We start from the raw sequence: 144,179 nt of genomic DNA, 5'->3' as shown, positions 1-144,179 counted from the left end.
CACACTCGGCAACTCTGGGCATTAGCTTGCCACATCTTCACTAACGGCCCCACCAGACCGCCGGGGATGCCTGGTCTCACCCTGGAGATACCCATTAAGGGACCATCTCTCAGGGAAGCCAGGAAGGGTTTCGCAGCGGTCGAAGCGCCTTGGGACCCTACGGGTAAGTAGTGCGCTATATAAATGCCTATACATTTACATTTACATTCCTCTTGTTGGTCCTCCTCCTCATTATAATCACCAGATTCTTGAAAAGACTCGTATCTGGAAGATTGAGGTCTGTCCTTGAAGGAATATACTTCCTCTTCGTCCGTGTCTTGGCTCTTTATCTGAAGCTGAGAAGGACTGTAGACGGCACCTGAGGACTCCTCTCCATCTGAGTCCTGCTCTAACAATGAAGATGGTGGTAAAGGTGAAATCTGCGTCCATGAGGTGAACTCCGCAGATTTGCTGATAGTCGCCGAACCCCTGGTCGACTGAAAAGACCGAATAGAGTTCATGGTCTTCGACTGTGGCGATTTGAATGCTTTCGCATTTGTCAGAATGATTTTCGTCGACGGTGTCGTCGACGGTGCCGTCGACGGGACCATCGTCGACGGAGCCTTCGTCGACGGAGCCTTCGTCGACGGGACCATCGTCGACGGGGCCCCCGTCGACATCCTCGACGTCGAACCTGTCGTCGACGAAGTCGTCGTCGTCTACGTCGTCGACAGCGTCGACGGTCTCTTCGTCGACAGCGAAATCTTACTCGTCGACGTTGTCGACGTCGACGCAGCCTTAGATCCTATCGTCGACGAAGCCGTTGTCGTCGACGAAGTCTTCACCACAGATTTTGGAGCAGAAGCTAGGGAACTGGTCGATGGAGCAGACCCAGGCCCTTTCAGACTTGACTGCTTTTTCAGAGGAGTAATAGGAAGAGATGATGTTGATTTCTCCTTTGATTTACTGTTTTTAGGCTCCACTTTCTCCTCAGAAACAGAGGCCTTTCTCTTCTTGGGTGTTTTCTGGGTGTCGAATGAGAAGATTCCTCCTCAGAGTCTGAGCCTGTTGTGGCCTTCTTCTTCTGAAGCCATAACAGCATGCGAGCCTCCCTGTCTCTAAGAGTTTTGACAGGGAAGGTTCTACAGTATTTACAATCCTTAGCCACATGTTTAGGATGGAGACAGTATAGGCAGTCCTTGTGTGGGTCCTCAGAGTAGAGCCTGGCCTTCCCACAGGATCTGCAAGGCCTGAACAGCCTCTTTTTAGAGCTTTCAGCCATAATGAAGAAAATAGGTACACACAATACCTTAATCCAGAAGACAGGAAAATAAGATTCCAAAAGGTCAAAAGTTCACACAGTAAAAGAAAACTGAGCAGAGCTCAGGGAGACTCCTTTCTCACACGAAGGCGGTTGGAAATCTGAGGCAGGAAGCTTCTGCTTGGGAGTGTGAGGGCAGGGCAGCAATGCTGATTGGCTGACTTTTGGACCAAACAAGGAAATGGTCTGGTTACCAAATATTACAGTCCCTATGGGGATTTTCTATGCAGTTTTTCTTCTCTATGATACTGCTTGGTCATTCTGTTACTGTGAGACTCCCACCATGACGACGGGGAAGATACAAGCATGTGAATCTATGAAAGATGTAATACTGGAGAAAAATGAGGGCACATTTTGAGTGACTTCTCAAATCCTCTTATATTTCCTCTTAATATCACCCTACTTCATGATATCATCAATAAAATAAAATCGGGTTCCCCACTGGATCCTTTTCCTCCTCAAATTCTAAAAATGTTGGTCAATTCTTCCCTTAAACTCATTTTGGACCTACTTAACACCTCTCTTAGAGAAGCCATAGTACCTTCTGCATGGAAACATGCAATGATAGTGCCTTTGTTAAAAAAGGCAAACGCTGAATAATCCATCTAACTTCCGCCCTATCTCACTCCTCCCGGTTTTTTCAAAAATTTTGGAAAAACATATTAACTCACAACTCACCTCACATGTTGAATCTAGGAGCATTTGACATCCATCCCAATCAGGTTTTAGGTCCGGCTTTTCAACGGAATATACTCTGTTGGGGGTTTCTGAAACCATTCGATGCCGAGTGGACAGGGGGGAAACTGTGGCACTCATTTTGCTTGATTTGAGTGCCGCATTTGACACGGTTTCCCACCCCATCCTTATTAATGCCTTTAAATCATCTGGCATTACCGGCTCAGCCCTCAACTGGCTTTCTAGTTTTCTTTCAGACCGTACCTTCCAAGTTTTTTCCCCTTCATCAGTTTCCCAAACCTACAAATCGGCGTACGGTGTCCCGCAGGGCTCCATCCTGAGCCCCTTGCTTTTGAATTTATATGTCAGACCTTTGGCTACTATTGCGGAGCAAGCTGGGCTCACTATTTATTCGTACGCCGATGATACCCAGATCATCTATTCTCTTTCTATGGGATCTCACTCTTTATCTTCCTCCCTTTGTGCAGGACTTAGTAACATCGCCGCCTGGATGCACAATAACAAATTGAAATTGAACGGGGGGAAAACAGAGCTTCTTCTGTTTGGCCATAACACTACTCTGTGGGGACCCCAACATTGGCCCTCGCAAATGGGCACTCTCCCCGCTCCCTCTAGAACAGCACGTAACCTTGGCGTCATTTTTGACGACCAGCTATCTATGAAGCACCATGTGGTTAAAACTTCCTCTATTTGTATCACCATCATCAAATGGTCGAGAAAGATCATCTGGATGCTCCCCCAGGATACACAGAAAACCGTAGTCCAGGCCTTAATCACCTCTAGACTAGACTACGGGAATATTCTTCTCCTGGGGGCCTACAAAGAGGTGACCTGTAAATTACAGACTGTCCAGAACATGGCGGCTCGGCTGCTCTGTAAACTTCCCAATACATCCTCTACCTCCACTTCCCTACGCACTCTGAATTGGCTTCGCATTGAAAGCCGCACAAAATTCAAGGCCCTCTGCTTCATGCATAGAATTATTACTGGCCAGGCACCACCCTATCTTAATTCCTTGGTTCAGCATTACTGTCCTCCCCGTACTCTTCGCTCATCTAATCAGCATAGGTTTCTGGTTCCTAGAATCAAAAGAGCTAGAATGGGTGGCCGCTCCTTCTCCTGGCTCGCTTCCTCGCTTTGGAACTCCCTTCCTCTACTGTTGCGCACTGAACCTTGCTACCTTAAGTTCCGCAGAGAGGTGAAAACGTGGCTATTTAACCTGTAATTGCCTTCTTTTGCTCAGTCTGCCCTCTCTCATTTGGTTTAGCGCCGGGAAACCTCTGGGTAGCTGCGCGCTTTATAAACTTAAATATATAAATATTTCATTAAAAAAATTCTGACATGCAGACTGAAATATGCACTTTGAACACGAGCAGCAGACTTCCCTGGTGAGCAGTAGCTTTACTACATTGATCTAATGAGCAACTAGAGTGATAACATTCAGAATTTATGGCAAATGTGTGACACATCTGAATGCCTTCTTGATGGAACCAAAGTAAACAAGCATTGAAAATGCAATAGATCTCGCCCTCGTTTAAGTTAAAGCCATTCTGTTTGTAATGAGGTGGCTTTTTAGCTTTGCTTTTATTAGTGTTTTTAAAACTTTCATGTAAATAACATGCATATGTATGCATATATGTATATGTATGCATGCATTTATATTTGTATTTATATAGATATGCAGATTATATATGTTTATGTATGTATATATATATACACATACATATATAAATGCATATGCATATATATGCATATATATATGTGTGTATATGTGTGCGTGTAGAGAGAGGTAGAGAGGTAGAGAGGTAGAGGTAGAGAGGTAGAGGTAGAAACTAGCAGAGAGAGAAGTAGAGAGAGGTAGAGAGTAGAGAGTGAGTAATAGAGAGTAGAGAGTGAGTAGTAGAGAGTAGTAGAGAGCAGTAGAGAGAGTAGCAGAGAGTGAGTAGTAGAGAGTAGTAGAGTGAATAGTAGAGTGAGTAGTAGAGAGTAGTAGAGAGTGAGTAGTAGAAAGTAGTAGAGAGTAAGTAGTAGAGTGAGTAGTAGACAGCAGTAGAGAGTGAGTAGTAGAGAGTAGTAGAGAGAGAGATTAGTAGAGAGTGAGTAGTAGAGAGTAGTAGAGAGTGAGTAGTAGAGAGTAGTAGAGTGAGTAGTAGAGAGAAGTAGAGAGTGAGAAGTAGAGAGTGAGTAGTAGAGAGTAGTAGAGAGTGAGTAGTAGAGAGAGAGTAGTAGAGAGTGAGTAGTAGAGAGTAGAGAGTAGTAGAGAGTAGTGGATAGTGAGTAGTAGGGAGTGAGTAGTAGAGAGAGAGTAGTAGAGAGTAGTAGAGTAGTAGAGAATGAGCAGTAGAGAGTGAGTATTAGAGAGTAGTGGAGTAGTAGAGAGTAAGTAGTAGAGAGTAGTGGAGAATATTCCAAAGTTTGGCACAGCACCACTTGCACAAGAAGTCCAATCAAATCATATCACTTAGAGTCCTTATTGAAGCGCTGAATCTTGGTGTATATTCAAATGCTTTTATTTTCCTTAAGTTTATGTACCACAGCCAGCCGACGCGTTTCGTTCTGTACAACAGAACTTCTTCAGGGCGTTCTTACTTCCTTCAAGTTATGTTGGTATCCTGTTGTCATATAACTAGACATTTTTTCCAAATGTTAGACGAGATGCAAGTACATTCTTATTCAAAGTGACTAGGTATCAATTTTACCCACACAATTCGAGCAGACTTGAGTAATTTATAGCATCCTCAAAGTCAGTCTTTCAAAAATTCCAAAGTATAGGACATGATAATCCAAATCCAAATGTTTCTCAAGAAAAGTCATTTTCAATCGTTCGGAATATCGGCTTTTGGGCAGATATGACCCAGGGACCCCCAGTATGCAAGGGGAATTAGTCCCCCCTCTGCAAACTCGCCAGTGGCCTGCGTTGCAGAGAGGTGTAAAAAGGGGCATAGCCTTATTACACCTCTGTGCAATGCAGCCCCCTGGCGCATACTGGAGGTTCCAGGTGGGCTAGTTAGCCCCCAGGAACCCCCAGTATGCAGGGGGAATTAGTTCCCCCTCTTCAAACATGCACGGGGCTGCGTTGCAGAGAGGTGTAAAAAAGGGTGTGGCCTCATTACAAGGGCATGGCCTCATTACACATCTCTGCAATGCAGCCCCTGACGCATACTGGAGGCTCCTGGTGGGCTAATTGGCCCCCAGGGTCCCCCAGTATGCAAGGGGAATTAGTTACCCCTCTTCAAACGCGCCAGGGGGCTGCCTTGCAGAGAGGTGTAACAAGGGGCATAGCCTCATTACACCTCTGCAATGCAGCCCCCTGGCGCATACTGGAGGTTCCAGGTGGGCTAGTTGGCCCCCAGGGGCCCCCAGTATGCATGGGGAATTAGTTCCCCATCTTCAAACATGCACGGGGCTGGGTTGCAGAGAGGTGTAAATAGGGGCGTGGCTTCATTACACCTCTCTGCAATGCAGTCCCCTGGCGCATACTGGAGATTCCTGGTGGGCTTCCAGGTCTTATATAGTTAGGAATTAGTATTAAAAAAACTTTGAAATTCACTGAAAAAAACATAGGTTTCAGGCCTTATATAGTTAGGAATTAGCATTTAAAAACCTTGCAAATTCACTGAAAAAACCATAGGTTTCAGTCCCTTTATAGTTAGGAATTAGGATTTAAAAAACCTTTAAAATTCACTCAAAAATCTATACATTTTAGGAGTGTTATAGTTAGCTGGACATTTCACTCATACAAAACCATTGAAATTGCTCTTATATAGTTAGTTGTACTATCTACATTTCGCGCACCCGCAATCCACTGCTGATGATGTCACATATTACATCATTCATGACATGGTCAGTGACATCACTGATGTCATCTCAAATGACATCACTGATGACATCATCCACGTGACAATCACATACACCTTTTCATACACTCTTTGTAAAATACAGAGTATAATATTTGAATCCATTGTTTCAGCAATACAAGTATCTAAAAACCCACTCAGTGATTCATAGATGTATACACACATCTAATCACTTACCTGTAGATTCACTCATACATGCTGTCAATGAACAATAGAACACTATCAAAAATACTTATACACCTAAATCGACATTACACACCAGCACACATCCTATTCACATATGAAGTCATCCTACTCACTTATGCAAACAATGGATCATACTTACATATTTACTTAGCTACACACTTATAAAAACAAAACTTCATCTATTCATTTAGATAGCAAGTCATACTTAGTGAATTATAAAATCATTATTACAAGTATAAAGTTATCCATACAGTCACTCACACACTCATATACTTATTTACATACAACAACTGACACATACTCTGCCTTTTATTTTTCTAGTTTGTTAGACATGTACCATTGAGAAATATATTTCTCATCACCACACCCATAAAGATATTCACTCACCCAAACAACTGTTAGAACATGTAGTTTTAACTTCATATATCTAGTGAATCAACTATTCACACATCTTTGTGCAGTCACACACCCCCACCGAACCACACACACATTCACTCTCCCATACAAATACTCAGTTAACTAATCAATAACTAATATAGACTTTCACATAGCTAGTAACCAACTGGAGATCCAGTGTACACAACAACTGACAAAGTGATACAGATATTCAAACAGTTTAGTCACTATCCACTATATTTAGTGAGACACTATAAATTGGTCAAGTAAACAGTCAATTATACTGCTACTAAATCCTCCATCCAAATGTTTATTTTTATACATCCACTCATTCTTCAATGCAAATTGCTATATATATAATGCATATTTAAATAACAAAACAGGGGGAGGAGCTACGCGGACATCCAAGATGGTCGCGTGAGCAGATAGCTCCCGAGACCCACGCCGCCCTTCTTGATCTATCCTTCTGATATCCTGGTTACTTCGATGGGCTTTTGAAGTACTACTCGTACTGATGCTGCTACACTTTTCCGGGCCGAGATCGGACTTCGAGGAACCCATTCTACGTCGTCCTAAGTTTTCTGGCCTAGCCCCGGACGGGACCGGGGACTCTGCTGCTTTGGATGGCCGAGCAGTAATTCAACAACAACGGTCGCCTGGCATCTGCTCTACCGGTGGTGTCACCACTTTCACTTTCGGTTTCCGTTTCTCTGTCAAATTGATTGCCGAGGATCTGATCTGCATTCCTGGCTCCGGTGGTCTAACCAGCTGTACGTCTGATCCAGCCTTGGGCTGGCGATCTGTGAATTTTCCGCGAAAGTGTGGCCTTGGAGTCCAGAGGGTCGCTGCCATTTTATCTCGACTGGGAAGACCCAACGAGGTGCCGATTCCAACATGGCGATGAAGCCCAAGCTGGAGAAGCGCAGGAAAGTCACCAATCGTGGGGGATCAGTCCAGACTAACATGATAGATCGGTATACTCAGCCAAGAGGCTCCCCCAGTGCTGCTGGCCGCAGTGCTGAGGACACGAGGACGGACCTGATGGCTGCATCGGAGGTGTCCCTTCAAGATCTAATGGCCGCCATCTCAGGACTCAAGGCGGATATGGGTCAACAATATGAGGCCATCGTGTCCAAGATAGACACGGTGGCGGTCGATGTCACACTTATTCGAGCTGACCTGGCTAAAACTAATGAGAGGGTCAAGGAATTGGACCTTAAGGCTACCAGTCTGGTCACTGATATGGCGGAAGCACAATCGGAGATCGGGAATCTCCGGTCATCGCATGATCTCTTGACCGGACGTATGGAGGAGTAGGATAACAGAGCCCGACGAAACAACATTCGTTTGGTCGGGGTGCCGGAGGACAGTGGTGCTGCTTCGATCGATTTACTGGTCGAGGAGTTGATTGTTGGCAAACTTGCTCCCGCAGGCCTCAGTAAGTTCTTTGCGGTGGAGCGGGCGTACCGCTTCCCAGGTGGACAGGTTAAACCGGGGGCACCCCCGAGGCCTATTATTGCTAGGCTATTTCACTTTCGGGACAGGGACGCCATCCTTCAGGCCTCTCGTAGACAGGGCCCGCTGAAATTTGAGAACAGCTCCATTTCCATCTACCCTGATTTTACTCCTCAGATGCAGCGGCAACGATCGGGATTCCTGGGAGTGAAACGTCGCCTGAGAGTCTTGGGACTCAAATATGCGATGCTGTTCCCCGCTCGTCTATGTATCGAGTACAGAGAGCGTGCTTTCTTTTTTGATCAACCGGACAGTGTTAGTGACTGGCTGGATTCATTGCCGAAGGACGACGCCGAGAGCGGAGGCCCCCGGGGCGCGGACGGAGGTGTATCGGCACAGGAATGACTTTGGGTCCTGAGGTCCGATTCTGGGTTGTAATTATCTGCAGAGTATTTTTATATGCCTTTACTATTGGGCCCAGGGGTGGGGCGGGTTGGGATAGTCTCTCCCTTCCTCCTCAGGGGTTGTTTGTGTAGATTTTTGGAAGGGGCGACAGGCACACTGCAGTTTGGGGTAGCTTATGAGTCAGCAGGGGTGCAGGGTGGGGGGTGTTGTAACAGGTTCTTGGTTGGGAGGTGGGGGGGACGTTTTGGTTGTTTTTGTGTTCTATGTTCTTTCTCACATGGTGTTTTATCGCTTACGCATATCCTTGTTCTGAGGTTTTGGGAGGAGGTGGTGTGGGAGTCATATTGGAATGGGGGGGTGACATGAAAATGCTATCCTGGAACGTTAATGGTTTGGGAGATAGGATTAAACGTGGTATTGTGCTTCAATTTATTAGACGACATTCCCCTGATGTTGTTTTACTCCAGGAGACCCACTTGATAGGTAATGCTTGTAAAGCTCTTGACCGCCGAGGTTACCGACTTGTGGCTCACGCTGGCTTTACATCCGGTTCCCGGGGGGTTGGCATAATGGTGAAATCCTCCTTGGCCCTTGCAATTGATGACGTCACCCTCGATGATCGGGGTCGATATGCTGCTGTCTCGGGGAGATGGGAGGGGAGGCTGGTTGTAATTGTTGCTGTTTATATTCCCCCGGGACTGCAGGCCACCACTTATGCTGACCTTGGTAGGACTCTTCTAGGGCTCCCAGATGGTCTCCTGATCATGGGTGGGGATTTTAATTCGGTAATATCTGGCGAGTGTGACCGGCTGCCCCCCAGGGTCCTACCACTGTCCCAGATGTGGCTGACTGACTTGCTTGAGACCTTTGGGCTGGTGGATGTTTGGCGGATGATGCACCCCACGCAAACTCAGTACCCTTTTCACTCCGGTGCTCATGGTAGCCTCTCGAGGATTGATTACTTTTTGATGTTAACTGCCAATTCCTCCTTGGTTAGTGGGATTCGACATCTCCCTAGGGGTATCTCTGACCATTCCCCTCTGTTACTTGAGGTCTCGGTGGGCGGCTTTTCTGGCTGTAGGGTCCCTCCTATTCCTCCCTGGCATTTTGGGAATCCTCAGCTTCGCTCGAACTTGGTTAAGGCGATCGATTGTTATTTTGATGAGAATGTGGGATCGGTTGCCTACGACTCTGTGGGAGGCCTTCAAAACTGTCATACGGGGCTCCGCGTTGTCCCTTATTGCTGCTGATAGGAAGGCGAGGAGGGAAGCTGTGTTAGCTCTTGAGGCCGAAATAACAGAGCTCGAAACTGAGTTGGGTAGTGATGATACACCTGCACTTTTACACTCCCTGGAGCTGAAACAGGCAGATTATAGAGCCCTGGTCACTGATGCTGCTAAGGTGATGCGTATGAATCAGTTAGGTCGTCTGTATGATGTGGGTGATAAGGCTAGTAAGCTCCTGGCGTGGTTGGACAAGGCTGATAGATTGAATCGTGTGGTGCCAGAAATAATCAGTGAAACGGGTGAGAGTGTGACGGACCCAGGCGAGATTGTTGAATGTTTTGTGGACCATTTCCGAACGGTATATAGATCTGTGAGTGACCGTGATGAGGCTGACTCCTGTTTGCTTTTGCGCGACATTGCACTGCCTTGTGTGTCGGAGGAGGACAGATTGGCCCTAGAGGCACCGATCACGGTGGACGAGATTGCCGTCGCCATTAGGTCTTTGCGATCGGGCAAAGCAATGGGGCCCAACGGTTTGCCTATCGAACTCTACAAACTGCGACCGGACAAAATGGCTGCCCATTTGCGTACTATGTTTATTGATGCGCTCGAAGCGGGCCTCCTTCCCCCCAAACAGCGATTGGCTACCATAGTGGTCATTCACAAGGATGGTAAACCTCGTGACCGATGCACCTCGTATCGCCCCATTTCATTGCTTAACGCTGAGCCTAAGATTCTGGCCAAGGTTCTGGCTAATCGTCTATTGTCAGTGATCTGTGACTTGATCCATCCGGATCAGTCCGGTTTTATTCCCCATCGGAATACGGCTCTCAATCTTCGTATGCTCCACAGCGTCCTCGCGAGAGCTGAGACCCTCTCTGAACCCGCTGTGGTGGCGTCTCTGGACGCCACAATGGCTTTTGACACCATTGAGTGGCTGTACTTATGGGCAGCCCTTTCTAAGTTTGGGTTTGGTCCTGGTTTCATTGGATGGGTGCGGCTCCTATATGAGCAGCCATTTGCCCAGGTTGTAGTAAACGGCAGAGCTTCTGAATCGTTTCCATTGGGACGTGGCACCCGTCAGGGGTGCCCTCTCTCTCCACTTCTTTTTGCATTGGCGTTGGAACCCCTCGCAGCGTGGCTCCGCTGGGAGCCCTCGATAAAAGGGATCCAGTGGACACCGTATCTGGAGGATCGCGTCTCGCTATACGCAGACGATATCCTTCTTTATTTCACTTCACCCCAGAAGTCTCTCAATGTGCTCTTCGATGTTCTCACCTCCTTTGGGAAGAACTCCGGGCTTGTTAATAACTGGACCAAATCGTGTGTCTATGTTATAGCGGGGGTACTGCCTCCGCTGCCTCGTAGATTCCCGATTCAAGTGGCTGCGGATGGCTTTAAATATTTGGGAATTTTTATTTCTATGGACTCCTCCGTGCGCTATGACCGTAATCTCTATGCTCCTCTTCGTTGCCTCAAGCAGGATGTACGAAGGTGGCGTGATTTGCCTTTATCTCCGCTGGGACGAGCCGCACTTTTTAAAATGATGTCCCTCCCCAGGTTTTTATATACCTTACAGAATTTCTTTGATCCTGTTCCTTCCCGTTATTTCCGTGAGGTTGAAGGCCTTCAGAGGCAGTTAATTTGGGACGGACGGACCCGTATCTCCCTTTCAAAACTCACACTTCCATGGTACGATGGCGGTATAGCTCTGCCTGACATCAGGCGTTATTATTGGGCCTCGCAATTTAGTGCGATCAACCATGTGACGTATTCTCCAGGGCCCACTCCCGCTTTCGCCATGGATAAACTCTTGCTGCCGGGCGGCAACTTCAACAGAGCCTTATATTCGAAGCCACCACTCCGGCTTCTGACTGGCCCGACGAAGTGGGCCGTGCGTGCCTGGAAAGATGCGACTGTGGCTACGGGTTGGAGTGACAGACTGACGCGCATGACCCCGCTGTATGATTCTGAAAGGCTGGGTAACCTGTGGCGTACAAAAGGGTTTGATAGATGGGATATGATTGGTATTAGCAAGGTGGAGGATCTTTGGACCAAAGGCACAGATAAATCCTTTGAGGCCCTGAAGTTAGAATATCAACTGGACGACAGGGAATATTTTCGCTACCTTCAGGTACGGCACGCCCTGCTCTCAACCTTTCCCCCTGGGACAGTAATTCCCCAGTCGTCCCCGCTGGAAGATCGTATTCTGGATGGCCATGTCCCGGATAGTACGATTTCTTTAATCTACAAAAAGCTCATTAACACCAGAGCGGACCTTCTGGTGAAACTTCGGGCCTCCTGGGTGGTGGATGGCCTCGAATTGGATGACGAAGACTGGCAAATGGCGATTTCCTCTCCCAGGGAGGTGGCCATTCCGGCTCGGCTACGCTTTGTACAACTAAAGATCCACCACCGAGTGTATGTGACTGGTGTGCGTCTGGTATGGATGGGGCTCGCAACTGATGGATTGTGTAGGCGTGGCTGTGGAATGAACGGCACCTTTCTTCATATTTTGTGGGAATGTCCGGTTATTTCTGCCTTTTGGTCTAGGGTGCATGATGTGATGAGGCGAGTTACTGGGGTCTCCCTCCTTCCTGAGGCGCGACGTTGCCTGCTTAATGTGTGGGAACCCACGGACTGTACGACTGCTCAAACCTTCTGGGTCACCCTAGGCAACATGATTGCTAAACGAGACAAAGCGCAACTTTGGGGCTCCCACAGACCACCGGGAGTAAGTGCCTGGAAAGACAACATGGACTGGTGCATGTTTCGGGAAAAGACAGTCTATGAGGCCCGAGGTCGTCCTAAGAAATGGGGTAGAATCTGGGCACAGTGGAACGAATACCAGGGAGACATTTGTACCCCACCACTTGATTATACTGAGCCTATTCCCTCAACCCCGTAATTAATGTTCCCTTAGAGTAGCATCCATTTCTTTTTAACATCCCTTTCACTGTCTCCCTGCCTCTTGCAGAACTGGTTCCATTCTTATACATTGATTTCCCCCGTCCCTACCCTCCCATGAACTAGATATTCTTGCTACCATGTGAGTGTCCTTGTTGTTTGTTTGACTTTTGACAAAATTACAAAATTGAACCTTCCTCATCCTTTATATGATGTTTATACCGCTGCACCGTACTAAATCGAATTTTGGCCTTTCCGCAGCGCACTGAGGTTTGTCATTCACGGTGATGTTATAGCGGCCGGCCCGATCGGGTTGTAGGCAGACGCTGTGTACTGTGCATTTGTTTAATAAATAACAAAACAAACCGCATTCACTGGACTCATCAGTGATGTCATTTGAGATGTCATCAGTGATGTCCCTGACCATGTCATGAATGATGTAATATGTGACATCATTAGCAGTGGATTGCGGGTGCGCGAAATATAGTTAGTACAACCTCCTATATAGGAGCAATTTCAATAGTTTTGTATGAGTGAAATGTCCAGCTAACTATAACACCCCTAAGACTTATAGTTTTTTGAGTGAATTTTCAAGGTTTTTTAAAAGCTAATTCCGAACTATATAGGGCCTGAAACCTATGTTTTTTTCAGTGAATATATATATATATATATATATATATATATATATATATATATATATATATATATATATATATATATATTACCTACTGGCGGTCGCCAGTAGGTATATATAGTTAGGATTTTTTTCCTATGGGATTTCTGAAAATTCTATGTCGAATAACTTTGGCGTTTGTGGACGGAATTGGCTGAAATTTTCAGGAAAATGGCACATTGTGTTTCTGAGCAGCCCCATAAAATTGGGGGGGTTTCGTCAAGCGGGGGCCGAGAAAAAAGGGGGGTCCCAAAACGTGTTTTTAACATTGAGTTTTCCATAGGGCGGTTGGACTCACTTTTAGCTCGAACGGCTGAATGGATTTTCACGAAACTTGGCAAAATTGTAGATATGGTTTGCCCGACGTGCCTTTGCTATGTCTCAATATATGTGCTCCAGTGGATTTTGAGAAATTAACGTTTTAAAAAACAGATATATCTGTGACAGCGCTCCGGTTAGCGCCCCGGTTCGCGTACCTGACGCGTAACGGAACTTCGCAAAGCGAAGCTGATTGGCTCTCCGGTGTCTGCCAATATTCTAAACAGTCCGGAGCGGCCGCCATCTTGTCTCTCGGTAGGATCGAGAGACAAGAGGTGGTGAAAAACGCAGGGGGAAATGAAGAAAAGGGGGCAAGGTAGACCCCACCTGACCCCCTAGGATTGATGAGGGGGATATTAAAGTGCCCCGCGGGGCAAAAAAAAAAAAAAAATTTTGCAATTTTTCACCGTAGAGGCGTGTCCCGGTACGCGAACCGGGCAGCTAACCGGGCAGCTAACCGGCAGCGTAACGGGAGTCTGAGGAGAAGCTGATTGGCTGTCAACATTGTAAACAGTCCGGAGCGGCTGCCATCTTGTCTCTCGGTAGGATCGAGAGACAAGAGGTGGTGAAAAACGAAGGGGGAAATGAAGGAAAGGGGGCAAGGTAGACCCCTCCTGACCCCCTAGGATTGTTGAGGAGGACATTAAAGTGCCCCGCGGGGCAAAAAATAAAAAAATAATTTTTTGTGATTTTTCGCCATAGAGGCGGGTCCCGGTACGCGAACCAGGCAGCTAACCGGGGAGCTAACCGGCAGCGTAACGGGAGTCTGAGGAGAAGCTGATTGGCTGTCAACATTGTAAACAGTCCGGAGCGGCTGCCATCTTGTCTCTCGGTAGGATCGAGAGACAAGAGGTGGTGAAAAACGAAGGGGGAAATGAAGGAAAGGGGGCAAGGTAGACCCCTCCTGACCCCCTAGGATTGATGAGGGGGATATTAAAGTGCCCCGCGGGGCAAAAAATAAATAAAAAAAATGTTGCGATTTTTCGCCATAGAGGCGCTTCCCGGTACGCGAACCGGGCAGCTAACCGGCAACGTAACGGGAGTCCGCCATCTTGTGTTTTTGGAGCGTCCGGTTTGCGTACCGGGTAGCGTTCCGGTAAGCGTAACAAGGGGAAAACCAAGAGAAACAGTAAAATAAAATTTAAGGTAATAGATTTCCACCAAACTTGGAAAAATTGTAGGGATTGTTTGTTTGATGTGCCTTTGCACGCTTACGTTACAGGTTTTCTTTGCGCTGCAGAGCCGATACGTCACGGTTATGCGACGCGTCATGAGGCGTCTCACGTGGCTACGTGATACGTCACGTAATAAAGAATATATTTTACAGCTATAGATATTAGCTTTTAAAAAACCAATGAAATTCACTGAAAAAACCATAGGTTATAGACCATATATAGTTAGGAATTTGCATTTACAAAACCTTGAAAATTCACTGAAAAAACCATTGGTTAGAGACCATATGTAGTTAGCTGGACATTTTATTGATATAAAACCAATGAAATTCCATATATAGTTAGTTGGACTAACTATATATTTTGCGCATCCGCAATCCAATGCTGATGATGTCACATATTACATCATTCATGACGTGGTCAGTGACATCACTGATGACATCTCTGATGACATCTCAAATGACATCACTGATGACATCTCATTTAACATCAATGATCACACCACTGATGATATACTTCATGTGATAATACAATGCACCTCCTTACACTCTAATATAACCTCTGTTACACCTAGTGAAAAATACAGAGTATCATTTTTGAAACCATTGACACACGAATAACCTTTACTACATACGCACTCACTGATTCCTACGTCTACACACACATCCACTCATTCACCCATACAATCACTCGTACATACAGTCACTCATCATTACAACACTATCATATGCACTCATACACCTATGCAGACACTCACACACTGCCACTCTTCCATGGAGTTACTCACACACCTAGTCAGTCCTGTAAAGAATCAATCACACTTTGATTTCTTCATCTATACAGTTAAACACAGAACAGCTTACATTTTCACAGATATACTAACACATACTTACTCACTTATACAATCAAATCCTTCATCCATACTCTTATACATCCACTCATTCTTCAATATGCAAAACATATTTAAACGAAAGAAAAACACACAGACACTGGATGATGTCATCAGTGATGTCATCAGTGATGTAATTTGAGATGTCATCAGTGATGTCATCAGTGATGTCACTGACCATGTCATGAATGATGTAATATGTGACATCATCAGCATTGGATTGCGGATGCGCGAAATATATAGTTAGTGCAACTAACTATATATGGAATTTCATTGGTTTTATATCAATAAAATGTCCAGCTAACTATATATGGTCCCTAACCTATGTTTTTTTCAGTGAATTTTCAAGGTTTTGTAAATGCAAATTCCTAACTATATATGGTCTATAACCTATGGTTTTTTCAGTGAATATATATATATATATATATATATATATATATATATATATATATATATATATATATATATTCAATGAAAAAACCATAGGTTATAGACCATATATAGTTAGGGATTAGCATTTAAAAAACCTTATTTTATTTGCACAAAACCATTGAAATTCCATATATAGTTAGTTGCACTAACTATATATCGCGGACCCGCAATCCACTGCTAATGATGTCACATATTACATCATTCATGACATGGTCAGTGACATCACTGATGACATCACTGATGACATCTCAAATGACATCACTGATGACATCACTGATGACATCTCAAATGACATCACTGATGACATCACTGATGACAACACCCAGTGACTGTATGTTTCTGTAAAGTTAAAATATGTCTTACATATTGAAGAATGAGTGGATGTATAAGTGTCTGGATGAAGGATTTAGTAGGTGCATGACTGACTGTATGAGAGAATGATTAAATGTGTCTCACTGAGTGCATGGGTTAGTGATTAAAGTGTCTTAATTTGGCAATCATTATTTATGTTGTTCTGTAAACTGCTGCATGTTTAAATCAGTAGCTATATCAGAAACTATATGGGTTATTGAATGGTTGTCCAAGTATTTGTATGGGAGACTGAGTATGTGTGTGGGTGGCTGGGAGGTGTATAACTCTATGCATAGATGTGTGAGCAGTTGATTCCCTAGGTGTATGGGTTCAAAAGTGCATGTAGAAACAGCTGTATGGACAGTTGACTGTGTGCATGAGTATATTGGTGAGTGAATGGATATCTCAGTGCTACATGTCAAAGTAAGTACATATGTAAAACACACTCCATGTGAGAGTTGACATATATAAATAACTGAACATAAGAGCCAGTGAATGTGAGAGTGGCTGTATGAATCATTGTGAACTTGTATCAAGGATTGTATAAGAGAGTAAATATGTGTTAGTATATGTTTGAATAAGTAAGGTGTGTATAACTGTATAGTTGAGGAAATGGAGATGTGATTGATTCTTTGCATGACTGACTAGGTGTGTGAGTAACTCCATGGATGTGTGACAGTCTGTGAGTGCCTGTTTACACTGAGTGTATCTATGGTTATATTAGAGTCCGAAGATGTATTATCACATAAATGATATCATCAGTGATGTAATCAGTAATGTCAAATGAGATGTCAGTGATGTCATCAGTGATGTCATTTGAGATGTCATCAGTGATGTCATCAGTGATGTCATTTGAGATGTCATCAGTGATGTCATCAGTGATGTCACTGACCATGTCATGAATGATGTAATATGTGACATCATTAGCAGTGGATTGCGGGTCCGCGATATATAGTTAGTGCAACTAACTATATATGGAATTTCAATGGTTTTGTGCAAATAAAATAAGGTTTTTTAAATGCTAATCCCTAACTATATATGGTCTATAACTTATGGTTTTTTCATTGAATTTTCAAGGTTTTGTAAATAAAAATTCCTAACTATATATGGTCTATAACCTATGGTTTTTTCTGTGAATTTCATTGGTTTTTTAAAAGCTAATATCTATAGCTGTAAAATATATTCTTTATTAAGTGACGTATCACGTAGCCCGTGAGACGCCTCATGATGCATCGCATAACCGTGACGTATCGTCTCTGCAGCACAAACCAAACCCAAAACGTAAGCGCGCCAGAACACGCTTAAAGATATATATATATTTTTTTAACCTTAATTAGACAAAATCCACATGTGCACATATCACAAACGTTCAAAAAACACAATATGTCGGACTCCCGTTACGCTGCCGGTTAACTGCCCGGTTAACGTACCAGGAAGCACCTTTACCGCGAAAAATCGCAATTTTTTTTTTCTTTTGCCCCGCAGGGAACTTTAATAGCCCCCTCATCAATCCTAGGGGTTCAGGAGGGGTCTGCCTTACCCCTTTCATTTATTTACACCTTTTTTTTTTTCCACCTCTTGTCTCTCGATCCCACAGAGAGACAAGATGGCGGCCGCTCCAGACTGTTTACAATGATAACAGCCAATCAGCTTCTCCTCAGACTCCTGTTACACTGCCGGTTAGCTTCCCGGTTAGCTGCCCGGTTCGCGTACCAAGACGCGTCTCTACGGCGAAAAAATCGGATTTTTTTTTTTTGGGCCCCGCGTGGCTTTATAATATCCCCCTCATCAATCCTAGGGGGTCAGAATGGGTCTACCTTGCCCCTTTCCTTCATTTCCCCGTTTGTTTTGGCCTCCTCTTGTCTCTCGATCCTACTGAGAGACAAGATGGCGGCCGCTCCAGACTGTTTACAATGTTGACAGCCAATCAGCTACTCCTCAGACTCCCGTTACACTGCCGGTTAGCTTCCCGGTTAGCTGCCCGGTTCGCGTACCAAGACGCGTCTCTACGGCGAAAAAAATCGGAATTTTTTTTTTTTTTTTTGGGCCCCGTGTGGCTCTATAATATCCCCCTCATCAATCCTAGGGGGTCAGAAGGGGTCTACCTTGCCCCCTTTCCTTCATTTCCCCGTTTGTTTTGGCCTCCTCTTGTCTCTCGATCCTACCGAGAGACAAGATGGCGGCCGCTCCGGACTGTTTAGAATGTTGACAGACACCGGAGAGCCAATCAGCTTCGCATCGCAAAGTTCCGTTACGCGAAAAGTACGCGAACCGGAGCGCTGCCCGGAGCGCTGTTACAGATATATATCTTATTTTAAACGTTAATTTCTCAAAATCCACTGAAGCACATATATTGAGACCTAGCAAAGGCACATCGGGCTAACAGTCCCTACAATTTTGCCAAGTTTCCTGCAAATCCATTCAGCCGTTCGAGCTAAAAGTGAGGCCAACCGCCCTATGGTAAAATGAATGGGAAAAACGCGTTTTGGGACCCCCCTTTTTTCTCGGCCCCCCTTGACGACCCCCCCCAAATTTTCAGGGGCTGCTCAGAAACAAAATGTGCCATTTTCCTGAAAATTTCAGCCAATTCCGTCCACAAACACCAAAGTTATTAGACATAGAATTTTCAAAAGTTCCATAGAGAAAAAATCCTAACTATATATACCTACTGGCTATCGCCAGTAGGTAATATATATATATATATATATATATATATATATATATATATATATATATATATATACTTATAGGTGGAATAAGGACTGTGTAATATGCCTTGAATAAGAACAAAATAATTAAATAAATAAAAATGGAAAAACTGACCGGGAGAAATGTTGCAGTCCTTCAACCGTGTGCGGCTGGATCTGGTGCTTGTGAGGAGAAAGCCCAAAGGAGACACATATATTACCTACTGGTGGTTCCAACAAAAGTGTACCACTGGTTCTAGTTCTCCATGGAAAATTTTAGGTGATCCTCCAAGCGGGGGCCGAGAAAAAGGGGGGGGTCAAAAAAAGTTATTTCCCCATGTTAATTTCCATAGGGATTTAGATTAAGACTACAGCCCAAACTGTTGGACGGAATGACACCAAATTTGGCAGAAATGTAGCTCTTGGCCCAGAAAGAGTCCTTTTTGTTATTTGGTGTAAATCCATTCAATACTTTTGGAGATATTAAAGAAAATTCAATTTTGTATCTCGAGGCATGAATCCTCTGCGAATAATGATGATCTCATGCAGAGATCTGATTGGCTGCCAACACTTCAACCAGGAAGTGTTGGCAGCTCTCTTGGATCTCAGCCTCAGGCAGTCCCCAAAAAAGTAAAAATAAAGAAAAGAAGGCAGGGTAGGGACCCTAGCCCTGGTGCTGGGGTCACAGGGACCCTGAAAAGGCCAAAAAGCATTTCTTTCAAAAAAACATTACTCCACAAAATTATGAATATTTTTGAATTCTCTGCAACACAAAAAAAAAGAAGCGCAGTCTCACATGCTTCTTTCAAACTCTTCCCCCGGGTGAGAAAGGTCCACGGGCATATATTTATAAATAATTGGGAGGGGCACACATGCAGTCCCCCTCCCTAAGGCCAGTTTGAGCCCTGGGGGCCGCCACCTCCCATGGGCATGCCAAATCAAATTTTAATTGGATGGGGTTATGCCCCCCCATCTAACCTCCTGAGAGCCCCAGGAACCACCACCACCACCTCCCTTGGGCTTTATTCTAAATGTTAGAGGAGCCGGCTCTGGGGGGGTGACAGTCTCCAGGGCCATTACTGGCTCCAGGAGAGTCCAGGGACAGCACCTCCCTGGGGTATATACAGTTCTATTAAGGGAGGGGGCTGAGTGACTCTCCTCTTGGGCCATTTCCTGCCCCAGAGACCACCACCTCCCTGGGTTTGGTGCCGAACAGATAATCTGCCTCTTCTGTTCCATCTAAGCCCTGAACTTACTTCCTGCGCCGGGAAACCTTTTTGGGTAGCTGTTGCCCATTACTAATTTAATAACTAACTAAGTAACTAACAACACCCTCTCCTGGACTCACAAACAGTGCATGGGACCACCATCCCCCCAGGGCAGGCTCCAGCCTTGGGGGAGGTCAGTTTGCTTTCCCTTGGTGAGAGCTTTGACAAAATCTGCTCCTGCTTGGTTGGAGCAGTGTTTTCATCTGTATCCCTGTCTGCTATCAATCGGGAAGGGACTCAGAAGACCGGATCTCTCCCACATACAGGGAGCAGCATTTGTGACTGAACCACAAACATAGCAGGTGCCCCAGTTGAAGCTCCATTTCTGTAAAGGACAAATGATCCTAACTTCCTGACCTTGGAAAAGGCAAAGCATGTGTGTTTTTCTGCAATTACACAGTGAAACATTAATGAAAACTTTCGTAAAGGTGAATGCATTGCTGATCTATCAGAGGCAATCTGTAGTGGCTGTTACATGTGGGTTATTTCAAGGCCTCTCCTGGTGAGAGGAAGGTCTATGGTTCCCCCTTTGCATTACTAGAAGTATGCAAGTATGCAAATCACTTGGAATCTTTGGCCGCCCAACTTAGTAGTATGCAAAGGTTTTTCAGCCTTTTGCGAGAATGATGGACAGCTTCACAAGAGGCCCCTCCGCTCGTATCCCGCCGATTATGGTGCTGTGTTCTTGATCCATAGGAATATGAGGACATCTCCAGCAAACAAAGAAGCACTTGTTTCATATAGTTAAGAGGAAGTACCCTTGTTTGGTGGAGATTTAACTCTTTGCAGTGTTGTTGTCTTCTATGGACGATGATCTTTTGTTATCACAGATTTCCCGATGAAGAAGTATACAAAACAATCACATTGCCAAAATATGCACAAAGTCACTGGAGACATTTCAACGTGGGCCATTACGCAGCTCTAATGTAGGATATGCACAATTCATTTACCCAAAGAGGTAGCACTTACAAATTAACCAGTACAAAGTACTCCAGTTGGGTAGACATGTTGTGCAAAGCTGTGGACTCTTTTTTGGATAAAGGGGAAGGTGAGGTTCCGTTCTGGGGCAGTCAAACAGCAACTGATATGGATTCTCAGACACCCACACACATTTTGCCACTCTCGCATCTACTCACAGGCCCGAAGTCACTCACACACCCAATCAGCACCCATACAGCAACTCACACACCCGCATACAGACCCATACAACCACTCACACACCCCACTTACCAATGTATACAGCTACTCACACACCCACTCTCAAATGTTACAGGTTAAAGTTAGGAAATACATTTAAAAAAAACTTTAAAATTCATTTAAAAAATCCAAAGGTAACAGGGTTCATTATAGTTACGAAAAGATACTTTAAAAAAACATAGAAATTAACTGAAAAAACAAAGCTAATCTGGACATTAAAGTTATGAAATAGAATTACAAAATGCTGAAATGTAGTGAAAAAAACAAAAGCTACAGGGACATTATAGTCAGGAAATAGAATTTAAAACAAATTATAGAAAGTCACTGAAAAAAACAAAGCTTACAGGGATGATATAGGTAGGTCAGTTTAACTCATACTAAAAAGAATTGCAGTTATAGTTACCTGAGCTAACTATAATTTATGCCCCTCTAATGCACTGCTTGTGACCTTACATATTACATCACTCATGACATGATCAATGACATCACTGTTGACATCTTAAATGACAATCAATTACATCATTGATAATGCACATACAGAACCACTCATACACCCATACTACCAGGTATACATCCACTCACTCATCCATTGAGGCCGTCCTGTACCCACTCAGCCACCCATACAGCTACTCATACTGCAACTCACTTACCCATACACCTACCCACATAGCCACTCACCCATAAAGCCACCCACATACCCACTCACTAACTGATACAACTACTCACACACCCACTCACTCCCTCACCCATACAGTCACTCATACAACCATTTACTCACCCATACAGCCACTCACACAGCTACTCTCCCAAACACCTACTCACACATACCCTTCTTTACCAATATACCCACTCACACATCCACTCATAAATCAACTTACTCATCCATTCAGCCTCTCAACACAGACACTCATTCACCCATACAATTCAGACACCCACTCACACACCCATAAAACCACTTACACGCAGCCATGCAACCACTCACATGCCCACTCACTCACCCAGACATCCACAAACACAGACACTCACTCTCCAATACAGCCACTTACATACCAACTCACTAAACCAAACAATCAGTCACTCACTCATGCAGTCAGAAACCCAGCAACTCAATCACCCATAGTTACTTGTGCATCCACTCACTCAACCTTACAGAGGGGGGGCACGGGTGGGTGAGCAGTGGGAGAAAAGTTAAAAAACCTCTATCTCAATCTTAATATCTGATAGTCTGCCTTGGTTCCTGGTATTAGGTGTGGCTATTACTCTATGGGCCCCATTAATAGCTGGGAACCTGCAATGGGAATTGGAGATCTAAAATTCCTCTCGTGGAAAATTAATGGTTTACTTTGCCCCCATAGACAGAGACTAGTGATGAAGTATCTAGAACAAAGTCCAGCTCAAATATGTTTAATTCAGGAGACCCATTTGAGCCATATAGAGAGTTGCACAATATTTGCTAGGTATTCATGGATAAAATTCTACTGTGCCTCAGAACAAATAGCCCACTGAAAGGGAGTGGTCATTTTGATTAAGCATGGGGCAGGGTGTAAATTAAATCTGTAAAAACCGACCAAACAGGTGATGGATAATGGCTAGATTAGACTTTGGAGGATCAGAGTTGGTATCCGTATCCTTTTATGGTCCCAACACAGATGACCCCACATATATTTGTAAGCTACAATGGATCTTGCTGGAAGTAGTAATTGGTGGAGACTTTCGTGTTTTTTAGAGCCTTTACAGGACAGATCTAACCAGAGGTATTATGTGGGGGCACCCCGGGTACGTCAGGCCCTAAATAACATGATGCGTGACTTAGAGCTTGTGGATTTGAGGAGGGCAAAGAAGGGTAATAAGCAGGGATATACCTTCCACAGTAAGTAATATGGACATTTTTCTAAAATCGAATGTTTTGATCTGCAGGTCTATTGTAGAGGGCATGCCATTGATAGACATCCAGCCAAGCCACATATCAGGTCATGCCCCTGTTATATTCAATTTAAAAGGGAGTCGAGATAATGTAAGACCCAGATGGACACTCAAAAGGTCTATGTTGTCCAATCTTGAGATTGCAAGAGGTCTTGAACTCGCAACTCAAAATTATTTCCTAGATAATATTGGTTCAACCTTTATGGACTTTGTATGGGAGGCATTCAAGGCATATATGAGGGGCTTTCTACATAGCCATATATGTGCAAAGAAGAGGGAGGTAGCATGAGATCTACGACTGCTGGAGGATACAATCTCCCAGTTAGAGGCAGAAAGGATACGGCTCAATCAGTGGGCATCCAAAAAAATATCGCAAGTTCAGAGGGATCTCGATAATGCCTGTCAGGAGTTCAGAGTAAGGCTTGATCAAAAATGCAAAGGACAGTGGCTGTCAAAATCCATGCAGAATTTTGAATATGGAGAGAAGGCAGGAGCACTTTTGGCATGGAAAGCCAGGGCAGATCGCATAAAAAAACATATAACGGAATTCATTATCAATGAAAATGGGGAAACTTCGAGTAATCCAATGGACATGCAAGCAAGGCCTATTTCACTATTCTCTGAGTTGTATAAGAAGGAAATTACACCTACTACAGAGGCACTCAAGATCTGGTTGAGGGAGAAATTCCTTTAGTCTCAGACTGCGGAAAACCATGACCTTATACTGAGGATGCACTTCCTAGTAAGATATATAAACTTCTAAAGGTAGAATTGGTCCCAATTTTGGGAGTTTTATTTAACTCAGTCTAGAAGTCAGAGGGTAAGATACCTAGCTCTTGGAAAGAGGCAACTATTGTGCTTATCCAGAAACCCGGACAGGATCTGCAAAGGGCGGACTCTTATAGACCGATCTCCCTACTGAATGCTGATTATAAGATCTTCATGAGCATTTTAGCAGGGAGATTGGCCAAAATCGCCCCAGAGCTGATCAACGCAGACCAAAAAGGTTTCATTCTGAAAATATATATACAAAAACAAATGCAACAACTAATCGGCAATATAGATCTTGCCACAGCTCGATCCAAACCCTTGGCCATAGTGGCATTAGATGCGGCCAAGGTGTTTGATAAAGTTTGTTGGGTTTATCTTTGGGCGGTGTTAAGGTCAATGGGCTTTGGGCCTATTTTTATTCAGAGTCGGGTAAATTGCTATCAGGGGGCCTCTGCCAAAATATTATTAAACGGGGTCTTAACATCCAGCTTTGATAACTTAAGAGGGACAAGACAGGTCTGTCCCCTTTCACCACTCTTCAACATCTATATAGAACCCCTGTCCCAAACAATCAGGGCAGATGATCTGATCACACCCTTCAAATCCCATCAGTACAGCAGCAATGTTGCTTTATACGCTGATGATCTGCTTTTATATACTGAAAATCCAGCGGGGGCAATACCTAGGAATGAAGCCTTGTTAGAAAAATTCAGGGCTTTCTCAGGATACCTAGCTAACACCTCTAAAACTGAGGTGATGCTCTGGAATATAAGCAATTGGGAGGGTAGCATAAGTCAAGAGTTTAAATACTTGGGTATTACAATCATCAATCCAATTGAGAAAATCCTGCAGATTAACCGAAACAAGACTATAAAAGAAGTTGACCGATTATCAGCCAGGTGAAAAAATCTCCCTTTGACAATTTAAGTCAGGGTCAACCTAGTCAAAATAGTTATTCTTCCTAAACTAACATATCCCATTAATGCATTTCCCCTTACCTTTCCAAAACGAGACTTCAGTAAAATCCAGAGTAAGATCATGAGCTTCATCTGGGCTCAAAAAGGGGCCAGACTGGCCTGGAAGAAGCTTAGGCGTAGGCTGATTAATAACTTCTGGATATTAAGTGGTATTGTTTTGCCTTTCAATTAAAAAATGTCCGGATGATGCACTTGAAACCAGATGAGTCAACTTGGGGCAGACCTTTAGCAGAGATGATAAGGCAGGAGAGCGGAGAAGGTTTCCTATATAAATTCGGAGCACCTAGGTAAAAAGTCAGTTTGAAAGTACTAAAGGATTCCTTAGTTTGTGGAATAAGGTCAGAACTAGATGGGGGATGGGGTATTACTCCGAGTATGCTCCAATCTGGGCTATTGACGCAAGAAAAGGTCCTGGAAGTGACGCAGTGAAATCTATGAGATTTTACTGCGCCACTTCTAGGACGCAAATGCGTCAATATCTTACGCCTACCTCATGGCAGGCGTAAGACTGACGCAGGCCCTTCACATGGGGCTTGCCCCATGTGAAAGGACACATTGCTGGAGTTGCGTCACTTTTGTGACACACTCCAGCAATGCTTCACTTTTGCCCTTACAGATACGTCAGAAGTACTGACGTATCTGTAACTCCTTGCGACATGATACGTCATATTATAAATATGACGCATCAATCATGTCTCAAGGAGTGCGCACTGAGAAGTGACGCATCACTGCTTTCACGCAGTGATGCGTCATTTCTCATCAATGAGGCCCATATTCTATGGATGTCCTAGACTCTTTGCCTCTTGAAGGGGTCTTGAGGAAGCCTTATGTGATTTTTTGGAGAGAAAAGCATTCTAAATATGACAATAGTATTATTTGGAGATGACGGAAAACTGAACAAGAAGTTGAGACATACACATAGAGGCTTTTTGTTGTACCTTGTTTTAATAGCTCAAAGGGAAATATGTTTGAAGTGGAGAGACCCTTTGCCACCCAAGCCCCAGGATTGGGTTAAAGCTGCCTTCAATATGGCTAGACTGAACCAGAGAAGTGACAATGACAACTGTTCGAATATCGGCAGGCCTTTATAGTATGGGGGAAAGGCCTGGGCTTTGCGCAACACCTCCTGGTTCTATGATTACACCATGCCACCAACAAATGGACAGGTCTGGTTCTGGGTACTAGACCAAAGTGAACGCAGCAGCTGTGGGGCGCACAGGTTGGAAGGGTGGCTATCCAAGAATTGCAGGCGCTTACTTGGTGAGATGAGGACAATTTGAAAGAAAAAGAAAAACCATACAGCCACTCGCACAGCTACTAATTCACACATACACTTATGCAGACCCCACACAGGTACTCTAATACTCACTTATATACCCATACCCTTTCTTACACACCCATACAGCCAATCAGACAAACACTCACACACACAGTCAAACACATAATATATGTTAGAAATAATATCACTCATTAGTAGTACACAAAGTATACTAATTTAACTTTTGTAGGACCTTAGCATATAGCATTCATAAACCTTTAGAAAGCGCTCACAGTCACTGGATGATGTCATCAGTGATGTCATTAGGGATGTAATTGACCATGTCATAGGTGATGTAATATGTGCGGTCATAAGCAGTGCAATGCAGGAACATAAGTTATAGCTAGCCCAGGCAACCGTAACTGTAGAATTTCACTGGTAGTGTTCTAGTGAATGCTGAGGCTAACTATAACGTCTGTGTAATTTATGGTTTTTTTCGGTGAATTTCTAAGGTTTTTTTAAATTCTATTTATGCCCTTGTAACGTTTGTGTGAGTGTGTATATATATTTATATATTTGAAAGTTTGGCACCTAATGGGTTAAACTCAAGTGAAGAACTGGCGGTGAACTTGGTTGATTAAATGGAATAGAATGCAGTAGCTTTATGTGGTTTCTAGACCTTATAGTGATTCTATTTATTTTTAATGATTTTAGGTATGGTATCACGTTCAACTTTGGCACAAACAAGAAGAAATATTGTACAGTCCAAACCTGAGGCTCCAGAGTTGATCAACCATCTTGATTGTAATTTATGTAAATGACACATGGATGTGCTGTTCAGGAATCGAGCCCACTGAGGCAGGATTTAATTGCTTGCAATTTTACTGTATTACTAATGGTCACAGAACAAGGGGCCATAGTATTTTATGTAAAGACCCACTTATGGTGGACTGTAATTTATGGATGACATATGAAGGTGTTGTCTATTGGGTTTGCCCACAGGGGCAGGATATATATTGATTGTTACAAGCTTGATGTATTGCAAAAGCACACAAGAGAAGGGATCATGGCATTGTACGAGAAGACCCGCCCACTTAGGTGTTGAATGTGGGCATGTGTTTTATATCTAGAGCCGCACACAGTGGCTTAAATGCTGACATTTGTCAATTCGATTGGTCATAAAAAGGACGATGCCCAGGGGGTGAGGAGTTTGCATATGGATACCCTGACGTCCTTGAATATTAAATGGGATACGGTGTTGGTATGTGCCAATGAGTGCAAATGTGCCACAATAGAAATGATTTACCTGATTTGATCTAACCGCGCTTCAGACGTAATAACGCTGATGCAGTCTTGATAAATTTGACTGACTAATTATTTATTGCATTAGGTATGGAATGATGTGTTATGACTTAATGTAAGTAATATATAATTACAACAGTGTGTATATATATATATATATATATATGTAAAATACCGTTCTAAAATGCCCGCCAAATGTTGACAAATGTGGGTGTTGCACTAAGGGTGTTTAGTCCTCTGTCGATGATAGGCATTGGATAAATTTACGTTAGATTTGAATGATGTATCCAAACGTGAACAAGGTGCAAGCCGAAACGCGTCATTTGTTGGACGATTAAACATTTCACAGCATATCTGAGTGTCCGGGTTTTCCGCTAGCACCAGGCTTTTAAAGGGTAAGGACGGAACCGGCATGCCAATGCAAATAAAAGCTTTTGTGTCGAGTTATGCATGCCTGACGCGTTTCTGTACTGCCGCACTTCATCAGAGGCTTCGACAGTCTTTCGTGCTGTTCTGACCCATACAAACACAAGGAAAAATTTCACCCTTCGATGGGCTGCTCTGTCGAATGTATTGACTTTTGGGTGTTGTAGTCTGGATCAACAAACTCAACCCTAATGGGTGCACGTAAATATTGCTGTTGCCCAAAAATTCTGAGCCCACAGCTGGGCCTCCGCATGTGGGTGCTGTCCAATATCCCAAGCAAATGTCCCATGTGGTGGCTCTGTGAACTACAGAGCCCGTGGCCCCCAACCTTAGTAGGGTGGTGCATCCTTTGCGCCGGGCACGAAGGGTGACATTTTTTATTGTGTGTGTATGGGTCAGAACAGCACGAAAGACTGTCGAAGCCTCTGATGAAGTGCGCCGGAAAACAGAAACGCGAAAGCTGTTATTTGCATCGGCATGCCGGTTCCGTTCTTACCCTATAAAAGCCTGGTGCGAGAGGATGTCTGAGTGCGTCTTTGTTCCAGTGGGGAACTTTGGAGCTTTCATTATACGTGGCGTCCCCAGCCGCAAAAGATGCACCACCCTACTAAGGTATATATTATATTAATTAAGCAATTAAAAATACAAATAAAATGAATTATTAAAAATAATTACCTACTAATACAAATTATTTATCAATTAACAATAAATTAATTAACAATTAAAAAATAAATAAAAATTAGATAAAAAAAGATTTTAAAAATTGAATTACTTACAATTAAATTACTTTCCACCCTATTCCCCTATAACCCACAATCCACTACAGAAAATAAATTAATAACATTAACATAATTATCAATTAATAAAGTAATTAAAATAATTACCCATTATATTTTAATTAATTGCCAATTAATAATTAATTAACCATTAATTCAAAATAAATAAATTAACATATTTAATTATTTATAATTACATAATTTCCCACCCTATTCCCCTATAAACCAACAACCGACAACAGAAAATAAATTACTAAAATTAACATATTTATCAAATAATCAATTAATTAAAATTAATTACCAATTATATTTTACTTAATTAACAATTAATAATTAATTAACAATTAATTCAAAATAAATACCAATAAATAAATTAGCATATTTAAATAATTATAATGAAATTACTTTCCACCCTATTCCCCTATAAACTCACAACCCGTTACAGAAAATAAATTACAAAAATTGACATATTTATCAATTAATCAATTAATTATTATTAATTACCAAATATATTTTAAATAATTACCAAATAATACTTAATTACCAATTAGTTCACTATAAATACCAATAAATAAATTAACAAATGGGCAGGTTTGGTTCTGGGTACTAGACCAAAGTGAACGCAGCAGCTGTGGGGCGCACAGGTTGGAAGGGTGGCTATCCAAGAATTGCAGGCGCTTACTTGGTGAGATGAGGACAATTTAAAAGAAAAAGAAAAACCATACAGCCACTTGCACAGCTACTAATTCACGCATACACTTATGCGCACCCCACACAGGTACTCTAATACTCACTTATATACCCATACCCTTTCTTACACACCCATACAGCCAATCAGACAAACACTCACACACACAAACACATAATATATGTTAGAAATAATATCACTCATTAGTAGTACACAAAGTATACTAATTTAACTTTTGTAGGACCTTAGCATATAGCATTCATAAACCTTTAGAAAGCACTCACAGTCACTGGATGATGTCATCAGTGATGTCATTAGGGATGTAATTGACCATGTCATAGGTGATGTAATATGTGCGGTCATAAGCAGTGCAATGCAGGAACATAAGTTATAGCTAGCTCAGGCAACCATAACTGCAGAATTTCACTGGTAGTGTTCTAGTGAATTCTGAGGCTAACTATAACGTCTGTGTAATTTATGGGTTTTTTCAGTGAATTTCTAAGGTTTTTTTAAATTCTATTTATGCCCCTGTAACGTTTGTGTGAGTGTGTATATATATTTATATATTTGAAAGTTTGGCACCTAATGGGTTAAACTCAAGTGAAGAACTGGCGGTAAACTTGGTTGATTAAATGGAATAGAATGCAGTAGCTTTATGTGGTTTCTAGCCCTTATAGTGATTCTATTTATTTTTAATGATTTTAGGTATGGTATCACGTTCAACTTTGGCACAAACAAGAAGAAATATTGTACGGTCCAAACCTGAGGCTCCAGAGTTGATCAACCATCTTGATTGTAATTTATGTAAATGACACATGGATGTGCTGTTCAGGAATCGAGCCCACTGGGGCAGGATTTAATTGCTTGCAATTTTACTGTATTACTAATGGTCACAGAACAAGGGGCCATAGTATTTTTTGTAAAGACCCACTTATGGTGGACTGTAATTTATGGATGACATATGAAGGTGTTGTCTATTGGGTTTGGCCACAGGGGCAGGATATATATTGATTGTTACAAGCTTGATGTATTGCAAAAGCACACAAGAGAAGGGATCATGGCATTGTACGAGAAAACCCGCCCACTTAGGTGTTGAATGTGGGCATGTGTTTTATATCTAGAGCCGCACACAGTGGCTTAAATGCTGACATTTGTCAATTCGATTTGTCATAAAAAGGACGATGCCCAGGGGGTGAGGAGTTTGCATATGGATACCCTGACGTCCTTGAATATTAAATGGGATACGGTGTTGGTATGTGACAATGAGTGCAAATGTGCCACAATAGAAATGATTTACCTGATTTGATCTAACCGCGCTTCAGACGTAATAACGCTGATGCAGTCTTGATAAATTTGACTGACTAATTATTTATTGCATTAGGTACGGAATGATGTGTTATGACTTAATGTAAGTAATCTATAATTACAACAGTGTGTATATATATGTAAAATACCGTTCTAAAATGCCCGCCAAATGTTGACAAATTTGGGTGTTGCACTAAGGGTGTTTAGTCCTCTGTCGATGATAGGCATTGGATAAATTCACGTTAGATTTGAATGATGTATCCAAACGTGAACAAGGCGCAAGCCGAAACGTGTCATTAGTTGGACGATTAAACATTTCACAGCATATCTGAGTGTCCGGGTTTTCCGCTAGCACCAGGCTTTTAAAGGGTAAGGACGGAACCGGCATGCCGATGCAAATAAAAGCTTTTGTGTCGAGTTATGCATGCCTGACGCGTTTCTTTTCATCAGAGGCTTCGACAGTCTTCTGTGCTGTTCTGACCCATACAAACACAAGGAAAAATTTCACCCTTCGATGGGCTGCTCTGTTGAATGTATTGACCTTTGGGTGTTGTAGTCTGGATCAACGAACTCAACCCTAATGGGTGCACGTAAATATTGCTGTTGCCCAAAAATTCTGAGCCCACAGCTGGGCCTCCGCATGTGGGTGCTGTTCAATATCCCAAGCAAATGTCCCATGTGGTGGCTCTGTGAACTACAGAGCCCGTGGCCCCCAACCTTAGTAGGGTGGTGCATCTTTTGCGCCGGGCACGAAGGGTGAAATTTTTTATTGTGTGTGTATGGGTCAGAACAGCACGAAAGACTGTCGAAGCCTCTGATGAAGTGCGCCGGAAAACAGAAACGCGAAAGCTGTTATTTGCATCGGCATGCCGGTTCCGTTCTTACCCTATAAAAGACTGGTGCGAGCGGATGTCTGAGTGTGTCTTTGTTCCAGTGGGGAACTTTGGAGCTTTCATTATACGTGGCGTCCCCAGCCCCAAAAGATGCACCACCCTACTAAGGTATATAATATATTAATTAATCAATTAAAAATACAAATAAAATGAATTATTAAAAATAATTACCTACTAATACAAATTATTTATCAATTAACAATAAGTTAATTAACAATTAAACAATAAATAAAAATTAGATAAAAAAAGATTTTAAAAATTGAATTACTTACAATTAAATTACTTCCCACCCTATTCCCCTATAAACCCACAACCCACTACGGAAAATAAATTAATAACATTAACATAATTATAAAGTAATACATTAATTAAAATTAATTACCCATTATATTTTAATTAATTACCAATTAATAAATAATTAACTATTAATTCAAAATAAATAAATTAACATATTTAATTATTTATAATTAAATAATTTCCCACCCTATTCCCCTATAAACCCACAACCCACAACAGAAAATAAATTACTAAAATTAACATATTTATCAATTAATCAATTCATTAAAATTAATTACCAATTATATTTTACTTAATTAGCAATTAATAATTAATGAACAATTAATTCAAAATAAATAATAATAAATAAATTAACATATTTAATTAATTATAATGAAATTACTTTCCACCCTATTCCCCTATAAACTCACAACCCGCTACAGAAAATAAATTACAAAAATTGACATATTTATCAATTAATCAATTAATTAATATTAATTACCAATTATATTTTAAATAATTACCAAATAATAATTTATTACCAATTAATTCAGTATAAATACCAATAAATAAATTAACATATTTAATTGATTATAATTAAATTACTTCCCACCCTATTCCCATATATATATACCCACAACCTGCTACAGAAAATAAATTACTAAAATTAACATAATTATCAATTAATCAATTAATTAAAATTAATTACCAATTATATTTTAATTAATTACCAGTTAATAATTAATTACAATTAATTCAAAATAAATGGCAATAAATAAATTAACATATTTAATTAATTGTAATAAAATTACTTTCCACCCTATTCCCCTATAAACCCACAACCCGCTACAGAATTATATTACGCAAAAATTAAATACCATAAGAAAATTAGTTAATATAAATAATAAAATAAATATAAAACTTTTCAAACATATACTAACATAAAAAAGACTTTAAAAATTAATATTAACGTACTTATCTCAAATTCGATATTTTTGTAGTCTATATTCCGTCCATTCTATATTTTTGTAGTCTATATCCTGTCCATTCTATATTTTTGTTGTCTATATTCTGTCCATTCGATATTATGTCCATTCTATATTTTTTGATTCGATATTAATGCTATCCTATTCGATATTTTTGTAGTCTATATTCTGTCCAGACGATATTGTGTCCATTCTATATTTTTTAATCGATATTAATGCAAATCGATATTAAAAACTCGATATTTTGAATGTATACCGTTTAAGGCTAGTTACTATCTTCTGGTCTATTAAGAGAGATCTATCTATCCAGGGTCCACCTGTGAGTAGGTGCTCCACAGTCTAGAGTTAACTCAAGTTTCACTGCAGAAAGGTCTGATAAATGCTCTGGTTGATGAGTGATTGCTGAGACTTTATTGCTTAACCTAGCGTCAATCAGAAAATAGTCTATGCGGGAGGCATGGCTTATTTCTTATTGCGATATGTGTAACTTTTATTGCTACACACCTTGGGTCTCCAGGGATCTATCAAACCCAAGTTCTTCATTAGATTCTGTATGACAGTTCTCATTTTTGGTGTGTTAACCATTGGCCTTGGGGAGAATTTATCTAAGGCTGGTTCGAGTAACACATTAAAATCGCCTGCAATTATAAAAATGTTATCATTGTCTAGGAGTTGTTGAAAAAATTCCTGGAGCGGGGATGGGTCTACATTTGTGAATTAGTAGGTGATCAGAGCAAATTTGATGTTGTTATTATTGACAACAGCAATTAACCATTTCCCTTCGGGGTCTGCAATAACATCTATTAGTTTGACATGAGCTATGCTTTTATCAAGATTGCGACCCCTTTCACGTTGCAATTTTGATTTGTGCATGCAAACTGATTGATCCATCTGTGGCCCTTAATTATTTCTTCTAACTCAGCCTGCTGGAGGTGTGTCTCCCGTAGCATTAAATTGTCGTTATTTGACTGTTTTAAGAATAGGAGAATTCTCCTTCTTCTGGCAGGCACCCTTAGACCATTTATATTCCAACATAATACCTCAGGCTGCGGTTGTTTTTGGAATGGCTATCTCCTAAAGACCCGCCTTGTTTCCCAACACCCTATTCTCGTGCTGACTGCCACACATGAGGACCTTATTTTTTTAATAATTTTCTCCCACTGCTACCTACCCAATGTGTTATTTACATTAACAATATAGTGTCCCCCCGAGGAACCCTCCCTTTGACCAAGCTGGACATTTTCGTCATGCCCCTCGCCCTCACCACTTCAAATAATACATGTCTCTGACCTAGTTTTTAGTCCAGGCCTCGCACTAGGTTATCATTTTCAAAAAATAAATTATGTACTTCCGCTGGCTCTTTTATATTGTACATCCTATTGTTCCACATTATCCTTAGTGTGGCAGGGAATTTTAATTGGGCCGTGGCACCTAAGGATTTGAGCTCTTGTATGTGTTTGCCTAGCTTCCACTGTCGATTTTGTGTCTCCCTGGCTAGATCTGAACACATACGGAAGGTCCCCATATCCTTAGTGTAAAAGCCTGTTTTTAACGCCTCAGTAAGAATCATTTCTTTTGTCAGGTAGGTGTTGAAATTTACAAGGATCTTCCTAGGCGTATCTATGTTAGGGTTCCTCCCAAACAGATCCCTATGCACTTGTTGTATGTCCTGGTGCAGATATAAAGTCTACAGTTGGCATGAACTTTTTTTATCAGTTTTACCTCAGGTTCCCTCCTTCTCTTCCTTAGGGGATATTAAGGATTCTTAAGCTGTTTCTCCTGGAATGATTTTCTAATACTTCAATCTTTTCCTGAAGTAATTTCTCGCTAGATTTAAGATTTATGATTTCTTTGCTGCTCCCTGCTGCTTCCACTCTCGCAGTCTCCAAAGCTGCTTCCAGCCTCCCTATTCTTTCAGAGAGACCAGTGAGTTTGTTTTCTAGAATCTCTCAAACGTTGAAGATTTTTGCTTGGTTTGCCTCGGACAGTGTAAATCTAGTTTTTATCTTCTCTGAAAGTGTGTGCAGTAACCCCCCATGTTCTCCTGAGCCATGGGGAAAAGAAATGTGTTTTCCTCTGCTGCGGATGCAATCACCCCTATGTCAGCTCAACGGGTATTGCGTCTTCCGCCAAAGTCTGTAACCTGTAATTTAAGGGGAGCTCCGCTGACCTTCCTGTTTGCTGAGACGCCATCCTGTCGGGGTTATGTGTGTGGGGCAAGTCTCTAGTTTGGGTGGGAGGTGTATTTTCCTTGCTTCCTTGTACTTTAGAATAGGACCTCAAGGAGGGTGTGATTTTAATGTTCCCACTCAAAGGGTCTAGTGTGAGTGCAAATTTCCCCCCTCTCTTTTTGCTATATATGTGCTCAGGGGGAGGTTCCTCAACAACCGGACTTGTTGCTGTAATAAAAGTCTGTGTTGTTGATGTAACTATTGGGGGGGACCCAGTAGAATCCTCCCCCCGAGACTGCCCAGAGACAAAGTCTATTCGGGAGTTCCTTAATGTATAGCAGGAAATACCTTGTTATCTTTCCTCTGCAGGTGGCGTGGCTCCAATCTTGTCCACCTTCCTCAGTGTCCTTCTGTGGAGGTTTCCCCTGTGCTTTCTCTTTTCCACCCTGATTGGGGGTCTTTTTGGGGCACATATGTTGATGGAGGTAGAGCGCCTATGGGGATGTTGCTTGCACTGCAGACCGCGGCCGCAAGCTTGTGCTAACGCCGCTGCCTGTGACTTGGAGCTGGATTTGGCTGCAGCCCGACGATCCCGGCGTAGCTGGAGAGCGGCCAGGAACCACGGACCTCCGTGGGTGGCTGGCTGCGGTACAAGGGCCTCAGGACTGTGCAGCTTCAGTGGTGTTGGGGGGCGTTCTAACCCTCCCTCTTTGCTGCAGTGGAAACTGAAACCCGTGCGGAACCTCAGCTTTAATTGCTGGCGCTGTAGGGCTAGTGCGTCAGAGAGGTGAGTGGCTGACGGCCGGCCGCCATGTTCTTCTGAGGACCATATTTGATAGATCCACAGGACAGACTGCTTCATTTAAGTCAACACTGTGTACTTTAAACTGGCGTTTACCAGATGTGCAAACACTGTGAAAGTAACCTAATTTCTTCTACATATTGCCTCAATTACCTACTGCTAGACATTGCATATAATCGCTTAAATGGGATTTAGATCTGCATCTAAACTAAAAAGTGATAGTATTATGTTGAACTTCCTTAATGACTTCGCCATCAAGTTGTACAGCAGCAACATGTTCAGAATACCCAACAGCATTAAAAATTGGGGAAGATGAGTGGATTCCTGAGCCATCAGGCGACTGGAGAATATTGAATGTTCAAAGCTTTTGGCTACATTAACAACCTCTGACAATCGAAAGTCTCTGCAACTGAGTAGCCTGTCTTGTATTATTTTTGAAAAGCAGCTTTAAACAAACTGATCTTGAATGTAAATGTCAATGGACGCTCGAGAATTGCATGTAACAACTAATGCCCTTAATGCTGATATGAATTCTTCAACAGTTTCATCAGTTGCTTGTTTCTTCTACAAAAGATAACATCTCTCCAGTAGAATGCTTGGTTGTTATAAGAATTCCACTCTAAGGGGCCTATTAGGATGGCGGACCGATTGCCACCGACATGCAGACGGTGCCGATCCATCTGCCATCCGCGCCTGTCCGCCACCTATTCCCCCGCCATATTACAATGGCGGGGGGACCGCGGTGGATGGAAAGACCGTCCGCCGCTTTACCGCCGCAGTCGCCTTGCGACCGTGGCAGAAAAGGTCTAATATGGTGGCGGTGTCTATCAGACACAGCCAGCCATATTAGGATGGGCTTTGGGGAATGCCTTTCCATGGCGGCAACTCATAGTAGTGGGAGAAGTTTCACTAGCACCTAAATAGGCCTGGTCTGCATTTAAAGAGGTGGGAGATTTCCCTTGCAAATGAAATGGCCCTGGCTTCCTTGCACAATGCTGGCTCCAGCTCCTACCGGGAAGCTGGGCCAGAGAGGACAAAACTGGTTTTCACTGAGTTGAGAGACTTTTGCCACAAGAAAACAAAGGAAAATGTAGTATAAATATTGGGGCCCAGACCACAGAGCTTGAGATTACTGCTGAACTAAGGAACCTGCCAGGAAGAAGAGCTGGAAAAGTTGTCAGGAGGAACTGCCGTTCTTCTGTGTTGGCCTGCTGTTTGCTGCTTCTGTCTTGGGCAGGGAAAGGACTGGATTGTACTTTCATCGTCTTGCTGGATGTTATCCAAGGGCTTGAAGTAGAGCTTGCCTTCAGTTGTCTCAGGGAGATAAAAGACTTCAGAGAACTCGTTTGGATCAAGGAATCTGCTATGAAGATGAGCTGGAATAACTACCAGGAGGAGTACTGCCCCTTTGCAGTGTTGTTGCTTTGCTGGGTTGGCATGCAGTTGCTGATCCTTGGGCAGTGAAACTGAACTATCTTCCCTTGTTCCTGAGAGCTTGCCTCCTGTCTCAGGAACAGCAAAGACTTCACTTACCTCTGGGCACCGCCTCTGGAACCATGGATTTAAGTTGCCACAGAGGGGCAAAGCAGCCAACACTGTCACCGTTACCGCTGTGAGCTCTGTCTTATGAAGGCACCACAGTACTTCGCACCGTAACCTGGTCTCACCAATGACGATGACTGCCAGCACCAAGCCGCTGCTTGCACTGCGACCTTTCGGCACTGCTCTCCGCACTGCCTTGCTTCACTCCGTCGCCCTGGTCACACCAATGACGTTGCTTCACGCTAACCTCGACACCCGGAACTGCACTGTGGTTTGGGTGCGCAGCTCATAAGAAAAACGATGCACCGCCCCATCCCACACCGCAGTCTGGGCCAACCAGCGCCAGCTCCCATCAACCGGCTCTGTAGGCTGCACTAAGACCGGTCAGCACCGCAACGAGCATCGCCTCCCTCCATACCACAGCCCTGGTCACACCGAAGCCACTGGACGACCATCGAGCCCTTGCCTGCACTGCGGCTTGAAGGCATGGCACGCAGCACGCTTCACATCGCAACCGCAACAGTTGCCACAACTAGCCCATACCAACCAGGTTAGCCGGAACCAAAGGTACTGTTTACAAGTGTGCTTAAACTAATGCCAGCCAGTACCGATGCAGTCGGACGGAACTGTTGGATTTTGTTGTTTTCAGCACTGCGGTAGCCCTGGAAGGAGCTACCGGCCTTTAGTAACTGCATATTAAAGTCATTCTTAAAAAGTGCATATTTTGGATTATTGTACGTTGGTCTTTTATCATTTTGGTCTTGTTTGCACACATAAATATTGGGTATTTTCTAAAACTGGTGTGGTGTCCTTTTGTAGTGTTTTTACTGTATTACTGTTGGTTATGTGCAAATGCTTTACACGCTGCCCCTGAGATAAGACTGACTACTCATGCCAAGCTACTAAAGAGGTGAGCAGGGGTTATTTTAATAGTGAATTCCCCTTATCTGGATAGGAAGAAAGAACAAACGTGCAAACCATTGCCAACTAGAGACCCCCATTTCTAACACTAGGAGAATATAATTTTCTCACCAATTAATTGGTTTGCACACTATACCACCTAGAAGTTGCTTAAATATCTGACGCAGTTGGAGGTACCAAAAATAAAACCAACCTACATCTATAAAGATAGAGCCAATTTATTAACTAACTTTTTCTGAAACTTAAACATCCACATTGGTAATCACCGTGTACCACAGCAATAAGTCACCCTGCCCGGGTTTATTTTGAACCTCACCTGTTTCTTCACAGCTGATGTGGTTATAAATAAACACAAATCTAGTGAGTTAGGTTACAATCACGTCATCTAAAGTCACATTTTAATGCCATACATAGCAGTGGCTTGTGCACTTTGTGAGGATCCTGTATATATAAGCAGAGTCTGGATATATAAGCAGAGTGTTGTACTTTTGGAAGGTGTGCAGTATACACATACAGGGAAAATGGTTTTCACAACAGTAAGTGAAATTGTTTTGGCTTTCAGTGATCACCAATATGGAGGTTTGAGTATCCCATAGTTGAGATTCTTTCTTCTTCTTTTTTGTAACATAACTTATTTAACATTTTTATTTAATTTTATCCTACAGGGTTTCTAAGTAGGTGAACCTTAGGGCTCCTTTTTTAACACACTCTTCTGCGATTAGGAAGCAATAGGCAGAGAGGCATAGAAGCCCTGATGAGAACTGAGTGACCCACTTAGGCAACGCTTTTTTTCAGATGAAACATGTCAGCAGTACAGGGCACTGGATGTTGAAATCATCGTCTTTCATTGAACATCACAATTTTGGTGTTTACTATGACATGATGATATGAGTACTCATTAAATAAAAGTAAATATCCATGGTATATCCATAATGATTGTTTACTTTGACTAGCTCCGTGCATCTTATACAAACTCCAACTTTTTAGTTGAGCTCCTTAGGGAGGTATCTACCTTTCCGGATGAGGGAAGACACCAATGATGAACATGCCACAATTGTGTGGGTGAGATGTCTTCTCTTATTATTTAAAATAACCCTGTATGATATCTGGTAGATCTTGAATCAGGGTCTACTCATCACTGGGCCCTCACACTTCATTGTGAAGAATGTAACTTAAGTGAGAGGATGTGTGAAGATGGTGTGTAACCCTTATCTCTCGTCTCTCTTTCTGTGTTAAACTGAAGGAAAGGTATTCAAATTAAGGAACGAAAATTCCCAGTTCACAAGGTTGAAGGCCTTCTCGTTGGCAATTAAAATACCTCCTGCAGGAACTTTATTAAAGTAAAGAACATAAGATGCTGTGGCCAAACAAATGTGTATTAGTGGCTACCTTTATTCCAGGCTAGAATTCATTATGGTCTTTAAGAAATAAAGGGGTACTACATTTGGCATTCAATGGCGTAATTGGGTGATAGGATCCTAACCCTAATTACGGTGTTCCTGGCTTTAAGACGCTGATCACAATGCCTTTAGCACAGAGCAAAGGATTATTGCTCTCCCCCTCCACCAGATAACAAAAATTAAATAATGTGTTAAGAGTAGAAGGTAGCTCATTAATATTCAGGTTATAACGTTAATCTTTACTTCTACACTGGGAGCTTTACCATCTGGCTTTGATAAATTAGTTCTTTTACCTCAGAAAAAGGAATTAGGAGCTGGGTTGATGCTTCTAAGGAAAAGGTACTTTTGAATTATTTAAAAATGTCCAATAACCTTATTGACTGCTAAAGAATGTTCTTAATATATGAATTTATATTTAAACATTGACAAAGTGTTGGTATTTTCATTTGTAACTTGATTTGTTCAGGTATCCCTGAAAGAGGTTAAGAGGTCACTGGCCTTTTCTTTAGCCAACCAGAATAGGAAACGCCCCACATTTTCCCTTCCTTTTATACTTGATTGTCATACATTCTGTCATTGAGGATTATTTTTGTAGGTAGAATTCCCTAACAGCTGCTCTAACTTGGTGCAGCCCTTTTAGGACATATGTGAATGTTGCCTCATATACTTGGTTTCAGCATGTTACACTGTTGCAGTAATACCTGCAAGTTCTCTGATTCAGAAGTGTCAGTTTGACTCCTATGTAGGCTTCAATCTTTGCAAGAACAAAATTGAGTGGATTAAACACGAGGATGCAGAACACAAGATGAAACAGTTTATGTTTACTGGGGGATACCTCCCACCCTATTGCGATCTCGAACAATCTGGCAACTATCTTACCTCCAGAAGCTGTACCACTGATAAAAGATTTGAGAATTCTATTTTGGTTTATAATGCTAGTGAAGCAAGATAACAAATGTACAAATCAACATCATTTCAATTTAAAGAATATTATAATTTATGTGCTCATATTGTAACTAAAATACAGACTTTTACAGACCAGATTTAAGGTTTAATATTATACATTTCTATCTGTTGGAGCAACTTCCAGCAGTAACTGGAGGTGTAAAGTAGCCTTTTTTAAGAACTTTGGATATCGTTTGAAGTGAACCAATGGGATGTAAACAATGATGCCACTAAGAATGAACAGAACGACGTACAAAAACTCAATCTGAGGGCTGTCAATTATCGGTGCCAGCACGAGGTAAACTGCGGCAACAAGGAAGATCACAGGAATAATGATTGGAACCTGTGAAGGAAAAAGAAAGAAAGCATCAGAAAATCCAACTCTTTAAGACAAACATTTTTGTGTATTATGAATGGTTAAGCCAGCAGCCCCTGTTATTGAAATATATAAAGTCCAGGCCAGGGGGGCTACCTTATATGGGGCTGAACTGTGGGGGCACTGTAGGCCCTCTAACCTCATAAAAATAGAACACAATTTCATGAGGCAATTATTGGGCCTCCCTCGTAGCACCCCCTTAGTCCCCCTCCGTATGGATCTGGGTTTGCATCCCATTGATGAAGAGATCGCCATAAGGCCTATCACATTCTGGCGAAGGCTCTGGGCGACACCAGAGTTGTCTTGCTATAGAGCTGAACTTAGGGAGGTCCAATCTAGCCTAATTAATAAGAAAATACTGTGGCTTAGCCACATAAGGGATCTCTGTACTAAGATAGGTAGGCAGGACCTTTGGAAAACGCCCGAGCTAGCGTGCCCACTAATAGCCAGGTCAGATCTTGTGCGGCTTTATAGGCACCACAATCTAATAACCCTCCAAGAAAGGGCCACCGGAGGTCAGCTGACACTAGAGTTTCTTCAGGTAAAGGCCAAATACAGAAAAGAACAGTGCCTGGATGTGATCTACCCCCCTCTGGCTAGGAAACTCTATATCCAATTTAAAATGGGGACCCTTCCACTATTCACGCTTACCAGTAAATGGGATATAGAAAACAAGGAAGAATGCCCGGCGTGTAAATATAGGGCAGCGTATGAAATTCATGTGTTTTTTATCTGCCATGCATATTCTGTATCACGCTAACGATGGTTAGCCCCAATATGTAGAAACCTAGGGTTCAGACACTGTCAAGAGGCCTACAGGATATTAAAATACAATACCCAGCCCCCTATTGTTTTTGCCGATTCACGCGTTCTGAATGGTATGTGGCATAAGTGCAGGGGCTTTTTGAAGTGACTGTGTGGAGAGTTTTTGTATGCCACTTTATAACAAATTTATCTAGGTTTACTTAATGTGGACGTTTGCACTACTTCTCAATTTTACCATTCATCTTATCCCAACAATCATCAGTCCTAAATGAATTTTACAAATGTACTTTACTTGATTTTAGGATAATGGTCTGCCATTATTTTACCTGTAACATATATATATATGATTATACTGTCTACCGTTATTTATTTTTTATTCTTTCTCTTGTTGTTTTATGATTGTAATCATGTACTTTTATGGTCCAAGTTGGCTGAAATAAAGTTATTTACTGAACTGAAATGAATGTTTAAGACATCAATTTTGACTGGAATCCAACTGAGTGAAATCACCAAGAAATGCTTTAAAAATGACAATTTTCATATTTATTGTTGGTCTCTGCTATGTTTCAGGGTGTCTCACAAGACAGAGAAGCTTCTGCTTTGTGATAGAGCCTACCAGACCCCACCTCTTCTCACTTGTTACTGGACGAGATAGAGGAGGGGTCAATACCTATTGAACTTCCACACTGCAATAGGCCTTGTGTCCCCTTTCGTAATACCACTTGCAGCACTGCCAATGCAAAGGGTATAAAGTGCTATGTATATTTTGTGAGTTTGGGGGGAAACAATATTTTTATAGTGTGATCTGGACTATGAACTTTAGATCCTGACCAGTTATAAAGTGCCTGCTGTCACAAAGTAAGCAGAGTTAGTATTGCATATTTTTGCAATGGTTAAGATATGGTAGATTTAACTGTCTGCGAGTATGAAACCGAGATGTTTGAGAACCTCCAATGTAGTCCAGAGAAGAACAAGAGTAAATCCATTCATTACAGACAGAAAAGTTGGATTTTCTTTAGATTAGCAGGATTCCATTTTTGTTGGTTTTAGTTTTAGAGGGTGGTTAGACATTCATTTTTGGATTCCAATTAGGGTGATGCAGAGCAGGCATTTGTCATTCAGGGAGGCTATCATCTGGATAACGGTGATATAGTAAACCAGAATCTACAAGTCAGAGTAGGAGAATTGAGCCCTGTGGGACCGCATGTGGGAGGTTGGCTTTACTGGATAGCCAACCCATGATTTAACCACCTGGAAGCAGTTCAAGAGATAGGCGATAAACCATAACTGTCTCCTTAATGTCCATTCGTTCATCCAAGATGTAATGTGCGAGTGGTGGTTCACTGTACAAAAAAAATGCTGAAACATTCAGAAGAATAAGAAGGAAGTAGTTAAGGAATCAGGGAGCATTGTCAGACACCTGTAGGGTAGCCTCTTCTGTGCTGCAACCCTAGCTGAATCCAGGCTAGAAATCATCATGGAGATGGTTTGCATGGATGTAAAGAGTTCGTTGGGAGACTCTGGTCCATTATTGTAGACATCTCAAAGCTAATTAATGTGGGAAAATTAGCTCTGGAAATGTTGAATTAGTAGTTTCTTCTAGCCGTCTTAATTTGAAACAGAATAGAAGAATTGAGGCACCTTCCGCCAAGATTCTTATAGTCATCTAAGATGTTTTCTCTCTTCATGAACATCTTTTGAGAACCTGGATAGTGAGGGTTTCAGCCTTTGCTTACTATTCAACAGTGCAAAATCATTGATCAAGACCTTTATGCAATTGCTGCATTGCTTAGTTCTAGTATTACTGTCTATCTGTGAATTGAAGGAGGGAAAGTCCATTGTGCCGGCAAGAGCACAAATGTCAGTGTTCTTTGTGTCGCAGAATCACAACAATTTTTTTTCTGTTGGCCTAGAGTTTTTTTCTGTTGGCCTTTGTTCTGTTGGACAAAGGCTTACATAACAGGAATCTGAAACTGGTATGACCAATAAGCTGTGATGGAGTTCTCAGCATACAGAAGCGTATACTATAAGATCTTGAATTACACCCTTATAATGCATTGGACTTTGACAAAATTTGGACTGAGAACGGAGGATAACACCTTAGAAGAGTTGTTGGAATTACCCCAGTGAAATAACAGAGGAAGATGCTGATTTCAGAAATTCTCAATTGGGTCAATACAGAGTCCAAGGATTCTTCAATTAAAGTTTTACTATCTCCAGGGAGTGGTAGATGACATTGAGTCTGAGATTAGAGAGACTTATTAGCGGATATATCTAGAGATAGGCACTGAAAGGGGTGACAGAGAGAAAGGGGGTGCTTTCTGATGTCTAATGTGTTCTTGTAGATTTAACTATACCACCACCATGTCTATGTACAAGTTCACACCTAAGGATGAAATATTGCAGGGAAGGAGTGTGTCTAACACGTTGTTAGAGGAGTCATTAAGCCAGGCTTCTTTCAGTAGTAGGATACTAAGGTCAAACTTCGCAATATTGCTTGACTGTCGGGTGGCAGTTTTTTAGTAAGCACCTAAGTGATGGGAAAGTGAAGTTGGTCACCAAGGGGCCTAGTCACAAACTGCACTTTGTAGTATGCTTAACAGTACTGCAGTAGTACTACTTATGTACTACAAAATGCTAGTCACAAACCTTTCTTTTTTCCATGCTGAGGTTGTCATCCCATTTGCAAACATAGGTACAAGTTTTAGTGGTAATTGTGAGAAGAACTTGCACGAATTGGAAGAGTTACTAGAACATGAGAAATACTTACTACTAAATGGGAGGGGAAAGGGGGGATTTAGGTAGGGACAAGCAAATACTAACACCCAATCACGAAAGAGAAAACCCAGTGTAATTCACAAACTGCACTTCTTACGTTTTTACAAACAAAAAGAATCCAAACCAGTTCTAAATGTATTCCGGCCCCACCTTGAAGTAAGTTCAGCATCGCATATGGCCACTCACAAGTACTGCAACAAACGTTCTTAGAAAGCAATGGAGGCAGCGACTTAGTGAGGGTGTTGAAATAATGATAATAATGATGATTTAAACTAATATATTGTATTTATTTATTTCTAAAAAAAATTGTTTAATGATTTAATGTGCTGTAACTTTTTTGTTTAGTTTAAGAATACATTATTTTTGGTTATTTTAAATTTTTATTGTACATTAAAATATTTTTAATATTTCTTTAAAAATTATTTAACTTTATTATTTTTCCCAATAACTATAATAATTTTTAATCCTGGTACACCGGCTCCACTCCCAGTTTTGAAGGGGTGGAGAAAAGCAAGCCTGCACCTAGTAGTAAATGTACCCTTTGAAATGGGGAATAGCAAAAAAAAAAACATGTTTCTACTATGTGCAGTAGTACATTTACACAAGTACATCTAAGTGTAAACTAACTTTTGTGAACAGGCCCCAGAGTTCTTCAACAGTCCAATTGAAATTTGGATGGGATTATCTGGTTTCTTCATCTTAAGCATTGTCAAAAAAACAGGTTGCTCTATAGATTGAGATGAAGGGGATAGAAAGGTTGACTGAAGTTTACTGGCTCAGAGATGTCACTAGTGCAATATTACCTCTGTTTTATTATATGCATATTCAGCCCTATGACCTAAGATGTATCTACATGTATGTATGTATGTATGTGGCATTTCTATAGTGTCAACGTAGTCAAAAGGCATTTGTACAAGGTCTAAAACAAGTATTATGCCAATTAAGGATAGGTGAGGCAGTCTGATGGTGTCCTGGCTGCGGTTGTGCTGATACCCACAAGAAATGGTTAGCCTGTCTGCTAGATAAGCATCATGTTGGCTATGTGAATGAAGCAGTTGGTTTTGCAGATGGAGTGGACTGGAAATGGGAACCAATGGATATCCATCAGGATGGGGGTGATTTGGTCATATTTTCTCAGGCCCTGGAGGAGACATGCTGCAGCATAAAGGATGTCCTTAGAGAGTGCCAATGTGGGGTTTGAGAGACCATGTAGCAGAGTGTTGAAATTATCCAGATGCAAGAGTATGAGGGCTTGAACAGTAATTCTGAAGTTGCTTTCTGGAAGAAATTATTTTACTTACATTGGATGAGAAAGCCGGTATCAGGTCCTCTTGGCTTTTTTGGCAATGTGTTCCTTAAGGGTTAGTTTGGAATCCAAGGTGAATCCAAGTGACTTAGCATTCAATTAAAGTTGAGGTTTGAAGTTGTCAAGGTTAATGTAATTCAGCTAGGTGTGTGCTGTTTCTTGTTTCTTGTTCCTGGCAATAACAGGAATTGAGTAATGGGTGGGTTGAGCTTTTTGTAGGTGCTGTAGGTCCAAGTGTGGATGATCTACAGGCCAAAAAGTCAAAAAGGTTTTTTATTTGTATTGGTACTCGACAGAGGACCACAAATGTTACATTTTACAGAATTAATAAAAGAGGATTTCAACATTAATCAAAATAAAGGTAAAAAAGATTTTAAAAATTTATAAAAATTGTAGCAAACAAATTCATTCGGTGGCTGTTTACACAGCTCTAAAAGTTCTCTCACTCTTGTAATTCTGCAGGTGCGGTAAATAGGATCAAGGTATCTTGCACGTGCTATAGTTACTTTAGAGCTAGGACATACAAATAACAAGTGCTCAATGTTTTGGTCACCCCCTTCACAATGTGTACATAGTGACGATCCTCCTGGTAGCCATCTTACTGAGTAGGTTAATACGGGTAGGATGCCCAATCGTAACATTGTAATCGCCCTCCTTGCACCATGCGTCAAAGAAAACCCGATATATGGCTGGATGTATTGATATTCCAGTGAGTCTACGAAAGGTTTACATGTTGATAATTTATTACAGTGTTCGTAGTCTAGCTCATAGCTCAATTTTGGGGTAAAACATTTTAAGAAAAGTTTTATTTGTGCTACTGACCAGGTGAGCAAAATGTCCGGACTAATTTTTGCCATTTTAAATACAACTGTCATGTTCTTAAGAAAAGTTTGCTTTTTGGCTTCGGAGTAAAAAGTCTCATTTTTCAGTAGGCTTCTTAGAGTGCCCTCTTTTGCATGAAGGAGATTGTAGGTCCACCTAATTACATTAGCCACAGCTGTAGCGTAGGAACTTGTGATGGAGAATTCTAATCTCTGTGCTTGAACAGGTATAGAATCTGAGACCTTCATGATTCTTTTTAGGATTTTTCCTTCTTTGCGATCCATATAGATCCACTGCTTTATTGGAATGTACTCCGTTGCATAGGATAGCACAGGGGGGATTTTTACTCTATATATTTTTAACAGTGAGGAAAAATGCCTGTTCCCAGTAGCACAATAGAGTCTTGAGAGAGCCTCGGCATGTAATTCAGATTTCCTTTTTAAATTTTCTATCTGTTTTGTATTTGTTAAGTTCTTGGAGAGAATCCTGCCAAGGTAGGGATATTCGTCAACTACTTCTATCTTTTCTCCTCCGAGGCTCCAGCTGTATTTAGCACTTTGTTTCCTCCCCGAAAAGGCTACAACTTTTGTTTTCTTTAAATTTGGGATTAAAAAGTTTTCTTTTGAGTATTTATACAAGATATCCAATGATTTTTGTAAACCGAAGGGAGTAAGGTCTAGCATCACTATGTCATCAGCATAAAGTAGTGCATGTATGCTATGCTTGGCGATTTTAGGAGGTAAACTTAAGCCCTGTTGTAACTGATTGGGCAAGGCGCTTAGATATAAGGAAAATAGTATCGGGGCTAGAAGGCACCCTTGTTTTAGCCCGTTAGCTGTATTAATCATTTTCGTTAAGCCTTCCCCTCCCCCCTCCCCCCCCCCCCATTTGTACTTGACACCATGTGCTGTTGTGAAGATTTACTATGGTTTGCAGCAATTGTTCTGGAATTCCAAGTCTCCTGAGTTTGTTCCATAGTGTTGGTCGATCAACACGGTCGAACGCAGTCGAGTAGTCAATAAATGCTGCGTATACAACCTGAGATTTTCCTGCTACATATTTGTCTAGTATTGTCTGGATAATAGCAATGTTGTCTGTAACGGAATGTTTCGGTCTGAAACCTGCTTGGAACATAGGTATTAGATCCAACGAGAAAGCCCAATCTTTCAATCGATCCAATACCTCTGCGGCAAAGATTTTTCCTACAGCATCCATTAGTGCTATTTGACGGTAGTTCCCTGCGATGATCTTGCTCCCCTTTTTATGTATGGGGATGATGATACTCCCCTGCCAAGATTTTGGTACTTGTCCGGTTTTGAAAATATGGTTAAAAAGGGTTGATAGCAACTGACTCAACTCCTTTGGGTTTGCTTGAAAGATCTTAATAGGTATTTGATCAGGGCCAGAGGCACCTGTGTTTCTTGCTTTTCGGATGTTCCATTCTACTGAAGTTGCTGTGATTTTAAATATTGGTGAATTATCTTTCTCCTTGTTATTGTCCGGTCTTTTTTCTTCTGGTTTAATCGGATTTGCTTTGTAGAGCTCAGTCAAGTAAATTTCCCAATCCTTCGGTGGAACCGGTATTGTTAGAAGTTTCTTTTTTGTTCCTGTTATTTTGGCTATAAGGGACCAATATTTGCGTTGATTATATTCTTTTGCAGCTATTTGGATGTCAACCCAATTACGATCTTGCATTGCTTTTTTATTACTTTGTTTCTCTCTTCTCAGTTGATTTTTTAGTTTATTAATTTCTTTCTTATTAGACGGAGAAAAGTTCACATATTGGGCTGGTATAAGTTTGTTGAGCTTTTTCTTAGTTATAGAGTTTTGGGTATTGTTTTTATTTTTATTTTTGTTTTTTCTTTTGTTATTTCCTGCTATGTCGTGATGTAGCTTATTTAATAGAAATATTTTAAGTTCCTTAATTATGTATTCAAAATTTTCTATAGGATCTTCCGAAAAAATTTTCGCTAGGAGTTGAGTGTGTTCTATCAATGTAGAGATTTTGTCCAGGGTTGTTGAGCTCGTCTCTGTTCACTTTTTATCAAAACAGAACTTATATGGAAAATGATCTGACTGTCAGGTGTAGGTTTAGGTATCCAATCGGTAGTTAGATTCATCAGAGCATGGTCACTCTCTAGAGTAAAGTTTGCGTGCAAATATGTAACAGTTTCCAGCAAATCCATACCGCAAATGATGTAATCTATGATAGAAAAGGTTCCATTACCCCGTCTAGTGTAAGATGCCGGAATGTCTCCTTCCATGTTGCCATTCAAGATTACTCCATTTAGATTAGGCAATACAGATAGTAGCAGTTTGCCTCTTTTATCGGTTTGTATGCCTTTAGGGAAATGTGGAGTTGTAAATTCTAATGATTCCTCATTGTATAATTTTGCCCACTTACTGATTTCAGAGTTAGAGATTTTGCCATTAAGATCACCTGCAATTATGTATGACAAATGGAGTTGATCTTCTACTATCTGCATAATGGTTTCCATGATAACGGAAAATATGATATCTTGTTTCTTGCCAGGAGGGGCATATACATTGAAGAGCAGGATTGCCTTTTTGGGTGCTGAATTATGTATTTTTAAGGAAACCTTAATGCACTGTAGGTTATCTGATTTGGTCTCGACAACTTCCTGGGCCCACAAATATTCTTCCCTCAGTAGAATGGCCAAACCACCTTTTGCGTGACCCCGGTTGCTGGCTTTTGCTGGAATGTCATAAACATAGTAGCCTTTCTGAGAGAAGGATTCAGTCGCCCAGGTTTCTTGCAGGATCAGGATATCAGGCTGATTTCTCGTGGCTTCAGACATTTTGTTCTTAGTTTTTCCTGCCATGTTCCACGATGTGATTTTTAATCCATTGTTAAACAGGTTGTCGTAGGCATGTAGAGACTTTATTACTGTTCAGAGTCTCCGAGACCCAAGACCAGGACTTTGTGCAATCGTTGGATTCCTTTTCTTTTGAATCATGATACCATACTGCCCTTTCACCGTTATCCACCTGAATTTTCAGAGTATCTTTCCCAGGATATTTAACTCCTGAGTACATGACTCCTAGTTCTTCTATTACATCAGAGTTTCTAAGAAGATTTTTGTTTTGTGAGTTAGAGATTAATCGTATTTGGTCGTTGTACCATTTAGGGATTTTATTTTCCTTTGGTTCCAATCTTTCAATTACGTCGTATCCATGTTTATGCAGTGTCTCCTTTTCATTGAGTATAATCCCTGGAAGAACAGATGACCAGAATGTTACCGTTACTATTTTGATGATGTCTTTTTTCGGAAAAGTTACTAAATCTATTTCATTACTGTTCAATGATTTCAGAGGCCTTATGTGGTGTAGGAGATTGATGATCCTTCCTCTATTAAGTGGGACTGTATCCGTAGGAAAAAGTTCTTCAAGTTGTAATGTTTTGGAGTGTGACACTTCTCCATTTTGTTGGTATTTGTCAACGTCTTCACTTTCACCTGTGTTTCGGGATGCTGTTTTTTCGGAGAGCTTGCGTGGAAGATATACTTTTGCTCTCGGGTCCAATGTTTGCATTTTCTCTTCATTATTTCTATAACAGGTTTCCACTTTTTCAATAGATTGAGGCTTTATGATTTCAACTGCTTGTACTTCTTGTGGTTTATTGGTAGTAATAGGTTTTTGAAATTTTAACTTGCGATTTATCTTTTTGTGGATCCGTCTTAAAGGTTTTTTTCTCCTTCTTTTTCCTCCTACTAGTTCGGTTTCCGTTTTCTTATTGATAATTTCACCTTTTCAGTTTCTTTCTGATATATTATTAATGCTGATTTCTTGGGCGTCTTGAACAGGATCACTTTTGTGTGTATCTGTTTTGATTGGTTTTGAGAAAATTGGATATTGTTTTACGTTTTGAGGTTTTTCTTTAAATAGTTTTTTTAAAGAGTATATTATTGCTTCATTTTGGGTTTCCAACTTTTCCTTTTTTCGTTTTGGTATTTCTGATGTCTGAGTACCAAAGTCACGTTTTGTTTGCTCCTTTTTATAATTACTTGTGTTATTCTTTTGCAGTCGATTGTTGTTAAGTATCAACTGGTTTTTCTCTATTTCAGAGAGATCTTTTTTCTTTTTTTCTTCCACTAGGTGCTTTAGTATACCGATTTGGACATCCAAAGTTTGGTCCGAATTTTCTAATATGTTTCCTAAAAAGGAAAGGACCGATTCCAATAAGTCTTGTAGTGAAAAAAGGGCCTTTGACATTGGTGTGACTGTGTTAACAGAAATATTGTTTTTTAGTGAAAAGGGATCCAAAGAGGAATCAAGTGTAAAAACTTGTTCTGGTGTTTTTTTCAGAGGACTATTGGTTAACTTGAGTTCTGAATGATTTTCTGTTATCTTTGATTTGTTTGCACAAAGGTCTTCTAATTGGTATGAACTCTCGAAGCTTTTTACAGGTGTAGAGGATTTTAGATGAATCGCCTCATGTTCCAGGTATTGTAGATCTTGTAAGGAATTAGTAGGTTTTTTTATAGGGTCAGAGACCAGATTGCTCAAATTTAGAGTTGGTTGAGGTTTCATTGCGGTGCATGTTTCTGCCCCTGTGTGTGACGGTGGATTGGGAATATTTTCTGTTTCCAGTAATTTCATGTCTAAATCCTCTTTGGATGTTAGGGTAGAAAAATATTCACTGATTGCCGGGGTCCGAGTTATGCGTCCTTGTTTTATTGCTTTGTCTGAGGATTTCCGTACTGCATCCTCTGTGCCCATTCGTTTCATAAATATTGTACGTGATCGTAGTTTTTTAAATCCCATTTCCTTTTCCTATTGTCGGCCTGTTTGAGTTTTAGTGAGGCTGGTTTCTCCGACGTTTAGTTTTGTTGTTACTGTAGAGCTTCAGGACGTTCCTCTATCAGCTCACACTTAGCATGCAATATCTATATTGAGGTCTTACAATATTTAATTCTTTTATGGTGGGGTCCTTTAGGGCATTATTACACTGTAACTTTACGTTTTGGGCGCAGATTTTAATAGGGTGGCCCGTCCCGTCCGTGTACGTCCTCAGACGGCCACAGACGGCCCGCCCTTTGCCCGGGCTTCGCCCGGCGTCCCGCGAGACGGAGCTACTGCTTTTTTTGTACTAGGTAGTGCGGCCGTGGGCGGGGCAGGCAGGGGGAGCTGACCAGATGACGTCAGGTCTCGCAGGGACTCCTGGAATAGTGAGTCCCTGCCGCGCAACACCCCTGCAGCCTCTCCACGCCGCAGCAGCTGTTCCGAGGATTTCTTCTTTGGCAGGTCAGTGTTCTGTGACACGCAGCGGCTCCCGCGCAGCGGGAGCGGCAAGTTGTGGCGGTATTTGCCGATGAAGTAGCTGGCAGAGCAGGCAGGCAAGCTACGATTCTCCAAGCAATCAGGCACTCAGCAGGGTTGTCTTCTTTCAGGTTGCGGCCAATCAGGTCCCTGCTGTGGAGAACTGTGGATCCTCTGCAGGTGGAACCATGGACCATCCGCACCCCCAAGGTTTTCTCCGACGCCACTTTCGAATCTACAGGCAGTGTGTGAGGAATTGAATGTCTGAAGAAGAGACTTTCAAACAGAGTTATGTTTATTGGTAAATCTTGATGTTGTTATGTGTGAGTAGAGCACAAAGCTGCTCCATGTACAGGTTGAAGATGACAAGGGACAGTATGGATCCCTGGCAGACTCCAGAGGTGATTTTGGGAACTGTGAACAAAATGGTGTCCATGTAGGAGGGAGGGGAACTAGTGAAGGACATTGCAGGTGCATCCTATTTGAGCCATTAGGGTACATACAAGGATGGGTTGGTTGGTTGTGTCAAAGGCATAAAACACTAACCACTATAGTAAGTAAGAAATAACATAATTTTATAAATTTACCACAATAAGGCTACACTGATAGATGTTTTGTTGCTGAAACCAACAGCTCTGCAAAGAATACCTAGGAATCTAAGGCCCACATGCATCAAGCATTTTTGGAGTCGCAAACGGTGCGATTCCTTAAAATCGGCCGTTTGCGATTCCAAAAATGCTTTTTTGGATGCATCAAGCAATTTTAGAAAGCACAACATTTTTGCAATTTCTAAAATTGCGATTGCTTTTAAGAAATCGCAAATTTGCTATTTCTTAAAAGCAATGCATGATTACTTTTAAAATTGCGAAATCGCAATTAGGGGGTCAAATTTACCGAGTGGTTGAACCACTCGGAAAATTTGCAAAAAGTGTTTAAAACGCTGAAAATACATTTTTTTCAACATTCATGTTACGGACACACATGTCCTTAGGACATGTGTGTGTGAAACATGATGCGAAAAATACATTTCAGGGGTGCATGGGGGGGTCCTTTGGACCCCCCCCTGCACCCATGAAATGCATTAACAAATTGCGATTTTCAAAGTGAAAATCGCAATTTGCTAATGCCTTCCCATTGGTTCCTATGGGCCTTTTGGCCCATAGGAACCAATGGGAATAGCGAATTCGCAAATTGTATTTCGGTAATTTATGCGATTCGGTAAAAATTGCGATTTTTACGGAATCGCATAAATTTACCGAAAATAATCATGCATCCCGTTTTGCGAATTCTAAAATGCGAATCGCTATTTTTCGCACTTTAGAACTCGCAAAATCCCGGGATGATGCATGTGGGCCTAAGGAACAAAGAATGTGTATCTGAAAGGGGAGAGTTTGGAATTGTTTTAAGTGTTTTCATTCACTCAAACTAGAGGGATGTTCTCTTGTATTCTGGAAGGATGAACTCTGAATACAAAACCTATGTTTTAGAGAATGCACACAGCCTTGCAGTATGGCACAAAAGTGTAAGCATTGACATATGACAGCCAAAAGTACTCCAGCTCTGGGATACAGAAAAAAGTGCCATATATTAACAGATATGGAAGATTTTTTGTCTCTCCCCATTTCATGCAAGACAGTACAGCAACATTGGCTGCAGCGTCTGGGCCACAGCACCTGAAGATCAGTGCAACTCTGTAATTAGCTTTAATGATAAGGTAGAACGCAGTAATTGGTAATCATGGAAACAACTTATGAATAACTAGAGAAGGAGCATCACTGAACCAAATATTTGTTATAAACCGAAAGTCCTACTATGCAACAACAATGCTGTAACAAAGGCTACTTTTATGGAGTGATTGTAGAATATCCAGTCAAGAGGTGATGGCAACAGATGAAGGTTACAGAATCTTCAACTTCTATATGAGAGTAGAAAATGACTACTGATAAAGAGGAACCAGTACCTGTTAGAGTTTGCCAATAAAATAATTGTGGTACAGGTCAAGAAACTGCCAGGCTTGGACAAACAACAGCAGGTGGCTTTAAGAAGGCTACCTGGCAAATGAAAGTGCTTACTTGAGATCCACAGTTAGGGCCATATGTATCAAGCCTTTTGGGAATCGCAAAGGCCGAAATTCGCCGAAATTCGGCCTTTGCGAATCGCAAAAGGCTATTTTGCATGATTTGAAATGTATGAAACATTCGCATCTTAAGGAATCGCAAATTCTTGTGATTCCTAGATTTGCCATAGCATTTAAGGAATCGCAATTTTGTGATTCCTTAAATGCATGTATGAAGCTTTTAAGAATTGCGATTTGAGGTTTAGAAATCGCAAATTACCACCAACTTGTAGTTGGTGGTAATTTGCGATTTCTTGTAAATATGCACAATTGTGCATTTGTGAGTGTGGCATATGATGCACATACATGCCCATTGGACATCTATGTGTGCCATATGCACACACATGTAATTTACAGGGGTGCAGCAGGGTGTCCTTGAGACACCCCTGCACCCTTGCAATAATTCTCAAATTGCGATTAGCAAATTGCGAATTTGCAATTTGAGAATTATTTGGAAATCATTCCTATGGGCCTCCTGGCCCATAGGAATGCATTGGAAATTATTCCTTAATAGCGAATTCGCAAAATGCGAATTCGCAATTACGGAAGCTTAAGGAATCGCTAAAAAAAGCGATTTTCTTCATACATACCATTTTGCGATTCCTAAATAGCGATTCCTTAAAAATCGCTATTTAGGAATCGCTAAACGGAACTATGATACATATGGCCCTTAATGAGGGAATCCCAAATAATAAGTCTTCATGTAGCCAAGCTTACTTCTTATAAATCAATAAGGAAAATATTTATATTGTTTTTTAATTGAGTTCTTCTCAGACTATCCATAAAGAGGCATTAAGGCAAGCAAGTGTCCCTGGCATTAGACTTTGCTCTTGAGAAAACGAATAACAACACAATTGAAATCACAAAAAATAATCCACAAAAGAGTGGGGCAGATTTAAAAGCCCCTTGCGTCACTTTTGCGCTGTTGTTGCGTCACTTTTGTGATGCAGCGATGGCGTAAAAGTTGCAGCCCAATTACAACGTGACGCATCTAGGGAGATGGGTCACGTTATAAAGCCCTGCATGACATTAAACCGGGCAATTTTCTAATCTTAAGCGGGCCGCTTTGCTGAAATGCCGCTACATGAAAGATAAATTCTTTAATTCAGTGACGTTCTCCTGGCTGAGCCTTGATAGTTATTAACTTACGGATGTGGGATGCCATCAAGAGATGCTGCTTTATTAGGCACTATTTTAAGAAGCCCCAACAGTGTTTTTACAGGAGTTTCATGAGTGAAGATATCTCTCCTGATACCGGGCTTTTTGACTTGACGGCCATTAATGGGGAAAGTATCTTTTACTGCATATCCGATTGGAACTAGAGGGACCGCAGCTCAATGGTTCTTTCCCAGCTGTATTTTACCTGAATTCGTGCAGCGGCCCTCGATGTACATGAGGAGAATTCCTTTCACATATCTTTATCATGATAGGTCCCATTGCCAATTATTCCCTTAATATTTATATGTGCCCTGAAGAAGGTGATACCCAGAGAAGGGTTGTCTCACCGAAACGCGTGTTGGTGCTGTGAATGTGTTCCCTCTATGAACTCTTTTGATTCACCTGTCCTGGAAAATTGAGGAATACACTTGAAAAGTTTCCTCCAATGTTGAAATTTTTCTTCTTTGACATTATATGTAATGCAAATAAACTCTGCAGATGCTTATAGTAATATGATGAAAATCTGTGTTGGTTAAATTTTTATCACATTATTGTCATATGTTTTGAGGGGACTTGGTCCCTATCATGTCATATATTTGTTATGCCTTTATATGAGGTATGTGTGAGGATGTTTGAGTATGAAATTGTATGCATGTTGTGAGTGGTGGAGGAATGGAGGAATGGGATCTGTTTTTCTACAATATTTAGGATATGATATTTATTTGTGACATATCAATTTATTTAAGATGAAAAAATAAAGCAATGTTTAATACAATGTGTTTGTTGTAAAGAACATGTTTTTTTGGTCTAGCCAGAGTGGTCAATGAATAGATAACATAATGCATACTTTAATTATATGCGTAGAGTATCTTGTTTGTGTATTTTGACATTATACCTGTGTCAGGTATAATTTATGCACGGTAGGCGTTCCCACACAGGAAAGCCTTGAATGAGTGATGCAGTGAAACCTACAAGATTTCACTGCGTGACTTTTAGGACGCCACTGCGTCAAAACCTTACGCCTGCTTGAAGTAGGCGTAAGGAGTAACGCAGTGTATTGGGAATAGGCTGCAACACACATTGCTGGATTTGCGTTGTGCTTGCGAGACGACTCCCGCAATGCGTGACTTTTCCGTCAACAGATGAGTCAGAATTGTGGCTCAATGATTAGAGCGGCAGACCCTGATGCAGAGAAGTGTGGCTCAGGGGTTAGAGGCGGCAGACCCGAAAGCTGAGATGGCCCTGGACCAGGGTTCAATTCCCCGCCTCGACGGGGGTTAGGCTCAATAATTCCACGGGCTCGATAATTCTCGCTCCGGTGCCTACTCGACTCACGGGTTCACACTCTGCGACTCTGGGCAATAGCTTGCTTAATCTCCACAACGGCCCCTCGCGGCGGGATGCCTGGCTTTCACCTTGTGGATACCCTGCCGGGGTGTCTCACAGGGGAATACCAGGACGGGTTCCCTAAGCAAGCGCATAGATGCCTGCGATGTGGGCGATTTGCGCTATATAAATACATGTACATTTACATTTACATTTAGCCCGGGACCAGGGTTCAATTCCCCGCCTCGGCGGGTCTTGGGCTCAAAATTCCACGGACCTGATAATTCTCGTCTCGGTGCCTATTCCAATCGAGGAGTCCCACTCTGCAACTCTGGGCAATAGCTTGCTTAATCTCCACAACGGCCCCCACAACGCTAAGGATACCTGGCCTCCACCTTGGGGGTGCCCAGGAGTGGACGTCTCACAGGGAAAGCCAGGATGGGTTCCACAGCGGTATTCGTACAAGTGCCTTGAGACCCTTGCGGGTGAGTAGTGCGCTATACAAGTATCAATTTACAATTTACAATCTTTGAGCCATGCTGTGCTGTATTGTAAATATGGTGCATCCATGGTGACGCAAGGGTTTTGAATTGTGGTGCAGGAAAAGTGATGCATCTCTACAGATGCATCACTTTCTTATGAATCTGCCCCCCAGTGTTTATGTATTGATCTTTTTTTCAAGTGTTCTCTATGGAACAGGCATACAGCATTCATTCAAAAGCTGCGCTCATTAACAATTTTAATAATACTTATTGCCAAAATTCTTGTATTCCCTCTTTTTATTTAGATTAGATGCAATAATTTTTTTACAATTTTTACAATGTTTATGTATATAAACTAACCACTACAACCTTTGGCAAGTTCTAAGTTTATTGTGAGTTACAAACATTGGAATTTTCAAAAAAAAACAAGTTTTATAATAATGACAAAAAATTAGAAAACATGTATGTACGTATGTATTTGGTATTTGTTAGGCGTATATATCACCTGTAGGTCTCATAGCATCAGCAGATACTCAGAGAAGTCAGAAGAGGTGACTCAGAATCAGAATGGCGGATTGTCTTGTGACGGGGGAAAGCCGGATGTTGTCCTATATTTCAAGTAAGGCTGTTTCCGTGCTATGAAAGGCCCAAACCCCTGATAGGGATGGGTCCAATAGTTTGCTATTTTCTAGATGTTTATATAGTTGATTGTTGACCATTGATTCCATGACTTTGCCGAACAGAGGCAGGAGGGAGATTGGTCGGTAGTTAGCAAGCTGTTTAGAGTTGGCTGTAGGCTTGTTAGGATTGGTCTGATTATGGCCTCCTTCCAGTGGGAAGGTACGGTGGATTGTGAAATTGAGAGGTTAAATATTTTGGTCAGATTTGGGAGAAGGGCGGGTGCAATTTTGGATATAGTCTGAGAGGAGGCCAGGTCGGCTGGTGATCCAGATTTAATATTGTTTAGTGTGAGGGCTACTTCTTCCTCTATGAATGTATTAAGAGCAGTGGTGTGCAAGGGACGAGACTTGTTAGCTGTCTGTTTAGGTGATGTGTCGGTTGGTTGGGGAAACAGTTTATGGATGTCGTTTATCTTGTTTACAAAAAAGGATGAGAGAGAATCGACCCACTCTTGGGTCGCAGGTAGTGGTTGCTGGCATGATGAGGGATTGCTGAATTCCTTTACTATTTTATGTAGCTCTTTGTGTGAATTTGCAGCCAGGTTTATTCTGTTTCCCAAATAAACTTTTTTGGCTGTGGCTATATGGTCCATATAGAGCCGGTGCGATGTTTTGTAGTGCTGTCTGTCTGTTACGTTTTTTGTGTGTCGCCATTTACGCTCAGCTGTCCTGACGGTGAGCTTGGTAATTTTTAGGTCTGGAGTATACCAGGGGGAGAGGTCTACTCAGTTTAAGTTTGTTCCTGGGTTGGGGTAGAGTTGTTTTTTAAGTGTAAGAGAAACCTAATCACATGGTGATCAGACCATAGGACTAGAAGTAACTGGTCGATCTCTACATTGGGTGAATTTGTGAATAGAAGATCTAAGGAGTGACCAACGGTATGGGTAGGACCTGTCACCAGTTGTTTTAGGCCTAATGTGTTTAGGCTGGTGGTAAGGTCGTTTGTGTGGGAATCTGATAGTTGATCTGCGTGATAGTTAAAATCCCCTAGTAGGAGAAAGTTACCTGTGGCCAGGACTTGTGGTGCGATCGTCTCAGTTAGTTTGCTGCTAAAATGGAGAGCGCCTTTCCAGGACTCCTTGCTAGTGAGCTCTATTGTAAAAATACAGATATCACCCCATTCTGCCTGGTGGGATTCTATAGTTTGGATTATTGTATTAGCCTTGAAGGCAATTGCTAATCCCACTCCTCTTCTGTCTTTCCTGTCTAATCTGGTCAGCTGGTAGTCAGGGGGAGGGCTACCGCAATGTATGGTAGTGACAAATCTTGGAGCTAAGTTTCTGCAATAAAGAATATATCACGTTCTTCTGAGTCCAGTAGGGACCAGATTTCTAATGTGTGTATAGGGAGGGAGGGTGAGTTACAGTATAAACAAATCAGGTGTTTAGACATTAGTGTTGTGGAGTTTGTTAGGGAACATTTGGTACTGCATTAGACTCTCTCGCCTTGCCTGCTGGGTAGAGGGAGCTAATGGACTGTAAGATCCTTAATGAGTGGAGTGGGAGCATTTCCTAGTTGGTTGTGGAGTGCTCTGTTCAAGGAGCGAAGTTCCTGACTAGTGTATTAAAGAATGGCAACCAGGGACCAGTGGGGAGGACTTCCTGGGAAAAGTGAAGGGTTTAGGGGTTTGAAACAACGTGTTTGTGTTTTCAAAAAAGTTTAATTACTTAGAATAAACAGCTTCAATTTCAAAATATGATATGTATAAAATTGTGAATGCTTTAATAAATATTTTGCATGTTTGAGTGTGTTAATGTAGTTGAGAAATGTTTAGAATATATCAACAATTTTGTTACTTTTTTAACCCTACTTACTTAAGAAATGTTAATCATTTAAATACAACTTTGAACATGTCTAACATCCCCAAAAACACTAATAAAAACAAACTAAAAAATTTAGACAGAATATTTATGTAACATTGCTAACCAATTTATATAACCACTTTCAAATATTTGAGAAACTCCAATGAAGAAAACCTTCTCATCCAGGGGACACTCATCAATAGTCAATCTATGAACAATCCCCGCCCATTTGCAGGATCTCGGAGGATATAGAAAATACATATATATATACATATATATGCATATGTGAAACATATAACTGCAGCCTAAAATGTTTCCAACCTGGCAAAAACAATGCTGAAAATTACATAGGTTTGCATTGTACACACCATACCTTCCCAACCAATAAGAAAAAGCAGGAGCAGTAAACAGTTGTCACACAAACAATGCTTTATTGCCATAGAGAAAACCTGTAATTGCAGGCATTTGGCAGTAGGCTGCAGCAAAATACCAAGAAACCAAGAAAAAACTGGCACCTTGTCTTTAAGGCATTAGAGTAAGGGTACCGTGCCTTTAAAAACTGCAGGAGACCCCTTGCTCCCATGATGCACCACAGGTGACAGTTGGGTCACTTCTTTTTTCCAGCTCCTTCTGAGAGGATCCTGGAGCTTGAGCTCTTCAGTTTTTTGTGACTAAAACTAATTTTGGAGAGATATTTTCAGACAATTTGACGTTTTCTGCTTTCTAAAGGCTTCTTCCACTGGTTTTGTGGTCTTCCATAAATATTTACCAGTCAGAATGCCAGCCTTATTCAGGATATGACCTTCCTGTGACAAGATCATGGCAATGGCAGATCCACACTCGGTGTGTATTGTGTGACTTCCATCCTCACACAATCCTGACCAGTGCCACCATTGCCAGAAGTTCTCCAGGCGGATCCTGTGCGACAGGGAACACATAAAACTCCATGCACTGCTAAAAAAGGACAAAAGTCATCAGGGTGGTGTCCATAGAGGCCTCAGACCACCATCTTCCAGCAAACAACATCAAAAGCGGCGACATTCCACCTCTCCTGACCCCAGAAAAAGGAAAGGAACAAGAGATTCACCGTCGATGTCGCCGTCGAAGAGGCCCAGATATTCTTCAGCGTCGAGGGACAGAACACCATCTAGACATCAAAAGTCTCTGCCGCATGCAAGTAAGTCAGCGTACAGGCACCACACTTCGGGCTCGAAGGCTGTGGGTGCTGAGAGACCTAAGTCTCCATCGACGTTGAGGCTTCCGTCGACGTCGAGACACTTTCCGCCGCCTTCGAGGGGGTCATCGTCTAAAGTCGCAACGGCAAACATCTCGCCACCAGTGGGCTTGCCGTCGACGAGAGGGTCGTCGAGGTCCCAGCACTCGATGTCAAGAAGATCGGCGTCGACACAACGGCATGAAAGATCGCTGTCGACACGATGTCATGAAAGATCACCGCCGACTTGATGCCATAGCAGATCTACGTCGAGATCTCCAAACCGACGCCAACGGTCGACGTCAAGGTCACCTCATCGCCGTAGGCGATCCACGTCAAGACCACCATCGAGACCTCATTCAATGCTGATGGTGACTCAGACCTCATCGTCGTCGAGGCGCTCGACATCGAGAGAAAAGATTACAGGAATCACAGAGGAGTCCCGGCGGCAGTCGGTTCCAAGGTCCAGATCGTCATCTGGAGACCGGTCATCGCCTCCAGGACTACATATAGTGAAGATATCACCAGAGGTATCCCCCAGACCTGCAGAGGAGAGGGCCCATAGTCGGTCGCCTTGCCGTCTGCAAGGTGCCGGGTCAGTAGTCCGGGCTCGGATAACTCCCACACGTATTCACCATAAAGGACCACTCCTTGGAAAAGCACACTGGCTGGACCCGGGAAGTCTCCTCCTAGGAGACCAAGATCGCCTTCCAGACTAAGATCACCCTCTAGCCGTCGGTCTAGGTCCAGCGGTTGTCACGGCCTTCATCACGACAGACCCCATAAGAGAAAGCGCACAAGATCACCCACATGGCCTTCCTCTACAAGATCTTTGGTCCCGGACTACTCCCCGACCTTCTCCTCAACTGCTCCATCCCGGGTGTTGCTCATCGATGATATCACGACTTTCACAGATGTTCTGGGTAGGGGAGCAAATAAACTCAACATCACTTTGCATACCCTGGTGGTTCCCACGTCTGTCATCTTTGATACCTTACATCACTGTACATCTCCTAGACTGCTGCTACTGCTGGTACCAGGATGTTTGGAACCGGCTATGGCCACTTTCCTCACCTCTGCGATGGTTGGTTCCGTTCCATCCAGAATTGCAAAAAAATACATGGCTCCAGCAGAGGACCCCTTGTATCTCAGGGCGGACCCACCAGCGGACTCAGTCATTGTGGCTGCAGCCATGAAGTCCCACTCAGCTTCTACGTCATCCTCTGTCACCCCTGAGAAGGACAGTAAACAGATGGACTCATATGGGAGGAAGATGTGCAATACTTCAGCGTCATCAATGAAGGTTGCGAGTGCCTCAGCCATTCTCAGGAGATATGACAGATCTCTTTGGGACTCCCTGGCACGATTCACTGAGAAGCTTCCCAAAGAGGACCGGCAGGATTTCACGGAAATTCTGCAAGAAGGGGGGCTAGTAGCCAAGCAGGTGATAAGTGCTGCAGTGGACGCTTCACATATCGCCGCTCATGGCTACTCCCATGGAGTCCATTCACGACGCTCAGCCTGACTGCGCCTCACAGGCTTCAAGCCTGATGCCCAGAAAAAGATTCTGAAACTTCCATTTAATGGCTCGTCTTTGTTTGGGGCTCACGCTGACGATGAGATGAACAAAATGAAGGCAGAGATGGACACTGTCCTGGAAAAGCACAGAGTTCAAGAAACATTTCCGTCAGGGCGACAAATGTTCTTTTCAACAGAGGGCTCAAACCCCTCAATGGTCCTCCCAGAACCAACTAAGATCCCAGTTCCAACAAAGGCGCCCTGGAAGAGGAAGATGAAATAACAAACAGCAGCCTCCCAAGCCGTGAGTCGTTGCTTCCTCCGCAACCGTTCGCCACTCCGGTAGGAGGGAGTGTAGCTTTTCACCTGGAAGAGTTGGAAACCCTAACAAGAGACAAATGGGTGCTGAATATTGTGCAGCATGGATACTTGCTGAGATTCAAGTCTCCTCCTCCGCAAGTGCCCCGCAATTCAAGCGCCTTCCTCAAATTCAAAGTCAGCTGTTAAAGGGCGAAGTATCTATCCTTCTCACAAAGAAGGCTATAGAGGAGGTCCCGGCTCTCCAAAGAAATCAGGGGGTATATTCCCGCTACTTCCTAGTCCAAAGCGAGGAGTAGCCAAAGAGTACAGACCTATCCTTGACCTGCGCCTGCTGAACAGGTTTATCAGAAAGGAGACATTTTGTATGCTAGCCCTGCATCAGATCTTTCCGCGCATTCACCAGGGAGACTGGATGTGTGCCATCGACCTGCAGGATGCCTACTTTCATATACTTGTCTTAGTGAAGCATCGCAAATTTCTCAGGTTCCAGATCTCTTGTTACCACTATCAGTATTGAGTGCTTTCGTTGGGCCTCAAATCCGCCCGCAGACATTCTCCAAGTGCATGGCGGCGGTGGCTGCCTTCCTCCGCAGACGGAAGATATTCGTCTACCCATACCTAGACGACTGGCTCCTGAAAAGCTCCACACCTGCTCTACTTCAGAGCCATCTCACATACTACCTCAAGCTGATGCATTCCTTGGGGTTGCAAGTCAACTACAGAAAGTCGGTCCTCAACCCCACCCCACCCAACGAATACACTACCTGGGCACCTCCTTGGACTCCGCAGAGGCAAGCGTGTGTACTTCGGAGGAGAGGTTGTCATCAATGCTTCTGAAGTGCCGCACCCTTCTCGACACCCAAAGTCCTACAGCCAGACAAGTTTATTTACTACTGGGATCGATAGCCTTGTGCCTCTACATTGTACCCAATGCACGCCTTCACATGCAGCCTCTGCAGCAGGCACTCGAGGATCAATGGTCTCAGAGGTCAGGTCACTGGGAAGATCGTGTCTCTCTCCACCAAGTTGCCAGAGACTCTATCAGATGGTGGATGAAATGCTCTCACCTGCTGCAAGGGGTTCCTTTTCATCAGTCGCCTCCAACGCGGACAGTGGTCACAGATGCCTCAATGCAAGGTTGGGGAGCTCATATGGACCACCTTCAGGTACAAGGTCTCTGGTCCGAGACAGAAAGAAGCTATCATATCAACTTCTTGGAGCTATGGGTGGTCTATCTTGGGCTCAAGTCCCTGAATCCGTTTCTTCAGTCCAGCCACATTCAAGTTCAGACAGACAACACAACAACGATGTTCTAGCTAAACAAACAAGGAGGCACCAGGTCATGAGTTCTGTCTCTGGAAGCTCAATCCATTTGGAGGTGGCTTCTGGCGAGAGGTCTCTCCATCGTTGCAGTTCACCTTCCAGGGACCCTGAATGTTCAGGCAGATGGTCTAAGCCGAGACTTCGTAGAAGCGCACAACTGGGTGCTCAACGAAGACGTCGCCCAGGAGGTGTTTCGGCAATGGGGAGTGCCAAACATCAACTGTTCGCAGACGCGGCAAACGCGAAATGCCCCGTCTTCGTGTCCAGATTCCCACAGCAGGGATCACGGGGGAATGCACTTTTGATCAGCTGGTAGCAGACATTCCTGTACGCTTTTCCTCCACTCCCTCTAATCCCGGCAGTGACATAGATGTTCTACAGGACCAACACCAGAATGATCCTGATAGCGTCAGAGTGGCCACGCCAGTGGTGGTAACCGGATCTCCTCCAATTGTCAGAGGTTCCTCACCGGAGGCTTCCATGCCGCCCGGACTTACTGGCCAAGGACGAAGGGAGGGTGTTTCATCCCAACCTCCCTTCCCTTCGATTGACGGCATGGCTCCTGAGGTCATCCAGTATGGCCACCTAGACCTTTCGGTTGACTGTATGAACATACTTAGAGAAGTGAAGAGACCCTCCACCAGAAAATCTTATGCTTTCAAATGGCAGAAGTTTTACATTTGGTGTAAGGACAATGCTCTTGATCCAATTCAAAGTCAGGAGCAGGCGATTCACCCATACTTATTACACTTGGCAAGGTCAGGCCTGAAGTACCCCTCCATCAGGGTTCACTTAGCTGCTATCACAGCGTACAGGAAGTCTCCTTCCCAGACCTCATTCTTCCTTATGCCTGTGGTCAAAGATTCCCTAGAGGGGCATAAGAAGGTGTTTCCACCAGTGAGGTCCCCCTCTCCTCCCTGGGAGCTTAACATCATACTTACCAAATTGATGGGTGCTCCTTTCGAGCCTATTCATAAGACATCTTTGCAGCACTTAACCTGGAAAGCTGCTTTCTTGGTAGCCATCACCTCAGCCCGCAGGGTGAGTGAAATTCAGACCCTGTGCTGCAAGGAGCCTTACACGGTCTTTCATGCCAATAGAGTGGTGCTATGAACTCATCCAGGCTTCCTGCCCAAGGTGGTCTCGGATTTCCACACCAATCCGACCATCAGACTGCCTACTTTCTTCCCTCAACCAACCACTCCCCCGGAGAGATCTTTACACTCCCTAGATCTCTGGAGGGTTACCTGGCTAAGACTCTTCCACTTGGAAAGTCTGACTGGCTCTTTGTCAATTATGGTTCAACTAATACCGGTCTGGCAGCTTCAAAAAGGTCTATCTCTAGATGGATGTTATTCGTATCCTGTATAGCTCTGTCTTACCAATTAGCTAACAAAGCTTTACAGGGCAGACCACGTGCACATTCCACTAGAGGGAAAGCTTCTACCACAGCTCTTCTTCGCAACATTCCGATATCTGAGATTTACAAGGCGGCTACATGGCACTCAGTACATACATTTACCCGCCATTACTGCCTAGATTCAGATGCACAGGCCGATGCCCAAGTTGGAGAGGCCTCTTTGATGAATTTGTTTGCATGACTGCATTTTAAATGTGATATTGATTCATGTTTTCTGTATACTTGGTTGCTCATCCGCAAAACTTTGGGAATGGGCTTGCTACTCTATTCATAGATTATAACTATTGATGAGTATCCCCTGGGTGAGAAGGATTAGTTACTTACCTGTAATCCTAGTTCTCATCCAGGGGTATACTCATCAAAGTCATAAACGACCCACCCACCTCCCCGGACGAGCATTACTTAGAAGTGTTTTGTTTAATGATTACATATCTGTACAGGTGCATAGGCACGTCCAAAAAGAACTGACCCAACTGTCAACTGTGGTGCATGATGGGAGCAAGGGGTCTCCTGCAGGTCTTAAAGGCACGGTACCCTTACTCTAACGCCTTAAAGGCAAGGTGCCAGTTTTTTCTTGGTTTCTTTGTACTCTGCTGCACCCTACTGGTAAATGCCTGCAATTACAGGTTTTCTCTATGGCAATAAAGCAATGTTTGTGTGACAAATGTTTACTGCTCCTGCTTTTCCTTATGGGTTGGGAAGGTATGGTGTCTACAATGCAAACCTATGTAATTTTCAGCATTGTTTTTGCCAGGTTGGAAGCATTTTGGGCTGCAGTTATATTTCACATATGCATATATATGTATATATATGTATTCTCTATATGCTGAGGGATCCCACAAATGGGCGGGGATTATTCATAGATTATGACTTTGATGAGTATACCCCTGGATGAGCATTAAGATTTCACGGTAAGTAACTAATCCTCATGAACCACCCACTATATTTTTTACAGTGCAAAAACAAAAAATATGCATTATGCTGAAATACTTACCTTATACGGTCTTGGTAAATGGGGCTTCTTAATTTTTAAATACAGGAGACCAGAAATAGTTATGCCATAGAAAAACCAGGCTGTAAAGCTATGAATAAAAGAAAAAAAGGGGGGGGGATAGAGTGATTCACAAAAAATAGTTTAATTCACTAATAACGATTCACTGTGTGAGCTTGAGCTATACACATTATGAAGAACCGAGTTTACATTTTTTTATTAAAGACTACATTCAACACTACACAAAACATATTGCAAAACTCATTGAATCAATTGACATATATAAACATTTTCTGATAAGATAGGATAGACCGCCTAGCCAACTTAAAGAATGATGCGGTTGACGGTGTACCAATACTCACAGCAAGGATTGTTCTCATTAGTGGCATGCCCACCATTAAATTGAAACCTATTGCCCCAATGTGTACCCCTAAACAGTTCAGACTGGCATTCTCCAATAAAGGACTAGCTCCAAGCACTGATATTTTGATGGCTGCTATGATTTCAATCATTGATAGCTTGACATTAACTTATGCCGTTCATGGTCAGCGATATGGAGCCAAACTCAAAGTAGCACATGATAGGGAAAAGAATAAAGGACCCCCCACACATACTAGGCCTAGAGGTTACTGGAAGGTCAGACTTAGGGGCAATTTATGTGATTTTGGCATAGGGCAACACAGCAAGGCACCTTGCTGTGCTGCCCTATGCCAAAAGAGAAGGGCAGAAATCCACTGCACTTAAGCAATACGGTGCATTCCTATCTTTTCTCCCTGCACTGGCGCCATTTCGGCAGCCTAGAACCATTGTAGGCACCCTTGCATGCAGGATTATGTTTGTGCAGGAAGGGTTACCTTCCTGAACAAAAGCAATCCTAGGAGACGTTTTACTTGTTCTATGTGTTCTGCAGAACGCAGCACACATAGAAAGAGGAATCTCCTTGAGACACCTCATCTCGGAAGGCATATGATTTGGCACTTTCCCAGGTTCACATTACTTTGAAAATCTGGGGCAGCGTCAAATTCCATGGGTGTTACGTGGGAAAACCCACCTAACGCCCATGAAAAGCCTCCCGGGTGCAGAATAAAGTGTGGCAAAAATTTGTGTGGTGTTGCCTGATTTATGAGGCCACTCAAAGCCATGCTGGGTGGCATTTGAGTGGCTTTATAAATCGAAATGAAAGCCCTGCATCAATCATGTACCACACTATGTGATGCAAAAGTGACGCAGGAAGTTTTCATACAGATCCCAAAGTTTATATACTACAGTCAGTTGGCAGCAAGAGCAGACCCTTCACCATTTTATTAGATTCTTTTATTTATTTATTTATTTTTTTATGTTCAAATCATTTTTATTCAGCAAAAACAAAAATTAAAACAGCAATAAAGCATCATTATCATACAGACATAGTGGAATAGTGCTGAGATCAGTCATGGGTAAAAAGCATATAACCAATATATGAATAAGCGAATAGATGAATAAATGAATAAGTGGATAAATGATTCCCATAGATTCCATGGGACAAGTTTCACAACAAAATTACATTTTATTGGAAGCAGTGATTTCCACAATATTACAACCTTGCGGGAAAGAGCACTGTGTGTATCAGTCTCTTCTATGCCCGGTTGGTAGAGAGCATTAGATGTCATCAAACATAAGCACCAACGGTAACTGAACAAGGGCAATTATTAACACATTAATTTAACCCCTTCAGAGCATCGGACGGCCGGGAGTCATCCGACGCACCAGTGCTCATGTGCGTCGAACGGCTCCCGGCTGTCCGATTGCATTGCACAGGAAATCCCTCTAGTGCAGGCACCAGAGGGATTTCCTTTTCCCCAAACAGCCTTGGGAGCTGGGGAAAGCTTCCCCAGGCTCCTGAGGCTGTTTGTTTGTTTCTGTACAATAACGATCAGCGCGCACGGCACGCTGAAATCATTGCACATAAATTGAAACTGAAATGAGCCGATAGGCTCATTTCAGTTTCACTTTCTACATGCTCAGGGCGCTATCTCAGCCCCTGAACACATAGAAAGTCAGGAGAGGTATCATTAGAAAGGGGAAAATCACCCATTTACAATGGTATCCCTCCCTAGTTGATCTCTGGGCAAGGGCCTTTGCTCCCCCAACCAAAATTATTTGGAGAAAATCAGTCTTCAGGCAGGGGGGTGGGGGGGGGGGCTGTTGGGGACAGAAAGCCCACCGGATACCAGGGTTTTAATTTTAAGGAAAGTAAGGTTGGGAGCTGCCCAAGATTGGGGGTGGGGCAGAAACCCACTAGTGGGCAGGGATTTTTTTTCATGACATTTAGGGGGGGGGGCTGCCCAAGATGGGCATGCTAATTCCCCCACATGCAAATTTCCAGTCTTTCTTTACCCATTTGGGGGCAGATGGGGTCAGCAGCCCCGTCTCTCCCCCCCCCCCCAAGGAGAGAAGAAAGCCCATTAAATGCCAGGGATTTTTTTGTTATTGGATTTAGGGATGGTGGCTGCCCGCGATGGCCATGCCATTGCCCCCTGCAAAGTTCCACAGTATTGCTGCCCACCACGTAGGCAGATGTGCCAGTAGCCCCTGATCTGCCCCTGGGGGGGAGAAAGTCCATTAGATGCCAGGGATTCTTTTTTTAAATTGTTTTTACCCCACAAAAAATCCTGCACTCTTTCTGAACCCCTCCCCCGGAGGCGGATGGGGACAATAGCCCCTGATATGCCCCGTGAGGGGTGGGCAGAAAGCCCACTAGGTACCGGAGATTATTTTTTTCTTATAGGTAGGGGTAGGGGCTGCCCAAAATGGGCTTGCTAATGCCCCCAGCCCCTCCAGAAAAATCCAGTCTTTCTGCCTACCGTGGTGGGCAGATGGGGCAGTGGCCCTGATCAGCCGCACAAGGGGGCAAAAAGCCCACTAGAGAGCAGGGATTGCCCAAAATGGGCATGCCAATGCCGCCACACCCCAAACAATTGCCACAGCCTTTCTGCCTCCACCGGGAGGCAGATGGGAGTAATAGTCTCCTTGTTCTCTCGAGTAAAATGATACCCCAATTGTGTGGGTGGGCCAAGGGCCTGTGACTCGGAAGGGCCAAAAACATAGGGATTAAGGGTATAGCACAGCAAAATCTAAGTGCAAAAATGTTTTAAAAATACGTTTTTAACAGATTCTGCATTGGACAACCACACAAGTGAGGTATCATTTTACTTGGGAATGCTAGATGGTAGGACATTTGTGCCGGCGATCTCACACAAAAATGTGTGAAAAAAGTTATTTTTTCAGCTAAATTTGAGGTTTGCAAGGGATTCTGGGTAGAAAAACATTGGGAGATCCACTCAATCCATGCCTCACTATACTCCCCAGGGTGTCTAGTTTTCGGAAATGTGTGTATTTTGTAGGTTTCCCTAGATGGTTGTGAGCCTGGGGCCAAAAACACAGGTGCCTCCCGCAAAACCAGGTCATTTTATGATAGGTAATTTGGATGTCTCCCCAATACGTTTTGGGCCCTTGCCTGGCGCGGGTACTTGGCCCACCCGCGCGAACGAGGTACCATTTTTATCGGGAGACCTGGGGAAAAGCTGGGTGGTAGGAAATCCCACACAGAAATATGTGGAACATTTGTTTTTTTTCAGGTAAATTTGAGGTTTGCAGGGGATTCTGGGTAGGGAAACATTGGGGGATCCACACAAGCAATATCTCCCTGGATTCCCAGGAAGTGGGTTTGGTAGGTGTCTCCAGATGATCGCTGAGCCAGGGTTCAAAATCCACAGTTGGGCACTTTGCACAAAAAAAGGGTTAGTTTTCACTGTAAAAATGTGGTGTGTGCATGTTGCGCTTTGGGCAGTTTCCTGTCGCGGGCACTAGGCCTACCCACACAAGTGAGGTACTTTTTTCATTGGAAGACTTTGGGGAATGAGGGGTGGGTGGAAATTTGTGGACCTATGCAGATTCCTGAACTATCCATCATAGAAATGTGAGCGAGCACCCATGTCTTCTTCGACGGCACCACCGAACTCCACTGGACTGACTACCGCTGCATCCACTTCACTTTCCGGAAACCCACCACACACCACCGCACCCAGCAGATGCCTCGCCGCAGCTGGGGCAAGATCACTGAGGACCAGCTAACCGCCGCCCTCGCCCAGAGCCCATTCACAGACCCGACTGACCCTGATGCCACAGCCCGCAGCCTCAGACAATGGATCAACGACTGCGCCAACACCTTCGCCCTGCTCAAGAAGCACCCCAACACCCACACCAGCAAGAGAGCCAGCTGGTTCACCGAAGACCTCCAGGCCTCCAAGCAAACCTGCCGAAAACTAGAAAAAAACTGGACCCGGTAAAGAACACCGGAAAGCTACACAGCCCACAGGAACGCCACCCGCCGACATCACCAACTCATCAGCTCCGCCAAAAGGACCACTTTCAGAGACCGCCTAGACAACAGCAAAGAGCTCTTCAGCATCGTGAAGCAACTCTCCAACTCCAGCTCCAACACCAACGACATCCCACAGTCACAAGACCTGTGCGATTCACTGGCCTCCTTCTTCCATCGCAAGATCGCAGTTATCCACGACTTCTTTGATGCTGCCACCACTCCGGCAACAGCTGACACCCCCGCTCCCACGACCACCACCCGCACCAACCACCTGCTCGCCTGGACCAACATCAACCACGATAACACAATCAAGATCATGAACTCCGTCCACTCCGGATCCCCGGAAGACCCCTGCCCACACCACATCTTCAACAAAGCCAGCAGCACCATTGCACCCCACCTCCGGAAAACCATCAACATCTCCTTTGAGACAGTGGCCTTCCCGGAGAGCTGGAAGCACACAGAGATCAACGCCTTACTAAAGAAACCCAAGGTGGACCCCAAGGACCTCAAGAACTTCTGTCCCATCTCCCTGCTCTCGTTCCCGGCAAAGGTCAATGAAAAGACCGTTAACAAATAACTGACCAGCTTCCTCGAAGAGAACAACATCCTGGACCCGTCCCAGTCCAGGTTCCGCAGCAACCACAGCACCGAAACTGCCCTCATCGTCACCACTGACGACATCAGGATCATGCTTGACAACAGAGAAACCGCGGCCCTCAACCTCCACGAAGGAATGAAGGCTGTCGCCGACTGGATGAGGAACAGCAGACTTAAGCTGAACTCGGACAAGACGGAGGTCCTCATCCTCAGCTCCACCCCCTCGGCCTGGGACGACTCCTAGTGGCCGATGGCACTAGGAGCACCCCCTACAAACTGTACAAGTTTGACATATAATTATGCTCCTTAATACCTGTAGATGGTGACCCGCTTACGAATGCGGCCTACCCTGAGCCCCACAAATGAAAAGTCTTGCACACAGTGTTAAGGAGTGTGTTGGAAGGACCCTGAGTGGTCTTTCCGAGTTTATTTATATCCTCGGGGCGAGCTCGCTTGGGGCTATTGTGGCGTGATCTTCCAGTGTCGAATGTCTTTCCCTGCCAGATACTCCTGGAACTCTCGTCCCTGGAAAGTGAGCCCAATTTTGCACTTGATCTCCTCGGGGAGGCCTAGCGGTGCAAAAATCTTGTCGAGGGCAGCTTGGACCTGCGGGTATGCTGTGGATGTGACCTCTTCCACGATGGGGAATTTTGAGTGGGAGTCCATCAATACCAGAGTGCTGCGGCAATCAGGGAAGCTTCCGAAATTGATGCTCATTTTGGACCAGGGTGTTTCACTGGGTTCCTTCGTGATGACTGGGGCTGGAGCTGGGTTGCCACCTGCAATCGTGCATGAATGACAGTTCCGAATTTTCTCCTCCACCAAGGCATCAATGCCTGGGAACCACACCTTGCAGCGTAGGCGTGCTTTGGTCTTCGCCATTCTCTTTTGTCCGACGTAAGCTAAGTCAACGACTTGTTCTTGCAGTGTCTTTGGGACCACAATGGCATGACCTTCCTCACCTTCACTGAGCTCACTGCGGACTCTCCATAGTTGCTGTCTCACCTGATGATCCTCTGCCTTCAGTGCATGCAATCCATCTAGGAAGTGTGCCATCCTCTGGCGAGCAGGGCTCCCTTAACTCTTGTCAAATTTTCATCCAATGCCGTGGCTATGCCGATTTCCTCCAGTGTCAGTGCCTTGGGGCACGCCTCTTGGTTGACCATCCTGATGAGTGCCTCAGTGTGCTCTTCTTCTGTGTGCGGTTGTCGCATGCCTGTTATGACGGGGTGTTGTGATAGGTAATTGGCTGGGTTGTTGGCACCAGGCGAAACACGACCTCGAATATGAACGCTTGCCGTTGGACCGTCAATCTTTCTATCCTGGGGGAGCCAGTCTTGATGTTCCAGCGAACAGGGGAATTAGCGACTCGTGGTCCATAACCACACGAAACACCTGCCCGTAGAGGTACAGATGGAAGTGCTGGCAAGCCCACTTGATGGCCAGGGCCTCCCTTTCGATCAGCAGCGGATGACACCCTGAAGTTCAACCTCTTGTACCTCTTAAAGCCCGCCCACGTGGGTGAAGAACGTGATGATGGTCTTGCTTTTGGGTGGGAGCTCCAACTGATGATATCCAGCCTTCAAGTTGAGCTTGGAGAACCACATCGCCCCGTTGAGGTCCACCACAATGTCGTCCATCATGGGCGTTAGGTGACGTTCCCTCTTGACTGCCTGATTAGGGAGGGGCATGTCCACGCACAGCCAGATAGCCCCTGGCTGTTTGGGCTTCGGCGTGATGACCAGCAGTGACACCCATGGGGTTGGGCATGACATTAGCTCAATGACGCCCAGATCCTCAAGCTTTTTCTGTGCCTCAATGCCTTTGGTCTGATGGAGGAGTCAATGTGCAGTTTGAACTGCTTGCCCTTGGTATTTCCCAGGCCCTCGAATAGTTGTGGGAACTCCGGCAGGATGGTGTCGGCATGGGACTGGTGCACCTGGTTTGTGAAGAAGATTAAACCCAGGTCTTCTGCTGTGTGGCAACTAAGGAGGGTGCCTTTTTCCTTCCATGACGTGGAACCTTGCCCATCTTGTGTGCTTGTCGCTGACGACTTCCACTTCCATTGCTCCTCTCAGGGGGAGCGGGCGTGTGCCGCCGCAAGTGTATATTCTTGCACTTTTGGGAGAGAGCAGGTGCACGGTGATAGGAGCTCATATTGCTCTGAGTCCATGACATTCACTGATACCCCAGTGTTGATCAGCGCTTGTACTGTGGAGCCAGCCACCTTGATGGAGCACATGGGGGAAGGTCGCCTTTGCTTGTCAGCATGTGTTGGACTTGGCCCTTCTGGCAGGTTCACCCCTGAACATTTTGCTTTTTAGTGTTACATAATTATAATGATTTCTGGTCTTGGCACACTTTAGCACTGTGGCGCAGTGTAAAGTGCGTGCGCTCTCTGAGTGCGTGTGTGAGATTGGCCTGTCCTCCCATAGGAATGCATGGGGAATGTGTGTGTCCCTGGTAGTTCCTAATGCGTGGGGAGTACAGATGCGAGATTGGTATGTGTGGACTCGTGTGATTAAATGCTGCACAATGATGTATGCTGCATGATTGTGTCTACTGTGGAAGTGCCACTTCTAAAAATTGGCATGTTTGTGTAATTTGTGTCTGGCGTGTGATTGACTGTAGCTGGCTGGTGAGCCTGGCTCCAGGAGTCAGGATGGGTCTGCCCCGGTGGTGAGTGTTGAGATTAGCATGCTGATGTGAGGGAGTGGTGCACCTGGGGCCTGAATAGAGCTGGGCTTTCCCCACACAATGCTGGCTCCGCCCCCTGTGGTGCGGATGTCCCTAGCCTGGCCAGTGAATAGTGAGAGGGGCTTTGCACATCAAGAGTGCTCCAAAACCAGCTGCGTCTGGTTTTGCCCCCACCCTACACCCCAGAGACAAAGGGATTTTCTGTATAAAATGAGGCTGTGACCTCATGTTCAATGTTCTTGTTTTTCCTGACTAGAATCTAGAATGGCGTGCTGCTGCTGGGGCCCTGGGGAAGGCTTGTCTCCCTGGGCCCTGCCCAGCCCCTGGATGCCTGAAGACTCTTTTGGACCCTTCTGCCTTGTTGGAGTATTTCCAGGACCTTGAGGAGACTCTGGGGGCTGCCCCAGCACCTTGAGTGTGCTGGCTTTTCATTTTCCATGCCCCTAGCTGTCCCTGGGCTTTGTCCCCCTCTGGGAGCGCTTTACTTGAGCTTGGCAGCGTGGAGCTGCTCTCTGTCCTGCTCGTGTCTATAGCAGGAGCCCACCCTGCTTTATCTGCCCTGTTGCGGAGGGAGCCTACCCCTCTTATTTTGATATTAGCAGGTGCCCACCATGCATTGTGCCAGATTCCCGTAATTTTTAATTTAAGGGTGCACCCCGTTTTTATGTGCTCTTTAGCGAGTGCCCACTTCGCTTCTACATTTTAATTATCCACCGAGAGAGCCTATCCCTCGTTATGCCCAAAAAGACTTTACAGCCGCAGCCCGGGGGAAACGCCGGAAGGAGATGTCCGGCCCGCCGCCTGGTTATGGGCAGGGCCGGGAGGATATTGTTTCCGCTTCCCTTGCCTGGGGGAAGCCATGGTCTACCCTTCCGGTCCTTCCGGTCTCCCGTATGGAGAGGGAGACCGGAGATGCTGCCTGCCGCCCAAACCCCCCCCACCCCACCCCCCCGCCCCCGCTGCCGGAAGGAAAAGCTGGTGCTTGCTGCATGGGGAGGCCGGGAGTCTACCCCGCCTCCCCGAGTGCCCCTGAGGAGTCCCGGGAAAAGAAGTGCGGGCGATCGGCGAGGCTCCCCTCAGCTGTGGCGACTGAAAGCGGAGGGGGTGAGAGGCACATTGCAGGTGCCTGCCCCTGCCGCGCTCAACAATAAGAAAGTGCCGGCTGCCGGAGATCGGAGCCCCGGGTCCAGAGTGACCCGGGTGCAGTGCTGCCCGGAGTCTCCCCAGCGAGGGAGAAGCCCCAAGGCCCCCGCCCAGAGAGCCGGTGAGTACAAGACGGCTGGAGAGAGGGGGGGCAGAGGCACCCGGTCAGAGCGGCCCCGTTCGCACAGCGGGCCGCTCCCACGTTATGGCCTCAGTGTCCAGTCTTCTGCCTTGGGCCATTGGTTCTTGAAAAGCCTCAGTGAGGAGCGTGGAGCATATTTACTCTGGGGCCATATATTGTAAGAACCCCGTGTGGCCCACCATGTGCCTATTTATTTAAAAGCGCAGCCCGCTCCTCAGTGCTTAGGGGGCCAGTTCTTCCCCTTATTGGGCGCAACCTTATTTCAGGAGCCAGAGTGCTCCCTGACACCTGCCTATCTCCCGAGCCCAGAGGGCTCCAGCAGTTTGCGTAGTTTTGGTTCCTGAGGGGCTAGTGAGAGCCCCTGGCGCAATTTGCTTCCCAGCTGCCTAGCAAGTAGTGGGGAGCTGCACTGTTTAGGCTTTTATTCCTAGGGGACATGTTCTTTTGGACTCAGGAGTCGCACTCCTTCCCCCTACCTTGGACTTCCCCCGCTGTGCAGCACTTAGTGCCAGCTGCAGCGTTTAGGCCCTGTTCTATCCGTGCCCTCAGCTGCCCAGCAAGTAGTGGGCAGCTGCTACGTTTAGGTATTGGCGAAGTGGTGCGACCTGGATTTTGATGTGAGTTATGTGCTACATGTGATTGCTGCGCTAAATGTGATTTCTGTGATATCATTATTCATGCGCTAATGCTGTGGGTTTTAGGAAATGTTCTGTGTGTAGTATGTTTTGCACACCCTGTATTCTGGTACCTCTGAATGTATTTTTATGCATCATGTACAGGGTTGCGCACCCTGTGTTCTGGTACCTCTGAATGTGTTCTTATGGATCATGTCCAAAGCTGCTTCCCTACACCGCTGAATGTGTTTATGAGTCATGTGTCTTATACACCGCTGAATGTGTTTCTGCATCATGTGTCTTCCCTACACCGCTGAATGTGTTTATGCGTCATGTGTCTTATACACCGCTGAATGTGTTTATGAATCATGTGTCTCCCCTACGCCTCTGAATGTGTTTTTATGCATCATGTGTAAAGCTTCTGGCCTATACCCCTAATTGTATTTTTATGCTTAGGTGGTTGTGTTTCCTAGTATAGTTATGCTAGTGAGGTCATGGTTCCCTGCGTGATATTTTCCTAAGGCAGTTAGGGTTGCGTAGGGGGCACTTACCTTTTACTAGTGGTTACTGGTTGTGTGCTACATTTACTATTTTCTGCTTAAAACTATCCCCAAGGGCTTGATACTGAGCTTGCCCCCTGACCAGAGTCCCAGGACCAGTAGACTCTATTGTGCTTTCCCTGGCAAATTTCTGGGACTTGTCTGATCTCCTAGGGCCGCTGGGGCCTCGCCTGAAGTGTGCCTCGCTCACTCCCCTGCAGCTCATGCCTGGCCGCCCCCGCGTAGAGCCGCACCGCTCCTTGTGAAGCTGTGCTCTGCTCCGCCTGGGCCGCCTGCATCCTGCACCTCGGCAGCTCGTGCCTGGGCTGCCCTCATGCCTCGAGCCACGCCGCTCTCCTCTGAGCCGTGTCCACTTCGCTGGGCCACCCGCACCCTAGGTCGCCCCAGCCAAACGCTTGTAGCACGCCGGCCGTCCGCTCAGGCCTACTGAGGAGATCACTCGTATTATCCCGTGCAACTAGAACGGAAGGTACGGTCCGTATCCGCTGCCAGTTATTATATGTTCTAAAATTGTTACTTCTATAAAGTGCTAATTCTACCAAAAGCCAGTTCTAAAAGTGCTTATTCCTGACAGTGGTCCAGGTGGCCCTGTCTCATGCATATAATCCCCTGTAAATTCTGGCACACTGTAAAGTGTGTGTTTACTATCTAATGTGTTTTGTAATACAAAGGCTATTTTTACATATACCTTGAGTGGAGTTCCTTTTGTGGGGGGCCTGGGATGTTGTTGCTGGTGGGTGCATGCGCAAATGCTTTACACATCACCTCTGAGATAAGCCTGACTGCTTGTGCCAACCTACCAAGAGGGTGAGCAGAGGTTATCTTGGCGGGTGACTTCCTTGCCCTGACTTAAAATGGTGGTTTCTGCCTGCCTTTGGCGCAGGCCTTAGCCAACCAGAAATACCCATTTCTAACAGCATGGTCTGCAAAGGATATGACAAACACGTCATCATCCTCACCCTCTATGTCAAAACCAGGTCCTTTTAGCGTGCTCTCCTCCTGGGTGGCGTGGTCGTCGATCGACAGTAGACAGATGTTAGGTGTTAGACCATGTGGCTTAGTAAAGTCTGACTGGGATTTTCCGCTCCTACGCACCCTCGCAAAATGGTTTGCTTTCCAAAATGGGAGCAGACCTTCCCTTTGGTGAAGCAAAGAAAGGCTGGTGTTCTGCTCTGCAGTTCCCACAAGGCCTGCCCGTCTGTTCTTTCGCACTAGTGCAGGTAGGGTTTGGGCTGCCTTTGAATGGCCTCGACTCTCTCTTCCTTTACCTGGACAGGCAGGAGAGGGTATGACGCGGCGGCACTCCTGTTGAGGGCAGCTTCCATTTCGTCCACTTGGGAGTTTGATAGCTCATGTGACCTGGCCAGTAGGAGGATGTCGTCCCGTGATATTCCGGGTTGGTGAAGGATTAGCCGCCTGAGTAGCACTGACCGGCACCCTTGGATGATCTGGGCTCTTATCTCCTCTCTTTGATCCGCAAACATGCATGTGCTTGCTAGCCGTCTCATTCGGGCAAAGAAAACATCCACTGGTCAGTTTCAGACTGCTTGGACTGCTGTAACTTGAAACGCAGAGAGTCTGGGTTGAGCTGGGGGTCAAAGTGTAGGTCCAATGCTGCCACAGCAGCCTCGTAGTCATTCTTGTCCCTGGTGTTTGGGAGTGTTTTAAAGAGGTCATAGAGTTCTCCACCCCCTAGTATATTAGTAGTGATCTCTTAACTGCCCGTCTGTCTCTCTTGTGTCCCTGAAGCAGTGGTTGAGGCACCCTATCCAGGTCTTCCAACGTGGGGATGCCGTCGCGTGGTCGGCAAGTTTGCTGAGCGGAGGGATTGGGGGTCACTGTGTGGTGCCTGCTTGAGGGCCAGCTGTGCCTGCTTGGGGTGGTGTGCTCATGGTGGCTTGTCTTGCGTTCGCTTGACCTGTCTAGGTGCGTTATTGGTTGGTCTGCTTCTTGAGGGATCGCCCTTGTTTGTCCCGTGCAATCAGTGCAACGTGGTGTGTGGCAGACACCCTTCTGAGCCTCGCTGTCTCTGGGGTGACTCTCTCAGCAGTTTGGTTGTCTTCTCCCCCTTTTGGTTTTGTTTCTCTAATTGCATTAGATTTGGAGCTACGTGGCACCCAGCGCGCTCTCCTCTTGACTTCTCCTCTGGATTCAGGAGCTCCTGCACCACACGCTATAGGCCTCTTCCAGCCAGCATGCATGTGCGGAGAAACCAGGCAGGGCCTGCGATCCCTGGGTCACAACGCCACTTGAGGGCCGTAGCGCAGCTTCCTTCCGCCCGCGGCGATGTAGCACTCAGGTAGCCTCAGCAGGGGCGCTTCGTGTCCCGGTCTGTGTTTAAGACGGAGGGCCACAGTGGACGCGGCAATGGCAGGGTGGAGGCAGTCAAGGAGGCGCTACCTGGACAGCGCGGGGAGCAACTGCACCGACCGGAAAAGGTGATTCGGCGTGGCACGGGTCCAGCACCGGCCTCGTCGCCAGTGTAGAGAGTGACCACCCTGGGAATGAGGCCTGCCCTGAGCCCTACCATTGAAAGGAATAGCACACAGTGTTAAGGCGTGTGGTAGAAAGACCCTGAGCGGTCTTTCCCCTTTTATTTATATCCTCGGGCGAGCTTGCCTTGAGGAGTGATGCAGTGGCAAAAATGTATGAGAGAGCCCAGGTGGCTCTCTACAATACCCAAATATTGTACTTTTCATTGATGCATTCTAAGAGACAGGCTTTCAGGAGGGGCAACACAGATAAGGCACCAAAGGCGGTAGCTCCAACTTATTCATTTTACCTTCTCTCAAGATATACAGTCGTATTCCTCCAATATTGCATACACTCCTTGTTTTGTGGTATGGCGGTTCAGAAAAAATAAAACAGACCATTGTCTTCATTGTGAGTAAAGCCCTTTGCCTGAATTTGGATGACTGTCAAACCTGCCTCATCATAGTTGCAGTGGATTCATGATCAGCCCCCACAACAGGAGGCATAGAGAGCAGCCTGCTTCCACACCCGGCAAAAGACATGAAACTGGTCAGCATAGAAGCTATCAGGGCCATGTGCAGCATTCGCACCTTTTAGCAAAATGGTTCAGAAATTCTAAATGCATTTAGGGGGGTTTCAATAAAACCGTAGAATCATAGTGTCATAGAAAACTGTTATTTACAACAAGGGGTGGTGAGGGACAGAGTCTCTGAATTAAGCAGAAAGCTCTCACCCAGTCAAGAGATCAGGGCTAGATCCAACACCGTTTTTTAGCTCACTGCACCATCCCAGTTTCAGAACCTGGCTGTATGCAAATTAGTCTGTTCCTGTCCCAGTGCATGATGGGAACAGGGCAAACCAAACTACAAAAGCCAATTCTTACACTGGGAAGGAAACAAGCTCCCGGGGACCGGTTTCTGGCATTACAGCCGTCTTCGGCCCGGTTTGCTTGAATCCTGATGGTGCAATGAGCAAGGGTCTCACATCTGAGAATACCCTTCCACGCTTAGGGTGGACAAAAATTTTTACAACAAGGGGTGGTAAGGGACAGAGTCTCTGAATTAAGCAGAAAGCTCTCACCCAGTCAAGAGATCAGGGCTAGATCCAACACCGTTTTTTAGCTCACTGCACCATCCCAGTTTCAGAACCTGGCTGTATGCAAATTAGTCTGTTCCTGTCCCAGTGCATGATGGAAACAGGGCAAACCAAACTACAAAAGCCAATTCTTACACTGGGAAGGAAGCAAACCCCTGCCAAACCAATCAAACGCCTTATTGGTGCTGAGTGAGAGCCTCACACAGTAACATCTGTGACACATAGCATTTAGAAAAGGCAAACTGTGTTTTTAAACGCTCAGTTAAAGCAACGTAATATAATTCTTTTTGCTTAGGTGCCACCATAACATGAAAGAATCATCTTACATTATTGATGAAAAAGATCCTGCTAGATACAAATCTAGCTTCATCTCCATGCGCTAGCTTTAGATGAATCAGGTTGTATCTGGTTGCTGGACATTAACAAAATAGGGTCGAGTTGTGGTGAGAAAGGGTCTATTCAAGACAAAGGTCGCTTGGATTCTATTCCAGGAAACAGTAGAATCATAGTGTCATAGAAAACTGTTAGGCGAGATACCGGGACTAGGCTCTCTCCTAACAGTTAAGGTTTTGGTAACATTTGTAGGAGTTGGTGAAATAGGGGCATATTACCAACAACTAGCGATAATTTTTGTCTCTAACTTGTTTAGAGACAAAATTTATCGCCGCAAATCGGCGATTTTTATCGCAGATAAACCTTGCTATTAGCAAGGTTTATCGCAAATGCGATAAAAAACGGCCGCAATGCATGAATATCGCTGAAAAGTCAGCGATATTCATGCATTTTCGAGCAAATGCTCTTAGCCATGTTATCCACCTCCCATTGGATAACATGGCTAAGAACTGCTCAGGGCAGGTGTTAGCTTTTGGAGATATTCGTGCTTAGCGCGAATATCTCCAAAAGTTGGTAATAGGAGATAGCGATGTTAGGGACTGTTTCCAGTCGCTAACATTTTGGCACGCCCACTTTGCATGTCATTAGTGATAAATATCACTGACATGCAAAGCGGGGCCCAAGATGGTCGCTATCTCCTATTAGCTGTCACTAACTGGTGTTAGCGACAGCTTGGTAATAGGGAGATAATTTTATCTCCGCTTTCTTGGCTTTTAAAGCCAAAAAAGCAGAGATAAACCCCTTGATAATATGCCCCATAGTTCTATGCGCATTCAATATGGGATATCAACTTTAATTTCACTGGCATTAGCTGTCTTTGACAGGATTTCATTATTGTAATCAATTTGTTCATTGTACCACAGATGCCTTGATCAAAATGGGGTATGCTAAAGAGGCAGCCATGTTTCAAATTGCAAGTGGTGGAAAGCGGGTGGAGCGAGTATAGATCTTGAAAAAGTAGACAGATCTCTTAATGCCTACATGGTCGGAATGGGCACCTAGTTAGATTCATCAAAGAAACTGATTGCACTAGCTCTTTGTTGACACCTCAACAAGGCCAGAATTAACTCTTGAGGCCTTGTTACCCTACTTAAAGAAGGATGTTGGTACAGAAAAAATATTTATCTTCTTCAGACAGCTTAGCTTCTGCCAGAATCTCTAGTTAAATCGCCTAATAGCATATAAACCTTTAGGTGTGAGGACCACAACATTTGGATCTCTGGCATAAGAGTTTGCACCGTTCTTAAAAAGTGTCTCTGTTTGATCATAACCATGTCAATAATCTCTCCAGGGCATCCCAGTAAGTTTGTACCAGCATTTCTATATTTTTTATTCAAATCCGAATAGTGCACTATTCAAGCCTTCTGCTTATCCTGTGAAGTCTGGCTACCTAGGTGCAATTAAATTCAGTCACCATCTAGGAAAGTGTTCAGGCTCCGTGGGAGAGCAAATTAATAAACAAGCACATAAACACAAGGAGGGAACCATGAGTCTAACCTAGAAAACCATTTGCGTGGTTTGGAAACAAACACATAACGCCTATTATTACAATGATGATGATGATGATGGAGTAAGGATTCGCACGTTAAGCGACTTGCTTGTACTCATGAACCTCAAATAACGTTAATAAAATAACCAACATGTTCGTTTTACTAATTTGCACATTTTTTCATTATATGGGGCGGCCAAGTGAAGCTTGCTTATGTGTTTATTAACCTTAATACGCTTGCATACTAAAATGGCCGCTGCTACACAGGAATTTAGACTGCGCATGCGTCGGTCATAACCATGTGACATGACGTATTCAATGTCTTGGTGGGAAAACAGTTGCACATGCGCAATGAAACTAAGATGGCTGCTCTGTGTTCTCACATGCTCAAAGCTTGCTTGCTGCTTTTGCTAAGCTGTTCGTTCTGCATAAACAATAATGCTATAGTTATTATAAAGTAATGGGTGAAGTATAGAAATTCAGGGTATACAGTGAAACCATTTATTCTATGTTTTAAAACTGTTTCTTTTCCATTTCATGTACACTTCGAAAACTTGGCCTTTTCTGTAATGCAGTGCTCCATTTTGAATGAAACTGTGTCTGCGCGAGATCTGCGAGTATCCAGAGCAGATGACCTTTGAAAAGCTGCCAAGGAGCTGATTAACTGAGAAGATGCTCCTGGGAACCTCCCCTCACGAACTCTAAATAAATACAATGTATTTGTAAATAGAACATTTATTGTTATACGAAAGAATATGTCATGAGAACCTGGAATTTAAGGGGCGGGTACAGAAATTGAATATTAAGACTGAGAAATGTCTAGAAATTAGGTGGTGTGATGACCTGTCTTCCTCCTTTGTCCAATCAAAATTGGGGATCCTTACGCTTGCAACATTGGGGGGTGGTCCACTGACCCGAAAAACAGTATACCTAGCATAGGTTTAGCTAGAGAAATTGTCCGACTTGTCCGAATACCTGACCTGTCACTGACCCAACGCACTCTATAGGTGACTGATACAGAGAGCTGCGGAGCACTCTGTTGGGAGGTTCAAGAAACCCATTCAGGGTTTTGGCAATTGAAAGTGCTGGTGAAGCACTTTGCTGGGCGGTTCGAGAACCCAAGCGGGGTTATTGGCAGATTCCTTGCAGAGAGGGAGTAGCGCAGGCGTTGCAACCAAAGCTGCAGGTGTTGTTCTTAACCTTTGGTGAACCGGTCCTGATCCAAATTCTGGGGTTATCCTGTCCTGACTGTCTATGAGCTGTACCTGCTCGCCTACTGGCATCCTATGTCCTTGAGGGTTCTTCCTGTCTTTTCCAACTGACCCGTGGCCAGGGTTGGTCTTCACTCTATCCTAGGTAAATATAAAATCTGTGTGGGTAAATTGTCTTTCTAAATTGCATCCTTCTCTTTTACCCTCCCTGAAATTGCTAAGTTTGGATTGCATATGTTCCACTTTTTTCCCCATTCCTTGGTAAATGAGATTTCATGTATTACTGACCATAGTATGTTCCACTTTTCAACCCACCTTTAGTCAATACTAAATCGTTTTCCTTATTTAGCATATGTTCCTTTTTCTTACCCTCCCTTTAGGAGTTAAGCTGAATTTAATAGTATGTTCCCTTTCTTTATCCTCCTTTAATCAATGTTGTGAAAGTTTGTTATCTAAATATAGCATGTTCCTTGTTTTTTTCTTCCCTTTATTCTAAGTTATTAAATGCTTAGCATTCTCTATCTCTTGCATAGCTATACGTTGCTTATGATTTTGATTATAGATAGTTTGATTTGTTTTAACCTTATGCTCATGACATATGATGATGAAGATGATTAGATAAAGTTTTGAACCTACCCAGAGTCTGTGGTTATTTCATTTTACAAATGTTATAAATGTTCTTGAGTACCTAGCTTGTAACTCAACTCCCTGATCCCATGTGTTTTGATTCCTAGTATCTACATTGCTAGGTTAACAGATATAGGAATTAGTAGTATAGAATCTCAAGTCATACGGATAGTAGTGCGTGAGTGACCAAAGGCAAGTGATGTTAAGGTGTATGAGGTGTATAAAATTATTGGGCCCAGGTGAGTATTAGTAATAAGTTCCTAGCTGGGTGACCCGCGCTCTATCAATGACGATGATGCCAGATCGTTGCATTATTCATAACATCTTGCAGAGCTTCTGTTGCTGTCCTGGACCATCTCCTCCTACAGCTGTTTGTCAACGTTCAAATAAATAAATCACATTTTAGACTCTGCCAATGAACAAATCTGGAGCCCTGTAGAAAGAGGAAGTATCCAATGTGCCAACAGAAAATAAGGATTGCCAATGATTGGGACATATAATGCCAGAACAGAAGAATCCCAGCAAAGTACCTTCCTCTGATAGGCAATGTATCCACCTTGAAGCGTGAAACGACGAAGATGATTAACATTGGGCTGGTGCACGGGCAAAAGAACACCAACACCACTTCTATTCGTAGAGATTGCAGCATTGTTTACTTGGTCGGCTAACCTCCTCATAAACACGGCCTCTAAGTATGTTTCCTTAAATTTAGCATCTGTAACTCTCAGGTATATTTTGCCTCTTAATAGGCCATCTACTTCCTTAATATTCAGATTCTTGGGTTTCATTCCTTTTTCTTTCTCATTACTGTTTGGCAAACTAAATCAGTGTCCCAGTTAAAATTAACATACCAGAGAGAAGAATGAGATACAATACAAAGCATCATAGCCACATAAAATAACGAACTTCCTAGCTTCAATTCAAATTGTTGTGTTATACATGCTTCTATTGTTTGTCATATTTACACACTAAAAATGGAAATGATTAAACTTTGAGAATTTACAAATTAAGCTAAAACAAAATGAAATATCTAAATGTTTTCAATTTATAACTGAACACTTTTTCTTTGCATTGCACTGCATTCTTTAAATCTCATCAACTGGATTGTACAGCTTGAGAAAGACTGAGAAGAAAGAAAACATTTAACATACCTAAAAAAGTTTACTATGCTGCTGAAGTTTCCGGGTATTATCATGATTATGGATACTGCCGCTGTAAAAATCAAAGCTGGAGAAGGTGTGAGGCGGTGAACGTGAGCCATCGACAAGACATCTGGCTGAAATCGAATGCAGATTAATAACAAACAGTTAATATTAATTGGGACACAGTGAAAACTTTCAGAAGTCTATGTTGTCCTTCATGTCATCCAACATTCATGCTGTAATGAGTGTTTCTGACACAATATAGTTGTCAGCCCAAAACATTCTTCTTAGAAAGATCCTGACCACTACCAGGACCAGATGCATATGCACAGTCTGAAAATATGAAAACAATGTTCATCAGGCCAATGATTCTGGACAGCTGGGATTGTGAAGCAGCTACTAGAGTGTCTGGGGCAGGGAGAATTGAAAAATTAGCAAACAGAGGTTGAGCTTCCACACCAACTGGATCTTCCACACTTTCCACTTCCCTCAAGTCTGATCTGGATAATTACTGTGTCCTGGCCACCATGACTACCCAAATGAGAAAGAAACAGAGGATGGCAAACACTGTAACTGATTAGTTCTAGCGCCACAAGCACCACACAAGTACACACTGTCTGTGCACTCTGTGTCAGCCCACTCCTTCATAATCAAAAACTGCTAATCTGTAACCATCTGTTTGTGGCTTGTAATGCTGTAGATTTACATGTTCTGCATATTCCTGCCATCTAGTGTTGGGCATTGGAAGTTTATAAACTGTTGTTCTTTGAAAAGGTTTCGAACCACAAGATACCTTGTGAATTCTTCTTTAGCCCACAATGCACCAGAACAAAGTCTCCACCTCAGATAGTTTTTTCCCCCAGCAGGTGAGAAATGTCAGAGGAATATATTGAACTAAGGATATATGTCCTGTGCACAGTGAAAGGAAATTACATGCAAAACATGTTGGATCATCGTACCCTTCAGGGGAGGAGGGAGTGTGCTTGGGAATCTACAGAATGGCAGCCCACGAACAGATGGTTACAGTGTAACATTTTAAGTTCGCATTACGTGTTCCTGTAGACCACGGGTACTCATAGTATGGCCCGCGGGCCGGCAGCGGCCCGGCAAGCCTTCCCTGGCGGCCCGCGGACCTTGCAGACAATTTACCAGTGTTTTAAACAAAAAAAAAGAGGGAGTGTCTGCGAACACTTTTTCGCCGAGACTCTGCTGCTCTGTGGGGGCCCGGCATTCCAGTGATAGTCAGAGTGGGGCTGCAGGGGCGCTAAGAGGTAAACAAAGCCTCATTAACAAAGAAATGGTCTTTAAAAGACCTGTGAAGTGCTCGGGTGCGGCTGTGTGTGTGTGCCCGGACTTAAGAGCTAGTGCCTTCCTGCGTGCCCGTCATATGACCACGCTATTGTGGAATGTGAAGGATGCTGTCAACTAGCACTGTGATGGCTTTTTAGTCCCCACTACCACGTCCTAGGAGTGGGAGTATGACTTTATGACATAGGTATGTGTTACCGATATCATGGAGGGAAAAGTGGATTATTGATTACATTAATTTTTATAATTTTTAAATGTGGACATGAATTTTGTGTCTTTTAGGTTTATGGTATTATCCCAAACCTAATATATAATATGTTAATTAGAGGTGGAACATAAACTGGAACAAAACGCTTAAGGTGAGTTTAACAAAAAACGAATTTTCTTACAAAGGACCTTATCATTATCATCTTTATGCCCCTTTTTGATGAATATTTACTCTGGGTTTCTTTTACCCAAAGTACAACGTAGGAGGGCAATTATGCCCTGGCAATAATTATATAAACACTAAGTGAATCAAAGTAGGATTTAAATGATGCCTCGAATCCCCATTGGAGGATCAGAATAATAAGGTATGATACCTGACTAGTATTATCGTCTAGTATGTGATATGGAATGAGGGAGGTACACTCGGTGAGGGCTTTTTTATTGAATTCCCCAGGTTTGAGTTATCAGCGTACCTTACTTACATATTAACAAATGAGTGGATTCAGGTATGATTGAAAAAAGTTTTTGAAGTGTGACTGAGTGGTTGAGAGGGACAGTTGGTTTGAATCATAGTTATGGGCCCTTTGGACAATTATAAGAAGATTGATAAGCCTTCTTGGTAATAATTTTAGTTTTTAGTATGATTTATGTATCAAGATACAAATTGAATTCATTAAGATGAATGTTTTTCATTGTATAATCAATCAGATTATATTTTGATACATATTCTGTTTTTATGCAGGCGCTTATTGTTTTATCGTTTAGAGGGATATTAGTAGTACTGTTGTCCTGAGGAAGGTGGTTCTACAATATTTCTTCCACCGAAAAGCGTCACCTCTACCCCTGTTTTACATTGTAATTTGAGGAGCTATGAAGTATTATAAAGGTTACATGCTTTTGTGTCATTGATTCATTTGAATTAACACAACTGTAATGACAAATGTTTATATCATGAATGCTGTCTCTCTTTTTTACGCCTTTGTGATAAATTCTAAGATAAATTGAGATTGTTTTTAGAATATTTTTCAATGATGTGTATTTTATATAATTGTATAACTGTCTTGTCATTGACTGTATTATTAAACAGATTTTTATAATTGACTTTTGGGTCCAATCTCAGAGTGTTAGTAGGAAGTGTGTGAATGTGTAAACAGCACAGTGTGAGATGTTTTGAATGAGTAGATTTATCCAAGAGAATTTGTTTTATGATGCATTAATTGTATAAGGTACTCTGTCTCTTGGACTAGTGGGGCCGCTCTCCTCTTTTTGAGATACGTCAGGTACAGGGATTATGATGAGAGCCTAGTGTCGAAGAGCAAGCTACTAGGTAAAAGGTCACCTGTTTAGAACCGTTATTGTTGTGTGGATGGGAAAATGTATGTAAAAAGGGGCATACATTACAGGACTAGCCTAAAAGACATGACACCTATACCCTTACCTCTGCCATTGCCAAAGAAGCCACCTCTGCTGAAGGACTTGGGCCCCTAAATGTCCAAAAAGGGCAGTTGATGGCGAGATCCACACTTTAACAAGGGACTGGGCTTTCTTTCGCATGCTGTTTGGGGAAGGCATACCTAGGTGTTTTGGTCTGCAGTGTACCCATGGCCTTGGCAGTCTCTGTGTCCTTTGTCATTTTCTAGAACACAGTGTCGACCTAAGGGACGAACAAATGATCTCTGTCAAATCGGACGCTCATGGGGTGCTGCTGGCCCTCCGCTTTAAAACCAGAAACTCTGAGCCATGTGTGGCTTCTCAGCAGAATGCTGGTAGTGATTCTGGATGTTGGTGGCAGTGTCACTGGTATTCATGGCACGCATAATGTTTGCATTTGAGCTGACTTTCCTCTTTACGTCTAGTTCTTGGATCCTTTTTCTGTTGGCTTCATGTAGAAAATTCACCAACTCCTCCATCTTCTCCAAGTGAATTAGCAATATTTGGCTGAGTAGCTGCCTCCACAGCCCCACTTCCCAGTGCATCAGTTTTACTGCTCTCCTTATTACTAGTGGGAGTCTGAATTGTAGATTTCTTTCTGGCTCTGAATACATGAGAATCAGGAGAGACATACCCTATGATGTACACTGGCTGTCAGGAATACTCACAGCCAGGGGCGGCTCCTCTGTTTGAGCAGAAGAGCATCGCCCCACTTAAAATTCCCCCAAAGTCCTAGAGATGAAAAATAAAATAATAAATAAATACATAAATAATGTTATTTTATTTTTCATCCATTCCCGAGCCCAGTGTCAAGACGGGGTCGGCCGCTGCTAAGTGACGGCAGCAGGGATGAGGGTGAGCTGGTATTGCACTGTTTAAAGGGTGCATGTCTTTTTGGCCGAACGTCGTGCGATGGCCAGCCACACGTGCACTTTAAACATCTCTAACCCAGCTGTCTTAAAACAGGAGGACTGGAGCAGGCCAAAGCACACAGAGAGCTGTGGAGCACCGAGTGAGGCCCCGCCCACCAAGTCTAGATCTGCTATCATGCTGGTGAGAGCAGCGCCAGGATTGGCCAAGGGAGTTCCAGCATCCAGTTCCTGTGTCAGCGAAAGAAGAGGTCAGAAGCTAGGATGTTGCAGAGTTTGGCAACTTTTATTTTACTATATTATTTTACAAGTGTGCAACCACCCTCTTCCCCGTAGATGCCAGCTGCACTGATCACAGCTTGAGAATTGGAAAGACCCAGGATATATGAATATGTGGAATTATCATAATCTGCAGAACAGCTGGAACTTAGCTTTGAAATGTACTTGTAATGACTTCTTTGTTGATGTAGAGTAGCAGACTTATTATTGGTACTGAAGATATTAATGTAAAAAACATCAGAAACTATAATGAAGAAACGAAATAAGTGATGTTCTGTATTCAAATATCTATACAGCACTTACTACCCCTGTGCTTTGTGCTGAAAGACTTGCCCGCATGGATACCGTGCTGTACCTTTCTTGGGTTTTGGTTGCTAGGGTGTCTGTGTTTTGATTCTATGTGGGACACATTTCCATGCTGAGGTGCAGTTATTGTCATGGGGCCCGGCTCTCGGTGGTATGATGGATGAAAATGTGTGAGATACACACACTTCCATGTAGTAGTATGCATGTGTCATAACAAATTCAAGATGGCCTTCGGCTGCACAAAACTTGGGCTGTGAAGCTCGGGGTTTTAGTATGGAGTGTACTATAGCAGTACCACTGCCCTTCAACATCTAACACTACAATCCAGTTTGAAACAGGCACTATACACACAACATACCCAGAGACAGACGTCTGGTATGACAAAAGCAGGATTCTTCAGCAACCACACAGGAGATCCACAAGAATTGTTTTGGCAGCCTGTTCTCTCCCTTCCAGTGTGTTCCAATTGTTACATGTTGCTCAACAGACCGGCCAAGATTCAACACTGCTGTCAAAATGAGGCCCACAGCCCCCACCTGGATATTCTGTTGAGCTCAAAGTAGTCTTTTCTGCTGATCCAGGCCTGCCTATGGCTTGCTCCTGGGAAGCATTTCAAGTCTATTTCACATCTAGTCAAGGCTGAGCACAGGATTAAACCTGGCAGAGATGTATGCTAATTAGCCTTACAGCAGTTCAGACAGGTAAAGGGTAACTTCCTTAATATTTATTTAAAAATCTGACTTCATAATTAAATTGAGTGTTTAATAAAAAATAGCTGTTTAATTATTTCTCAAGTTGGTCCCATTACTGAGATAAAGTATTTGAATTTTAATCTGTATTCTAGTTTTCTACACAGGACAGCTATGCATGGCATATTGAACATAGCTTTTAGGGGTTTATTAATTTTCTACAAGTCTCACATTCACCCTACATTGTGGGCTACAAGGCTTACATAGGGTTATTTACTAATATTTAAAAGGAGGCATTTTTCAGGCCAAAAGGGGAGATTTTGACAGGTCAGACTGCCGGATTTACACTGTAAAAGTCAGGCTACATAGCATTGGACTGAAGCCGTGTTTGCATTGCCACTACAGTAGATGGCACAGCCGGTACTGCAGTTCACAAGTGGCATTTTACTTCTAGGCCCTCTGTGCACTTTCTAAACCATATACTAGGGACTTACAAGTTAATTGTATCAATACAGAATAAGCCAATATAACAAAGTTAAAAGGGGGGCAAAGGCACTTTACTAGAAGTTAGCAGGGGTAACATGCACAAAGTTCTAAAGCCAGATATATAGGGTCCAACAAGAGGCGAAGAGTCCAGGCAGACCATCCAAAAAAAGATTTCCTACATACTGCTTGCCATATACCAGTACATCCCTTACTTTGTTCAAGCTCTGTTCACCCTGTACGCTGACTTGTTTCTTTTCCCTCTCCTTCACTCTGGTTACAGCTAGCTCGTGTCATCTATAGTTCTATAGCAATCTGGTGTTTTCCTTGTTCTGTTAATCTGGAAAGTTCTAACTCTGGAATCACTAGTCCAAGCTTTCGCTCCTTGATGTTAGGGAACTCTGGGGGTTTTAGGTAAGGTCCGCGGGTACAGCCCAGATGAACATAAATGGAATTGCCTGGGTTTCCACTGTATTGCTGCATTTTGTGTTAATTTGATGGAGGAGGCCGGTGTGAAAGTGTGACTAGGAAACCTTGTGATCATGTACTCTTGCCTTCCTTTAATCTTCCCCTAATGGGTGTCATTGTAGGTTTCCACTGATTGGGTAAAGGTTTACCGTGGGTGGGATTTTCTTAGGACAGCTGCATGATTCTGCTGTGAGTGGGTTTGTTAGTTGCAATTGTATTTTGAATGGTGGCATGGGTTATATGTATGGGTTTTCAAATCCCTGCTTAGGTGGTGCTTATCAGACCTAACCCAAGAATTCCTATACCTAAGGCTCCAGGGATTAACCTGTGAGCAGCTGGAGGCTGGGTAGTGATACTTATGACCTGTTGATGACTGTCTTCTCCTTGTGGAACCAAAGGTAAGTTGTACCTAGTATGGCTTTCTGTCTGGTTTATCTATCAGTGGACTTTAACCCTAATCCAAGTTGAAACTATCCCTCCCTGTAAATCTGCAGAGGTTCTATACTGGGCTGTGTGAGTCTTAATATGCTGTGTCAGATTTCCTAGTTCTAAGGATCTTTTGAGGTCTCTAGAAGTTATGTGTTAGCTATTCCCACCCTGTGTCTTGAGGGAGGCAGACTGTTATCCCCAATATTTGTGTATTGCAGTTCAAACGTGAAGGGTGGCAAACCTGAACCTCTACTGAGAATGTAAGAAATACTCAGGGGTACCTATCTGCATCATGTACAATGGTTGTAGATTATGCCCCAGAGCCCCTATCCCTACCTTCCACTGTGGCAGTAGGTTATACCCAGGAGTGTCTATACTCACCATGTCATTTTTCTGTGGGACATACCAAGGAGTGTCTATCTCTAACTTGCAGTGTGGAAATAGGCTACACCCAAGAATGTCTACTCCCACTTTCTATTGTGGCTGTGGTTACACCCACTAAGTATCAACTATTTGTGATGTGAACAGAAAGAGGTTTGCTGTACGCAAGTGTTTGGCCTGGAGTTAATGCCCTCTTCTTGTACTCTGTTAGTGGGCCAAATGTCGAGGTACTATCCCCTGAGGGCAGGGCTCAGGAGCGGCTATATGTAACAGCTCAAAGAATTATTATTTCTTATTAATTATGGGAAGCAGGAATTTTATCTGGTTGTTTAGGATTTGTGAGGCAGAGTTTCTGGTCCTAGGTGAGATCCATTTCAGATCTCCTGTTTTAATCCCAATTGTTATTGTTATTTCAAGCAGGTGCAATGAACCCTCATTAACAATACAATCAAAAGAGGCTTATCCACACTGTAAACATTATTGTATATATTAAAACATGTCTGCAGCGTTACAACTCAGTACACAGAGGGTTAGTCATTCCTCTTACCATATGTCCTTCTCTAGCAGCAACATAGCATGTACGACCCCCACTGAAAAATGATCCGTTTGCTGACCCAAATGTGGACAGTGCGACTGCAAGAGGTATTAGCCATGACCAGCTGCTGCCAAGGACTTTATTTCTATGAGACATTAAAGAACACAGAATTAAAGTTGGAGGTAAAGTAAACACTAGACGATACAACTTCCTGATGATATTTCAAAGCAAGTCTGATCCACATATTTTTTATGGTAAGCATGGTAGAAATACTGTTAACTATAATATTTAAACAAACATGTAATTATGGTAGTGAGCTGGTTACAAAACCTTTCACAATTGGATATGATCTAGCAATGCTCTTTTATATTAACTTCATTACCAAGCTCTAGGATAAAGTAAATAATATCAAATAGAAAGAATATACTGATTTAGTTAACCATAAACTTGTTTTCTGCATTTTTTCAAAGTACTGCTTCACACATGGTCCAGAGTGCATTTGCATACTCCAAAACCCTTTGCCATCAGATACTGTTACCAAAATTAACAAGCATTAGAAATGCAACAGGTCTTGTATTTGATTGTGTTAGAGCTATTGGGGCTGTAAATGACAATGTGTTCTACATATGTGTTATGGAGTGTATGTATGTGGTGTGTAATGGAATTATGTGGTTTGGATTGGAATTGTTAGTTGTTGAATTGTGTGACGTGGAATTGTGTGGTGTGGAGTGGATTTTTGTTTTGGAGTTATATGGCATGATGTGCATTGTAATTATGAGGATAGCAATGATGTAGACAGCTTGGAACTATTCTGAGATGGTGCACATTCTGAATAGGTTGCAAAATTCTTTCTGTAAGGCAGGAACATGACCAATTCACGTGCTGTCGCCAATTTTGAGGTCAGAGCTCAGAATAGTACTGAAATTACACGTCTGATAATTACCCCACCCAGCAGTCAGGTCATTTTGTGGGTGCCCAATTTGCACCAGGCTTTGTTTTTAAAGCATAATGAGTGCCCACTCCATGACACATTTATACCTATCCATTTGTGTCTTTAATTCTGTGGGTTATAGTTAATGATCATTATTAGATAACCATTTGTTTTGCAGGTACCAATAAAGCGTTATTGAGCCTTTTCATCCACTCGGCTGACCCATGCCTTATTGGTGTTTGGCTGATGTCACTTAAGATAAGGCACAGGTAAAGTTTCAATGAATCCAGTTGAGTTAAGCTCAGTTTAATCGTTGCGGTTGGTGGAGTTTATTTACAAAGTGAATGAATATAGTTTAATGGAAAATGTACTACATCTGCTTCTTCCTCTCCAGTACCAGGCATTCCCTTAAATTTACTTGTGTGGCGCTCCCTTATGACTCCTTTGTCAAAGCCAGCAAGAAGTCGAGATGGAGTAAAGTAAGAAGGGGTGTGCTGGGTAAAAGGAGTCTGCTGGGTAAAAGGAGTGTACTGGGTAAAAGGAGTGTGCTGGAAGCCGGGTCTGGTGTTTACACTAGTGAACCATGACTCTGTGATGACCTCATGGTCCCATGCTCGAATTTTGGTGGGTTCTGTTGTCCTTTCATCCTTCCGAGCTGATGAAAAAGATGACCTTTGAGTGAAAGTGTGCTTTACCAGTAGACAGTGCTTTAAATGGGCCGGTACTCACCGGTACGGAGTACCGGCACTTTTTATTTTTCTCCCTTTGAGTACCGGCACTTTTCCTTCGATCAAGGACAGTACCGGTACTCTTAGGGGAAAGTCAGGCAAGAGACTCAATGGCATTGGGGCTGTGCGGCTGCGCAGAAAGTGCTCGGCTCAGCTGCTGCTGAAAAAAGAGAAGGCAGAATGGAGGGAGGGGCAGTGTACACCTCTGAATGGAGCCGCTGCTGAGCCTCCCGCAGCGGCTCATTTGCATCAATTAAGGTCTCGTTTAGGGCTGTGGATGCCCATCGCCCCTCCCTGAATAAGAGTTAAGGGTCCAATCAGACGCTGCCGAGTCAATCACACTGTAGGTGTAGGACTCGGAGCCTATCCCCTACCCCACAAATCTAATTACAGCGTGACACCCAAGATGAATGCACCTCTCAGCACAAGTCTGGGAAGAGGGGTGAGGGTGGGGTAGATTTCACACACTACCCAGCATCAGTTTGGGAAGGCAGGCATTGGGCGATGAGATGGTGCCTAAGGGTCTCTTTGCTTTTCTTCCCTGCTTGTCCAGGCTAGCGCCCTGAAGCTATAGTTTTCCGGGAAAGGGGGAGAATTAGTGAATTGGCTCTACTGTGTGCCTGTTGTTTTCACCTTTGCTCCAGTGTCTTTGTAACGGTTTTAATTAACCTAAAGCAATCAAAGTTTACAGTGTCTTTCAGGCCTTGGTGCGGGGGAGGAGGTGGGGGGGGGGGGGGGGGGGTTATGTTTGCATTGACTGTGAGGCATCTTTCCCAGATAGGAAAATTGTGAGGATGTAATGTTAGGGTCAGAGCTGCCTAATAAGGAACTATGGAAATAGGTTTGAGTCCCAGCTTCAGCTCAACATCCTGTGATTCTGGGCAAATCACTTTTATGTTTCATATGTGCCTAGGCTCAGAGACAATCTGCATTGGTATGACATTCCCACAATAATAAATTTATCCTTTTGCACATGGGAGGAAAAACCAAATACTCTACAGATAGCAGAAATATTTCTGTATTATCAAGCACAATTGGCACTAAGAAAATGTGGCTCCCATTAAATGCTGGCCTCCAAGCTCCGCCTCTAGCCCCGCCCACAAATGCCCCACCTCCATTCACTGCTTAAATTGATGAGTACCTGCACTTATTTTTTTCCATTTAAAGCACTGCCAGTAGACGTTATGTAAGCCTAGTAGAGAGGGTCCCCACCCTAGCCTGCCCAGTCACTAGTACCCACTGTAGTGAGCCATACACTGTGCGCCCGATAGCTCCAAAGGCAAGACAGCTACCTAACTTTCTCGATGTTCCATCATCTTTGTTTGCAGCTGACAACAAGGTTATGAAAGACGAGGTCCATCCTAAATAAAGCCCTTGATTGTAACATAACGGCAGAAGTCTTGTTTTAGGATCATAGAGAATAGATAGCTTCTGTTTTTTTCCGTAATGAGAGAATGCCTGTCGCCGTTCTTCATTGGTTTGGAAGGGACTTTCAGTTTGTGCGAGGACAGTTTCAAAATTCTTGAATTTTGCACGTTAATAACAAAGGAGTCCTTGCTGCATCAGATTTTGGAGCCGATGGCAGGGCATTTTTATCAAATCTGTTACATACCCCGATGTACCCGTGTGTATAGGTTTGAATGTTACACCAGCGCTTTTCATGAGCATGTATAGCTGGTATGGGCCTCTAGTCTATTGCCTTCTCTTGCTGACCAAAATGTCTCTGTTTGCTGTAAGGGGTGCCATAAATCATAAGGTCATAAGCACATAATACCCCTCAGTACCACATAATTACACACCACGTAATTACACTCTACTCAATGCAACATAAATACACTCCCCATAATACCACTAAGCACCACATAATCACACGCCACAATTACACTCTATTCAAAGCAACATAAATAAACTCCACATAATACCATTCAATGCCACATAATTACACACCACATAATTACACTCTACTCAATGCAACATAAATACACTCCACATAATACCACTCAGCACCACATAATCACACGCCACAATTACACTCTATTCAATGCAATATAAACTCCACATAATACCATTCAGTGCCACATAATTACACACCACATATTTACACTCTACTCAATGCAACATAAATACACTCCACATATTACTACTCAGTGTGATATAGTTACACGCCACATGAGAGAAGTGTGGCTCACCAGTTAGAGGCGGCAGACCCAGAAGCAGAGGTCGGCCCGGGACCAGGGTTCAATTCCCGACGCGGCAGGATAAGGAACCAATGTCAGCGGGCTCGATAAATCTCGCTTCGGTGCCTCTCTAACCATGGGTCCCACGCTGCAACTTTGGGCAATAGCTTGCTTAAACTCCACAACAGCCCCCTCGCTGCCGGGGATGCCTGGCTTCACCTTGGGGATGCCCAATAGGGACCATCTCACAGGGAAAGCCAGGACGGGTTCCCCAGCGGCACACAGCGCCAAGAAACCCTGGGGTGAACGTGCACTCTACAAATTCATACTAACATAACATAACATAATTACACTCTAGTCAATGCAACATAAACTCCCCACATACGACTCGGTACCACATAATAAATTGCCACATAATCACACTCTACTCAATGCAACATAAATACACACCACATAATGCCACTCCGTGCCACATAATTACACGCCACATAATTACACTCTACTCAATGCAACATAAATACACTCCTCAAAGTACCACTCAGTGCAACATAGTTACATGCCACATAATTACACTATACTCAATGCTACATGAATACACTTAACATAATATCACCAAGAACCACATAATTACACATCACATATTTACACTATATTCAATGCAACATAAATACACTCCACAAAATACCACTGTGCCATAATACCACTGTGCCACATTACACTCTACTCAATGCAACCTAAATACACTCCACAAAATACCACTTATTGCAACATAGTTACATGCCACATAATTACACTGTACTCAATGCAACATAAATACAATCCACGTACAACTCAGTACCACATAATTACACGCAACATAATTACACTCTACTCAATGCAATATAAATACACTCCATATCATACCACTCAGTACCACATAACTACAAGCCACATAATAACTCTCTACTCAATGCAACATAAATGCATTCCACAAATAACCCGCAGTGCCACATAATAACACACCACATAATTGCACTGTACTCAATGCAAAATAAATACACGCCACATACCACCATCAACATAAATGCACTCCACACCATGACACAAATTCCCTAAGCATAATTTCACTCAACACCACAGTTCCAGGCCACACAATTCAACTCCACAAATTTCCAATACCACCACATAATTACACACCAAACAACATATTTCAACTCCACAATCCACATCGTACCTTCCCATTCCACACCATATAGTGGCACCACCTGAGCACAAACATCACTCACCACCACCTTTTTGCATCAGCGCACCACCTAAGCATCACCTAAACATCATGCCAGTCTGCCCTTGAAATCTGGTATCTGTTGATTCTCCCCTAGTGTCCGTCCACTGCTTGTGTTCTAATTAAATTACTGTTTCCCAACCTCCACTCCCCCGTTACTTATGTCCTGCTCGCCCATAACAAAAATAGGCAGGAAGAAGTTGCCAGCAGTGCAAGTACAAAACAACTAGAAGACATTTTTTATGTTAAAACCTTTTTTTAATCAGGTTGTTCAGTTGTATATAATGCCGTCTTGGTTTGTATAAAGGTAACAAAAATGCTTAACACTTTTTATCATAACTTTTCAACATGATGCACAGCAGCCGCAATGCTCTACAACATAGCCAAAAGTTCTGTCTAAACACATAATGTCCCAAAGGCGAGACCTATTGGCTATGCTTGTTTTTCCAATGTAAGTGCCCGCAGTAGACTTCACTGGCATTGCGCGTGTTAGCAAATTTAATTCAAATATGAAATAGAAATAAATCACAAGCAACGGATTAATATTCCTGTGTGGTACAAGTTAGTGTCTGCTGTTCGATTCAATTCTTGGCTGCTGAGTAAATTATGTCGTCGATATATCACGAAACATTGGCAAGTGGAGGGCAGAAGGCAGTGTTCCAAACCATGTGCGTTAGGGGCGGGTGCAACCCATTAGAACACAGCTTTCCCAACTTTTAATGTTGGTGACACAGTTTTTCGACATACATAATTTAGCGACACGGTAATGCAGTGTAGCGAGCAAGCGTAGTGAGCAAGCGTAGCAAGCGTGCCCGAACCACCTACGCGGGGTTTGTGGGGGTTCTCCCCCCGAGAAAAGTTTGAAGAAAGAGTGGGCAAATGGTGCATTTTCAAGCAAATTTGACAAAGCAGAAAGGTTAATAAAGCAATTTTGAATCTGTTCTAACAAAGAGTATTTGTGGCATTTTGATATGTGGAAGATGTAAATTAGGCACTATCAGTAAACCTTGCAGTGAATGATAGGCTAAAATCCTAACTCTACCTTTTTGCCATTTCCTATTTGAAATCCATGCAGGTTCCATGAGCATTTGATGTACAACACATACAAACTCTTTCCTTCCTTCTTTTGAACGGAGACAAGATGCAACTAAACTGCTTGTATCAACTTTAGGAATCTACATTTAGATGTCAGAGGCCGCTTCTCTGGACTGGAAAAAGAAGGCGCACCTAAGCATTTCAACGGCACATGTACAAAGAATCTCAAAATAAAAAGCAAACTAGCCCCTATCTCAAATGTTATATGAAGACAGTGTCAGAGATCCTTCTGCCATTTAAATCCTGTTCACAAATGAAATTCGATGATAGCATGCTCATGGGGTGCAAGACATAACACACAGAATGGAAAGGGGCGACCACTCGGTCCCCCCGCACGTATGGCAGAGTACCACGATCCCCCCGGGAAGCCATCTTGGGCGGGAGGCGTGTCTCGGCTGGTATGCCCGAAGCGGCGTAGCCGGGGCGCGCTTTTTCCCGCCCTAGAGTGGGCTGGCCTAGACACTGACGCGGCTGGCCACGCCCTCGGGGCAGGCAGGGGCGGGTTTACGCCCGCCCTGAAGACGGATAAAAGGGGACGCAAGACCAGAAGGCATCCTCTTGTTCCTGTGCTCTGAAGCTGCACCTCCTCGCTGCACGTGAGCTCGAGACGGAACGAAGAGCCAATTTTGAGCGTTGTAATCTTTCTTTTGTCTTATAGATACTCTGTCGGAGAAATGCCCAAGAAAGGCGGAAAGAGAATGACGACTGAACAGATGCTTCGGGTCCTCATGAAGGAGATGACCGAGCTGAAGAAGCGGGTGGCGGAGAGAGAGGGGGAAGGTGGGCCGGAACATCCTTCGGCTGGATCAGCCCCAGGAGGGAGAGCCAAGAGGCCAAGGAGGGGACCAGCTGGGGGAGACGTCCCGGTTCCCCGTACCCCGCTCGAAGCGCCAACCCCAGTACCCGTGGAGGGGAATCCGATTCCCGTGGTGGTCACCCCGGTGTCCAATGAAGATATGCCGCCCGAGCTGGCAGCACAACTTGCAGCGTGGGTGGGCGAAGGTAGTGAGGGCGCCACGGCTGTCGACGCGCAGGCGCTGATGAAGCAACTGCGTGAGAAACGGGAGGCAGCCAAGGTGTCCGCGCCGGCTGCAGTAGTTGACAAGCCACAAGGGACGATTACGACCGCAGAGGCAGCGTCCGGTGCAGGTAAGCGGCCATTGCCGATTGCGAGGGATGAGTCAGCACCCTCTCGTAGAGAAAGGTTGGGTCAACATGTGCCTTTGGCAATTAAAGAGAAGATTTGGGCGGGGGAATATGTGAACATCTTCTCGTTGCTTGTTGATCATTATGAGGTGGAGCATGTTAAGGGCCAGAAAGACCTCATGCATCCGAGTGTTTGGCGCGCAAAAATGGCCGCCTTTAAAGTGAATGAGAATATTGGCAATTGGGGCAAAGCATGGGGGATTTTTACGTCGATCTTAGGGGAACGTAGGCCCGAGTTACTTTCCGAGTTGCCGACCTATCAGTCGCGAATCATGGGGTACTCGACGTCACACCAGGGTAACCATTGGTTCTGCTACGATAATCTTTTCAGAAAGGCTAAAGAGCATAATAAAAGCTTAACCTGGGATTGTTACGATTCTTTGACATGGGATAAAATGAAGGAGACAGGTATGTTGAAAATGCCATTGGTAGGGGGTAATGTTGGCGAATCCTCCCGCCAATATGCGGGGACGCCCTTTCGATCAGGTACGGGTACCGACGATTACTCGAGACCTGCCAGCAATACAGGGAAAAGGGGGTTCTGCTGGAATTTCAACAGAGGTAAATGTACTAGGCCCCAGGGATCGTATAAATTTAGACATGAATGTAGTGGGTGCGGATCGTCCCATCCTGAGTCCACATGCAGAGCCAAAACGGGTGATAACGGGGGTAGAGGAGGCGCCAAACAGGTCTAACATAGTCCGAGGGGCGCCTTTACCTACCCCGATTGATACCTTGGCGATGATTCCCTGGCTCAGTGAATACCCGGATCGTACTTCTGCTGGGGTGCTGCGGAACGGGTTTTCGTATGGTTTCCGCATCCCAGTAGGGGACTTTCAGGGTGTGGAGAAGTGTAAAAATCAACTTTCGGTCCTGCAGCATACGACCGTGGTACAGGATAAGATCCGGAAAGAGGTTACTCGAGGTCGGGTTGCCGGCCCGTTTAGTGTACCTCCGGTGCAGAGTTTTGTTTGTTCTCCTTTAGGGGTGGTCCCTAAGAAGGACCCGGGTGAGTTCCGACTGATTCATAATTTATCAGCTCCATGTGGTCTTTCTGTAAACGATGCAATAGACCCAGAAGTGTGTTCGGTGCGGTACGCATCTTTCGATGAGGCCGTAGCCATTTTGAATCGCCTGGGGCCCGGGGCGCTGATGGCGAAGTCGGATATCGAGTCAGCGTTCCGATTGCTCCCGGTACACCCAGACGACCAGCGTCTCCTAGGTTTCATGTTTCAGGGTCATTATTACATGGATAGGTGTATGCCGATGGGGTGCTCTATATCTTGTGCCTATTTCGAGAAATTCAGTAGTTTTCTACAATGGGTCTTCACAAAGAGGACGGGTTTCCAACATGTAATGCATTACCTTGATGACTTTCTGTTCCTTGGGGCAGCCGGGGATCTCGAATGTGGCCAGGCCTTGGCCGAATTTTGTGTATTAATGAAGCAGTTTGGTGTGCCATTGGCACCGGGTAAGACGGTGGGTCCTGCGACTTGCCTCGAGTTTCTGGGGATCGAATTAGACTCCAGTGAGGGTTGTTTTCGTTTACCAGCTGACAAAGTGGGGAAGTTCAGGGCAGCCCTGCAAATGTGTATAAATGGATCTAAAGTTACGCTGCATCAATTACAGCAGTTGGTGGGACAGTTGAATTTTGCCCTGAGGGTTATACCGATGGCCCGCCCCTTCTCCCGTTCAATTGCCCAAGCTATGGTCGGCCTAAAGGAGGGTCATCATCGCACGAGACTATCGGCTGAGGTCCGCCAGGACATGCGCATTTGGTTAGCATTTCTGGCGGATTTTAATGGTCGAGTCGTCTGGAACAAACCGGCCGTGTCCTCTGAAGAGCTGGGGCTATGGACAGATTCGGCAGGTAGTATAGGTTTTGGTGCCATCTTCGGCACAAAATGGTCGGCACAAAGATGGCCGGCATGGTGGCATGACAATGGACTGACAAGTAATATTGCTTTCTTGGAACTTTTCCCCATTTTGGTGGCCCTAAGAACCTGGCCCGAAGGGTTCAAAGATCACTCTGTGGTATTTTGGTCTGACAATATGACCGTGGTCGAGTGCATCAATAGCCAGGCAGCACGATGTAAACTGATTTTAAGACTGCTCAAAGAAATTGTTTTACTGTGTATGCAACTGAATGTGCTATTCAGAGCAAAACATGTCCCGGGGTAATGAATCAGGCGGCTGATGCACTGTCTCGTTTTCATATGCAGGCTTTCTCGGGTTTCCTTCCCACAGCGGACCCAGAGCCGGCACCCTTTCCCGAAGCTCTCTGGTCTCTCGGTGCCCCGAACTTCGTCACCTCGTGGGAGAGAGCCTAGCACCAAGGACAAGGAAGGCATATGAAGGGGCGTTTCGGTCCTATTTAGCCTTTTTGGGGACTGATGGAGAGGGGCTTTGGGGCCACGAGGAATGGGTAGTGAATTTTCTGATGTCCTTACGTAGGGCTGGGAAATCGGTGGCTACGGCCCAGAGGCATCGTGCTGCCATTTCCTTTGTTGCCAGGGCTCATGGTATCCAGGACCCGACAGCGTCTTTCGTTGTACAGAAAGCGCTGCGTGGGTGGCAACGCCTTGAGGGTCGCAGAGTAGATGAGAGGCGCCCGATAGGTTTGGATAGGTTGGCCCAGTTGTTGGCCACACTCCCTGCCACATGTTCATTTCAGTTTGAGACGGTGTTGTTCCGAGCCGCTTTTACGCTGGCATTTCATGGAGCGATGCGGGTAAGCGAACTGGTGGCAAGGAACAAACGGGATGTGACAGGGGGTTTGTGCCAGGAACACGTTCAGATCAGAGGAGAGACAATGACTGTCTCCTTTGTCAGGTCCAAGACCGATCAAGATGGGATGGGTGACTGCATAATCATACGCAGGATTCCTGGGTCCTCCATGTGTCCGGTAAAGTGTTTAGAAAACTACCTAGCACGAAGGGTGGCATCATGGGGGGGGACCTTGTTGAGACACGCGGACGCCACCCCACTGACGAAATTTCAGTTTCAGCGGGTGCTTGCGATGTCAATTGCCGCTGCGGGCTTGAACCCGGGCGAGTTTGGGACCCACTCCTTTCGGATAGGGGCTGCTACGGAAGCTACAGCTAGGGGTCTTAATGTTGAACAAGTGAAACGAGTGGGGCGTTGGTCCTCCAAGTGTTATAAGAGGTATGTGCGGTTGCACATGTTGTGAAGCTGTAATGATGTACTCACGCTTCTTGTCTTTGTTTGGTTTTCAGTTGCGCAAGCCTACGAGGCGGGGCGGACTAGGCAGTCGACCCAACACCGGGCCAGCGGTCAGACATCACCGGCTGTGAAGAAGGAGGTGTGGGTCGTGGGCCACTCATACGTGAGGCGTGCCGCGGACGTATTCAAAGCAGGTGACATGATTCACGTAGCTGGGGAATACGGGTACAGGGTGTCCTTCTACGGAAGAGGCGGGCTCTGTATTGACCAGTTTCAAGCATTTTTCGAGGGTTTGTTAGGGCGGACGAGGTCACCGCCGTCTATAATCATAGTGCATCTAGGGGGCAATGATTTGGTCACCACCGGTAGACGACTTCTCCTGGAGGCAATGCTTTCCACTGTAAGTTGGTTGGCGAGGAGAGTTCCGGGGTGCACAATTGCGTGGTCCCATATGATTCCACGAAAGGTGTGGCGAGGGGCTATTTCTGTTCCTGCTTTGAATCACTCTGTGAGAAAGCTTAATAACAAAGTGAGTAGGTTGTTCCGTTCCAGGACATTGCATTCTATTTCGCATGGCTGTATTAATGATGACAGTATGTATTTGGGGGATGGTGTGCATTTGTCTCGGGTGGGGAATGAGTTACTCATAGGAGACTTCTTAGCATGGTTAAAAACGTTAAAACATGACCTTTAGGTAGGAGCTTTGTGGGGGGTCCGGATAGCCGGTCAACTATCCGGCCTGTGGCGGTAAGGTCATGATCGGTGAGCACTAATTGGAAGATCCCTATGAGTGGGCGTCACCCAACACGGATGGGAGCGCTCGGGAGAGGTGGCCATTGGCCCCTCAACGGGGAGGCGGTCCCTTCTAAGGATGGGTCGCCGAAAGAAAAGGAAAGGCGGTCAAGGCCCCTTCCTGTGTAGGAGGGGTTACAGCCCCCTCCTGGGGAATTTCCCGGGGCCAGTGACGTCTGCGACGGCAGATGTGGTAAGTTGTGCGGGGTTTGGGGGGGGGTCTACGCTACCTTCTAGATACCTCACACGAGTCCTCGAACGACCTTTAAGTGGCGTCGAGTTTTATTGGTGCCCCCGTCAAGTCAAAGGGAAATTGGTAGTTGCACTTGAGGTACGCCTCAGTGCTGTCGCCCCTCACAAGTGGGGGGGTATTTCTGGTTAGGGATCTTGACACCGGTTACGACCTTGCCGTTGGCCCTTAAACGTTAGGATGTACAATTTCATAATTTCAAGTAAATGTGTGTAGGATGTTAGTTCGGCTAGGAGAACCTCTGTATTAGAGAATCTGTTAAGGTTAGCCAAACATCGCAATGTGGTAATGAAATTGTACATAATATAAAAATGTTGATTTAATGTTTTAATTTTGTTTTAATAAATACGGCCGGGAGGGTTACTCCCTCCCTCTTCCAAAAACTTCAAGAACTGTTTCCTGTTTCCCTCCTTTGGGGATTGTGTTGAGAGGGGGTGGCGGGTATCTCAGCCATATGGAAAGGGGCGACCACTCGGTCCCCCCGCACGTATGGCAGAGTACCACGATCCCCCCGGGAAGCCATCTTGGGCGGGAGGCGTGTCTCGGCTGGTATGCCCGAAGCGGCGTAGCCGGGGCGCGCTTTTTCCCGCCCTAGAGTGGGTTGGCCTAGACACTGACGCGGCTGGCCACGCCCTCGGGGCAGGCAGGGGCGGGTTTACGCCCGCCCTGAAGACGGATAAAAGGGGACGCAAGACCAGAAGGCATCCTCTTGTTCCTGTGCTCTGAAGCTGCACCTCCTCGCTGCACGTGAGCTCGAGACGGAACGAAGAGCCAATTTTGACCCACCCACCAGCCCCTGAAGACAGCCAGTTGTTTTGAATAAAAGTTGATGGATAACTCTAATTTCGTTTACAGGTTGTGGTATTATCGTGTTGATTTTGAGTGTGTAATAAAGAATGGTCTATGTCATTTATGTTTTATGATTAAAGAAATTCGGCTTTAGTGTTCATTTATAAGCATGCTTTTATTACGGTCGTAGTAGCAATGTATTTTTAGTTTAATAGGTTAGTTAGCATTGTCGTATTTATTTTGGTCGGGCGGTAAGGTCATGATCGGTGAGCACTAATTGGAAGATCCCTATGAGTGGGCGTCACCCAACACGGATGGGAGCGCTCGGGAGAGGTGGCCATTGGCCCCTCAACGGGGAGGCGGTCCCTTCTAAGGATGGGTCGCCGAAAGAAAAGGAAAGGCGGTCAAGGCCCCTTCCTGTGTAGGAGGGGTTACAGCCCCCTCCTGGGGAATTTCCCGGGGCCAGTGACGTCTGCGACGGCAGATGTGGTAAGTTGTGCGGGGTTTGGGGGGGGTCTACGCTACCTTCTAGATACCTCACACGAGTCCTCGAACGACCTTTAAGTGGCGTCGAGTTTTATTGGTGCCCCCGTCAAGTCAAAGGGAAATTGGTAGTTGCACTTGAGGTACGCCTCAGTGCTGTCGCCCCTCACAAGTGGGGGGGGGTATTTCTGGTTAGGGATCTTGACACCGGTTACGACCTTGCCGTTGGCCCTTAAACGTTAGGATGTACAATTTCATAATTTCAAGTAAATGTGTGTAGGATGTTAGTTCGGCTAGGAGAACCTCTGTATTAGAGAATCTGTTAAGGTTAGCCAAACATCGCAATGTGGTAATGAAATTGTACATAATATAAAAATGTTGATTTAATGTTTTAATTTTGTTTTAATAAATACGGCCGGGAGGGTTACTCCCTCCCTCTTCCAAAAACTTCAAGAACTGTTTCCTGTTTCCCTCCTTTGGGGATTGTGTTGAGAGGGGGTGGCGGGTATCTCAGCCATATATCTATAACCTGGTACTTTATGGACAGATTTCCTTGAAGGCGTTCACTATTTCAATGAGTGTCACTCTTCAAAGCACTTTACTTGGTACAATACATCATAATGTGAACATCATTGAGACGTGGATGTGCTAAATACGATGAGTAAACTGGTTCCCCAAATTTTGGCAACCAGGTTGCTCAATAGGACCCGCCATCACTGTTAGGATAAATTGTCAGCAACAATTAAAGAGATAGTTGGAGGGTGGGGGGGGTATTCCATAGGCTAAAAAGAAATACAATCGTCCTCCTAAGAAACGAAGAAATGCACAATAGATTCACACGCATGGACCAATGAACTTGGCTCTATTTCTTTCAAAAATAGCCAGTGAGAACATTGCAAGGCAGCGACACCAACTCTTAGTTCTTACTCGTTTCTGGTCTATGATTGCCGAGTACCGGTTGAAAACCCTCACATAAAGTTTCCAATGGCCTGAACACTCCTTCAGTCCTGTTCACCGCTAAAAGAACAAAACACAACAGAATTACAAGGAACCACGGGCAAGAGACAGCAGAGGAACAGAAAAGCATTTAAAATGACATTTCAATAACCCATAATTCAACCTGTTTCATCCTTTGCACGCCCTTGCATTTTGCACAATCAGCAAGGCTATACATGCAGCGGGCCTTGTTACAGATCCGTGGCAAATACTAAATTCAACCCGTTTAGCCAGGCATGGTTTTGTCTATGGTGCAGGTCCAGCTGCCACTGGTGCAGCACCTCCACGGTCTATAGCCCACCTATAGCAGGTCGGTCAGGCCGGCCTGGAGCTCATGGTGGTGGGAGCGTCGGGGCATCTCTGTGCTCCGGGACTCAAACAAACAGCGCAGCCCGGCTCCCCTGGACGGACTCCGGGCTGTGCTCCCCCGCCGTTACTCTTCATCTCTGGGCTGCCACTCCTGTCAAAACTACTGATCGCCTGGAATGGGGAGCGGAGGTGGCACTGTGGACTAACTGCCTATTCAACACGCGCTACAAAGGAAAAGAGGCTGCGGGCACATGCTCGCCTTACGGTCTCCCTCGCCTTCATCCGCGTACTGCGTCACTGACATACGCAGTCCTCCCCACTCAATAAAGGAATACACTGCATCTAGTCGTCTTCACGCCACACACCCACACATGGCAGGCGACACAGTACCGTGTCGCGCCACAGAGTTTGGAAAGCTCTGAATTAGAATGTAGTATATGTCAGGTACGGAGAGGTAATATACAACAATTGTACAAGGTTCCCCTGAGGAGGAGGAGGGAGGACGGGGAAAAAATTTGAAAAACAGCCACTCTCAGGAGTGTGCAACAGGGAATTGAGTAAACCCTTTTCGTTTACTCAATTCCCTGTTGCACACTCCTGAGAGTGGCTGTTTTTCAAATTTTTTCCCCGTCCTCCCTCCTCCTCCTCAGGGGAACCTTGTACAATTGTTGTATATTGCTCATTGGACACGTACATTGGACCCCGGTAAATATCGTCCTCCACTGTCCCCCCTTTTGCATATTATTACGGAGAGGTAATACACATAAAATATGTGTACAGTTACAAGACTGTAAAAGCAGGTGTTATTGTTAAACAATAAACGAGAAGGCCTCCCTGAACTTGTGCACGCACTGCACCCATATGTAATCTGTTAATAGTCTTCAAAATAACTAAGGGCCAGATGTAGGTGGCCGAAAATAGCCATTTACCGATCGGTAACGGCCGAATTCGGCCGTTACCGACCGGTAAATGGCCATTGACATGTAGGCGCCCTTAAATGTTGAATTTTCGGTAATTTTACTGAATCGGTAATTATACCGAATCGGCGATTTTACCGATTCGGTAATTTTACCGATTCAGTAATTTTACTGAAAATGCAAGATTGAAATGTGGGTAGCCAATTTTCCATTGGCACATGGCTTTCAGAATCGGTATTTTACCATGGAATACAAATCCATGGTAAAATACCGATTCCTGTATTCATGCACATCTGTGCATGTACACATGTGCCATGTGACAGACAGACGTGCCCTTAGGGCATGTCTGTGTGCCACATTGCACACATGCCCGTTTTGGGGATGCAAGAGGGTGTCAAAGTGACACCCCCTGCACCCTTGACAAATTCGGTATTTACCGATTCGGTAAATACCGAATCGGTATTTGAATTGAATCCTATGGGCTTCAAGGCCCATAGGATTCAATAGCAAATGCCGATTCGGTATTTACCGAATCAGTAAATACCAAATTTTTAAGGAATCGGTAATAAATCCAGATGTTGGTACCTACATCCCATTTACCGATTTTGAAATACCGAATCGGTAAAATTCGGTAATATTCGGTATTTCAAAATCGGTAAATGTGATTTACCTACATCTGGCCCTAAATCTACCGTTTAAACACAAACACAATTGTTTACTGGAGTGTATACACTGTACCGGTTCAAATAACATTTCGTTTTTTTATAGAGTGCAAAACGTATGAGGGTATTTTTATTTTATATGCATATACTGTAAATGTACACGGAAATACTCATACCCTGTGCCAATAGTCCAGTTTTAGTGACACCCTGCTAGTTTATGGGCCTTTGCCTGGGAAGTTTCAGTGACACGCCATTATGTTGTTCTGTTGATATATCGCAAAACATTAGCAGGTGCTGGACAGAAGGCAGTGATCCAAACCATGTTCAGGCGCGGCTGCAACCCATTAGAATAAAATATATCTTAGGTACGGGGAGGTGCATACATATGCTCGCCACATAAAATATTTGCATAGATATTAGATACACTGTTTGACTCACTTATTTAATAACTTGGTTTTAAAAAGTTATTTATATAGCAAAATAACCAGATATACTGTTCAAACACAATTTGTTTACTGGGCTCTACACTGTACCGGTTCAAATAACATTGACTTTTTTTAATAAGGGGCACAACTTATGAGTATATTTTCAATTTTAACGCATTTACTGTGAAGGTACAACAAAATACTTCTACCCTGTGCCAGCAGTGCAGTTTTAGTGACACACTGCTAGTTTTGTGACTGTGACTGTGCCCGGGGCCCAGCAACCACTAATGAACGTAAAAATAGGTTAAAAACAAGCACCACCCACAAACTAAAGATCGTGGGGACAACATTGTTCTGGTTCAAATAACATTCAGTTTTTTAGGTCGAGCATTTGAGACCTCTTGTTTATACTTTAGTATATACTTATTATTTTCCTTATATGTGTTTGTACATTGTGGGCTCTGGAGATCAGCCCTAGGACTTGTCTGCTTCCGCTTAGAGACTTTCAGCCTTATTCATGAAGGCTAAATCGGCTCGCAAAGGGCCGGATTCTGAGAATCCGGCCCTTTGCGAGTGCGATTTTTGCTTTTGGGATTCACCATTCCAAAAGCAAAAATCGCTAATTGCGATGTCGCAAATGTGCGAGGAAATGACATTTAAGGAATCTCTATTTGAGATTCCTTAAATGCTATTCAACATCCTATTTCAATTTGCGATTTCGCTATTTCTAGGCGCAATTTACCGCGAGGTCAGACCTCGCGGTAAATTGCGAAAACTCAGAAAAATGCATTTAAATGCATTTTTCTGAGTTGCACGTTACACACACACATGTCCTTTGGACATGTGTGTGTGCAACACCTGGTTTAATTTCCATTGCAGGGGTGCTACAGGGTGTCCTTTGGACACCCCTGGCACCCTTGTACTCGCAATCTCATTTGCGATTAGCTAATTGCTAATCGCAAATGAGGAATGACTCCCCATGCATTCCTATGGGCCTTTTGGCCCATAGGAATATATGGGGAGTTATTCCTTATTTGCGATTAGCAATTAGCTAATCGCAAATAAGGAATCAGTGGGAATCGCAATTACTATTGCGATTCCTACATGAATACCGTTTTGCGAGTCTCAAATAGCGATTCCTTATGATTCGCTATTTGAGCCTCGCAAAACGGCCCGTACATGAATCAGGCTGTTTGTTTTGTGTTCAACTGCCTCTATTCAACTGTCTTGATATAAAACGACCAGCAGAGGTCAGTAAAATACCAGAATTGCTTTCTGCTGAGGGATTTTATTTTTAAAATTTTCAGGCAACTGCCTCTATTTAACTTCCTTCGATAGAAAACGAGCAGCAGAGGTCAGTAAAATACCAGAATCACTTTAGCATTCCCTAGATTCCAGTCCATAAAAATTGTATTCCATGAGCACCCGTAGACAATATTTTTTTCAAATCTTGTATTTTCAGTGATATGACTCCCAAGCCCTGATTTTATATTAAAAACAGAGCTTTGGACTATACTATTTCCAGCTGAAAGGCAATATGTCTCTCCATGTGTTCCTATACCTGGCGCATCACGCAGTTTGGTGCTTACTTTACCTCAACGTTAAAGAACAGGAGATTTTTCAACACCCAGGCTAATGTTCTGCATAGTTAAATACATATAAGCTCTCAAAGGCGAGACTGATTGCATTGCAAATAAGGTGCACAACTTATGTGTATATCTTCAATTTTACTGCATGTACTGTGAATGTGCAACAAAATACTTCTACCCTGTGCCAGCAATCCAGTTTTAGTGACATGCTGCCAGTTTTTGTGACTGTGCCCGGGGCTCGGCAAACACGAATGAACGTAAAAATAAGTTCAAAACAAGCACCACCCACAAACCAAAGATGGTGGGGACAATATTGTTCCAGTTCAAATAACATTCCGTTTTTTTCTAATAAAGTGCAAAACGTATGAGTGTATTTTTTTAAGCGCATGTACCGATAATATACAATTGAATACTCCTACCATGTGCCAGCAGTCCAGTTTTAGTAACACGCATGTACAGTTTTTGTGCCTGTGCCCAGGGCTCTACAAGCACGAATGACCGCAAAAATAAGTTCAAAATGTGCAGCCCACAAACAAATGATGGTGGGTGCAAACGTGCATGTTATTTGTGAAATGGCGGAGCACGTAAACTATGCACAAAATGCCATCACCATAAATTCAGTGGCTTTTGCTGAAATACATTACAGCCAAATTAAGTTAAAGTTGCCCTTTGAAACACTGCATTTGGAAATGCTGTGTTTGTGTCGGAAGGTGGTGGGGGGCGGAAGCAGCAACTCGCATAACCTTTTTAAAAAAAAGTTCTGTAAACGAACACATGAAGAAAGTAAACTTAAGGAGCCTGTGCTTGGCTGGTGCTCCATAGCTTTGACCGGAAGAGAGGTATCAACTGCCTGAACAACTTAGGAGGCAGCAAAGAATAGCGACGTTGGAGTGATCTAATGGTGAGGCAGGATTACACTCCGTGTAGTGTTGACAGCAGGTCTGCCAGACAGCGCATGCACTGCCTAGGCTCGACTTAAAAATGCACAGATTCATAGCCGTTAAGGCAATCCCCTTGGTTTTTGTTTTAATAACATTTTAATAGATTAAACCATTTTGTCTAAGGTTACAGCGTAATTTGCACACACATAGCACAGATATTATCAAATCTACGTAATAGCAAATGTACAATACAGAGGTGTCTCTAAGGCACACAGAGACAAATCTGAAATCAACAGTCAACTGGCAGCAAAGTAGACACCACATGAGGTCATGTGGTAAAGAGTAAATTGGAAATGATTGTACCATTTGTGGTCTCGTAGTACAGTCCCATACCGTACATCATGTAACCATACCTGTACGGAGAAATCGAATGTTTTAGCATACATTATCCGTAACATTGTAGACACATTAAAAAACACTGCTCCCAATCCACACTCAATAGAAAGGTAGCGAATTAAGCCTCCATTCACCTGAAAAGGCATTCCAATAGTTGTAGTGATAAAATATAGTATCATATTTCATGGGGCCCGCAGGGCGTAGGCCCTGAGTGGGACAAAATGCCCAGGCAAACGTTGAGTATAGTGGGGAGGCCCCTAATCTGGGTCCTCCAAGACAGGGGCAAAGGCACAGATATCAGCAAGTATAGTGTCCCAGTTGGCAGCCAATGGGTATTTTCATAATCCCAGCGCATCTTCCCAGTGTAGGGCAACACTTTCGGCCTGAGTCTGAACCCAGACAAGCGTCTAGCATATCCAGGAGCGTGCCCAGGAGATATACACAGGAGGGGTAGGAGACTTCTGTTTAAGTGTGATGAGTCGTTTGGTGAGTTTATGACCCAGGTCTAAAAATCTGTCTGTGGCCTTGTAGCGGCGCATTCCTAGAATATACGCCTCCCAAGTATGTAACTCCGGGCGCGAGGTACTTTATGCTGAATGGTAACCCTGTGGCAGTATAATTGCAGGGATGGGCAGGACCAAAGTATGTGTAGAAAATCAGCATCAATGAGGGCAAGCTGGGACAGGCAGCACCTGTTCGTTGAAAAATACGGTTGATTATTTGCGGGTAAGGTAGGCTTGTTGTTGTACATAGTGCTGAATGAGACAGAAGCAAGCATTTTGTAGGATTTTAACAGGGTCCTCAAGTGATATATCCCTTTCCTTGGCTGTAAACAGACGGGCCAGGTCCGCCGCCCAGTGTTGGCACAAGGGAAGAAGGGAAATTGAAGTATGTGTTTGTAACAAGTCTGCAAACCAGTGGTTCAGGTATGTACCCCTGGCCATGTTGTGTGCGTATTGAATAGTGAGGTGTATGGTTGTTCCCCAACATCCAGATCAGCAAGTTATAAAGATGGAATTGACTGGGAGGTAATCCCTCCTCTTCCACCAGGGTGTCTAATGGGATTAGGGTAGCATCATGGTACAAATCTCCAAGTGAGTGTATTCCTACAGCATGCCAGGTAGTCATTTCAGCTATGAGATGATCAATGTCCTGCTGGAGAGCCAAGCAGGGGAAGTGACGGCACATATGAACAGAGTGATGGTGATAAAAAGACACAGCGTACAACAGCAATAAGACACTCGTATGAGGGTTGGGGTAGGTAACCAAGCCTTTGTGCAGCGGTGAAACAAATGAATCAGGGCCGACAGATCCCAAGATGGGGAGGCTGTCCCTCTGTCAGCAAGGTAGAGTCCAGCCATCCATCGGGCAACCCAAAGCAGTTGGGAGGCCAAATAATACTGCTCAAAATGAGGGATCATGTTATGTTGAAACCTGCTTATAATCTAAATAACAGATTGTTGTTTATTCAAGCAGTTGTATAGAAGATCTGAAACATTTTCCAATTTAACAGATTATTGAGATATGGTGTAGAGAAAATCCGTGCCTGTCACTCAGCGCACTGTTGCGAAGTCCCTAAGGCTTCTATCTGATTGTATTACAGCAGAGGCAATGAACATAATTTTTCATTTGATCAAAAACAAAATCGTTTAATTGATCACTTCATTTTGTGAACAACACAATCGTTATTCAATTTCTCTGTGTTAGTTTCTACATGCAAAATCAAACTGAATGCAATGCATATATAAACATCTTATACACAATTCATATGCTCAATTTCAATTGTTCAAAATTGTAACATGATTTAGTGAAAGCCCAATGCATTTCAGTTGTGACCCTTCGCCAGGGGTATGATTTTCACAACAATTGTTTTTTAATCCTTGGCTGGAACACAAAAGAAAATGGAAAGTAATGTAAATGACAAGCAACGCAATATTTGTGCTTGCAGCCACTATCAGTAGTAGGTAATGATAGAACTTAATCCCCAAGCAAACTCTAGATGAGAATAAGAAATTTATCCAGCGAAAAACATGCAGCATTGTGAAAAACGTGGAGCCTAGAGTGTTTAAAAATGAAGGAATAGGTGAAGAAACGTGCACGCAGTGAAGGCATCCAACTTTACTAATTCGAGTGTTGAAATTTAAGAAATCAAAATAATGAGGTGTGGAGAAGACGAGGAAACTGTCAAACAACAGTTATATCCGGAACTATTGTAACGGGGTGCAGAAACCAAGTCCTCTGGCGTAATTTATCTCTATAATTCAGTAACACAGGTCTATTTAGGTTGGACCTTAAGCACGCAACAGCACGCATTAAATACATTGTTCATATCAGCACATTTTGACTACATAGGTAATCACTTCAGGTGTGCAGTTTGGTACGCCAATTCCCAATTTAAGAGATAACACGATTAAATCACTTTTGGAAAAAGAACAATTAGTGATTGACGGTGTATTTTCTTCCCGTTAAGCGACATTCCAGAAATGTAACAAAACACATGAGGAGATATTTGGTAAGGAGCTGGGATGTAGAAGGTGCGAAGAATCTCTTTTGAGATACATCTGTATGACATTTTGGATAAAATAAATACAAATTGATGACTGAAGATCTCTGTAGCACACACGTAGATTGAGAACCGAGTCTGGATGAAGTGTTAGTGACTATTGTTTTATTTTTACGCACTAAACCACCTCCATATTTGATGTTACTTAATTAACTTTAATTCACGTGTTCATCGATTCAATTTTATTAAAATTCATCCCAGTGCAAAAAGCACTTGTACCATGCCGAAATCACCTTTTAAATAAAATCAAATTCAAGAAATTGTAGCACTTGCTTCCTTTCTTTCTTTTCCTAGCCCCAATCCCAAATTTTTGATCTGAGCATCCGACTACTGCAGTGGCTTCGCTCTTTAAAGATGAGGCGATATGTTTCCAAACTAGCACAATTGTCACTATAGTATGGCTGATTTCCTTATGGAGGATCCCTTAGCGCCTGCATGGACTACACATATGAGAAGTACGAGTGAATGATACATTTCTCCCACCTGCTTTTAAAGCATAACATGGCTGATTAGACTGCATGCTTTTCCAACAGCCATTTCCGTAGAAACCTCTTCTGCAGGACATATCTCCCTTTATACAATGTAAAATGACATTTAATTTGTAAAATTTTATTGCAAAATGCTTTAAAGCATGTTGCAACGGAAAAGTCCTCTTTATGGTAATGGCCTGCACCCCTGTCCTGAATACCCAACTATACTGATGTCTGGATCCCTAATGCTGATTTTGTTTGTCACAGGCAAACAGGGATCATGTGTGTGCTCCATGACATAGTCCTACGGATTGCGGTCTTAATGGTCCACAAGGAGCTCTCAAAACGCTACCCTGACGATGGTGAAAGGCTACGGCTTTCACCAGGATTTAAGCAGCACTAGCGCAGTGGTGGCAGCAAACCGTGTAGTGACCAGTAGAAGTGAACAGGTCCTTTATAACTTTTTTCACTGGAGGGAGGCTGACAGGCTCACTTATTTCAAAGTTCAGCTGCTGTGTGCTTAACTTACCCTTGGCGTTCATCGGTTTGTTGTGAAGTGCTGCACGGCGCAAGAATGCTGTGTCTGCGCTGGGACTATTTGTGCCTGGGAAGGGTACAATACAGGGACAATGCAGTACTTAGCACTGCGTGGATGGTGAGAGCATGTGCCGAACAGTGACACAATACATGGACGGTGTAGTTCTGTTCCATGCGTGCATGATAAAGGCATGTGCTGGATGTATGTGTGCCTATGAAGAAGAATGCAGTGCTGTGCAGTGCTTGCATGTTAATTATATGTGCTGGATGTACATTTGCCTATGGGCTGTACAATACATAAATAATACAATGCTGTGCTGTGTGTGTAGGTTCTTTATATGAACCATGTGTGCTCGTGGATGTTACAATACAATGAGGGCCCTGGGTTCCGTTGTAGGAGACGCAGGCATTCATGGTAAAACAAATGAGAGGAGGTAGAGAAATTCCCCCAAGACAGATTTGTGTATTGCAGCATTCCTGTAAGCTGGGTGGTACACACACTAAAAAGGGAAGAGCCAGTTTTCCCCTGTACACTTTAAAAGGTGTTCTTTGATTCAGTGAGAGGACACAAGAAAGGGGCCAGGGCACATCTCAGGAAGGAGATCGGGCTGTTAAGAGAATCAGTGAGTTGGCTGGGGCCCTGGGCCAACCTTTTGATAACCATATCACTGTGGCTGACACCCAGGTGTGAACTTTACTCAATCTCATGGCCTTTGTTGTGGGGCTTTCAGCTTTGGAGTTGCTCCTGCTGTGATAGACTGCTTTTTGAAGTAAGAGAGAGCAGAGGTGTGAAAGCAGACAGACAACATAAAACTTCAAAGACACAGACCCTAAATCACATTTGGTGTTTGGAAATCAACTATAAGAAAGGGAGTTTGAGGGGGGGAGTGGCTAGCGAGCCAACATGGCAGATGCGAGCAGCTAGAGCTCCGTCCCCAATCCCTCGATTATCCTGAAAATATCCGGCACCCTGAGCCATACGTGCCCAGAAAGCAGAGGGGTGGCCTGAAAATCCCGAGGATTCTGCCGGTGTCTACAGAGCCCAGAAGCAGCATAGTCCTTGGCAGAAGCCGCGGCCCGCAGCGCTCGCGCGTAGAGCGCGAATGCGTGCCGCAAGCCTGGCCAGTAACAGTTGTGACCGCGGCTGGACTGGAGAAGCGCCACATACCTGTCTTTTGCCTGCGGGTGGTTCACCTGCTGGGGGAAATCCAGAGCTGAACACATTGAGTGCGCTCCCTAAAGGTAGGTAGAGCGCACTTGCAAATACCCGTCGCACTGCGGACTGGAGCCCTGACGGCGATTGCCGGACCCGGCGAACGGCCCACGGCATCAGAAAAGGGCCGCGCACAGGAACAACAAAGCCCTACAACAGACTACGTCACCCGTGAGTGGGGGTGTTGGCGGGCTCGGAAATGGCACCCAGCTCCAGAATGGAGGTTCATGGAGGCGAGCACAGATAATATTAAATCGTCGCCAGCAGTGGCAGCCGTGACTGCAGCTGAGTCAGAAGTGATTTGAATCCTGACTGTGCAGCCGAGGACAAGGCACGGAGGAGAAACCAGTGACAGTGCACACCTGCTTCAAGCCTGAGGCTGGTCCCTCAGCTGGGGGGGCTGAGATCATATGCAGAAACCGCTCCCTAAAGGAAGGAGGAGTGTAGCCTAGACCCGGCCTGAGCCATCCGGTGAGAGGCTGCGTGAAGAAGCACTAAAGCCCTCCGCCGTAAATCTTCTCCTGTGCACGGGAAACTCGTGGGCCCAATAATTTAGTGAGGGAGATCCAGCATTGACACGGTGGACACTGTGGGTGAGCATGGACCCGGCTGGGCTCTGGGGAGATATCTGCACCTAGCTGGGCCTCAGTAAAACACCACAGAATACTGGTGTTATTGTGTAGGGTACTGCGGCCAGACTACTGTCACTTTAAGACACCTGCAAAACCTGCCAGAGACATTTCACTGCACACACAGGCCATTCTGCGGATGCTGGATGTCGCTGGCATTTGGAGAGATGCTGAAGCGGCTGCTTGGAACCTGGTAGAGCCTGCTAGCACTGTGTCTTCGAGAGGAGGCGGTGGTGCTCAGCTGAGAGTTGCATGCAGGTAATCGCGGCTGGACCCAGCCTCAAGCACCTTGTCCTCAACGGTGCGGTCAGGCAGGATGCACTCGTAACCTTGCTGCAGACGCCCCCATTGTCTCCGATGCCTGCAGCGCAGTACACCAACAAAAGGCCTTACTGGGGAAGATCGCTGCTAGTCAAGTGTCCAGTCCTCGCTATCCTGTGTGACTCCTACCTGACACGCAAAATGTTGCTGGTGTAGTGGCCAGCTGTGTGTATGCCTTCAGTGCAGCAACTGCCAATGGGCTTTTTACTTATGAATACCCAGCAAACCGGCGCACGCGCCGGCAACTCAAGGTCAGGGCAAACAGATGGGTAAGTGACACACGGCGAGCTGCACACAGCGCTCTATGCTAAACCTGACTCGGTGCTTGTGGCAGTAGAGAAAACTGGAGCCACTTTAGACCAGACTCGGACCTCCGTGGAGTCTAAAATAGACACGGTCATCTCGGACTTCACCCTGCTGCGGGCTGACAACCTTAACCTGACGGAGCGAGTCCATACACAGGAACAATCACTACAAGAACTGAAGCCCATAACCCATAGTCACACTGCGGCCTTACAAGATCTGATGGACCGTATGCACGTGCTGGAAGACAAAGCTGAAGATGCTGAATGGCGCTCAAGCCGCAATAATATCCGAGTGGTGGGCCTTTCAAAGGGGAGGAGGGGCGCCACCCAGAAGAATATGCAGAGCGTTGGCTACGTGACATCCTGCCAACTGGAGCTCTGTCGGTGCTCTTTGTGGTTGAGGGGGCACACAGGGTACCGGCCCACAGCCCTCCCCAGGTGCTCGACCGTGCCCCTTCTTTTTTGGGCTGTTCAACTACAGGGATAGGGATGTGGTGCTGCTGGAGACCCACAAACTAACAAATCTCACAGTCAGAGGTAGCCCAATCATGGTATTCCCAGACAACACGTCACAGGTACAGCGCCGCAGGAGCACCTACACTGCAGTAAAGAAGCAGCTCCGCGACCTGGAGCTCAACTACTCCCTGTTGTTTCCAGCTAAGCTGTGGGTGGTGGCAAAAAGTGTGACCCATTTCTTTGACTCGACTGATGAGGTCTGGGACTGGTTGGAGGAGTCTGGTTCGCTGTCAGGGCCGAGACCTCCTACGGTGGTTGCCCCGTGGGCACCAGGAAGAAGAAATTGTCATTGGGGTAGACGTGGAGGCCCTCGCAGCACGACTGAGCCTTCCGCGGCTCCTGACCCTGAGCAGTGGAGAGTGGAACGACGGGATGTCATACAAGTAGAAGCAACAGTTGGGACCACAACATATCAGGGAGCCAGAGCTGTGAGCCCCCCTGAGTCGTCGATCCCCAGTGGCTCATCATCATCATCCCCACAAATGGAAAACCTGGACAATCCGCAGCTACCTGCTGTCACCCCACAGGCGGCTGATGACATTATCTGACCGAGCATGGGCCTCGAGTCCAGGGAGTGGAACTATGCACGCAAGTACTGACTCAGTTACCAAGCCTGCTAGGGGCCAACTAGTACTCATGAACATTGCTCTTTGCTAAATTATAGGAAGCACACATATGTAAGTTGCACAACACTGTAGGCCAACTAACACAAAGGTCTCACATGCAACCATACATATATAATGGCCAGGATAGCCATTAGTGGAGCTCTGCTACAGAGGGAGAACTGTACCTTATGCAGCTACACCATACACATACCCTGAACAGAATTCACACTGCAGCTGTGAGTTGCCATATGGCATTGTTAGTTGTTTCGGCAGATGCATGTTGCCTCTCTGCTCTTTCCCAGTTATCTCACACAAAGTTTTTATCCACACCCCTTTTTAATGTTAATACACTCGTCCACCTATGGATCTCGCAGTTACATCTCGTATGCTCACAATACTTACCATGTTGCCACCTAACTAATCGCATAATAAGCAGACCATACGACGCACTGTCTTCTAATCATGTTACATGCCGCCCACAAACCTAGTGACCTGGAATGTCAGGGGAATCCATACACTAGTCCGTAGGTATGAAATATATGCGTACCTTAAGCGCCACACAGCACACGTTCCTGCAAGAAACGCACATCTCACAGCCAGAAATTCGAAGATTGCAACAAAGGTAGAAAGGCCAAATACTAGCCACGGGATACTCAGCCTACGCTAGGGGGGCACTGATATGGATTCGACCAGGCACCCTGTTTGAATCGGAGGAGGTCAAAATAGACACAAACGGCAGATATGTACTCACAAAAGGCCGCCTCAACGGACATCGCGCTGTGCTAGGCTCCATATAATCCCCCAACACGGAACAGGGCTCCTTCTGGCGCACACTGACAGACCTCCTCTAGCGCTGGATTGAAGTTCCCTGGTTACTGGGGGCGATTTCAACTCAGTACTAGATACAACACAGGACAGATCGTTTCCACCACTGCTGCAAACTGTAGCAATAACCAACGCTAGACATTTTGGCGAGTGGCTGCGGAGCTGGGATTTAGTAGATGTGTGGAGGGCCCTCAATCCACAGGCATGCCTACACTCATTCTATTCACACCCACATGGCCTACATGTCTGCATTGATCGCTTTGCAGCAAGTAAGTCACTATTAAAAAAATGCCTTAGTGTGGATTATCTTGGCAAAACACATTAAGACCACAACCCACACACTGCACGGAGAGATTGAAGGTCCTATCAGCACATTTTTGACAGTCGCAACCTTTAGCACTAGAGGACCCACCATACAGAGCAGCAATAAACACAGTGATAGAAGAATATATTGAACATAATGAAGAGTCAGTTACAGACGCAGGTGTTCTGTGGGATGCATGCAAGGCAGTAATCAGGAAAAATGCACGGGGTTGACCTGGTGTATCAGAAGACAGCTAGATAGCGAAGTGAAACACAATGAAGACAACTTGACCCAGCTTGAGGCAGAACTGGCACAGGGCACTTTTGTACAGTCAGATAGAGATGAGCGGCGTATACAGCATGCTGCAGTAATAGAACTACTGCGTTGCTTGCACTACGCGTCACACGCCGCGCGCACCCACTCAGTGGCAGACAGGGCCGGTAGATTGCTAGCATGCATGATTTGGCAGGAATGCACGCAGCGGCCGGTGTTGCGCCTGCAGTCAGTGTCTGGGCAGATGCTTACCATGAAACAAGATATCCACATAGCGTTCATTACACTTTACACCAGTATGTATTAGTCATCGAACAGTGCAACGTCGGCGAATATCGATTACTTTCTTGCTCCTTTGGCCCTACACCAAATCACAAAGGCGCAGAGGGTTGAGCTGAACGAGGCAATCACACTGCAGGAAGTCCAAGACGAGATACGCTCACTGGGCACAGGCAAGTCACCTGGACTGGATGGCTACCCGGCTGAATACTATAGAGCTTACCAACAAATTCTGGCACCGCGGCTCCTCGCAGTGTACCAGAACGCACAGGAAACTGGAACACTGATGGAAACACTTTGTGAATTCTTATTGGTATCCCTGCTCAAACCTAACAGAGATGTGGAGCTGATCGGGTCATATCGACCACTAGCACTGCTCAACACAGATTATAAGTATTCGCTAAAATCTTAGCGACTAGGCTGGCCACACTGGTGCCGGATCTAGTACACACGGATCAGAACGGTTTCATGCCAGCCTCAGCACGTCACTAACCTGCACTGGTTCTTCCGAAAGGCGCATTACTCTAAGGACAGCTGGACAAATGCCGGGTGCCTAGTATTAGACTTAGAGAAGGCGTTTGACCCCCTGGAATGGGGGTTCCTATTCGCAGTGCTGAAAAAATATGACTTAGGAGACGTGTTCCTGAGCCTTGTTAAACTACTGTACACACAACTGGTAGCCAGAATTAAGATGGGTCATTACCTATCAGATCAGATCCCTATCAAACGCTGCACAAGGCAGGGATGCCCACTCTCTCCACTGCTGTTCACACTGGCTGTGAAGCCATTGGCTGAGGCACTACGCCCTACCGAAGACAAATGGGGAATCCCATTGGGAGATGGCACGCATGCGGTCTCGCTGTATGCAGACGACCTATTGATATACCTCAGGGATATTGGGCGGCCGTGTGTGTTGGTCGAGGGTACATTATCAGAATTCGCCTCAGTATCAGGATTGAAAGTAAACTGGGACAAGTCACGTTTGTACCCCTTCGCGGAATCGACCGCAGATCCGCAGCTAACCATCGGCGGCAAGCCAGTGCAGTGGCAAGCGTTCCGATACCCCGGGATCCATATACAGCGAGACTCGCAGGACTTGCTGGAGGGTAATCTGGGACACACCATCACAGCAGTACAGGCGCAAACGAGCTTCTGGAACACCCTACCTCTGGCGGTCATGGGTAGGAATGCATTGTTGAAAATGGTGGTCCTTCCGCGCTTATTATATCACTTCACGATCCTACCACTCCATGTCAGGCCGCCACTGTTTAAAGACCTGGAGTAAAACATGCAGCGGTTTATTTGGCATGAGTAGCGAATCAGAGTAGCGATGGCTAAAATGTACCCAACAATATTGTTTAGCAGCACAGCTTCAAAGGGTGGCATGCTGGCTGAGCTTGCGTCATCCTGAGGACACAGCAGCACAAACACTTTATGACTAAAGGAACAATCTGTTTCTCCATATATCTAAAACAATATTACAAAACAGGAAGTAGGAACGCTGTTAATAACGAGAATAAAACTAACATTTCTAATATTTTCAAAATGTTATTTAGGACCTAACACCCTAACCTCCCCTTCTTTGCGCTAAACTAAGAGAGCATGGAAGACAGAGCAACTTGTATTGTAGAGACACACTGCATACCTTGTTGACAGCAAATGCCGCCTTTATCAGTGGAGCATGAACACAGTGCTCCTCCTGAAGGACAAACACACTGAGGCAGCAGAAGGTCGGTCTTCCTCCGGGACTATGCTTCATCAGCTTCAGGCGAGATGTAGCATTTACGAAGTGTGTTGGCAGTAGGAGAGATCATCTCTGCCATAATCTCCTGCGATAATCTGGGAAAAGGATCTTTTTATACAAGTGGTCAAGTGGCAGTCCTTATATACACAATCTTATCAGTAATTGGAATTTCTGACATAAGTCAAGAAATGTCTGACATAGATTCTCTGCATCAAGGTATGCATCATAGACATTTCCATATGAACATATAAAGCAAAAGGATACCAATTCAGACTACATTATGTTGGTTATATATCTATAGGTGTTCTTATTTAACCTGCACACTGTGAAGAGTAGACATAAGATTTAGGATAATGTCACATTAGATGTTGTATTTTTGTTATTAATCACTTTCATCTTTCTTAGAAAGATAAGGTCGTCTAATGGCAGACATGCCAATGATTCTGTATAAATCAAGGAATATGGCAACTTCCATTATCTAAGATAGGGAGATTGTGACCTACATAGACTTAAGATGGAGTTGGGGATTACATAAAATGGAGTCGGACCTTAGGAATTTTATGTCATCCCCGGCTCGTACGTCTGAATGTGACGTCATAGGAGGCATTTTTTTATCAGGCAACAACGGTCCTCAACTTAACTGAATATTCAGAAACAATTAATAAATTATAGACAAGAGTCTGTGCTATAAGGAAGACCGTGTCCAGCCGGACACTAAATTAATCAGTTGCAAAAAATAAAATAAATAAAGGTGAACAATAACACAGTGGGATACAATCCTGTATCTAGTACACATGACACGGGCAAGACAAAAACAAAGGAATTACAAAGGTCAGGGTATTTGCAGGCAATTGGAGAAGTGTGGCTCACTGGTTAGAGCAGGCAGACCCTGAAGCAGAGGTCAGACCCGGGACCAGGGTTCAATTCCCGACGCGGCAGGGTCTTGAGCTCAAATGTCCATGGACTCGATAATTCTCGCTTCGGTGCCTGACCTAATCATGGGTTCACACTCTGCAACTCTGGGCATTAAGCTTGCTTAATCTGCACAACGGCCCCCCGCGGCGGGATACCTGGCTTTCACCTTGGGGATGCCCTGTAGGGGCTATCTCACAGGGAAAAGCCAGGACGGGTTCCCAAGGCAAGCGCAGAGATACCCCTTCGGGGGTCGATTCAGGCGCTATATAAGAAACATAATAATAATAATTAGGAATTATCGAGTCGCTAGTGAAAGTAATAAATCAGCCTAGCTGTACTCATGTAGTAAACACAGTTGGGTAACACAGTGGAAAACTGGTGTGTGACTACATAAACTGTTGACGGCGGTTCGATCCTATTTAAAATAAAGGATCATCATCAGGACTAAAAATACATTGCCTGAGTTTGTTAGACTGTTGAAAGATTGGTAAGGGAACAAAAGACAAAAGAACATTTGTTTAAAACCTGCGACCTGTATAGCGTTACATTGTGGATTTTCAGACCATGCTTAATGTGAAGACCTTCCATACGTGCGTGAATTGGTGTTCAGTGTCACACAGTCTGCATTATCTAATTACAACTGTGACAGTTACAGCGACGTGAGTCACAAGGTTGGGCTCAACGGTGTCTGGGGTGCTAGGGAGTGAAGGAATTCAGGGTTGAGTTGCGGTCACAATTGTGATTAGTAAGGAAAAGTTCTAACCTTGAGTAGCTGGGAGGCGGGCAGTCACAGTGGGCAGCCGTCTAAGGGGTGGAACGGGACTCGACTTCTGTGGGGGCGAGAAGGGGCATTGGAGCATTAGGCGTGAGTCTGGCTTGGAGGTAAAACGGAGAGTTGAGCTGTGTCAACCTGTTATAGTTTGTGGCAGTCGTACCTTGGCAGCCTCGGATATGGCGTGGTCACAGTTTCACGGTCCAGTAGGGTGCCGGTGAGAATTTAGGTGAGGGCCTGGGGTTCTAGCGGGGACAAGGAGTGGGGTTAAAAACTGCATGATGGCAACCGGTAATTAGGGTTGGCCGAGCGGGAGGCTTACCCAGTTCCTTAGAGTGGGCGTGCATGAACTATTGTTCGTTGCACAGTTGTGCTGAAGTCTCTTCGGGGAGGAAAAACGTCAAGGGTAGTATCAATGATGTGGAAGTTTTCTGAAACGAGAGAACCGGCTGGAGTGAGACAGAGGCATGGTGGGCGCACAGGGGCAGGCGGTGGGATCCTCACGTGAGCTTGGCTTACCTTGGAGTTCCGATTGGAACATCTTCAGTCCACTGTAGGGCGCAATGGCTCCAGTCAGGGAATGAGTCAGGGGCAGCTAGGGTCAGATATACGCGATTGCATGCGCCGCCATATTGAATGGGGCGGAAGGATCCTAAAACCACGTGTGTAGCGACTGCGGTGGCCATCTTAGAGGTGGCAACTAGCCGCTCGTGGGGGGCATACGTTTGTAAAGGAAAGGTGGGGGTTAGATGTAAGGGGGACGCCAAGGGGGGACCAAGGGGTACCTTATGGACACACTATCAATTAGCGAGTTGCATTTCGCTACCGGTGATCAACGTGGTGGCCATATTGGAGTGGGGTGGTAGGGCGAACCAGGGGATGGCATGCACGGATCTACTTATAGTGAGTTAGCAAGGTACATGAAATATATACAATTAAAATAAGGTCAACATTTCTCTAAGCGGGCAATTGTCAGCCGTACAGATTCAGTTGAAGTGCAGTTAGTGTATTTACAAAAAGGAAGTCCAATCCTCATTTCGGTTGAGTCCACCTCTTATGCTATCCATTAGTATAATCATTTTGAGTTCTTCCTAGTTCAGTAGGTGGGCCATGTCTCCTCCACGTGGTGGTAATTTCAGTGCTTTCAAAACAGTCCATTTAAAGTCATTTTCAGTGTGGCCTTTCTCCACGAAATGATCAACCAAAGGGGCGTTAGGAGTCTTACATCGGATCCGGCTATGGTGTTGTCCAATTCGGGTTTTCATTTTCTGTTTGGTCTGGCCGATGTATATTTTAGTGCAGGGGCATTGGATTAGGTAGATAACATCACTGGTATTACAGTTTGTAAATGATTTACAATTTATCTGTACATTGTTAAATTTGAAGGATGTGCCTTGCATAGTGTAATCACAAACATTACATGAGCCACACTTAGCATGCCGTATAAGTGGTGTTTGGTTCCAATGTGCATCTATTGTCTGTCGCTGTGGTGGGCTTGGGAGTGCTGCTCTGACTAGATGATCTTTGAGGTTAGAACTTTTGCGGGAAGCTCAATGTGCAGGGTGTCAGCGTTGAGTAGGGGCCAATGTCTCAATATGGACTTCTTCAGAACATTAGAAACCGGTGAGAAGGTAGTCACGCAGGAAATCTTAGTAGTGGGTTCTTTTTGTTTGGGACAAAAAAGGGCCTTCCTACGGCAATACCATGCTCTTTTGACAGCCCTCCGGACTAATAATTTCGGGTAGCCTCTATCTTTGAGTTTGTTAGATAGTATGGTTACTTCCCTGAAGTAGTCTTCTTTGGCATAACAGTCCCTCCTAATTCTAAGGAATTGCGAATAGGGTAATGAGTCCCTAAGATCTCTGGGGTGGTTGCTTGTGTAGCTTAGCAAACTATTATGCTCCATTGGTTTGCGATATAGTCTAGTATGGAGCGATCCTTCAGAGTGATAGATAGTCAGATCCAAAAAGGAAATGGAGGATTTATCGACTGTACTCGTGATTGTCAGAACGGAACAATTATTGTTAAGCCAATGGATAAATTGTTGGAGACTGTCAAGATTCTGATACCATATGAGAAAAATATCGTCTATATATCGTCTCCAGATGGAGGCGGCAGATGAGAAGGGGTTGGTGGGAGAGAGTATTGGATGTGTCTCAATGTAGTCCATAAACAGTATAGCTAGATTGGGGGCAAAAATTGCCCCCGTGGACGTACCCTTGACTTGTTGGTAGTACTGCTGGTCAAAGGTAAAAAAGTTTCTAGTGAGGCATAACTCCAATAGTTGGAGAATAATAAATGAAGGTACTCAGTACGGTCTTGGTCTTGATTCGAGAATGTTCTGTATGACAAGTATAGCATCGGTCTGGGGTATATTCATGTACAAAGATTCCACGTCTAATGTACACAGTAGTTGGTTGCCTTCAACAAAAGGGAGATCTTCAATAAGGTTAACCATTGCCATGCTATCCCTTACATAGCATTGGGTGGTGGGCACAAAATCTTTTATTAAGAAGTTGACATAATTACCGAGAGGCTCAAGAATGGAGCCGCACCCAGATAATATAAACCTACCAGGTGGGTTAATGACACTTTTGTGGACCTTGGGAAGGGTGTAAATTATAGGAGTTCTCGGGAATTTAGCATTAAGAAAAAGAATTTATTTTTGGGTAATGAATCCTAGTTCTAGGGCCTCTGTAGTTATTTTAGAAATGAGGTTTTGCAATTCCTTAGTGGGAGTGGTGGGGAGTCTCATATAGTGGTCGGTGTTGGAAAGTTGTCTGAGTATTTCAGTGGTATACGTGTCTCTGTCTTGCAGGACAATGCCACCACCCTTGTCCGCACATTTAATAATAAGTGTTTCAACGGATTTTAGGGATTTAATGGCTTTCTTTTCCTCCAAAGGTAGATTTAAGGAATGTATTTTTTGGTTTCCTTGAGTGATGTAAGGTCTTTTGTGACCATTTTTTCAAAAGTAATGACCTCAGGTGGAACCATCCCCACTGTGGGGGAAAAAGTGGATGGTGGCCTGAAGGGGGTATTAGAGATGGTCAAAGGTGAAGGATTGACTTGGAAGAAGGCCTCTAATCTGATCCTGCGGAAGAATCTCAGGATTTCTGTGTGTAGTTCGAGAAAATTAGTGGGTATGGTTGGCACAAAGGAGAGTCCTTTACTGAGAAGAGCAATTTTAGCAGTGGATAAATTATGCGTTGATAAGTTAAAGATAGGGATAATCGGTGAATTCAATGAATTGTCAGTTTGGTGATTCACCATTGGTAAAACTTCTGGCGAGTCTGCCGCTCCCCTGGTGGGTTGTACCATCGCGGTACTTGCTTCATTCTACCTCGAGTGGGTGTATCGGGTTGGCCTCTGCCTAAAAAATTACTCTTGTTCGGACCTTGGTTTCTACCTGAGGTTCCTGGATTTTCTCCTGAGTCAGAATTATCTGACGAATCAATGGAGGAATCTAAAAAGCCTACTAAGGTCTGGCGTTGATTGAAACGGCCCCAGGGTCTAGTGTTACGGGGGTGTGAGTATGTCCTGTTAGTGTAAAAATCCTTCTGGAGGGAGGGGTAAGTAGTTTCAATGTGGTATGACTTAATATCTTTTTTCACTTTGTCTTTTTATTTTGTTCAATCCTGTAAAAATCGTCTACAGTTTTTTAACCTATTCTAGTAGTTTCTTAGCTTCAGGAACTGGGTTAGTTTCTTGAAGCTTTTTCTCAATGGCATCAATCTCTATGGTAAGGGCAGTTAGGGTCTCTATGGCAATTTCAATACCCAGCACAAGCCAATGTCTTGAGCAGGTGGTACCGATATGACTGAAATTGTGGATGTATTTAGGATTATCGGTAAAAATCCCATGGATATTGCGGACTTGAAGTCCAACCGGGATTATGTCCGCTTTTAAATATTGTCTTATTCATCAATTGTAGGCGGACCTATTTCTTCCGCAATTTTTCTAACTGGTCTGGAAGTGTGGAGATTACATTGGAAGAGATGGTGTCAGTGGTATCAGAAAAGAGGGATGGTCCTTCACAAATCTGTTTGATGTATTCATCCGAATACAGAGGGGCGAGGTCAGACATGCTATGCTAACCGGGAGGTGATTAACAAAAAGTAAGACCAAACAATATATACAGGGTACAAGGGAACCCACTTCAGGAGGAGCGGAATGGGAGCTAATCCCTTGCAATCCAGCGATTGCGCAACATACTATTTAAAGGAGACATGGGAACCCTCTAGGTAATCAAGGACCAGGGGTGATAGTTTTATCAGCAACAACGGTCCTCAACTTAGGGATTGCAGTATATATGTAGGGAAATCTATGCTCTCGACTTATTAGCATATACGAATATCTAGAAAGAGATACGTATCTAAACATTATATGCATCATACTTGTAGCATAAAATATAAGCCATTAATACATCACAGATATAAAAGATAAATAAAACATATCCAGTAGTATTTAGTACACATAGCAAAGAATGAATATTTGTAAGCCTTGCATAGTTACAGATAATTGATGACAACATAATTATATTTCATAATCTATCTAGAGGATTTTAAGCATGTTTGTGAATAAAAATACCAGTTATAATATGAAATCGGCCAGATTAAAATATGCGCTATAAAAAGAAAATCTTAAACCCTATTGAAAAAGAAAAAACATTTTATTTTCAGTTCACAGTTCAAACAGGCTTTTATGGTACATATGGTAAATACATATTGTGTTTCATAGGTCAACTCACTTGTTGGGTTCACTCCTCATAAGAGGACAGGTGCACACGCAACATATGTATGATCAATGTTGATTTCATACAGAGTATGTTCATAGTTAACAGTCCGTGTATTTGATGGACCAGCAATTGGTTGCTCGTCTCAGTCACTTGATGTTAGTTGCGATTACTCTCCAGGAGACTCAAAGAATAACAATGAGTTGTGCCATTTGTCAAGAACTGTGTCGAAAAGTGCCACTGCTGATACTGTTCTGTTATAGGTAGCACCCTGTAGAAGGGACAAGTGCATTCCCTTAGCGTTGCTTCTGGTGCTCATGCAGAGGTTGAAAGATCACTTCCATATCAATATAAGTCACTGGTGACTGTGCCAGATGTAAATGCAAGACGATTTCAGTGATACGGTTTATGCACAAGCACACAGGTTTTACTTGTGCAGCATTCATTTTGCGAAAGGTGAGCATCCAGTGCTCGCTGAGTTCAGGTAGCCAAGCATGTCCCATGTAGCGTGCTAGAGTCTCTCTGCAACTTTGTTCAGCTGGATATGTGTAATCCATATTGTTTTTTTTATTTTTTTTTTAAACTATTTTTATTTATAAACAAGGGCATTGGTTCAGTTACAGTACAGTCATGATAATATATATCCATTGCAGAAGACAGTAATTTGGCATCAAGTCAATACGTACAGTATACAATACATTTTCACCTTTACCCTCCTTCGGGTGGTCTTCGGTTGTACCTGCGGCTCTCAATTGAGTAGGTGTCCCATACAATCATCCTGAAGGCCCGGTGGGGTCTAGTTCCAAACCGGCATCGGCCCCTCTTTCATCTCGTCTCTTCTCCACCCGTACACACCCTCCAGACACCTCCGTTCTTCCCATCACGCTCTCCTCCAGACTCCTAGGTTTAGGCGTAAAAAGCACGGAGGCCTTAGATTCTCTTTCCTGGCCCCCTCACTCTGGAACTCTCTTCCATTGGCCCTCAGACTCTCCTCTTCCCACCCTCACTTTAGGTCTCTCCTAAAAACTCACCTTTTCCGCGGTGCTTATACATAAGGTTCCTCTTTCTCCCCCCTCTGCCTCCCCCTGGGTTAGTGATCAGCGCCAAGAAACCGTCCGGTGAACGCAGCGCTCTACAAATCCTTTTTACATTACATTTTACATTACATTACATTACATTACACATTCCCGCCATCTATGGAGGGGGCCAACATCTAGCATGAGGCGGGCCATTAGTACTTGTCTTTCATGCCTCAGTTCCACTGTTGGGGAGATGCATATGTCCCCCCTGTATTTGTTCCACTTTCCCCACTTATGGTCCCATTTCCTGGGGCAGCCCCGTCCCTTGAAAACAGATTTTCGGCGATCATTGCCCCATCCATGTCTTCCACCCAGTCCGTTACTCTCGGGCTGGAGTCTTGCCCCCACTTCTGTGCGACATTACGCTTGGCAATCATCCATCCCATTCCTCCCCACGCCTGTTCCAATAGAGAAAGGTCAGTGGCCTTCCATATGTTGAGGAGACAGAGCTTGGGTGATGGACTCAAGGGTTTATTGCAAGCCCTAGAAAGTTGGCGTGTCACCTGTAATCCATATTGTTGATTTCTTTGTCGGAAAAGGAGAAAGATAATGATACCACAGCGAATTAGCAGTATGAAGATCAGAAATCCTCCTAAAAGGATGGAGAACAAAGAATGAAAAAATGATGGAATCGATCCAAATACTGCTTTGTTTTTAAAAGTATGAACAATACCAGACGTTACAGACAAATTGAATATCATTAGTACAATATTTGCAAAATGTGTTGTGTATTGATTATGTAACAGCCTCTGAATACCTAAAGCAGTTCTGTCTGTCTGCAAATTCTAAACTTTAACAGCTGAAGTCAAAGGGACTTCTTATTGCAAAAGAAGAGACAATAGTTTGTTTAAATCACCGAAACGCATAGATGTCATGCTTATACTAGGCCAAAGGATGTTCTTAATGAAATTTCGAGGCAGAGGATACAACGTCTTTCCACAGCACTGTAGTGTTCCAGAAACCGTAACAGGTATGGCTGGCTGGGCTCCAACCCACAGCAAGAAACACTTTTTAGAGATAAATGGGAGCAGCGGGACTCACTTCACACCTGCTGCAATCAGGACCACAAGTCCCAGGACTCTCTAGGGCAGTGTGGTACCTTAACAATCACCCGCACCTGTGGCAGCGCATATAGCACAAAGAATCGTCCTACTGCATGCAAGCCATGGGGCCTTACTTCATGCCTGCTGCACGAGACCACGAGACCACGAGTCCCAGGATTCTCTTGGGCCCAGAGGTGGCCTCAACAATCACCGGCACAAGTGGCAGCGTTAGACAGTACAAATAATGGTCCCACCATGCGAGACGCGCACAGGCAGTGCCTGGGCAAAGCCCGGTCCAAGTGCTGGCCCATCTTGCGCCCATCAGCGACAGATGGGGGCATGGCTCCCCATTTGTCTTGCAATTTCTATCCTGTTACTCGGAAGTTCAACAGTTCTCGAGATCTGGCGGTAAGGCCTCCACCTCTTTGTCTCTTATAAACCTGTCGGGGGGAATATTTGTATGCTCTCCTAACCTTAAAACACTTGCTGCTCGGTTTATCCGTAGACTCTTGAGCAGAGCATAGAAAGACAATTGGTGGCTAAATTTGAACTGAGCCGCTCGCTGGAACAAAGGACTCTCTAACTTGTTCCCCTCATATTTTACCATTTCTGCCTCCCTCGCCTCCCCCCCTCCACCCCTCTCCAGATGTGACGAAACGCATTGACAGGGCACCAGACCACTTCTCGTGGCGATTACCTAAGGAGGACTGGCCTACTTGTCTAATCATTACCTAATTCATAAGTTATGTATCACAAATGGGGAAATGTAAGATTAACGGACACTCTGCCACAGACAAGGGGCAGACAGCCACTAGCTTCGTTAGGAAAAATCTATTATATTGTCTTTTTTGTCTTCAGAGGTGGGAGCTCTAGAGAAGGAAATCACGACTGTTGAGGACGCGTTGGCCAAATGCAGGCGGTAGAGATTCTCTGATCTCAGCTTCTGAGGGCCCCCCAACGATAGATACTTTTCCAAATGCAAATATGTCTATTTCGCTCAGGTTCATTGTTCGGCCACACAAAATCATGCAGAATAGATCACTATAACTGACACTGGCTCTAAGCAGGTGACTGATACACTTCCACCATCGTGCAAATGGAAGAAAAGAGAAGGTATGGCCTCCAAAGGATGTTGTGGATTATTGTCACAAGTAAAGGATGTAAGCTAGGATAAAGCTACAGAGGACTTTATTAGTATCAAACTTTAAAACTGTACAGATACTCTTTATACAAAAATAGAGCACCTGATTAGGGGTCTGCTCCTCCCTCTGGAGAAGGGATGTGAGAACATTAAGCTAATCATTGGGGGCCTAAAGGAGGTCTCTCTTCAGGCAGCTACTACTTCACTGCTTGGTTTAGCTGGTTTCACTAGGTATGGCGAGTATGGAGGAGCCCTGTATAGCTATGACTGTCCCTAAAGCAAACCCTATCGAAGCTGCTGGTTCCCTTGCCAGGCAAAAGCAATTATAGATCAGTGGTAGTTCTTCTCATTTCAGAGTCAAGTAGAGAGCTACTTGGGGAAGGACCTAGGGGTCTTATGGCTTACCATGGGCCGGACTCCCGGGGCAGGCAGCCTTGTTTGTCTTCTGATTCTATAATTAATCTTCCTCCTGAAGCACCACCTGCTTGGTGGTCCTTGGCAATGTCCCATCCCTGATTGGTCACACTTCAGAATCATATACTCAGCTCAAAAATAAAGTGACTCACTGGATGGGTACAAATCAGAACTTGGGACCAGCCATGTATGATCGCATATATACTACACATGGTTAGGAGGGTTAGTTGCTGGAAAAGGACAAAAAAAGAATTTGGGTGGAGACTGTGTAGTAATACATTTTAACCCCTTCACTGCAGGGTGTTTCCCCCACCCCGCTGTGTGGGGGGAGGGGGGCCCTGAGCGGCGCGGCTGTGCTTGTGACGAGCTCAGCTTGTCATGAGGCACAGTGGAGCTTCACTCATGACTCCTCTTTTGAATCGGGACAGGTGCCTAAAACTTGGAAGGAGGCAGTGGTCCTCCCTTTGAGGAAAAAAACCTAACATTACTGTCATGAATTCCTCCCCTCGTCCTGCCTTTGCCGCTATCATGCACCGCTGGCAGAGCGGACTACAAATCCCAGGAGGCCTAGCACGGCGAGATTACGCAACAACCATAGCACGTGTGCAGACACGAAGGTCCGCCTATATAAGGCGGAAGTGGAAAGGACGCTGTGTCGGATATTCAGAATCCTAAGCCGACGCATCCTGAAGCCGAGCGCTCCGTGAGCAGTGACCATTGTACCAACCATTGATCTTCGGAAGAACGGAGGTAGGAACGCCCCGTGTCTCAGTTACTATGGAACAGTGGTCTATAGCGCGCAAGCGTTCTCTGACTCGGACGAGTCAGCGAGGCTCGCTCAGGATCCCGAGTTGTGGCTGGTTGGAGCGGCTGCTCCCAGCCCGGTCCAAGGGTCTTATCGAAGACCAAGTAACGGAGGTTGGTGTGAGCCGTGGCTCCCAGCTCCCGTCCTCATACCAGTCAGGGATTAGTGTTGAGACGCACTCCAGGAGGAGTTTGCCGCGTCTCCACGGCCCTAGTGTCCAGAGGTAGGTCTGATCGAGCGGCTGCTCTCGACCACCTCTCGCTTTTCGTTCTTGGGTGTTAGCAGCAAGAAACGCCTGTTCGAGATACAGGTAGAGCGGCTGCTCCCCGTATCCACTAGGAAGGAGTGGTAGAGAACCCGGCTGGGCGACTCCCACCTTCCCCACATCTGCTCACCCAAAGGTAGAGATCATAACCCCTCACAGCTATCTAACGGCATTGTCGGACACTTTTAGCACAGTGCCCTCCATTGGCGTACAACGGGACCGCTGTACTTGCGGAGGACGGTACATAACACCAGTGCTGTGATTGGGTTAACGTATACAGAACTGGTGCATTCTACTTATCGTTTCTGTTTGCATTCTACCCGTTACTTTACCTTACACAATAAATCCTTAAACTTACAAGAAGTGGTTTTGTGTTTTGTGGGTGTCTGTCCCCGATCCTGGGAACGCCAGGTCGTTACAATTAGCATGTAGCAGCTTGAGAACTTGCACCCCATTTCACTCCTACCATATTTCGCTAGGATCGCGGAAAAGGCAGTTAATAATCAGCTTTCAGCTCATGTTAAAGCTAATAACCTGCTTCATCCCACCCAGTCGGGTTTCCGTGCCCTCCATTCGACTGAGTCAGCACTACTATTATCAACTGAGACCCTACGGAAATATGCAGACAAAGACCAAACAGCGGCTCTGATCTTACTCGATCTTAGTGCTGCATTCGACACTGTGGCCCAACACACACTGCTACAGTGTCTGAAAAGGGGAGGAGTAGGGGGCAAAGCTTGGGACTGGCTAGAGTCCTTTTTGTCAGACCGCAGTTTCCAAGTGGCACAGGGCCCCTTCCGGTCCAAAGAGATCAGCCTGAAACAGGGAGTACCACAGGGATCCAGTATGAGTCCCACCCTTTTCAATCTGTATGTTGCACCTGTAGCAGATATTACAGACAGATTTGGGGTGGAAGTAGTGTCCTATGCAGACGACACGCAACTGGTTGTAACTCTGACACAGCCAAAGGAGCAGTGTTATGTTATGTTATGTTATGTTATTAGGGTTCTTCTATAGCGCAACGGCTACTCCAGTAGGAGTGTCCTGGCGCTTTAGCGAAGAGGTCCTTTAAGAAGAGGAAACATAACTGCAGAATAAAAGGAACAGCGAAGTTAACTGGTAAACAGCCATGTTTTTAATGCCTTTCTGAACGACATCAGACTAGGGGCTTGTCTGAGAGAAATGGGAAGCTCATTCCAGGCGCGCGGGGCCAGGTAATGAAAAGAGCGCCCCCCTTGTCTGGTTCGCTTGATGGTTGGAACAACCATTTTAGACAAGGAGGCAGATCGCAAAGTTCTGCTCGGCTTGTAAAGAGCAAGGCGCTTCCTAATGTACCTAGGGCCTGAGTCATGAAGGGCCTTGTAGGTCAGCGTCAGGCTTTTAAAGAGAGCCCTCTTGGCTATAGGAAGCCAGTGCAGTTCCTTCAACAAGTCAGAAGCACTAGCTCGTCTAGGGAGTCCATAAATAGCCCTGGCAGCTGAATTTTGGACTACTTGAAGTCTCCTCACGAGATATTTAGGGAGTCCTAGATAGAGGGCATTTGCATAGTCCAAACGCGACCCGACAAGTGCTTGGACAATGACCCTTCGATGGTTCATAGAAATCAAGGGGAGGAATTTCCTGAGCATCCGCAGGATCCCGAAACATTTCCCCGAAAGACAGGATATTTGAGGCCCAAAGGTTAACTCATTGTCAACAATGATACCTAGATTTTTAGCCTTGGTACTTGCATTAACCGGTGGAAACAGGTCTTGTGGCCACCAACTTTTCCAGTTAGGTTCAGAGACACATCCAAAAAAAAGCAGCTCCGATTTATCGGAGTTGTATTTTAAGCCGTGTCTTTTGAACCAATCAAAGACTGCTTCTAGGCAGCCTCTGATGCGGATCCCATCGAACACCTCATTCTTGTCGTATGTGAACAAGAGCTGGGTGTCGTCAGCGTAAGACACGATCTGAGCGCCGAACGACTCCGCAACCTCTGCAAGGGGGGCCAGAAAGATGTTAAAGAGCAGGGGGCTAAGAATAGACCCCTGAGGGACCCCCACTTCCAGAGTTGCCATAGCTGCGGAGTGAGGTGGCGCCCAGATCGTTTGTCGACGGCTAGCTAGAAATGATTTGAGCCAGTTCCACACCGTCCCCCGGAGACCACAATCCCAGAGTCGAATTAGGAGGGTATCATGGGGAACAGTGTCGAACGCCGCCGACAGGTCCAACATGACCAACATGGCCTTTCCTCCAGTATCCAAGACCTCTCTGATGGCAGTGGTGACTTCAAGTAGCGCGGTCTCTGTGCTGTAATTAGCACGAAACCCAGATTGAGTGGGGTGCAACAGATTGTTATTCTCGATGTGTGCCATTAACTTCACCGCGTGTATGCAGGAACTTGCCGCCTGGATGGCAGATAACTGCGTTAAGCTGAATGGAAACAAGACGGAGGTGTTGATTGTGGGTAAGGCTCCTTCAGTGTGGACTTCGGCATGGTGGCCTCCCACGCTGGGCCCCCTACCCACTCCCAGTAACCCAGTGAAGAACCTGGGGGTCTGGCTCAATAATAAGATCTCGTTCGAGCACCAGACCAAACAAGTGGCAGTCATCGGTTTTGGAATATTGAAGGTCCTCGGGAAAACACTGGACCTTCTGCCACTCCCTGCCAGGAAAACCATGGTCCATGCCCTAATTACTTCTAGATTAGACTATGGGAATGTCCTGTTTTTGGGAGCTATTGCGAAGTGTATACAGAGGCTGCAACGCATACAAAATGTGGCTGCCTGTCTGATCCTGATGTTACCTAAGAGAGCTTCCGCTAAGAAAGCGCTCAAAACACTACACTGGCTGCCAATCAGGGAACATGTGATATTTAAAGCCCTCTGTGTGGGCCATCGAATCCTACCGGGGAAGGGCCCCATATACCTTCATAACCTGCTCAACTCATACCACCCTAATCGACAGCTGAGGTCAAGCGGGACGGGGCAGGTCCAGGTCCCTAAATTTAACAGAGTAAGAATGGGGGGGGCATGCCTTCCATGTCATGACAGCTACACAGTGGAACAGACTGCCGCAGAAGCTCCGTTTGGAGACGTCAGAGGCGGCATTCCGTAAAGAGCTGAAAACCATCCTGTTCCCCAAAGATTAGAACCGGGACTGCGGGCTGCCCGGCACGAAAAGAACATCAGTAATTGAGTCAGTTTTGTTCTACTCAGCGCGGGGACACACTAGCTAGTGTAACCAGGCGCTTTATAAATAAATAAATAAATGATGAGCTGAGCTCGTCACAACCACACCCGTTTTGGAACGTTCAGCACAGCGGGGAAATTATCCCCGCGTGCGAACGTTCCAACGACGGTGACGAGCTGAGCTTGTCATGAGTGCAGCTCAACCGTGCCTCATGACGAACTGAGCTTGTCATGAGTACTCAACGGGTTAAACAAGTTAATGTGGCGGAGCAGGTGTTAGCTGCAGCACACTTGCACAGGCCTGTATCACCATCTTCTATCCACCTACTCCCTCTGGGATTTTCTCTATAAACCCAAAGCAGTGTGTCCTTTACCTTGGATTCCGGTCGGGCAACAAAAGTCTGTTCGTACTGTTAAACGTCGACCCCTCAAGTGTCGACAAATAACAGATTTGCCCCTTTGAGTCATTTGGACCCATTTGATTGACTAAAGCCTTCAGTGGCTTCATCTGTCCAAGCAAGGTGAGCGGATAACATCTATTAGTAATGACCTTCGGGTGATAAACTGGAATCTCGCAGGACTTACCTCCAAATATTTGGACCCATACTGGTTTAGATATATTAAGGGTTTCCAACAGATACACTTAAAAGAAAATTGGTAGACCTCTATTTTTCGAAGTATATAAAACATTCTTTATTCCATCTATTCCTTTATCCCCAGGTAGGGCAAAAGGTGGTGTTGAAGATTAGATTGCAAACGTCAACATTATCGGCGCCATCTTGCCCCTTTCAAGCTCATTCGTGCGCGTAGGCGACCGCCATTTCAAGCACCATGGCCCCTCTGCCCCTCGCTGATAGCCAGCGCGTCTCTCACTCTCTTTCTTAGCCTCGCAGACATCCCCCGCACGCTGGCAACCCCCTCGCTCTCCTTGGGTCATAAACCCCTCTTCAGCACAGATCTGCCTCAGAATCCCATCCTGTTCCCAGCGCGACACCGCCCTTCATTCCTTTCATAGTCTCAGGCCCTTTGACGCAAACCTCCTTTTTCTGTGTGCCCGTCTGTCTTCCCTGTTCCCAAGCCCCCACCTGGCCCTGCGGATACTGTTTATCACCCCGTACAGTAGGAAGCCTCCCCTCCCCATCAAAGGACCCTCGAGCCGATCAAAGCCCCCACCCTACGAGATCCGATCAAACTTCACACATTCCGTGAACCGGCGGAATGTCCTGCCGCGCGATAATCATCACCTGTTGCGACCGGGGTGGGGAATTCAACTGTAAATGTATGTGGGAACGGGCCTGAAGGGGAGATTCCGAGGATGTTCTTTCAAATATCAAAGTGTTGCAAGAATGTGTTACGTGCAATAAAGATCATAAACCCGAGTATAAGAGGCCAGGCCTCAGAGATGTGACTAGAGCACCTCGTGACGATACTTGCTGTCCGAACTGATGTGTTCTCCTCCGGAGAGAATAAAACTTTGTTTCCTGCCTTTCAGTCTCCAGCGCCTGCTTCTTCATTGATTAATATCGGTGGGTCATAGAGGCGACATCGCCGGGCAACAAAAAGGGTCTTTGGTTACTGGTTGTCTTTGTCCAGTGGGAGAGGTCCTGACGACAGAGTGAACGACTGCAACGATCGGAAGGTACCCTGTCCGATAGACCCTCGTCTGACAGCCGATCATCCGAACTTCACTGATTCCGAACGGACCTCTCTTGAGTGATCTACGGTCCTGACTGGGAACCATCAGGAGTGCCACGAGGAGTACGAAGAGAAGAGGACGATCGGGCGCTGGATTCGGAAGACAGGAAACTGTCCATACGGTCCGGGTAAGGTCGTGTTAACACGACAAATCGCGAAATAATTGATAATTGATGGAAAATACTAGTATTACTTTTTGTTAATTTATTTGGAGATTCGCTGTCTGCAAACGGAGAAACAACAGGCTCTCCCTTTACAAACAGTGAAGGATAGGTACGCGTCCGTTGGACCTATCTTTCTCCCCCACTGATCAATTGCCCTTCCCCATTGATTAACTGTTACTGATTGTTTTCTGGAGATTCTCTGTCTGCAAACAGGAAAGAATAGGCCCCCCCCTCTTTGCAGATAGTGAAAGGGTAGGTGACGCAGACCTTTGCGGGCCTACTTATTCTCCCCATTGACCATTTTTTATTTTTATTTGTTGACCTAACACTGATTGCCCGATATTGGTTCATGAGGTATTCACTGCCTGCAAACAACGTAGAATAGAAATATTCTGTCTAGTCTTTGCACGCAGCGATAAGATAGGTAGTGCTGACTATTATCCCCATTTGTGATCCGTCATGCCTGTCTTCTCCCCACTGGTTAGTAGCCTGTTTAGCCCGGACCGCTTATTAGAGATGAACCATCCGGCTCCGCTGGAAGGCACCCCTAATAAGGACATGTTCATGAAGCATGGATTGATCGCTATAGCCTATAGCAAGCTGTGGCATAAATATACGAAAAAGGATCGAGAAAGTCAGTGGCCACTGATAGGATCCTTCGATGATGATAAAATAAACGCACTAGAAACAGCCCTTGGTAAAAACAAGACGACGCCCACTATGCTTGATAGTTTCGGCATGTGGCGCAAAGAAACGGAACAACGTAAAAAGAGAACTGAGAGTAGGTTGGGAAAGGAACTGCGGAAAGCAGCCCACCTAGCGGCTCAGAAATTAGAAGAAGAGATAAAAGAAAGAGAGGAAGCCAAACTGAAACTAGAAATAGAAATGTCAAGCCAGTGTCCGGTTAGAACATCCTCCACGCTCTACCCTGAATTACCCTCGAAACAACGAGCCAACGATGATCTGCTGCTAGGTCCTCCGATCATCTACATGCCCCCTCCATATGCCCCTTCCCAACCCTTAGCTCAACACCCACCACCCCCAGGTACAAGCGAGAGTAGCGCCACAGCTTCGGCCCCCAGGGCCTCTGTGTCGGCCGGACCCCTTGCATTAGATACTACGCAAACAACCACGTTAGGCGACCCCGAGGCCCGAAAAGTTGGTTCTGCAAGAACAAACAGACTAAGCAAAGATGAGCGAACAGGGGTTGATAAGATAGCAAGGACACTGGTAGAAAGGAGGGAAGATGAAGAATACATCACGGATGTGTTCAACTCGTATACAGGGAGTTACAGACGACACTTTACTGTACAACTGTGTTACCATGTCTTGAACGCGTACGAGGACCGGTATCGAGACAAAGGTCCCCAGAGCCTAACGACTCTGTACCGGAAGGTCGATATCGGAGATGAGGGCGAGTGTGATGTGACGGACCTCCTTACGCGTACGCTTGAGGTTTTCCGCCACCTCACTGAACGAAAACCGACGACTGAACCTACGGCGCCTGTAGTGACCGAACCTCAGACTGAACAGTCTAACGCCATGATGCCGATACGAGAGGCTGCCCCTTACTGGGTCCCCCCACGAGGTGAAGGGACTCACGATGATGCAAACAACAAAGATGCAAAAGGGAGGGTAGTGTACAACTGGGTCTACCAGCCCTGGGACCGGCAAGAGATTCTGACATTCCGGAAATCTCTGCCTGACCTACGTAAAAACCCCACTGCCTTCTATGCCGAGTTGGGTACAGCCCTAGGATCAACGATTATGACCCTGGCTGACATCGACTTGTTTTTCGGGTTATGCCTACCAGCTGATGTGTGGAAGCAAATCCGGAAAGTCGAACACGTTGAGCTGTTTGGACATAACTGGTCACAACTCGATGGCATAGATAAACAACGAGAACCCGGACAGAAGCCTTTGAAAGCCATTTTAGACCTCCCGGATAAAATCGTACAGAAATTAAAAACCCTGATCCCAGAAAAGAAAGTGGACTGGTCGATAGTAACGGCCTGTCACCAGAAACCTCAGGAGGATGTATCGGAATACTTCTCCCGGTTTGAAACGGTGTTCTCCGATTACAGCGGCCAGGACTTGACCACTGCAACCGGACACCATCTGTTTGTCCAGAATTACGTTAAGGGTCTATCACCAGAGGTCTCACAGAAACTGCGGGCCAGCGAGAGTAGCTGGGCAGCCTCCAAACCTACGGCTATCCTCCAGATGGCCCAATATTATGAACATCAGAAAAACGAAAACGATAGAGCAACAGAGAGAAAGAAGAAAGACTTAAAGGAAAGAGTGATGATTGCTCAACTGCAAGGGGTGACTATAGGACGAGACCAATACCGGGGAAACCATCAGATGAACGTCCCTAAAACTGCACCTCCCAAGGACCGCACTTCGACTCCCCACATTGGGCGTACAGACATTAGAGAGGACCAGTGTGCTTTCTGTAAAGGAACAGGCCACTGGAAATCTCAGTGCCCAGTTCTTTTGGAAATCATCAGGAATAGAGATCCTAGGGATATAGCAAGTAGACCGAGAAATAGGGGACCGCAGCGAGGGCCCCCAAACGACGCAACTAACGATAGATCAGGCAGGCCAAACGCATTTGACCGACCAAGACAGAACCAATGCCAACAATCTGACTACGATGATGTTCATGACTTTGCATAGGACTGCCTAGGGCAAGGGAGGGATCCAGTCGAGCTCCATGTTGACCAGCAAGGCCCTTACGTCACTGCTAAGGTCTTGGGTACAAAGTCACCATTCCTGGTAGACACTGGCGCAACACGTAGTGCGTTATCTAAACGACTGATTCCAAGGGCACCCTTGTCTGGCTCACTAATAACATCAATAGGTTTCGATGGAACGCCCTCCACTAACCCTTTGTCCGCCCCGATCCTCTTCGACTTAGAAGACAACACCACTGACACCACGTTTTTGCTTTCCTCCAATAGCCCTGACGCAATTATGGGACTCGACTTATTGAAACACTTCCGAGCCACAATTAGGTGTTCTCAAGACGGAGTTCGAGTTTTTCTTTACGACAACCCCGTTCTGCTTAGACATTGCCCTCCCAGACGCATGTTTTCCATCACCGACGCTGACACATCCCTGCTTGACACTCTGCCTCCGTATCTGTGGGCCAAAACGGATTCGGATGTAGGGCGCATGATGATTGACCCAGTGCACATTACTGTCCGACCAGATGCAACACTCCCAAGACTTCCACAATATCGGATATCGCCCGAGGGCGAGAAGGCATTGGTAAAGATCATTCAGTCACTGATAGACGCAGGAGTGGTAGAGGAAGTGGTTAGCAACGTTTGCAACAGCCCAATCTTGCCCATCATCAAAAAGCAAGGAGAGGGAGATGAGAAAGCGTACCGCTTTATCATTGACCTTCGAGAGATCAACAAGGTGGTGGTACCCCAGTACCCCGTGGTCTCAGACATCACCACCATCCTGACTTTGATTCCCTCTACTGCCACCACCTTCACTGTCATTGACCTTAAAAATGCATTCTTTTCCATCCCCATCCACCCAGACAGCCGATATCTCTTCGGCTTTACCCTCAAAACACGCTCATATAGGTTCTGCCGAGCGCCCCAGGGCTACACAGAAAGCCCCAGCATCTACAGCCAAGCCCTCAAGAGACAACTGGATCAAGTCCAGTTACCCGACGGAGTGGTGTTAGTGCAATATGTCGATGACATCCTTTTGGCAGCCGATACCACTCCATTAGCTGTCACAGCCACCATTCAACTCCTACACTTCCTTGCAGAAAATGGCCACAAGGTCTCCAAGAAGAAGTTGCAATTCTGCCAACCCCAGGTCACCTACCTAGGCCACCTTTTGTCCAAAGACGGAAGGAAACTCACTCCCGACCGGATCCAAACCATTCTTGAAACTCCTATCCCTAAGACCCAAAAACAGGTTCGCTCCCTACTTGGCCTCACCTCCTTCTGCCGACAGTGGTTACCCAACTTTAGCCTCACAGTAAAACCGCTGCTTGCACTGCTAGCTAAAGACGTCCCTTTCCCACTCCCTTGGACCTCTGAGTGTCAGACCTTCTTCACGCAACTACGAGACGCCCTTTGTTCGGCCCCTGTGTTAGGTACTCCCGATTACACAAAGCCCTTCTCCCTTTACACTCACGAAAGGGAAGGGTGCGCTTTATCTGTCCTGACCCAATCCATTGGCCCAAAGCAACGACCGTGCGCTTACTTCTCTGCCACTCTTGACCCTGTAGCCAGAGCCTTGCCTGCCTGCCTTCGAGCTGTAGCTGCTGCTGCGATCTCTATCCGACAGAGTGAGGGGATCGTGCTCTCGAATTCCCTCACAGTACTGGTACCCCATGCAGTTGACACCCTCCTAAACCAAACCAAGACGCAACACCTGACCAGTGCCCGACTGACTGGATACGAACTGACTCTGCTCGCACCCCACATCACCCTGAAGAGATGCACCACACTGAACCCGGCAACTCTGCTACCCTTACCAGAAAACGATCCCAATGTGCACCCTGTGCGTGACTGCGTGACCCTTACGGACGAACAGACTAGAAGCAGGGTTGACCTCAGAGACACGGCTTTTCCTGACCCTGACGGAGAGCTGTGGGTGGACGGTTCTTGCATCAAACTCCCCGACGGCACCACTTCAGCTGCCTATGCAGTCACCACGGCTCGAACTGTAGTCGAGACAGCCCGCATCACGAAACGATCTGCCCAGGCAGCGGAACTGATTGCCCTAACACGAGCCTGCATTCTAGCAGCAGGAACCACAACGAACATTTACACCGACAGCCAGTATGCCTTCGGGGTGGTTCACCATTTTGGGCTCCTCTGGAGGGAGAGGGGATTCTTGACCTCACACGGCACCCCCATTCTGCACGGGGACCTAGTCTCCGCCTTGATCGAAGCCGTCCTTCTCCCCAAAAAGCTTGCAGTCATCAAATGCCAGGCACACAAGAAGGTGACGGACATTATAGGACAAGGAAATGCACTAGCTGACATCACTGCCCGAACGACAGCCGAAAGTAGGACGACAACACATATGTACGTGACCAGGTCACAAGCAGAAAAATGGACTGATGCTAGGGACACTATTAGGGACATTCAAATGGCTAGCACACAGCACGAACTATCAGAATGGACACGGGTGGGATTAAAAGATGACGAAGGCTGCTGGCGGACAAAAGACACAAACAAATGGTTACTACCTGACTCGTACCTGAATCCCATACTGACTATGGCACACTCCCCTGCCCACATAGGATCGGCCCCCATGATTGAACTTGTCTCCAGAGTTTGGCACAACGATAAAATCACGGACTCCGCCAAACGTCTGGTTCAACAATGCTTGATATGCCTGCAACACAACCCCGGGAAAGGAACTGTAGTACCCCGGGGAGGGTTTGGGGTCCCAGATCACCCGTTTGAATTCCTGCAGATGGACTACATCCAACTAGACAGATGTCAAGGCCTGAAATATGTACTTGTTGTGGTATGCGCATTTAGCAAATGGGTGGAGGCATACCCAACCCGTGACAACACTGCTATGGCCACAGCAAGAGTTCTGTTGAAGGAGTTTTTCCCCCGTTACGGCCTTTGTCGAATTTTGTGGAGCGACAATGGCCCCCACTTCGTAGCCGAAGTTATCCAACTTATTTTGAAAGGGTTGGGTGTAAAACAAAAGTTCCACGCAGTCTTCCACCCCCAATCTGCTGGTCTAGTTGAACGACATAATGCCACACTGAAACTAAAATTGGCCAAAATAGTGGCTACCACAGGACTGAAATGGCCGGACGCACTCCCACTGGCATTGCTCTCAATGCGTTCCACCCCTACCAAACACCACTTGACACCATACGAAGTTGTATTCGGCCGACCTATGAATGTCTGGTCTGCACCGAAACCAACTTCCATTCAT

The 144,179-nt window shown here is 44.8% G+C and overlaps 1 protein-coding gene across 1 annotated transcript; it reads right to left on the bottom strand.

The window, feature by feature from the left end:
* Positions 1-39,359: 39,359 nt before the first annotated feature.
* On the bottom strand, positions 39,360-92,622 carry LOC147707086 (b(0,+)-type amino acid transporter 1-like). The gene is made up of 4 exons (XM_086925174.1): positions 92,400-92,622; positions 85,012-85,136; positions 66,458-66,545; positions 39,360-41,120 (listed from the first exon to the last, which is right to left on the bottom strand). Exons 1-4 carry the CDS (start codon positions 92,541-92,543, stop codon positions 40,890-40,892), a joined length of 588 nt encoding a protein of 195 aa, XP_086781300.1. The 5' UTR covers positions 92,544-92,622; the 3' UTR covers positions 39,360-40,889.
* Between the last annotated feature and the right edge of the window lie 51,557 nt (positions 92,623-144,179).

This window comes from Lissotriton vulgaris, chromosome 6 (genome assembly GCF_964263255.1).
Source record: "Lissotriton vulgaris chromosome 6, aLisVul1.2, whole genome shotgun sequence".
In the NCBI taxonomy this organism is placed as follows: domain Eukaryota; kingdom Metazoa; phylum Chordata; class Amphibia; order Caudata; family Salamandridae; genus Lissotriton; species Lissotriton vulgaris.
Note: the sequence above shows the minus strand (reverse complement) of the source record. Positions and strands in the feature narration are given on the sequence as shown.

What these genes read in the sequence shown, in the direction of transcription:
- LOC147707086 (XM_086925174.1), bottom strand. Translation starts at nt 92,543, where the DNA reads ATGTCTCATAGAAATAAAGTCCTTGGCAGCAGCTGGTCATGGCTAATA. An exon ending in CTGCTAGAGAAGGACATATG is followed by an intron (nt 85,137 to 92,399) that starts GTAAGAGGAATG and finishes ATTCGATTTCAG; the next exon opens with CCAGATGTCTTGTCGATGGC. An exon ending in AGCATAGTAAACTTTTTTAG is followed by an intron (nt 66,546 to 85,011) that starts GTATGTTAAATG and finishes TTTTATTCATAG; the next exon opens with CTTTACAGCCTGGTTTTTCT.